Source organism: Ovis canadensis, chromosome 1 (genome assembly GCF_042477335.2).
Source record: "Ovis canadensis isolate MfBH-ARS-UI-01 breed Bighorn chromosome 1, ARS-UI_OviCan_v2, whole genome shotgun sequence".
NCBI lineage: Eukaryota > Metazoa > Chordata > Mammalia > Artiodactyla > Bovidae > Ovis > Ovis canadensis.
In genome coordinates this window covers 22,087,291-22,207,018 of record NC_091245.1, presented here as the reverse complement: position 1 = coordinate 22,207,018, position 119,728 = coordinate 22,087,291, and the positions used below count along the sequence as shown (strand labels likewise).

General features: G+C 43.7%; 2 protein-coding genes, 1 long non-coding RNA gene and 1 pseudogene across 5 annotated transcripts; 3 read left to right on the top strand and 1 right to left on the bottom strand.

Annotated features, from left to right (window-relative positions):
* Positions 1-22,248: 22,248 nt before the first annotated feature.
* Positions 22,249-26,180, top strand: LOC138433266 (ADP-ribosylation factor 6-like; annotated as a pseudogene).
* Positions 26,181-26,190: 10 nt separating this feature from the next.
* LOC138440770 (cytochrome P450 4A7-like) lies at positions 26,191-45,588 on the top strand. Its single transcript, XM_069590630.1, has 4 exons — positions 26,191-26,279; positions 42,885-42,929; positions 43,376-43,503; positions 45,481-45,588. Exons 1-4 carry the CDS (start codon positions 26,273-26,275, stop codon positions 45,586-45,588), a joined length of 288 nt encoding a protein of 95 aa, XP_069446731.1. The 5' UTR covers positions 26,191-26,272.
* Positions 45,589-46,578: 990 nt separating this feature from the next.
* On the top strand, positions 46,579-101,359 carry LOC138440758 (cytochrome P450 4A24-like). Of its 3 annotated transcripts, none has more exons than XM_069590611.1 (12): positions 46,579-46,656; positions 83,603-83,744; positions 84,329-84,373; positions 84,827-84,954; positions 85,878-86,002; positions 86,373-86,527; positions 86,973-87,079; positions 87,164-87,354; positions 87,452-87,585; positions 97,529-97,593; positions 97,718-97,794; positions 100,121-101,357. In XM_069590611.1, exons 1-12 carry the CDS (start codon positions 46,636-46,638, stop codon positions 100,314-100,316), a joined length of 1,386 nt encoding a protein of 461 aa, XP_069446712.1. In that variant the 5' UTR covers positions 46,579-46,635; the 3' UTR covers positions 100,317-101,357. The 3 variants fall into 3 exon arrangements, with proteins under 3 accessions (XP_069446712.1, XP_069446719.1, XP_069446704.1); XM_069590603.1 differs by lacking the exon at positions 46,579-46,656 and adding an exon at positions 79,851-80,152; XM_069590618.1 differs by lacking the exons at positions 46,579-46,656; positions 86,373-86,527; positions 87,164-87,354 and adding an exon at positions 79,845-80,152 and having other exon boundaries at positions 86,973-87,085; positions 87,436-87,585; positions 100,121-101,359.
* Positions 101,360-109,412: 8,053 nt separating this feature from the next.
* On the bottom strand, positions 109,413-111,475 carry LOC138440774 (uncharacterized). The gene is made up of 2 exons (XR_011257127.1): positions 111,302-111,475; positions 109,413-110,695 (listed from the first exon to the last, which is right to left on the bottom strand). It is a non-coding gene; the product is annotated as an uncharacterized lncRNA (long non-coding RNA).
* Between the last annotated feature and the right edge of the window lie 8,253 nt (positions 111,476-119,728).

Below are 119,728 nucleotides of genomic sequence, written 5' to 3'. Positions count from 1 at the left end.
TACCCAACACTTCCTTACAAAGGCAGCCCTGAGTAGTGAAGCCTCACTACTTCATTTATACCAGTTCATGGAGCTGATAACCTACTACTTGGATCACTGGAAAACAGATCAAACATGAAACACCCTTGAAAAATTAGGCCACTTTCAAATTAGGGTTAGGGTTAGTAACCCTAACCAGCTCAACACACTCAACAGCAGCTCAACACACTCATTATCTTTTTATGCTCATGGTTAACAGCAAAGTCTCTGGAGCCAGACTGCCTGGGTTTGAATCCTGGTTCTACCTCTCACCAACAGTGACCTTGGGCAAGCAACTAGCCTCTTAGTGCCTTCATTTTCTTGTATAGACTGTGGGGATTTTTAAAATCTGTCTTGTAGGATCCTTGTGGGAAAAATATATAATGTTCTAACCTTAGTGCCTAGAACATAGGAGGTGCTCACTAATGGTAGCTATTACCAAGCATTTTGAGCCCAGTATAGAAGAAGCCAAGAACTGAGGGAGGGAAGGGTAACAAGCAGAATTCAAATCCCAGCTTCTCCCACTTCAGAGTTCTTTCCCTTACTGCCCCTATACTCTGGGAGAAAAGCTAGTGCTGAGTCAAGTGAGGGAAAGAAGTCAGGGTCCAAGAGTCCTTGTGTGGAGGCACAGAGGGGGATGGAAGGCAACCGAAGAACTAGGTGAAAGTGGAGAAAAATGAGTGTAAGTGGTTACATGCCCTGGAGTTTGCACAGAGCTCAGGATTTAGGGGGAAAAGAAAAGAACTCTGGCCTCATGGGTTGTTAATAAATCCCCTGTCAAGAGGATGGGCAAAGGAGGAGGGTGTTGGGAGTAAGAGGTTAAATAGTTCAAAGAGCACATCCGTAGGAAATGGGGCCCCATTGGGAAAAGTTTACAAAAAATCCTTCCTGAAATGTATGGTGTTTTACTTTCTGTGTTATGGGCCTTGGATATGACCTTGAAGTAGATAATCATGGGAAAAGTGAGAGGTGTGTTGAGTTGAAGGTGATGTCCTCACCCCTTGCTTTTTCATGTATGACATCCATGGATTTGCCAATACTTGGAAAATTTTCCTAGCGTTTGCCAACTGGTATTCTCCTATCCATCCTCCAGACATCTTTATTGTTTAATTCTCACCTTCCCTGGGTGGCCCAAGCCTACTATTCATTCTTTCAGTGCATCCTTCATCATATTTTATTGAACTAACTCATTTTCTGTCTTAAGACACTAAACCATGAACTCAATAGATATTAATTTTTGAGTGATTGAATGACTATAAATGAATGAATAATTGTGTGAGGTATTCAGAGAAAGGATTACCATCCTACCTATATTAGTTTCATGGGAGAACTGTAGCAATTTACCAGAAACTTGGTGACTTAAACATTATAAATTTATTGTGCTATAATTCTTGGGGTCATAGATGAAATCAATATCACTGGGCCAAAATCAAGATATTGGCAGGGCCATACTCTCCCTGGCATCTCTAGGGTGAATTCATTCTCTGCCCTGCCCTGGGAGCTGCTCCTAATGTACCTATTGTAGGCATATTTTGAATTTGAAGCTCATCCTGACCTTAGGATGGAGTACAGAGCTAACTTGTTATTGGTAGATTAAATCATATCCTTAACTTTATATTAATTAATGGATGTGGTATGGGTAGAGGAATTCAACTTGTTAATACATAGGCAAGCAATGAACTGATGCAATGATAAATTTTAATACAAAGGAAGCTCATGGGTATAATGATTCTTTAATAATTTTACAGCTTCAGCAATTAGTATTGATATTCCACAGAAGAGAATAAACTAGATCTTTTCTGAAGTTATACACACCCTATAACTTTTTGTACCATTAATATTAGGAATGCTATGGCTAATTAAATAGGAATAGCTAGTCACAGGGCTTCCCAGGTGGTACAGTGGTAAAGAATCTGCCTGCCAGTCAGTGCAGGAGGTGGCAGGAGACAGGTTTGATCCATGAGTAGGAAAGATCCCTGAAGGAAGAAATGGCAACCCACTCCAGTATTCTTACCTGGAAAATCCCATGGACAGAGGAGCCTGGAGGGCTATAGTCCATGGGGTTGCAAAGAGGTGGTCACCACTGAGCGACTTGGCATGCTGGAGCACGCAAACAGCTAAAAACACATCATTACTAATGAACATATTGTTAAGAAGAATTGCCACTCTGAATAGAAAGGTTTAAGTGTTACACAGTTACCAGGCTTTGCTACTTTAACAAACCCGTTTTGGAGTAGAGCTAATGTTTATTGTTTTGGTTAAGATGATGTCACTTATTTAATATAAAAAACTTTCAAAAGATTGGCCTTACTTCTGTTTCCATTTTTAGTATGTAGTAGCCTGTCAGGAATGGTTTGTCTGTTCATGTTAGATTTCCATTATTTAGCAAAGATACAAGCAGAGTTTTAAATGATTGTCCTATTTTTTGCAGATCTTGCTCATCATTTAAATTACAAATAATGGATACAAAGCATAAGACTAACCCACTGGAGTGGGTGGCCATTAGCTCCTCCAGTGGATCTTCTCGACCCAGGGATCAAGCCAGAATCTCCTGCATCTCCTACACCCTAGGATTTATTTATTTTATAAATGACAGTTGGAACCTTTTGACTCAATCCATTTTGCCTAACCCCTATTCCCCATTTCTGGCAACCTCCAAATTTTTCTCTGTAAGTCCAGTTGTTTTATTTTATTTTGGATTAGACATTTAAGTGAGATGATCTTTCTTGGTCTGACTTATTTTAGTTACCATATTGCCCTCAAGTTTCATCCATGTTGTCACAAATAGCCAGATTTCCTTCCTTTTTTATGTCTGAATTACATTCCAGTTATATATATATGTATGTATGTATGTGCTCAGTCACTTCAGTCTTGTTTGACTCCTTATGACACTATAGACTGTAGCTTTCCAGGCTCTTCTGTCCATGGGGATTCTCCAGGCAAGAGTACCGGAGTGAGTTGCCCTACCCTCCTTTCTGGGATCTTCCCAACTCGGGGATTGAACCTGCGTCTCCTGTGGCTCCTGCATTGCAGGTGGATTCTTTACCACTGAGACACTGGGGAAGCCTCTCTCTCTCTCCCTCTCTCTCTCTCTCTCTCTCTCTCTCTCTCTTTCTGTGTGTGTGTGTGTGTGTGTGTGTGTGTGTGCGCGTATAATGTCTTATCCATTTATAAACATTTTGTTTATTCATTCATCCATCAACTAACACTTAGATTGTTTCTGTATCTTGGCTGTTATAAACAACATACAGTTTTCCATAGTGGTTTTACCAAGTTACATACCCAAACATGTTATAGTGTTCCCTGTAGGGTATGGAGTTAGAGAAGGTGAGGTTCAGAAAAAGAACAAAACTGGCACTTTATAGGAACAGTTCAGTTCAGTTCAGTCGCTCAGTCGTGTCCAACTCTTTGCAACCCAATGAATCGCAGCACGCCAGGCCTCCCTGTCTATCACCAACTCCTGGAGTTCACTCAGACTCACATCCATCGAGTCAGTGATGCCATCCAGCCATCTCATCCTCGGTCGTTCCTTTCTCCTCCTGCCCCCAATCCCTCCCAGCATCAGAGTCTTTTCCAATGAGTCAGCTCTTCACATGAGGTGGCCAAAGTACTGAAGTTTCAGCTTTAGCATCATTCCTTCCAAAGAAATCCCAGGGCTGATCTCCTTCAGAATGGGCTGGTTGGATCTCCTTGCAGTCCAAGGGACTTTCAAGAGTCTTCTCCAACACCACAGTTCAAAAGCATCAATTCTCCGGCACTCGGCCTTCTTCACAGTCCAAATCTCACATCCCTACATGACCACAAGAAAAACAATAGCCTTGACTAGACGGACCTTAGTCGACAAAGCAATGTTTCTGCTTTTGAATATACTATCTAGGTTGGTCGTAACTTTTCTTCCAAGTAGTAAGCGTCTTTTAATTTCATGGCTGCAGTCACCATCTCCAGTGATTATGGAGCCGAAAAAAATAAAGTCTGACACTGTTTCTACTGTTTCCCCATCTATTTCCCATGAAGTGATGGAACCGGATGCCATGATCTTCGTTTTCTGAATGTTGAGCTTTAAGCCAACTTTTTCACACTCCACTTTCACTTTCATCAAGAAGCTTTTTAGTTCCTCTTCACTTTCTGCCATAAGGGTGGTGTCATCTGCATATCTGAGGTTATTGATATTTCACCCAGCAATCTTGATTCCAGCTTGTCTTTCTTCCAGTCCAGCGTTTCTCATGATGTACTCTGCATAGAAGTTAAATAAGCAGGTGACAATATACAGCCTTGACGTACTTCTTTTCCTATTTGGAACCAGTCTCTTGTTCCATGTCCAGTTCTAACTGCTGTTTCCTGACCTGCATACAGATTTCTCAAGAGGCAGGAGAGGTGGTCTGGTATTCCCATCTCTTTCAGAATGTTCCACAGTTTATTGTGATCCACAGAGTCAAAGGCTTTGGCATAGTCAATAAAGCAGAAATACATGTTTTTCTGGAACTCTCTTGCTTTTTCCATGATGCAGTGGATGTTGGGAATGTGACCTCTGGTTCCTCTGCCTTTTGTAAAACCAGCTTGAACATCTGGAAGTTCACGGTTCATGTACTGCTGAAGCCTGGCTTGGAGAATTTTGAGGATTACTTTACTAGCATGTGAGATGAGTGCAATTGTGTGGTAGTTTGAGCATTCTTTGGCATTGCCTTTCTTTGGGACTGGAATGAAAACTGACCTTTTCCAGTCCTGCGGCCACTGCTGAGTTTTCCAAATTTGCTGGCATATTGAGTGCAGCACTTTCACAGCATCATCTTTCAGGATTTGAAACAGCTCAACTGGAATTCCATCACCTCCACTAGCTTTGTTTGTAGGGATGCTTTCTAAGGCCCATTTCACTTCACATTCCAGGATGTCTGGCTCTAGATTAGTGATCACATCATCATGATTATCTGGGTTGTGAAGATCTTTTTTGTACAGTTCTTCTGTGTATTCTTGCCACCTCTTCTTAATATCTTCTGCTTCTGTTAGGTCCATACCATTTCTGTCCTTTATCGAGCCCACCTTTGCATGAAATGTTCCCTTGGTATCTCTAATTTTCTTGAAGAGATCTCTAGTCTTTCCCATTCTATTCTTTTTCTCTATTTCTTTGCATTGATTGCTGAAGAAGGCTTTCTTATCTCTTCTTGCTATTCTCTGGCACTCTGCATTCAGATGCTTATATCTTTCCTTTTCTCCTTTGCTTTTCACCTCTCTTCTTTTCACAGCTATTTGTAAGGCCTCCCCAGACAGCCATTTTGCTTTTTTGCATTTCTTTTCCATGGGGATGGTCTTGATCCCTGTCTCCTGTACCATGTCACGAACCTCATTCCATAGTTCATCAGGCACTCTATCTATCAGATCTAGACCCTTAAATCTATTTCTCACTTCCACTGTATAATCATAAGGGATTTGATTTAGGTCATACCTGAATGGTCGAGTGGTTTCCCCTGCTTTCTTCAATTTGAGTCTGAATTTGGCAATAAGGAGTTCATGATCTGAGCCACAGTCAGCTTCTGGTCTTGTTTTTGTTGACTGTATAGAGCTCCTCCATCTTTGGGTGCAAAGAATATAATCAATCTGATTTTGGTGTTGACCATCTGGTGATGTCCGTGTGTAGAGTCTTGTGTTGTTGGAAGAGGGTGTTTGCTATGACCAGTGCATTTTCTTGGCAAAACTCTATTAGTCTTTGCCCTGCTTCATTCTGTATACCAAGGCCAAATTTTCCTGTTACTCCAGGTGTTTCTTGACTTCCTACTTTTGCATTCCAGTCCCCTATAATGAGGGTGTTAGTTCTAAAAGGTCTTGTAGGTCTTCATAGAACCGTTCAACTTCAGCTTCTTCAGCGTTACTGGTTGGGGCATAGACTTGGATTACTGTGATACTGAATGGTTTGCCTTGGAGACAAACAGAGATCATTCTGTCATTTTTCGATTGCATCCAAGTACTGCATTTCGGACTCTTTTGTTGACCATGATGGCTACTCCATTTCTTCTGAGGGATTCCTGCCCTCAGTAGTAGATATAATGGTCATCTGAGTTAAAGTCACCCATTCCAGTCCACTTTAGTTCGCTGATTCCTAGAATGTCGACGTTCACCCTTGCCATCTCTTGTTTGACCACTTCCAATTTGCCGTGATTCATGGACCTAACATTCCAGATTCCTATGCAATATTGCTCTTTACAGCATCGGACCTTGCTTCTATCACCAGTCACATCCACAGCTGGGTATTGTTTTTGCTTTGACTTCATCCCTTCATTCTTTGGAGTTATTTCTCCACTGATCTGCAGTAGCATATTGGGCACCTAATGACCTGTGGAGTTCCTCTTTCAGTATCCTATCATATTGCCTTTTCATACTATTCATGGGGTTCTCAAGGCAAGAATACTGAAGTGATTTGCCATTCCCTTCTCCAGGGGACCACATTCTGTCAGACCATGACCGGCCTGTCTTGGGTTGCCCCGAGGGCATGGCTTGGTTTCATTGAGTTAGACAAGGCTGTGGTCCTAGTGTGATTAGATTGATTCGTTTTCTGTGAGTATGGTTTCAGTGTGTCTGCCCTCAGATGCCCTGTTGCAACACCTACCATCTTACTTGGGTTTCTCTTACCTTGGACATGGGGCATCTCTTCACGGCTGCTCCAGCAAAGCACAGCCGCTGCTCCTTACCTTGGACGAGGGGTATCTCCTTACCGCCGCCATTCCAGACCTTCAACGTGGGATAGCTCCTCTAGGCCGTCCTGTGCCTGTGCAGCCACCACTCCTCCAGTTGCTCCTCCCGGCCGCCGCCCCTGACATTGGACGCAGGGTGTCTCCTCCCAGCCGCCACTGACCTTGGACTTGGGTAGCTCCTCTCGGCAGTTCCTGAGCCGTCGCAGCCTGAACAGATCACCTTTAATGAGGCAAGAAAGAGCAGCAGTCAGATTAGTGAGCTGCTGCACTAACCCAAGAAAAGAGTAGGTATATATGAGCATACATGTGGAACTCTACTCTCTTAAGGGGGCCTGTTCTTCTTCAAGGTTGTTTGGAGTAGTTATCTCTTATACTGCTCTGGCAAGGAATTCTGGAGATTAGCCAGAGGCTGGACCTGCTATGAGCTGAGCGTAATCTACCTTAATGTCCATTTTTTTTCTTCTGGTGTGAGAGTTATTTGATTTGCATAGAATGATGGGGAGGACCTGGAGGGGAGTTTTAACTCCAGGCTATTTTGAGCCATGTAACTTTCCTTCATTCCAGACCCTGAGGAATATATACAAAAAGAGAAAGAGAGGTGGGCATTGTTAATGTTCAGGGCTTCTTTGTGCTGATAAATGAGAGTCAGGGGTTTGTGGTCTGGGAGGAAGGAAGTCTAAGGTCAGTAGTGTTGATTTTCTATTCTAGCCATCAGGGTCTCAAGCAAAAGAACAGTCTTGACTTGGTCTCAGGAAATGGCTCAGATTCGTTCTTGGAGGAATCCCTGGAAAAGATTAAACAAACAAGGCCCAAAGGTAAGTAGGAGGATGATAAAAATGAATGGTCCGAGAAGGGGTAAAATCCAAGGCATCCAGTTCCAATCTGTTAACCATGACTGCCAGTAGCTGCTAATCTCTGGTGGATTCATGAGGCTCGATCTGTAAGGTTTTTTGCAGCTCCTTGGACATTATTGGACTAGTTGACATAGAAACAGCAGGATTCATCTAGAAAAAGGCACAGACCTCCCTTCTCTGCAGTGAGTAGATCCAATCCCCTTCTATTTTGTAATACTATGGCCACCAAGGAATCGAGTTGATTTTGGATAGTTATTAGACCTTGAGCTGTTTCATGGAGGCTGTCTGATAGGTCTTTAGATAGTGTCTGGTATTTTGGGATGGAGGTGGTTAAGCTGGCAGTTTCTGTTCCAGTTCCAGCTGCTATTCCTAGTCCTACTAAGAGGGGAATGAAATGAATGGCTCATTTTATTGGCTTGTAGATGAGAGGAATGAGCAAGGGTTGATCATTGGGGGCTATTAAAATGTTTGGACTGGAGTATACCAGGGTGCAGGTTCCCATCCAATTAGTAGGTAAACAGAGGTATGTAGACATCCCATACAGGAAAAATAGGCCAGGTGTCGTAATACAACAGCTGAAGTCGATGGCAAAAAGGAGTCGAGAGGGCGTTTTGATCATTCGTTTAAGGACGCTCAGAGACCCCACTAAGGTGGCCCCTACGATAGAAGAAGTGGAGGAATATGCTGAGGGAAACCCTCTTGTAAAGGTTAAAGAGTGTCCTGTAGGACCAGAAACATTATAGATAGCCTTTCTAGTGGCAAAGAGTCAGGGGGTGGTATGGTTGCACATGGAGTTAAGGATTGTGCCCACGGGTTGGTCATACGAACTGTTTCGGGAATTTCTGGATATGCAAAAAGGAACTGGTTGTAACAGTGTTACTCTCTGGGCAATAGGGCCTCCTATTGAAGGTTTTTCATTGAAGGAGGGAAGTTCAGTGAGTAAAGATTTTAAGAGTATGTCTGAATTTCAGATTTGGTCACTAGTGTGAAGGTATTTAAGACATGAGACAAAGGCTCTCCACATTATGAGTGGTGTAGGAACATGTTACCTGTGGTCCAGTCAAGGATGGATGTGAAGTCGGGGAGCTGGATCTCCCAGAAGAGTTACAGATAAACATATCCAGCAGTCTTTAGCCAATTGTGGATTAGAGGCATTGAGAAGGGTATGGGTTAAATTAAGAGTCCGGAATAGATAGTGAGGTTAGAAATTTGAAGGGGTTCGTAGGTCAGAGGAAGAAGAGAGGATAAGAAGATGTTAAACAACATTTGGGGAAGTGAGTGTAAGATAGACTACTGTGGAAAAGAATTGGATTTCAAAGGGGTAAAAGTTATAAAAGGTTCCCTGTAGCCACAGGGTGGAGATGTAGTCTTCAACGTGTTCAAACGCGGATCCTTGAAGACCTGAGACCCAGATATCTGCCAGAAGTTGTTCCAGGAATAATTGCAGCTGTGAAACCGACAGGCTCATCCGTTGCCAGTTGGGGCCAGTGGAAGCCATGAGAACTTTAGAGTTGTAGGACCTGTGTGAGAAACTTAATAAGTATTAGTCTGGCAAGCATTTTCATCATTGGGCTGCATAAACTTTTTTAACCAAGTGATGTGTACCCAAGGGGTGATTTCTTTTAATTTTGCAGTGGTAGGGGTCAGCAGAATTACCGTTAAGGGCCCTTGCCATTTTGGGGTTAGATCTGAGTGGGACTGAGTTGTCATATAAACTTTGTCTCCTATTTGAAGGGATGGGTATGGAAGATTGGGGTGTGGTCAAGGGAGTAAGTCATCCATATGTTGCCGAGGGGCATCTTGTATCTGGGCAAGTAAAGGAAAAGGAAGGTGGGACGGCAGTTTGGGACCATCCTGGGAGGGGGTAAGACCCAAAGGTATTATGGGCCTCCCATACATGGCCTCGAATAGACTGATATTTAAGGGGTTTTTGGTAAGGCCTAGACCTTCAAGAGGGCTAAAGGGAGGAGTTTAGTCCAACCTTGATGAAGTTTGATTGTTAATTTTGTCAGGGTTTCTTTTAGGATTCATTTGGCTCTCTCAACCTTACAGGAAGACCAGGGATGATAAGGAATGTGAAACCTCCAAGGAACTTGAAGGGCTTGTGCAATATTTTGGGTGATTTGGGATGTGAACTCGGGCCCATTGTCAGACTGGAGGGAGGAAGGCATTCCAAACCTTGGGAGGATTTCGTTAAGAATAAGCTGAGCCACAGTTAGGGGCTCATTTCTCAGTAGTCGGGAAAGCTTCAATCCATCCAGAAAATGTATCTACAAAGACTAGGAAAAGTTTAACCCTTTTTATGGGTGGCATGTGGGTGCAATCTGCCTGCCAGTCTTGTGCAGGAAGATGTTCGTGAATTTGGTGGGTGGGGAAAGGAGGGGGGCGAACGTTAGAATTAGGATTTGTCCACTGACAAATGGTGCACTTTTGGGTCAGATTATTTTAGTAAGTCACATAGTCCTTAGTTAACTCAATAAAGTTCTGAAGGAAAGTCTTAAGTACTTTTGCAGAGGGGTGGAAAAGAGAATGTAAATATGAAAGTAATGTGCAGATGTTAGGCTTGTCAGTTTGGGCTATAGTAAAGACAGGACTCGGAGAAGGCAATGGCACCCCACTCCAGTACTCTTGCCTGGAAAATCCCATGGTTGGAGGAGCCTGGTGGGCTGCAGTCCATGGGGTCGCTAAGAGTCGGACACGACTGAGCGACTTCACTTTCACTTTTCACTTTCATGCATCGGAGAAGGAAATGGCAACCCACTCCAATGTTCTTGTCTGGAGAATCCCAGGGACAGGGGAGCCTGGTAGGCTGCCATCTATGGGGTCGCACAGAGTCGGACACAACTGAAGCGTCTTAGCAGCAGCAGCAGCAGCAAAGACAGGACTAACAGAGGCAGCCTGCAGCTCTGCTTCATGATCTGCTATATTGTTATAAAAGGAGATAGGACTATGTCACTGATGTCCCCGGCAATGTATTACAGCAGCTTGTTTCGGGAGCTGAGCCACATGGAGGAGTTCAGAAATAAAAGAAGCATTGAGAATAAGTTTGCCCTTCTGAGTGAGAAATCCTCTCTCCCTCCAGATTATGTTAGAATGTAATATGTTACAGACATATTTGGAGTCAGTGTAAAAATGTTTATCTCTTGGCCTTTGTCTAGGGTCAAAACTTGTGTAAGAGCTATCAGTTCAGCCTGTTGTGAGGACGTGTGAGCTGGGAATGTGGCTGACTTGATGAGGCGAGGGGGGATAGCTTTGTCGGGCTGTCCCTGAACTATAGCATATCCAGCCCCAAATGGGGCTTGCTTCTGGGCACTGCCATCTATGAACCAGGATGGGACTTAGGGGTCAGTAAGGGGCTGTCAGTCATATGTTCAAAGGGATTAAGTGTCATATCTAAGGTCTGAACACAGTCATGAGATAGGTGTTCTGCTTCTGGATCTGGTGTGGGGAGTAAGCTAGCAGGATTAAGAGGTTTACAAGGCATTAAAAAAAGGGATGGGTCGAGGTGGTGAGAGTGGAGGATCTGTAATTGAGCAGTGGGCAGAGAAAGGAAAGCCCAATGAGAGAGTAAATCTTTGAAGGAATGAGGTGAGCATACATTTAGAGGAGCATTTCAGGTTAGTTTTGGGGCTTCAGGTATTAAGAGGGTGATTGCAGCTAAGGCCTGGAGACAAGGTGGCTATCTGAGCATGATGAGATCAAGTTGTTTAGATAAGTAAGCTAGAGGACCCCATATGTCTCATTTTTATTGGCACAGAATTCCTAAGGCATGTCTTTGTCAAGAATGTACAAAAAGGAAAAAAGGCTTGGTGTAATCAGGTAAGTAAAGAGAAGGGGCCTGTAGTAAATGTTTGCTAAGAGTCTGTATTGGGGTGGGGAGAGAGGTGGGGGCCAATAAGGGTTCATTCAAGTTTCTTTGAGTAGCTTGGTAGAGAGGTTTAGCATGGAAGGCAAAATTTGGGACCCATATGCGGAAGAAATTTAATAGACATAATAGACAAAGAAGTTCCCTCTTGGTTTGGGGCCTGGGGGTCTGTGTCAAGGCTCGAAGTCTCTGAGCTGGGATTATTTTAGATGTGGGAGTGAGAAGTAATCCCATGTAATTGACAGTGGTGGAAGCTATTTGTGCTTTGGAGAGCGACACTCTAGCGCCAGTTGCCTAGGGCATTTAATACCATCGCAGTGTGGACTAGGCAGTTGTGGCTAGAGGAACTGCATAACAGTAAACCATCTACATACTGGCGTAAGGTAGTAGAGCCTAGGTCTAAAGTTTGTAGGTCTCTTTGGAGAGCTTAACCGGAAAAATGAGGGCTATCTCTAAACTCTTGTGGTAAAACAGTCCAAGTTAATTGTTGAGATTGATATGTGTCTGGATCCGTCCAGGTGAAGGCAAATAGGGGCTGTGAGGAGTGGTGTAGAGATATAGTAAAGAAAGCATCTTTGAGGTCTAATACCGTGAAACAGAGTGTGTCGGGGGAATATGTGAGAGAAGGGTGTAGGGATTAGTGACCATGGGATATACAGGTATTATGGCTTCGTTGATCTTGTGAAGATCTTGGACTAGATGCCAGGAATGGGGTCCCTTTTTTACTTGCCAGTATGAGTATTAAGAGGAGAACAGATAGGCCGCAAAAGGCTGGCTCTGAGCAGTCAGGAGATTATTGGTTTAAGTCCTTGTCGGGATTCTGTGGTCAGGGTATGTTGAGTTTGTGTTATTACTTGAGACGGATTTTTAAGAAAGATCTGTATGAGGAAAGGTGTTGGGCTACCAATGGGGCTTCGGTGTCCCAGACCTGAGGATCTATTGGGGGAAGGTCAGGGGGCAGGTTTTGGAAGTGAGGGCTGGCCAGGGGTTTGGGTGCCATTGGATGCAAAGAACTGATATGGGACCTAAGAATGGGAGGTTTATAGAAGTTTGTAGCTTAGCCAGAGATCACGTTAGTGTTGCCTTACCAAAGGAACAAAGGAGAGGAGGGGTTATTTTGGGATAAAAAGGGATGCCTGAGACCTCTTCGATGCCCACTTCTGAAGGTTGGAGAGGGCCCTTAAAGGAGGTCAAAAGTGAAAAGGCTGCTCCAGTGGCTATTAGGAACGAGATTTTGTGTCCAGCCACTGTGCCAATTACCTGAAGCTCCAAGTCCATCTGTATGGGGCGGACTTGGGGTCTGGAGCTTGGGCTCCGTCACTGGAATAAGTCAGCCACAACTGGATCATCTCTCACCTCATCTGAGAAACCATGGTCTTGGGTGCCAGGGCCCCCCCCCCCAAGTCTGGTTCCTGGCCTATTGTTGTTGGGCCTGGGGTGGACCCCGAGATTTGGTGAGTAGTGTCTGAGGACAATCCATTTTCCAGTGGCCCCATTGTTTGTAGTGGGGCAGGGTAGGTGGGTGGCTGGGGGTTTGAGCAGGACTTAGGCCAGTGTCCCATTTGGTTACATCTAAAGCAGGGGCCTGGAGGGTGAGGTCCCATACGAGTGGACTGAGGTTGATGGGCAAAAGGGGTTGAATATTTTTCTTGGATAGCTGCAGCGAATAAAGCATATTTGGCCTTTCTTTCCTTTTCTTTTTCGTTTTTCACTTCTTCCTCCATATTGTTGAAAACTTTAAAGGATATTTCTAGGAGATCTTGCTGAAGGGTTTCGGGGCCCTTCTCTAACTGGCATAGTTTTCGGTAAATATCTGGGGTGACTGGCTTATGAACTGGACAAGTAGGTACAGAAGTACGGCAGGGGTGGAAATATCTAGATTAATGTATTTTTGGACTACCTCAGTAAGCTGTGAAAGAAAAAGGACAGGATTTTCATCTTTTTCTTGAATCACCTCCCTAATCTTTTCGTTCACTTCAGTTCAGTTCAGTTGCTCAGTCATATCCGACTCTTTGCGATCCCATGAATCACAGCACTCCAGGCCTCCCTGTCCATCATCAACTCCCAGAGTTCACCCAAACTCATGTCCATCAAGTTGGTGATGCCATCCAGCCATCTCATCCTCTGTCGTCCCCTTCTCCTGCCCCCAATCCCTCCCAGCATCAGAGCCTTTTCCAATGAGTCAACTCTTTGCATGAGGTGGCCAAAGTACTGGAGTTTCGGCTTCAGCATCATTTCTTCCAAAGAACACCCAGGACTGATCTCCTTTAGGATGGACTGGTTGGATCTCCTTGTAGTCCAAGGGACTCTCAAGAGTCTTCAACCCCACAGTTCAAAAGCATCAATTCTTCGGCACTCAGCTTTCTTCACAGTCCAACTCTCACATCCATACATGACTACTGGAAAAACCATAGCCTTGACTAGATGGACCTTTGTTGGCAAAGTAATATCTCTGCTTTTGAATATGCTATCTAGGTTGGTCATAACTTTCCTTCCGAGGAGTAAGCATCTTTTAATTTTATGGCTGCAATCACCATCTGCGGTGATTTTGGAGCCCCCCCAAAATAAAGTCTGACACTGTTTCCGCTGTTTTCCCCACCTATTTCCCAGGAAGTGATGGGACCAGATGCCATGGTCTTAGTTGTCTGAATGTTGAGCTTTAAGCCAACTTTTTCACTCTCCACTTTCACTTTCATCAAGAGGCTTTTTAGTTCCTCTTCACTTTCTGCCAGAAGGGTGGTGTCATCTGCATATCTGAGGTTATTGGTATTTCTCCCAGCAATCTTGATTCCAGCTTGTGCTTCCTCCAGTCCAGCGCTTCTCATGATGTACTCTGCATATAAGTTAAATAAGCAGGGTGACAATATACAGCCTTGACATACTCCTTTTCCAATTTGAACTAGTCTGTTGTTCCATGTCCAGTTCTAACTGTTGCTTCCTGACCTGCATACAGATTTCTCAAGAGGCAGGTGAGGTGGTCTGGTATTCCCATCTCTTTCAGAATGTTCCACAGTTTATTGTGATCCACACACTCAAAGGCTTTGGCATAGTCAATAAAGCAGGAATAGATGTTTTTCTGGAACTCTCTTGCTCTTTCCATGATCCAGCAGATGTTGGCACTTGAACATCTGGAATTTCATGGTTCACGTATTGCTGAAGCCTGGCTTGGAGAATTTTGAGGATTACTTTACCAGCATGTGAGATGAGTGCAATTGTGTGGTAGTTTGAGCATTCTTTGGCATTGCCTTTCTTAGGGATTGGAATGAAAACCAACCTTTTCCAGTCCTGTGGCCACTGCTGATTTTTCCAAATTTGCTGGTATATTGAGTGCAGCACTTTCACAGCATCATCTTTATGGGTTTGAAACAGCTCAACTGGAATTCCATCACCTCCACTAGCTTTGTTCATAGTGAATCTCATCGTAGTTAACATGAATGTGAGAGCTTTTTAGCATTCCTTCTAGTAAACAGGTGATTATATCATGTAGGTACTGGATGCCACCATTATCAGCTTGATATGTCCATCGTGGGTGAGTTAAAGGGACACTGCATCATCAGCCACTGGATTAGTCCTATCTTGGTTATGGAGCTGATCAGCATGAGTCCAGGCTGCCTGCCATATCTGTTACTTTTTATGAGGGGTTAAAGTGGCATTTAAGCTGTAATAAAGATCATTTCAGGTTAAATGATATGCTTCTGTAAGGTGGAGGAATTCTTTTCTGTATCTAGTAGGATTTTCTGAAAAGGATCCTAATCTTCCTTCAATTTGGCTCATATCAGAAATTGAGAAAGGCACATGAACCCATGTAGGGCCCTCCGGTCCCACTACCTCTCTGAGAGGAAACGTGTTTGCTTCGGGTCCTGGCCGATGGAGGGAGGGTGGAAATCTCTTTTGGGGCTTCAGAGTCATCACTTCCTGTTTTGGAGGAGGAAGAGCTAAAAGATGGGGTCTGGTCCCAGGAAGCCTTCTCTCTGGGGTGGTGTGGAGGAGGCTCATCTGTTGGATCGCAATCGGGCGCTGAGAGTTTAGGGGGCCTTTTACGGGCTTTAGATTTGGATTCTTTTGTAATGGTGGGGAAGAGAGAGCAGAGGAGGATTTGATAGCTAGAACGGTCCTTGCAAAGAGAAGGACAGCTTCTAAGGTCCCAGAAGGCTTGAATATAGGGGACCTCCGACCATTTGCCATTCCATTTGAGGAAGTTAGTGAGATCTGATAAAATATTGAAATCGAAAGTCCCGAACTCGCCAGCGGTTTTGGTTATCCAGTTTTTATTGAGGCCAAATTTGAGTGCAAAGTGACTTGAGTTTATGAACCTTGAGATCCGTCAAGAGTAGAGGTTTGAGGTTTTGTTTTACGCAGGGAGAGTCCTGTGGGACAGATTGGCTTAACCCCATAGCAAATGGCTAGTGACTGTCTGATCAAGAGAAAAGGTGGTCACCTAATCTTTTGACTGGGCAAAGAGAGAGAGAGACTCTGAAGGAGGGAGGGGCGCCCCCCAAGTACCTCCCCAAAGGGCCTTTTGGCCAGAGGGTTCTCTGGGAACCCAGAAAGGATGATAGTCTATGGCATCCTAGAGTACCGTCTGAGCTTACCTGGGCTGCTGGGTCAGGTGAGAATTCATGGTGGATGGAGGGAGGTCGAATGGCAAAAGGCCTCCGCCCTGGAGTTGGTCGGTCTCATGGAAAAGAAAGTGTAGAGAAAAAGGAAGAGAGAGAGAGACCAATATTCCTCGGGTTACATGGAAAACCAATAAAGCCCTTACACAGGGCTTGTACTGCTCACGAAGGCATGGGGCGTCCTCTCGAGGAGGTCTTGAAAGCTCAGGCAGGAAAGTGAGCTCAGCAGGCTTCAACACTCCAAAGAGCTGGCCATGGAGAACAAGAAGGAACCTCAATCTCCCGGGTCCTGGCACCAAAAAGTGTAGAGTAAGGGAGTTAGAGAAAGCCAGGTTTGGAAAAAGAATGAGGCTGGCACTTTACAGGAACAGATCACCTCTAATGAGGCAAGAAGGGGGCAGCAGTCACATTAGTGAGCTGCTGTGCTAACCCAAGAAAAGAGTAAGTATATATAGGCATATATGCGGAACTCCACTGTCTTAAGGGGGCCTGTTCTTCTCCAAGGTTATTTGGAGTAGTTATCTCTTAAACAGCTGGGGCAAGGAATTTTGGAGATCAGCCAGAGTCTGGACCAGCTGGGAACTGAGCATAATCAATGTTAATGTCCTTTTTTTTCCTCTCTGGTGAGAGAGTTCTTTGATTTGCATAGAATGATGGGGAGGACCGGGAGGGGAGTTTTAACTCCAAGCTATTTTGTAACTTTCCTTCATTCCCTTTTCTCAATATACTTGCTAACACATTTCTTGTCTTTTTGGTTATAAGCATTTTAACAGTTGTGAGGTGATAACTTATTGTGGTTTGACTTGCATTTCCCCAATATTATTGATATTTAGCACCTTTTCATGTGCCTGTGGGCCATCTATATGTTTTCTTTTAAAAAATGCTTATTCATATCTTCTACTCATTTCTAATCAGATATATGTCTGCTATTAATTTTATGAGTTCTTTATACATTTTTGTATACCAACCTTTTATCAGATATATGAATGGCAAATATTTTCTCCCATCTGGTAGGCTGCCTCTTCATTTTGTTTTTTTTTTTTTTTCTTTTTTTTTTTTTTATTTTTAGTTTTTTATTTTTTACATTTTAAAATCTTTAATTCTTACATGCATTCCCAAACATGAACCCCCCTCCCACCTCCCTCCCCAGAACATCTTTCTGGGTCATCCCCATGCACCAGCCCCAAGCATGCTGCATCCTGCGTCAGACATAGACTGGCGATTCAATTCACATGATACATGTTAGAATGTCATTCTCCCAAATCATCCCACCCTCTCCCTCTCCCTCTGAGTCCAAAAGTCCGTTATACACATCTGTGTCTCTTTCCCTGTCTTGCATACAGGGTCGTCATTGCCATCTTCCTAAATTCCATATATATGTGTTAGTATACTGTATTGGTGTTTTTCTTTCTGGCTTACTTCACTCTGTATAATCGGCTCCAGTTTCATCCATCTCATCAGAACTGATTCAAATGAATTCTTTTTAACCGCTGAGTAATACTCCATTGTGTATATGTACCACAGCTTTCTTATCCATTCATCTGCTGATGGACATCTAGGTTGTTTCCATGTCCTGGCTATTATAAACAGTGCTGCGATGAACATTGGGGTACATGTGTCTCTTTCAATTCTGGTTTCCTCGGTGTGTATGCCCAGAAGTGGGATTGCTGGGTCATAAGGTAGTTCTATTTGCAATTTTTTAAGGAATCTCCACACTGTTCTCCATAGTGGCTGTACTAGTTTGCATTCCCACCAACAGTGTAGGAGGGTTCCCTTTTCTCCACACCCTCTCCAGCATTTATTGCTTGCAGATTTTTGGATCGCAGCCATTCTGACTGGTGTGAAGTGGTACCTCATTGTGGTTTTGATTTACATTTCTCTAATAATGAGTGATGTTGAGCATCTTTTCATGTGTTTGTTAGCCATCCGTGTGTCTTCTTTGGAGAAATGTCTATTTAGTTCTTTGGCCCATTTTTTGATAGGGTCGTTTATTTTTCTGGAGTTGAGCTGCAGAAGTTGCTTGTATATTTTTGAGATTAGTTGTTTGTCAGTTGCTTCATTAGCTATTATTTTCTCCCATTCAGAAGGCTGTCTTTTCACCTTGCTTATATTTTCCTTTGTTGCCTCTTCATTTTGTTGATCACTTTCTTTGCTGTGCAGAAGCTTTTCAGTTTAACCTATGTGTTATATCCCACTTGGTTAGTTTTGCTTTTGGTGTCAAATTCAAAAAGTTATTGCCAAGACTGATGTCAAGGAGATTATCACCTATGTTTTCTTCTAAGGAGTTTTAGGATCTTTTGAGCTTATGTTCAAGTCTCTAATCTATTTCCAGTTAAGTGTAAGAGAGTGGTTCAGCATCATTGTTTTGCATGTTACTGTCCAGCTTTCCTAACACCACTTGTTAAAGAGATTGTCTTTTTCCCATCCTATATTCTTGACTCCTTAGTTATGAATTAACCCACCACATATGTGTGGGATTATTTCTGGAATCTCTGTTCTATGTCAATGATCTATGTGTCTGTTTTTATGACAATACTGTATTGTTTTGATTACTACAGCTTTGTAGTCTAGGCTGAAGTCTGGGAGCATGATACCTCCAGATTTGTTCATTTTTTCAAGATTGCTTTGGGGATGTGGGGACTTTCATGCTTCCACCTTTTAAATTATTATTGAATTCAGTTTGTTAATATTTTGTTGAAGATGCCTGTATCTATGTCCATCAGATATTAGCCTGAAATTTTCTTTTCTTGAGATATCATTATTTGGTTTTGTTACCAGGGTAATACTGGCTTTATATAAAAGGTTTGGAAGTGTTCTCGCCTATTTGGAGATAAGTTTGAAAAGGATCGGTATGAATTCTTCTTCAAAGGTTTGGTAGAACTCACCAGTGAAGCTGTCTGGTCCTAGACAATTTGTTTATTGAAGGTTTTTGATTACTGATTCAATCTCCTTACTAGTAATCAGTAAGTTTAGATTTACTCTTTTATTCATGTTTCATACTTGGTAGGTTGTACGCTTTTAGATATTTTTCCATTTCTTCTAGGTAATCAAATTTGTTGGCATGTAATTGTTCATAGTATTCTCTTATGTACCTTGTGTTTCTGTGGTATCACTTGTAATATCTTTTGTTTTTCTTAGTGAGTCTAGCTAAAGTTTTCTCAGAAAAAAGCAACAAGTTTTAAAATACCATTTTTTTCTTTAAGAACAGGTTGCAACAAACAGTGTATTAAAGGTTCCTAAGCAGAGTGTAAAATCATTGATTATATAATTGTTTTCTAACATAGTATAAAAGGGAATTTCTAGACCTACTCCTGCTATAACTGTGGTACTTCTGTGAGGTAGGACTGAAACTGGTGTTAGATCCTCTATGAATAATGGAAAGTGAGGGGTGTAGTCCAAAGTGAGCACATTTTCTGGTTGCAGCTCAAAGTAAACCTATTACTAGGAAAATACCATAATTAACATCAAGGATAAAATTTCACTAAAATTATCAGGTATTTGAATGGAGAAGTAATTATGTATTGATACTGCAGAACCAATCATTCCAATGTGATCATAGGGCTTCTCTGGAGGCTAAGACAATAAAGAATTTACCTGCAATGCAGGAGACCCAGGTTTGATCCCTGGGTCAGGAGGATCATCTGGAAGAGGGCATAGCAACCCACTCCAGCATTCTTGCCTGGAAAATTCTATGGACAGAGAGGCCTAGTGGACTACAGTCCATGGGGTCACAAAGACCCAGAAAAGCCTTGCGTGACTAACCAGTCATTGCAATGTGATTATAAAAATGTGCTTAAGGGTTGTTAATTAGCTACAGTCACAACCAGGAGGTAGATAGTGGGGGAAGGAGAGGGGACTGGGAGGGCCAAATGGCTCGGGTTCTTAGAGTATGGTTATGGTCAACAAGTCCACAGGACAAAGTCTTATTGTGTAACAATCACATGGTTCCTGGGGAAAACCCAGCTAACCTCTCAGGTCTTGACCCCTCACCCAGTCCTGGGAGCTCACTCCTCTTCAGGCCCTGTGCTGGTAACCTCGGGTCTGTCAGACACCCCTTCCTTAGGGAGAGCTCAGGCTGTCCTGGCAGCCCTGCCCTTAGAAGGCATCAGCTGCTCCTTCCTGAGTCTCCCTGTCCTCCAGGCTGAGCACCTTCAGCTGTTCTCACAGGCTTCTGGATGCTTCCCTGCCCATTTCTTAATTCCACCCTCCCTGCCTGGACCTGAGCCTGCCTTGGACACAGGCATCAGCCTGATGGGTCAGCCCTGTGGGTCCACTGTGTGTGGAGACAACAGACAGGAATCTAAGAAGTTGTCATGTCAAGGAAAAGAGGCTCACCTGCTGTGTGGGGAGTTACGTCAGGTAGAGCAGGCCAACTGGCTTGATTTTGTGGAACACAGGACTTTGCTTAAAACTGACATTCCCAGACAGAATGATCAGCCTCAAGGATGGCCTCTAGCAAAGGGTGCTGATATTTGACTTACGCCCTTAAACTGGGTCTGGTTATCTCTGGGCGTTGTTCCCTCATACAGTGTGCTGTGAGTTTCCTGGGGCTGAGGTATCATCCCCTCCCTGTACCCCTGAACTCAGCACAGAGACTGACCTGGAGGGATGCTCAGCCCAGGTGTGTGGAGAGAGAGAGGAAGAGAGAAATGAGCTGCTTGCAGGCTGGGGAAGCACAGCGTTTACCCACAGAATGATCCAGCGCTCAGCCCTGTGGCGGGGCAGGGCTGGGGCGTAGAGGGGGTGGGGGCTCACTGTGGGGCCAGTCTTTTCAAGAGAAGAAGTCTCAGTCATTATCAGCAGAGTGGAGGTAAGATGGGGACTGTTAGAATCAGACACAGGGAGACAACCAAAGCCCAGTTTGTTCACGGAAGTTGTTGTATTAGATTGCCAGATTATTTTGATTTTGAGAAATTGTGGTCTTTTTTGGGGTGCAATTGTCATTTTCTGAGCTAAGGGTTGACACATGGAACCGTTAAAATACTTTCACAGATCTTCCCATTTCACTGATGGCCATTACATAGTATATAGAGTCAGCAGTAGATAATTTCTCTTATGTGAACTGTATTACTCATGCTCCCGGCCCCGGCTCTTCCGACACAGTAGGGAAGGTTGCCGGGAGCCAGCGTGAGGAATTCCGCCCATGGCAAAGGTCATGAGGAAGGAGGCTTCGGCATACGCAAAGGCAGGATCGAGCCTCAGGAAACCCCCTATTCCCAAGCATCTACCCCCAAAACCAGAGTCTGTTTTATGCTCTCACCTACACTCTGACTTTACAGGGGGCTCTCCCCCATCACCATTTCTCTCGGAGAAGGAGTTAACTTGCAGCTCCAGTTAATAAAAATTCCTGGGCGTGACAAGAGTGTTTCAACTTACAAACTCCTCTGAAGGTTCTCTAGCCTGCCTGAGCGGGTTCGTCCAGCAACATGTGATTGTTTGCAGCCTCCCAACCATGAGAGGCATGAGATGCTTTAAACTTTCTATATACAGATTCTTTTGAGAAGTTACAAAATTATTAGTATAGTATTAGTGGGTTGATTAGAAATTATATTGGTGAAGGGTTTTCATTTGTAGAGCCAATATTTGCTGCTAAATCTCCATATTCCCTGCCCTTATAATGAATATAACTAGCATATAGGAGAAATAAGTATTAACCTTTAAGATTAATCATGTTAAACCTTAGGCTAAGTAAATTCCTTTCTTGATTGTAACCCACTACACCCTCACCCTATAGGAATGCAACTTTATTTGGAGGGTGGCGCCTAGTTTAAGAAAAAGTCACCCCTGGAAAAAAATAAGTTTTCTGGTTGACTGGCCGTTATCAGAAAGGGTCATAAAATGTCAGCAGGCCTCATGGCCAGAAGATGATGTAAATCCCATAAGACCTTTGTATACATTTATATGAAGGACCTGATTTTGACAAGGGTCAGGTCTGCTAACCCTGCATGACTCTGTATTCATCCCTATGTATAACAAAAAGTATATAAGCAAACCTGAAAAATAAAGACATGGGATCAGTTTCTGGAAAGACTGATTCCCCTGTGTCGTTCTTTCTTTCCCCTTCTGGCTGAATTCCCATCTGGAGCGTGGATGCTATTCCATGTAAACCAAGTTATTCAGCCTCTTTTTCTCCACTAATTTTCCTACTGCACTATTCTTTTCTAATCTCTCTTTATATCTGTAATTAAATAAGTTTTTTCCTAGGACGCTGATTCCGTCTCCCCTTCGAATTATCCTGGATCCACCAGGGCTGGACCCGGGCAAGCAGCCCCAGCAGAAGGTGCTATCTTAAGATCTTCCGGAAGAAGGAAATGCGGATCCTCAAGCTGGGCCTGGACGAGGCTGGCAAGACAATCATCCTGTACAAGTTGAAGCTCAGCCAGTTGGTGACCACCATCCCCACTGTGGGTTTCAACGTGGAGACAGTGACTTACAAAAACGTCAAGTTCGACGTATGGGATGTGGGCCGCCTGGACAAGATCCGGCCGCTCTGGCGGCATTACTACACCGGGACCCAGGGTCTGATCTGGACTGCGCGGACCGCGACCGCATCCACGAGGCCTGCCAGGAGCTGCACTGCATTATCAATGACCGGGAGATGAGGGACGCCATAATCCTCATCTTTGCCAACAAGAAACCCCACGAGATCCAGGAGAAACTGGGCCTGACCCAGATTCGGGACAGGAATTGGTATGTACAGCCCTCCTGTGCCACCTTGGGGGACGGACTCTAGGAAGGGCTCACATGGTTAACCTCTAACTACAAATCCTAATGAGCATTTTCCACCCATCCCCTGGAAAGGAGAGAAATCAAAAACACATTCATAGGATTATCGCCATCATCATCTCTTTTAATTGCCACTTTCTCTTCTTTTGAATTTGAACTCTGAAGTTTGGGGGAGGGGGTTAGGGATTTTCTTTCTTTTTTTTCCTTTTTTTTTTTTTGCTTTGCATTAGGATGCTCTGATCTGACTTTTTGACATGAACACAAAGTGCTAGATGCTCTTGTTGACTTCCAGCAAATGGAATGGGGGAAATATAGCAGTTCTTGGTAAATTCCTTTATAATAATGGTTTGATTTTTTTATCTCGAGAGAATCTTCTTTTCCATTATATGCTTTTTTCCTTTTTGCCCAGTTTCCTTATCACTTGCTGTAGATGGCTTATTTTGCATTCATGCAGACTACATTGCAAGTCTGTTTCATCTAGTAAACTGAAAATTACTGCTTAATCAAACTGCCGTTTGTCTTTTACATTTAAGGCCTTTCCCTCCCCTTATGAGTTCTGACTTTAAATTAGTAAATTCAAATGTGACCTTTTATATCTAAGACCAGTATAGTAAACTTAGCCCACAGTGGCAAATAATGAGTAATATCCTTGTAATATGTTCCAGTTGCACATCAGTATGTTAAACAGGTAATGTAAGAAGTTCTTTGAAATTTCAGCTGTTAAGTTCTGAAACATACATCGTGCATGAGTAAGGATAAAACTCAAGTTTCCCATTGCAAAACTAACTTACACTGCATAAAACTATGAAAATATAACCTGTCAAGGACACAGATTTTCCTTCACTGCAAACTTAGCAACTTTGCTGTGTTTTCCCACTTTGTTAACTTTAAAAACATACTCTTCCAGAAAATGGAGCAATAATGGGTGTATAACACAAAATCCAATGGATGGAGGAGCCTGGTACGCTGCAGTCCATGGGGTCGCTAAGAGTCAGACACGACTGAGAGACTTCACTTTCACTTTTCACTTTCCTGCATTGGAGAAGGAAATGGCAACCCACTCCAGTGTTCTTGCCTGGAGAATTCCAGGGGTGGTGGAGCCTGGTGGGCTGCCATCTATGGGGTCGCACAGAGTCAGACACTACTGAAGCGAATTAGCAGCAGCAGCAGCAGCAGCAGCAGCTTCCATAATGGCTCACATTATAAAGAATCTGCCTGCAATGCAGGAGACCTGGGTCTCATCCCTGAAATGGGAGGATCCCCTGGAGAGTGGTATAGCTACCACTCCATTATACTTTGGAGTATATTGGAGAATTGCAATACTTAGGAGAATTCTAGGGACAGAGGATCTCGGCAGGCTGCAGTCTATGAAGTGGCAAAGAGTAGGACATGACTAAGCTACTAACACAAGCACATGGTACTTAATCATCTCTCAATTTCTTCTGGTCTAATATAGCAATTGTAACCAAATATTTCTAGCTCTTATAATAGAGATTTTTTCAATACCTGTGTTATTGGCACAGTTAGAAATTAGAATGCCAACTTAATTGGGTTGAACAAAGGACATGCCCAGGAAGAAGGATTTGCAGGCATCTGGCTTTCTTGGACCCCAAGCAATCAGAAAAGACAACCAGGTGCTCTGGACCCACCAGAGGAGATCCAAGAAAACTAGCTAACATAGCTGGAGTGTTAAGAGGCTCTTACAGGTCAGTGCCTGCACTGGATCAGTAGAACAAGGCAGACCAAATGATGGTCATGACTTTGGAGCACAGAGCAGCCCCCAGAATGCACTCAAGCAGGACATGTCTCAGGTTAGGGCAGGATTGTCAGCCCCTACTACAATAGGAGCTCCATGAAGGCAAGGATTCTGTTGCTCACTGCTGAATATCTTGCTCCGAGGATGGCAATTGATCCGAAGTAAGTCCTCAACATATAGGTATCAAATAAATGAATAACTCATCTCATCTACCCACCCAATCTTTCATGTACTTGGCATCCACTGTGGTGGAAATATTATGGGATGTCTGCCCAGCTCATTTGCTTCTAGATCTCTTTCCTCACAAAAGGTGAGTCTTTGGAAGGCCTATTCACCCCAGCCACAGTTGATTGTAACAGATGGATCACTTGGCCATGATATTAGAATCAGAGTCTTGGAACAGGATTCAGCAGGGCCCCTCAGGCTTAAGGGTGGCAGAATGGGGAAACGTGCCAACCCCAGAAGGGTAGACATTCCCTCCTCCACCTCCCAGACCCAGCTGTGCAAGGACAGGGACTGTGTCTGTTGATTCATGACTGTATCACCAACCCCTAGAAAACTGTCGGGTTCAAGGTAGAGCCTCCATAGACACTTGCAGAGGGATGACTGTGTGGATGTGCAGAGAGAAGGAATGGGAGACGCAGCCTTAGAAGCCCTCCAGTCCCTGGTTCTCCCCCTCCACACCCTGGCTCCCCCTCCCCTTGAGCTCTGTGAGATGCCCCGAGCCCCAGCTTTATTTTTGTGCTTCCTTCTTTCCTACATTAGCTCTGATTCTATCTGACACTTACAAACAGAATTTAAAACTCACTCATCACTCCTACATGTACTCATTCCTTCTTCATGAACTTATTGCTTCTTTGAAAAGTGAGGCTTAATCCCTATGAACATGCTCTACACTCGCTCTAAAAACAGGAATGATAGATATGAAAGACAAGCTTGTCAACATGATACTGAGCGTTTAGAACATTGAATGGAAATGTGATAAGAGAGGCACCCAGGGAGTCTTGGGAATCCTGGGAAGGGACACCTTGGGGTCAGCAGCTTTGGGTTTAAATGATCTCACCTGGATATATACCCTTTACATGGGTTTCCTCATTCTTCAGTGAAACAAGATCAAGTAATATTCCCCACTCATACAGGTTTGCCTTAAGTTTTACATAAGCCTATGAAAATGTTTTGTACTCCATGGAGTTAATCCCTGAACATTTATCAAGCATTCACTGTGTTTAAAGTTCTAATGGCAGCTCTGAGTGAGAAACAAACAAGGAAACTAAATCAGATCTTAGGCCCAGTTCTGGAGAGATACTAGAAGTCTGGATCAGAGTCTGACTCAGCAGGTCTAGTCTTTGATCTCCGTGGATACCCTCAGAACCATCTCGCCATGCCTGTGCAAACATTTAGCCTTACCTCAAGCACTTGACCTTAAAACAGAGTTGCTACTGTTTTTTATTTTTTGCTCTTGTTATAGTTCCAAAGGAACAGAATCGGCAACAACTTCTGAAAAAGACAGAGAAATTCCCACGTATTCGTCCTCAATTTCTATGGGTGAACAAGGTTACCCCTGTGACCTCTGACCCTAACAACATGAAGGTGGTCCTGCAAAGGACAGGTAGAATGAAACCCACATGCCAGCAGGAGCAAATCTTCCCTCTTGGGTACATGCCCTGGGTCTGTGAAATTCCAACAGAGACTGGCCCTTCATCATCAGTACGTGACTCTCTACCAGCCATCCTTGAAGCCTGAGAGAGTCAGGAATGGGAGGTAAGTTCATAGTGGGTGAGAAAGATTGATAGCTGAGAGTCATCAGGAAGGGAAAGGCAGTTCATAGTATTATTATTATTAAAAATAGTCTTGATAGTAGCAACAACTCTCTGTAGTGTTTTCTCAGATCTAAAGAATAAGAGATAACAAGTACTCTTATTAACATGAACTCTTCTTATTAAGCACCAGATGTGTTTCCCCACTCACCACAAATAGAAAAAGGCTGCACGTAGCAATGAAGACCAAGCACAACCAAACAGACTAAATTAATTTTTAAAAATTTTAATTAAAAAAAAAGCCCTATAAGCTGCACAATATTATTCTTCATATACCAGAAAGGAGGAGATTCTTTCATGACCTATCACTATGGATAAAACTTCAGAAATGGCTCAGTTTCCTTATTTTTTTCTGCACAATGAATAAGTAATAATGACTATCAAAGGAAAGACGTTTTTAAATGTTTTCAGAATGTGATTATACTTCAAACATATATGAGTTTTTTATGCTGCTAAGTCACTTCAGTCGTGTCTGACTCTGGGCGACCCCATAGACGGCAGCCCACCAGGCTCCCATTCCTGGGATTCTCCAGGCAAGAATATGGAGTGGATTGCCATTTCCTTCTCCAGTGCATGAAACTGAAAAGTGAAAGTGAAGTCGCTCAGTCATGTCTGACTCTTCACAACACCATGGACTGTAACCTACCAGGCTCCTGCGTCCATGGGATTTCCCAGGCAAGAGTACCAGAGTGGGTTGCCATTGCCTTTTTTATAACTCATTTTAAAAAGCTTTTATTCCCATGTAGTTGATTTACCTTGTTCTGCAGTGTTAGGTGTACAGCAGAGGGATTCAGATTCCTTTCCCTTATAGGCTACTACAAAATATCGAGCGTAGTTCCTTGTTTTATACCATAGGTCCTTGTTTTTCCTACTCTTTTTAAACCTTTGTCTCAAACTGTCACATCTTAATGGAACAGCCATTTTGGAAATTCACTTTCCTGAATTGTACTGGCCTTCCTGACTTTGCCTGTCACATACCTCCTTCTGACGATCTTGGTTCCTCCTATGCAGTCCCCAGTCACCCCTCTGATCCAGTCTCCCTGACCCCCACACACACCCAACTGTGGCCCAGAGAATGGTTCTCTCCTGTTGGAGGGGCATATGTGGTTCCAGTACCAGGGGATACTGACCCCAGTCTTCCACCATAATATCCTGAAGCCCTCCATGGGGCACATGGCCTGCTCTGTCCAAATGATGGTGGTGAGTCTGCCTCTCTTTCATCTGCACATATCACACCAAGCTCAATCCACAGTTCACTCTCAAACAGATATATCTGTCAAACATCCATCAGACACAGCCCCCCAGAATAATGCACTCAATCCCAGAGACACACACATTACACACTAGAAGTGCACAAACACATTGTCACATGCTGAAACTCCCTTCTACAGCCAAGCCTGTTCCCTCTTGCAGACACATGGACACATTATACCCATCTTATGTGACACACACCTCAACACACACGTGCTACTGCCATATAGAGAAGAATTTGGGGCTATGGTGGGGCTGCATCTGGGCCCCCAGAGTCCTCAGCTCTGGCTGGGAATCACTGTTCTGGGACAGATTCAATTATCACAGGGAGAAAGTCTCACCTGCAGAAGGAGGGAAAGCTGGAGAAGGAGAGGAGAAGGAGGCCCTTGGACTTCCTGGACATCCTCCTCTTTGCCAGAGTGAGTGTGGGCAGGAGAGGCCTGAGCCTTTGGGCAGAAGCACACAGGAAGGGCAGACCCTGCACACTGGCCCTGCCTCCACAGATGGAGAATGGGAGCAGCTTGTCTGACAAGGACCACCATGCCGAGGTGGACAAGGTCATGTTCAAGGGTCATGAGACAACAACCAGTGGCATCTCCTGGATCCTCTACTGTCTGGTCTCCCACCCTGTGCATCAGCAGAGGTGCCAGAAGAGATCCAGAGCCTCCTGGGGTATGGCGCCTCCATCACCTGGTTAGTGTCATGGAGATGGAAGAATCCTATCCCACCTGAGGTAGAGAGAATCCCTGGTTGTCCAGTCCTGTCTGCCCTCAGGTGGGCTTCCTTTCAGGGACCATCTGGACCAGATACCTTATACCACCATGTGTGTCAAGGAGGCACTGAGATTCTACCCACCAGTACCAGTTATTGGCAGAGAGCTCAGCAAGCCCATTACCTTCCCTGTTGGACACTCTTTACCTGCATGTATAAACTTCATCTCACCACTCAGCTAATCACTCTGTAGGGCCACGTGGTAGAACAGAAATCTACATGTGTTTTTCCAGTTGTGTAATGACATGACTATTGTATCCAACTTAAGGTAATTATTTGCTCTGTAAAGTCACTTGCTCCTTGGAAAAAAAGCTATGAGTAACCTAGACAGCATATTATACAGCAGAGCCATTACTTTGCCAACAAACATCCGTCTAGTCAAAGCTATGGTTTACCAGTAGTCATGTATGGATGTGAGAGTTGGACCATACAGAAAGCTGAGCACTGAAGAATTGATGTTTTTGAACTGTGGTGTTGGAGAAGAAGCTTCAGAGTCCCTTGGACTGCAAGGAGATCAAACCTGTCAATCCTAAAGGAAATCAGTCCTGAATATTCATTGGAATAGCTGATGTTGAAGCTGAAACTCCAATACTTTGGCCACCTGATGCGAAGAAATGACTCAATAGAAAAGACCCTGAAGCTGGGAAAGATTGAAGGCAGAAGGAGAAGGGGACAACATGAGTTTGAGCAAGCTCTGGGAGTTGGTGATGGACAGGGAAGCCTGGCATGCTGCAGTCCATGGGGTGACAATGAGTCAGACACTACTGAGCACTGCACAACTGAACTGAGCTAGGATAAGGTGTGTGAAATGCATGACACAGAACACGAACACAGCAAAACTCAACAAACAAATGTTTGCTCCTGAATGTCGTCTTATACTAGGCCCTAAAATTCTAATTCCTTTAGATGTGAAGGCTTCAGAGAAGAGCAGACAGAAACCAGAGGAGGTGTGATTCTTCCATATGGGGTCTAAGTATAGGAAGGAGCTCAGGAAGTCCACTGTTATGGGTCAGATGGTCCAGTCTCTGAGGAGCCCTCTGATGGATGGCAGAGAACAGCCGATGATGAGGTCTGAGAGCCCTGCCATGGCTGGAGGCCACCCATTGGCTCATCTCTCAGTGAGTCTGAAGTCCAGCCCTGCCACTTCCTAGTTCTGTGATCATAGATACATCCCTTACCCCTTGGAGGCTCAGAGACTTCATCTCATCACGGAGACAGGACTGCCTTCCTTGAGGGCTATGTGAGGATTAAATGAGTTATTGCAAGTTCCTCAAAGGCCATGATGGCACTTGATAAATATAGATTGTCACCTGAGTTGCTCCTAAATGTAACCTGTGAATTATTTTACTTCTCAATATGGGGCCATGGTCAGCTAGTCCTAATCTGTGCTCATGTGCTTTGTCATGCCCAGACTGCCAGTCTTGAAAGACCACCATTTATTTCAGAGTGATGGAGATACTGTTGCAGAAGTTGGTCTGTCAAGAAACCAAGCATCACATTCAGAAAGTTGGAAAATTCAGGTTTACTCTGCTGGTGAGGCCAGAGGAGTTAACACTTCCAGTTCTGAGGCTTGAACAACCAAGTTACAGAGTTTCTATAGACACCAGACTTTAGTGGACATCTCTAACTCTTTATCAGTTCAGTTCACTTGCTCAGTCATGTCTGACTCTTTGTGACTCCATGAATCGCAGCACAGGCCTCCCTGTCCATCACCAACTCCCAGAGTTCACCCAAACTCATGTCCATCGAGTCGGTGATGCCATACAGCCATCTCATCCTCTGTCGTCCCCTTTTCCTCCTGCTCCCAACCCCTCCCAGCCTTAGAGTCTTTTCCAGTGATTCAACTCTTCACATGTGGAGGCCAAGGTATTGGAGTTTCAGCTTTAGCATCAGTGCTTCCAAAGAACACCCAGGACTGATCTCCTTTAGAATGGACTGGTTGGATTCCCTTGCCGTCCAAGGGAATCGCAAGAGTCTTCTCCAACACCACAGTTCAAAAGCATCAATTCTTTGGCGCTCAGCTTTCTTCACAGTCCAACTTTCACATCCATATATGACTACTGGAAAAACCATAGCCTTGACTAGATGGACCATTGTTGGCAAAGTAATGTCTGTGCTTTTGAATATGCTATCTAGGTTGGTCATAACTTTTCTTCCAAGGAGTAAGCGTATTTTAATTTCATGGCTGCATTCACCATCTGCAGTGATTTTGGAGCCCCCCAAAATAAAGTCTGACACTTTTTCCACTCTTCCCCCATCTATTTCCCAAGAAGGGATGGGACCAGATGCCATGATCTTAGTTTTCTGAATGTTGAGCTTTAAGCCAACTTTTTCACTCTCCTCTTTCACTTTCATCAAGAGGCTATTTAGTTCTTCTTCACTTTCTGCCAGAAGGGTGGTGTCATCTGCATATCTGAGGTTATTGATAGTTCTCCCGGCAATCTTGATTCAAGCCTGTGCTTCTTCCAGCCCAGTGTTTCTCATGATGTACTCTGCATAGAAGTTGAATAAGCAGGGTGACAATATACAGCCTTGATGTACCCCTTTTCCTATTTGGAACCAGTCTGTTGTTCCATGTCCAGTTCTAACTGTTGCTTCCTGACCTGCATACAGATTTCTCAAGAGGCAGGTGAGGTGGTCTGGTATTCCCATCTCTTGAAAAATTTTCCACAGTTTATTGTGATCCACACAGTCAAAGGCTTTGGCATAGTCAATAAAGCAGAAATAGATGATTTTCTGGAACTCTCTTGCTTTTTCGACAATCTAGCGGATGTTGGCCATTTGACCTCTGGTTCCTCTGCCTTTCCTAAAACCAGCTTGAACATCTGGAAGTTCACAATTCACGTATTGCTGAAGCCTGGCTTGGAGAATTTTGAGCATTATTTTACCAGCATGTGAGATGAGTGCGATTGTGTGGTAGTTTGAGCATTCTTTGGCATTACCTTTCTTTGGGATTGGAATGAAAACTGACCTTTTCCAGTCCTGTGGCCACTGCTGAGTTTTCCAAATTTGTTGGCTTATTGAGTGCAGCAGTTTCACAGCATCATCGTTCAGGATTTGAAATAGCTTAACTGGAATTCCATCACCTCCATTAGCTTTGTTCATACTGATGCTTTCTAAGGCCCACTTGACTTCACATTCCAGGACTTCTGGCTCTAGGTGAGTGATCACACCATCGTGATTATCTGGGTCGTGAAGATCTTTTTTGGACAGTTCTTCTGTGTATTTTTGCCACCTCTTCTTAATATCTTCTGCTTCTGTCAGGTCCATACCATTTCTGTCCTTTATCGAGCCCATCTTTGCATGAAATGTTCCCTTGGTATCTCTAATTTTCTTTAAGAGATCTCTAATTTTCTTGAAGAGATCTTTAATCTTTCCCATTCTGTTGTTTTCCTCTATTTCTTTGCATTGATCACTGAGGAAGGCTTTCTTATCTCCCCTTGCTATTCTTTGGAACTCTGCCTTCAGATGTTTATATCTTTCCTTTTCTCCTTTGATTTTCACTTCTCTTCTTTTCACAGCTACTTGTAAGGCCTCCACAGACAGCCATTTTGTGTGTTTTTTTTTTCCTGTGTTAAGAAATTTATTTTTATTTTTTAAATATAATTTATTTATTTTATTGGAGGTTAATTACTTTACAATATTGTATTGGTTTTGCATTTCTTTTCCATGGGGATGGTCTTGATCCCTGTCTCCTGTACAATGTCACGAACCCTCCATCCATATTTCGTCAGGCACTCTATCAGATCTAGTCCCTTAAATCTATTTCTCATTCCTACTGTATAATCATAAGGAATTTGGTTTAGGTCATACCTGAATGGTCTAGTGGTTTTCCCTACTTTCTTCAATTTAAGTCTGAATTTGGCAATAAGGAGTTCATGATCTGAGCCACAGTCAGCTCCCGGTCTTGTTTTTGTTGACTGTATAGAGCTTCTCCATCTTTGGCTGTAAAGAATATAATCAATGTGATTTCGGTGTTGACCATCTGGTGATGTCCATGTGTAGAGTCTGGTTAGTTCAAACTAGGGGTCTCCTACAGGCAGAAGCAGCAGTTAGGACACAGCATGGGGGATGCCTGACCTTTCCACAAACAGACATGGTTAAGCATGATTGCAGGGGCTGGGTAATTGACAAGGGTGAGGGAGGTAAATTTCAGCTCCTAGCATTGTAAGTTTCTGTCTTTCTGAAACTGTGTAACTTACATGACTTTGCAGGAGCTAGCTGAGTTGCAGAAGCAGAAAGAGCATGAGGTTATTTCCAGCCGGGTGCAAGGTTTTAAATTTTCCTCTTCAGTATGATGGCCATGGGAGAAGAGGATTGGATGCTCTCTCCACACCAACTCCTTCACCTGCTCTTGCTCTGGGATACTTGTCCCCTGGTGGATTGGTGGGAGGAGTTTGACCTCACCTGTCCTGGCCCTGGTACTCTCTCTTCAGGTGTTTGACTCATCCTAGTCTGCACTGGGTCCTGCTGGACACAACCATGCCTTCCCCTCCCCTTCTCAGGAGGTTCCAGAGAGGCTTTTGTACTTGGGGAAGAGGTGTGACTCATTGCTACCCAATGTGTGTGACTGTCTACATTCATATGAAGTACACACAATTATGTTCTTGTATGCTGATGTGTTTGTTAAGAAGAAGGCATGGGTCTCCATGTACAAGACTTCCATCAGGGCCTGCCATGGAGATATTGACCTCCTGACATCCACAATGACTGGCCACATTTCCATGTCAGTGGCCTATCCAAATTGTTCTTGGGTTTTCGTCACTGTAAGAGTATGACTTTTTAGTTTTAGAAGTTTTCATGAAAGTTGAACTTCAGATGTTTGTTTTCACAATTATCAGTCATCTTTAAAAATGGTTTTCTCTCTTACCACATTCCTGGTCCAGCCCATTGCCTTTTCTTCTTAATTCACCAACTAGCCCCTCACTATATCTGTCCTGTTAGCATGAGTTTGGATTTCCAGCTTCCCTCCATGCCCTGAGGTTTCAAGTCATGTCTGTGATCATTTACAGTTGCCATTTGAAGAAAGTTACACAGTCATGTGTGTGTTCTCTATTTCTGTAGTCCATCCCAGCAAAATTTTGGCTACATATTCCTATAAACATTACTCCTCTCCCACCTGCTAAGATTCTTTATGTGTTCAGTTCAGTTCAGTTGCTGAGTAGTGTCCGACTCTGCAACCCGATGAATCACAGCACGCCAGGCCTCCCTGTCCATCACCAACTTCCGGAGTTCACTCAAACTCATGTCCATCGAGCCAGTGATGCCCTCCAGCCATCTCATCTTCTGTCGTCCCCTTCTCCTCCTGCCCCCAATCCCTCCCAGCATCAGGGTCTTTTCCAATGAGTCAACTCTTCACATGAGGTGGCCAAAGTATTGGAGTTTCAGCCTCAGCATCAGTCCTTCCAATGAACACCCAGGACTGGTCTCCTTTAGGATGGACTGGTTGGATCTCCTTGCAGTCCAAGGGACTCACAAGAGTCTTCTCCAACACCGCAGTTCAAAAGCATCAGTTCTTTGGCACTCAGCTTTCTTCACAGTCCAACTCTCACTTCCATACATGACCACTGGAAAAACCATAGGACCTTTGTTGGCAAAGTAATATCTCTGCTTTTGAATATACTATCTAGGTTGGTCATAACTTTTCTTCCAAGGAGTAAGTGTCTTTTAATTTCATGGCTGCAATCTTTATGTGTAGCAGGGCTTATATTCCACAGTCCTAAAATCCAAACAGTCTAATATTGGCAAAAAGCATTAAGTAGAAGACAGTCAAGTGCTTTTGGACAGAACTACTTTGTATTTGACACTAGGATTTGAAAAGTCCCTTGCATGTAAAATATAAGGAACCCTTGAAATAGCTGTTGACCTGGATGATACACTTCCTAAATGTATGCTCTGAAAACCTTAATGGCTACAGATCCTCCACAGAAATAGTAACTTCCACAACTTTATAACTTTCTTAGCAGAAACATATTTTTTCCTGAATGCATAATTCTGTGAAATTTTCAGTTGGTGACTCAATGTTCACAGAATAGGTCTGAGGCAAAGAATCTTCCAGAATGTGTAAGGCCAGACCCTGGGGCCATGATGGGCTGCCCCTCCTCTCCCCCTCCGGCAGGGGAAGTCCCTAATGGAAGGAGCCTCCCAGATCCCAGGGACCAATGACAGCACAATTCACCAGCTAAAGTCGCCCCACCCCAGCCACACAGAAGGACCTATCAGCCCAGCCCGCGATGCCTCAGCCTGGCGACCTATCTGAACCCCTGCCGGGGTCCAGCCCCGGTGGATCCAGGGAATTCGAAGGGTGGACGGCGTCGGAAAGACTTGTTTATTTATTAATGAAAGATTAGATTAAGAAACTATAGTGTAGTAAGAAGATTAAGTGGAAGAAGAGGGCTGAATAGCTTGGTTTACGCGGAAGGCCAATAAAATTCCAGACAAGGAATTTGCACCATCTACGTTGGGCCACCGGCGCCCGCTTGAATATCTAAGGGTGCCTCGCCTTAAGCTCCCTTTCTCGCGGGTCTTAACAGCCGGGGCAAGTAAGTAGACCTGGTGAGCCTCCGCGCTCCAGGTGGAAATTTAACCCGAAATTAAAGTAAAGAGCAGAGAGAGGAAAAGAGAGAGAGGAGAAGAAAGAGAGAGAGAGACACGGGGGGAGCCAGAGTGCCAAGAAACCAGGCCGGGAGACTAGTTAGAGAAGCTGGTCCAAGAAGCTGGCCCCCGGCCCCAGAAGCTGGCCCCAGAAGCTGGCCCGAGAAGCTGGCCCCATCCTTTATTGTTCAGAAGGCCTTTTATACTTTTGATAAAACACAGAGATCAATGGGTAACACAAGATTATGTAGCGTTCGCAGCTCAGGCTCTTTCTATACATCATTTGGTATACAAAAGGTCTCAGGTGATTTACATTATCTTCTGGCCAAGAGGCTTGTTAACACTTTTTGGCTCTCTTTCTTAATGAATGTTAATCTTGTTTCCCCTGAAGTGTTTTTCTTTAATCTACATCTCCTTAAAGCATTAACATTAAAGTTACATCTCTATAGAACAAAGGTGCAGTGGGATATAACAAAGAGGGTACTTAACTCAAAGATCTAATGTTGCTAACACAAGGTCTACTACTTGTTTTTCTAACTATATCTACAACTAAAGGATGTGAAAATTTGGCAGCAAATATTGACTTAACAAATGAAACCTTTAATCAGTCCTATTCTAAAGATTTTGACTCCTCGGAAGCTCCTACATTCCTAGGATGTTTTAAGCTTCCTGTGCCTCCTGCGGTCAGGAGGCCTCAAACAATCACACAGCGCAGCTGTACGAGTCCTGCAGGCAGGCTAGAAAGCCATCAGAGGGTTTTTTGGATTGAAACACTCTTTTAAATGCAGAAGACTAAAGCCCTGAATTGACTTTTTCCAGAAAATGTCAGAAGAGTAAAAAAGCAGAGCACAAAAGCCGGCAGATTTTTGTTGGGGTACATGCTTAGGAATTTCCAGAGGGGTCCCTGAAGTCTGAGCACGCCTTGCGTATGTCAGCTTCCTTCCTCATGACCTTGTCACGGGCGGGATTCCTCACACTGGCTCCCGGCAAACCCCCGTCCATTAACCTGACCATCCCTCGCAGCGAACGTATATAAGCCACCCCCAACACGGTCCGGGTACAGACTTCCTCAACCTGCCTCATTCAGGTCCAGTAACCCCACCCGGGAGCGCTTCACCATTAAAAAGCCTGTTAGACACTTTTTTGGTGTCCTGGTCGTCTTTACCTAACAGAATGTACTCTGGAATTTAGCTTCTGCCAGGGTCCAGTCCTTTCTTGTAGACATGTCTGCACTTCATGGGGTTGCCACTAGAGGACAGAGGGGAGTAGGCAGCTCTATCTCTAGGTCAGAGTTAATGTTTACCATACTCATTTCAGTCTGGGTTGGTTTTTACCTTTTAATTAACACTGTTCAACTATAAAACTATGTATTAAGCCTGTCACTGTGTGCCTAGTCCTGTACTAGAAATTTGGAATATAAAAGTGAAAGAAACAAATATTGCTATTCAAGACAGACATGAGGGAGGGAGGGGCTTCTCAGATGACTCAGTGGTAAAGAATCAGTCTGTCAATGCAGGTGATGAGGGTTCAATCTCGGATCCAGGAAGATCCATCCCTGATCCAGGAAGATCCCACATGCCACAGGGTAACTAAGCCCGTGCACCACAGCCTGTGCTCTAGAGCCTGGGATCCACCACTTCCGAGTCCCTGTGCTGCAACTACTGAAGCCCACGAGCTCTGGAGACTGTGCTCTGCAAAAAGAGGGGCCAGTGCAATGGGAAGCTTGAGCACCGCAACTGGAGTGTAGGCCCTGTTCTCCACATCCAGGGAAAAGCCCACAGAGCAACAAAGACCCATCACAACCAAAACTAACTAAATAGATGAAATTACATGTTTATAAAGATGACAGACATGATGTCCTGTTGCCATTCTGACTTCCTTACTAATTCTGTCTTGTTGTGTCTGGGGATTCAGGTCCCCGTGTTTCCCCATAGAAGACAAGGACCAGAGGGTGTGGCCCACCTCATCTCCTGCGGTGAAAGCAGAAACTGCCTGTGAACCAGTGAACAAAGTTCTACTTCACATTTCCTGACACATTTGACTTGACTCCGTGGCTTATAGTGCAGACGCTCCCCAACAGGATTTCCTGCTGAGAGCAGAAGTAGGAGTTAGGAGCTAGTCCTTAGAGAGGTGGGCTTTGTCATAGGTCAGGGAGAAACTGTGGACCAAGGCTTGTGTGGCGAGTTCAGTGTGACATGTAAGGAAGGGATCAGGGCTGGGCCATGTGGAGGACAGCCCTGAATCCCTGTGCTCGGCAAGGGTTAGAAGCCTCTGCTCTCTTCCTTTTTATCTCCCAACCCAGGAACTGCATTGGGAAGCAGTTTGCCATGAATGAGTTGAAGGTGGCCATGTCCCTGATCTTGTTTCACTTTGAGCTTTCACCAGATCCCTCCAGGAGCCCTGTGCCCCTTCCAGTCATGGTGCTGAGATCCAAAAATGGGATCCACTTACAGCTCAGGAAGCTCCTCTGACAAGGACAAGGATAAGCTCTGAGGGCCCCTGCCTGCCATCCTGTCTTGCTGTTACTCACTCCTGTCCTTGCCTCTTTGCCCACTTCCTGCTTCGATCTGCCCACCTGCTAGCCTGCCTTATCTCTGCCTCCTGCCCAGCAGACTTCCCTCCTCCACTCTGTCTAATATCTCCCTTTGTTCCTCCCCTTCTGCTTGCCTGTCTTTCCCTATATTCACTTCTTTTTGCTGCTAAAATAATAAACCACAGCATTAGAAACTAAGAGGCCTTCCCAGGTGATGCTAGTGGTAAAGAATCTGCCTGTAACGCAGGAGACATGAGTTCAATCCCTGGTAGGAAAGATCCCCTGAAGGAGAGGAGGGCAACCCACTCCAGTATTCTAGCCTAGAGAATCCCATGGACAGAGGAGCCTGGCAGGTTACAATCCGTAGCGTCCCAAAGAGTCGGACATGACTGAAGTGGCTTAGCATGCACATGCCTGTAGGGACTTAGAACAGCAGCTATTCTCTGACAGCTATGGAGTCAGAAATCTGAAATGGGTTTCCCTGGACACAACCAAAATGTTGGTGGGCCGCACTCCAAGGATCTAGGACAGCATCCCTGCTCTTTGCCTTTTCTGCATCTAGAGCTGCAATCCTTGCATTCCTTGGCTCTGCACCCTCCTTCCTATATGAATCCAGCAGCATCTTCAAACATCCCTCTGCTTCTGTCTTCACATCAACTTCTCTTAAAGTTTCGTCCAATAAAACTTCTCTAAACATTAATTATACAACCCCAAAGCTTTTTTATTTTAAACTAAGACTGCCATATTTCAGTAGTGGCCATCTTTCATTGTATTTCAAATTTATATTCTCTCATTTCTTAAGATGGAAAATAGAGGCATTCACATAGACAAGTCACTGAAAATTTAAAAAATACACGATCATCCTTAACCTCAGTATGCATTAACCTACTGTAGGGTTAAAAAAAGGAGGGAGTCTGTGAAATTTTCAGTTGCATTGGATAAATGAAAATGTGGTCAAGTGGGGTACTTCAAGGTTATTTGATACTACAGAATTAAACACTGGTTCTGTGCAATATCACACTGCTAAATAAGGTAACCCAGGGATAAGTTATCCAAGGAAGCTTTATTTTTTTATCTGCATGGTTTTATTTTATTTTATTTTTTTACTCTTTATATTTTCTATTGAAAAGAAAGTATTAGTCACTCAGTAAGTACAACTCTTTGCCATGCTGTGGCCTGGAATATGCCAGGCTCCTCTGTCCATGGAATTTTCCAGGCAGGAATACTGCTGCTGCTGCTGTTAAGTGGGTTGCTATTCCCTTCTTTAGGGGATCTTCCTGACCCAGGGATTGAATCTAGGTCTCCTGAATTTGCAGGCAGACTCTACCCTTTGAGCACAAGCCCAATTTTGTATTGGCGTACAGTCAATTAACAATGTGTGTTAGTTTCAGGTGAAGAGCTAAGGGACTCAGCCATCAGGAATCTTTAAAAAACATTTACTTTTCTGTTTCATTTAAAACTGTCTAAAGGTTTAAAAAATGTAAGCATGTGATAGGTTGCAGGATTCTGGAACAAGGCAAATTCCTATTTCAAGTTATAAATACTATCTTCTTTATAATACTTACATTTTGTAACAAAAGAGAGATTGGTTTAAGAAAACAAGTACAAAAACAGCAACAAACCTGGAAGCCCAGTCTGAGCTCTGCCTTCACCTTCACCCTCCCCCAGGTGGGTGGGGACATCCTCCCAGATCAGGCTGGGTGCTCAGGGGAGGTCAGGCACAGTCAGGGACAGTCAGTGATCCAGAAGCCACTGCACCATGAGTGTCTCTGCACTGAGCCCCTCCAGAGCCCTGGGCGGGGTCTCCGGGCTCCTGCAGGTGGTCTCCTTGCTCGGCCTGGTTCTGGTTCTGCTCAAGGCGGCACAGCTCTACCTGCGCAGACAGTGGCTGCTCAAAGCCCTTCATCACTTCCCGTCTCCTCCTTCCCACTGGTTCTATGGACACAAGCGGGAGGTAGGATGGAGCTGGATGGGGGAGTGGGAGGGTCGGGAGGGCCAGAGATCTAGAGCATGATTACACTCAGCAAGTTCATATCTGGCCCTGTGGTTGCCTGAGAGCACAGATGTGCAGTCTGATGGATCAGCCCCGTGGGTTCACTGTGTGTGGGGATAACAGACAGGAGTCTAAGAAGGTGTCAAGTCACAGGAAAAGAGGCTTACCTGCGGGGTTGGGTTACGTCAGGTGTGGAGACAAACCGGCTTGGTTCATTCAGACTAAGGGATTTTCTAGTCCTATAAGGTCAGTGCCAGAAACCCACACCAGAGGCCACACACAGGAGCGAAGTTCCCAGGATGGGGCCAGATGAGGAAAACTGCCTGCTTGGTGTCCTCTCTCTGAACTATGAGCTCTTGGAGCTGAACCTGTAATCCTCCCACCCTCAGCCCCCAAAACAGAGCCTGCACAGAGCGGTGTCAGTCCATTGTGTGGAGGGACAGGCGGGAGGGAAAGGAGCAGCTTGCAGGTTGGGAGGGGCAGCACCTGCCCACCCAGCACCAGCACCAAAGCCTGGGGGTGGGGGAGCTCAGAGCAAAGTCAGGGCCCACATGGACATGGGTCACCAAGCCACCAAGGGTCTGTGGCTTAAACAAATTTTAGGAGATAATCACAGGTTGCAGAGAGCTGAGGTCCCACTCAGCAGCACGATTAGAGCAGAGTGCAGCCAAAGACGAGAACTAGAAGCAGCCCAAGCCCCATCCGGGCTGGCCCAGCACCTCTCTCCCCGCTCCTTCCTGATCTCCTGCACCCCAGGTCACTCAAGGTCCTCCCCCACTGCCTGTGCACACCAGCCTCTGGGACTCAGCTCCCATGTGCCCTCTCCCCGGAATGACCTCATCCCTCCTATGACTGTCTCACAAGCCCCAGGCCCAAGTCATTTTCATCCTTGGTTTCCCAGGAGAGAAGAGGACTTTTTCCCTTGGATGTCCTTCTCATAAGTCAGTGGTAACTGGATTCAACTATTTCTCTCTGCAAGATTGTAGCTATGAACTTCTTCTGGGAAACCTTGCCTCTGGCTCATGTTTCTATCCTGAAAGCATCTTAGTAAATTATGAATCAAAGAATGACCAAGTGCAGGACAAAGAGCTTTCTAACATCCAGGTCTTTGTTAGGCTCCCTTCCCCAAAGCTTCCCCATGGACTTTGTCTTCCCTCCCTCACACATTCATGACGCCCTCCTGTTATGGCCAGTTGCTCTCTCAGTCACCTCTACGCCCCTGCAGGGTCCAAACAGCATCCTAGAGCAGCATCCTAGTTCAGTGCCTTAAATCCATGTCTGGCACAGAGTAAATGCTCAGTAAACACAAGCTCAGTGAAGGAATGAAACCCAGAGCAAACAAGTTGCCTCAGAACTGGTGAGTCCTGATGGTAGAAGGATGCAGGCAGAGATCAGATATCAAAGTACAGAGGGTTGATCTGAGTCACACAGAAGTCACTGAAATAAAGATTTGACTACTTGGAACATTTGTTTAATCAACTGTTGATGAGAAATCCAGAGGTGACAAAAACAAACTGAGTCTCCAGAGTTGAGGAGAGACAATTGCTTTTTGCAGTTGTGGCAAAGATGCCAGGCCACCAGGTGGAGGGAAGAATGTGCATAAAGACCTGAATAGGAACAGGTGGAGTCAGTGCAGGAGCGCTGGCAGCAGCACCCTGGGGGCAGAGCAATGGGTCCTGTGGAATCGCCAGCCTGTCAGGACAAGCATAGAGAGAGGGTAAAGTCAGAAAGGAAAGGCCTTTGTGGTCCACACTCAGGAGTTTGCAAAGATTCCACTATAAGATGGGAAGTGTACAAAAGTTCCTGACAATTAGTCAATGAAAATGAGATTAAAACTCCACATATCAAAATCTTATTGCAGTATCATTTACATATGTGTACACTCAGAATTTGTCCTACAACAGTGCACACACACAATATGGAAAATAATAATATATGCACACAATGTGGTATTTAATTTTTCCACCTAGCCATATACATTCCAAAGACTTTTTCATACTAAGAAACATTAACGTGTATGCTGGGATGATATTAAACATATATAATGATCATCATGGCAAAATGAAATTAATATATAAATTCAATTCCTAAAATACCTATTTACTCTCTAAATCAACCAAGTTATATGACAAAACTGCTTACCAAATGATACAAATTGTCATAAATTGCTCAAGCAGTTATGTCACTATGTACAAGTTATTTCCAAAAATTTCATAAACCAAGGAGTTATCCTTGATATAAGTTTCTGTAGGCCCATAACTCTACCCAACATAGGACAAATCCAATCTTAGGATGGGTGGTGGACAGCCTGCAAGTTTGGATGAGATTCCAGATCAGAAGAAATAGTATGAAACTTAGTTCTGCTGATGGATCCAGAGTGATCACCTGGTACCCTTCAGACCTTAACCCCCACACCAGCTCCAGTACTAAAAGAAAGACACTACTGACTTGTGTTTCCCTTCGTGACAGTTCCAACAGGAGAGTGAACTGCCACTCTTACTGAAAAGGGTAGAGAAATACCCAAGGGTCTTTGTTCACTGGCTGTGGGGCACAAGGGCCTTCGTATTGGTCTATGACCCTGACTACATGAAGATGGTCCTGGGGAGATCAGGTGAGAGGGAAACCCTCAGCAGGAGACAATCTTCCATTTGAGTACATGCCCCTAGGTGTGAAATTCCACAGGACACTGGCATATCAGACAGCAAGGCCTAAGCTCCTCCAAACACCCTCCAGAACCACAAGCCAGACTAAAACATGCTTAAACACCTGGGTCTGGTTTCTCTTTTGCATCTTCCTTTTTTTCATTTTACAACCAAACTGAGTTGATCTCAGATCTGGAAGACAATTCTTTATCCACTTGATGTAAGTTTCTGTAGGCAGTTTACAGTGTTGGCCCATAACTCTACCCAACATAGGACAGAATCTGATCTTAGGATGATGGTGGACAGCCTGCAGGTCCACCTGCAGAGATTCCAGGTCAGAAGAAATAGTTCTAAACTCTTAGTTCTTCAGGTGGATCCAGAGTGATCCTGGTAGGGCACTGATCTAGGTTGGGCACCTCTTCACTGCTGCCTGTCCTGGGTCATGAGACGGCCAGACCACCACAGATTGTTGAAGAAATACAGCTTCTGTCTTATTCTCTGGCACTGAACAGAGTTTATGTTTCAGGGCAATTCACCACCTTAGCACTGTGGGTGTTCTGCTCTGGAACACCAGTCTGATTTCCTGGGACCACAGTGACTGTCAGGACAGAGAGAGAGTTAGAGATGGGTGGCAAGGGTGTGGTGGCTTCAGACAGACCACCATCTGGCAAGCACCAGGAAGGGAAGGGACCACATCATCTAAACATCAGTTGCTCTGGAGGCTGTACACTTTCACCCCATCTGTGTTCCCTCCTTACTTTCCAGACCCAAAGGCTCATATTGCCTACAGATACCTGAAGCCCTGGATTGGTAAGTACATTTAAATACAACTGCTGAGCACACACCATTTAGGTTAACCAAGAGCAGACTCTGTGTAAATGAAAAACAACAGGTGCCAGGCACCCTCATCTCTCAATCAAACCTCATTTCTCTTCTTCTAATAAAACCATCAGTCTATGTAATGGTGCTATAGCTCTCCTGAAGTTCAGCCTCTTCTTCATCACTACTCAGTCATTTCTAATGTTCCCAGCCTGACTTTTCAATGAGTCCTTCAATTACCTGCCCCCCATTTCTAGACCTCTGTCTCACTGCTGTCATAATCACATGCTATAGACAGACATATTGGAAATTCACATCCCTAATATGTTCTGGCCTCACTGACCCTTGCCCATGATGAGACTTCTCCTGACACCCTTGGTTCCTCCCAAGATGGCCCTAGTCTCCCTGATGCCCATACACACACATCTGTGGTCCAGGGACAGGTTTGCTGCTGTTGGAGGGGCAGACATGGTTCCAGCACCAGCAGATGCTGACCCCAGCCTTCCACTATGACATCCTGAAGCCTTGTGTGGGACTCATGGCCGACTCTGTCCAAGTGATGCTGGTAAGTCCATCACTTGTCACCATATCATTAGAATCCAGCACAGCTGACAAAGTCCACTATCAGACACTTATGTCCCTCAGGCATCCATTGAATAGAGCCCCACGGAATGATGCATTCTTGACTTAGTAAGAGAGAGCATTCATTAAAGCTAGGTGGGACAGAGGAACATCTAGGCACCAACCTGGATCCATAATTTTCTCCTCACCAAGAGAAATCAGGGCCATGGTGTATTCAGGGTCCACTCTTCTCCCATCTCCATGTTTGAACACAGGGGAGTAGATCAAGGAGGTCAGCTCAAATTGGCCCTGGCTGGCCTGGGCAATGGCAGCTTCAGTGGCAGAGTGGACATCCCAAGATGTCACGGAGGTGGGCTCTGGCCTGGGTTCCATGGATTCTGCACATCACTGAGCCACTCATGGGAGGAAATGAGTCCAGGTCTACACTCACAGAACTGGGCCTTCACAAACATCACCTCTAATCTGGCAGAAGTACCACCAGGTATTAGGCAACATTAAATGAATGAAAGGGATTGAGTAGATTATGCCCCTTATAGGAGCCCTATTAGAGCCACTTTAGCTTGCCTTGAAATATTTGCTTGCTCATGCTGGACATCACCTTTCCAGTTCTGATCTCAGGACACAAAAGATTCTCCCTTTTCCCCTGAGAAACTATGCTTTCTGCTCTGCCCCATTTGAGGTATTATTAAACATTACTCTTAAAATTCAGAATTAATTAAGCTATTAAAAGAGAATATAACTGTTGTATAGTAAAGGTTCAAATAAATAGGCATCACATTATTTATGTGTCTTACAGCACTAAATTGCTAAAACATATCTGCTTAGAAAATGAAGAAATCTCATCTGAAGATGTAGAGATAGAGAGAAAGCCTGGCCTTGGCAGCACAGGTCTTCTAGGGGAGTAGAGCAGGGCCAGTGCCTCCTCCCTCCACAGGACAAGTGGGAGGAGCTTGTCATCCAGGACTCACATCTGGAGATCTTTGGACATGTCTCCTCGATGACCCTGGACACCATCATGAAGTGCGCCTTCAGCCACCAGGGAAGTGTCCAGACAGACAGGTCAATGACAGCTCTTCCAGGTCAGGGTCCTGTTTTCACCAGCAGGGAAGGAACTGAGAGGCAATAGGGGCAGATAGGATGTTTCTCAGCACAAAACATTCTGCAGAGAGACATGTACCACGGTCAGATTCCACCTAGACCGTCCTTGACTCAGTCACAGGTCCCTGATTCCTACACAAGGAGAAGCCTGTACCCTCAGCACACCTGTAAAGGACTCCAGGAGGAGGAGCTCCAGGACAATGAGGCAGAAATGACAATGCCTCCGTGCTGCCTGTCCCCTCTGACTGAAGAATCATCCACCCAGAGCCCGACTCCCTCTCCAAGTTAGAAAGTGAAAGCTGCCCCGTTGTGTCCGACTCTTTGCGACCTCAAGGACTATACAGTCCATGGAATTCTCCAGGCCAGAATACTGGAGTGGGTAGCCTTTCCCTTCTCCAGAGGATCTTCTCAAACCATGGTTGAACCTAGGCCTCCTGCATTGCAGGCAGATTCTTTACCAGCTGAATCACAAGGGAAGTCCAGAAATACTGGAGTGGATAGCCTTTCCCTTCTCCAGCAGATCTTCCCGACCCAAGACCCGAACTGAGGTCTCCTGAATTGCAGGCAGATTCTTAACCATCTGAGCTATCGAGGAAGCCTGACTGATCGACTTCACTTTCTTGGGCTTCCCTGGTGGCTCCAATGGTAAAGAGTCTGCCTCCAATGCAGGAAACCTGGGTTCGATCCCCAGGTCAGGAAGAACCCCTGGAGAAGAAATGGCAACCCACTCCAGTACTCTTGCCTGGAAAGTTCCATGGACAGAGGATCCTGGTAAACTACAGTCCATGGGGTCACAACTGAGTGACTTCTCCAGGTCAGAGGCTCCCTCAACTCCAATCTCTTCTGTGTCCTCTCCCTTCAGGAACTTTCAGTCCTACATCCAGGCCATCAGGGACCTCTGTCATCTGATTTTTTCCCAACTGAAGAATGCTCTCCACCAGAACGACCTCATCTACAGGCTGACCCCTGAAGGCCGCTGGGACCACCAGGCCTGCCAGCTCGCCCATCAACACATAGGTTCCCCTCCTCGTAGGCTGCTCCTTCATCAGGCTCATGTGAAAGTGGCTGGTCTTGACCATTCAGGCACAGCCCAGACTCCTGCTTTCTCTTCAGGAGCTGGCTCACACCCGCCTGCTGCAGGGACTGGGAACCCAGAGGTCAGCATGTCAGGAGTCACCAGGTTGGTGATGACTGAGTGAGACCCCCTCCCAGCAGCATTCAGGCAGAGCCTCCATGGGCTGTGTTACTTCACGGATTGCCGCCTGGAGTAGATGTCGCTGGAGCTCTCAGTCCGGACATGCTCACCCAGTGCCACCCACCTCATCCACCTGGCACCCAGACTGGGCCTGAGGGGGCAGATGGGGCCATGGTGGGTGCTGCATATGGGCCCCCAGAGTCCTCAGCTCTGGCTGGGAACCACTGTTCTGGGACAGGCGCAGTGATCAAGGAGAGGAAGGCTTGCCTGAAGAAGGAGGGAGAGCTGGAGAAGGTGAGGAGCAGGAGGCACTTGGACTTCCTGGACATCCTCCTCTTTGCCAGAGTGAGTGTGGGCAGGAGAGGCCTGAGCCTTTGGGCAGAAGCACACAGGAAGGGCAGACCTGCAGTCTAGCCCTTCCTCCACAGATGGAGAATGGGAGCAGCTTGTCTGACAAGGACCTCCGTGCCAAAGTGGACACGTTCATGTTCAAGGATCACGACACCACAGCCAGTGGCATCTCCTCTATGCTCTAGCCTCCCACCCTGTGCATCAGCAGAGGTGCCAGGAAGAGATCCTGAGCCTCCTGGGGGATGGCACCTCCATCACCTGGTGAATGTCTAGGAGATAGAAGAACCCTGTCCCATCTGAGCTAGAGAGAATCCCTGGTTGTCCAGTCCTGTCTGCCCTCAGGTGGGCTTCCTTTCAGGGACCATCTGGACCAGATGCCCTACACCACCATGTGCATCAAGGAGGCACTGAGACTCTATCCACCAGTACCAGTCATTGGCAGAGAGCTGAGCAAGCCCATCACCTTCCCTGATGGACTCTCCTTACCTGCAGGTATGAATTTCACCTCACCACTCAGCTAAGCACTCTGTAGGACATGTGGTAGACCAGTAATCCACCTGTGCATTCCCAGTTCCAGGAGGCTCTAGCTTTTCTCTGCCTGAAGATAATATTTACTGTGTAGTTTGAATGAGTTTTGAAAAACACTTTTCCTTAATAACCTACAAATAATACTACCATATATCCAGCCATCCACTACTGGGAATATGACCTGAGAAAACCAGAATTCAAAAAGGACATGTACCCCAATGTTCATTGCAGCATTATTTACAACAGCCAGGACATGGAAGCAACCTAGATGTCCATTGGCAGACGAATGGGTAATGACGATGTGTTCCATATACACAATGGAATATTACTCAGTCATAAAACAGAATGAAACTGATTCATTTGCAGTGAGGTGGATGAACCTGCAGCCTGTTACACAGAGTGAGGTAACTCAGAAAGAGAAAAACAAATGTTGAAACACACACACATACAGATATATAGAATCTACAGAAATGGTTTTGATGAACCTATTTGTAGAGAAGGAATGAAGATGCGACATAGAGAATGGACTTGTGGACACATGTGGAAAGGAGAGGGTAGGACCGACTAAGAAAGTAGCGTTGATATATACACCACCGTGTGTAAAATATTAATATGTAGCTAGTGGAAAGCTGCTTTATAACAGAAGCCCAGCCTGTAGCTCTGAGATGATCTAGAGGGTGGAATGCGAAAGTGGAGTGAGGTTCAAGATAGAGGGGATATGTATGTAGTTGTTTACTTGCTGAGTTGTGTCTGACTCTTTTGCAACCCCATAGACTGTAGCCCACAAGGCTCTACTGTCCACAGCATTTCCCAGGCAAGAATACTGGAGTGAGTTGCCATTTTCTTCCCCATATACATACATACATATATATGTATGTATATATACCTATATATATGTATTTATGTCCAGTTCAGTTCAGTTCAGTTGCTCAGTCGTGTCTGACTCTTTGCAACCCCATGGACTGCAGCACACCAGGTCTCCCTGTCCATCACCACCTCCAGGAGTTTACTTAGACTCATGCCCATTGAGTCGGTGATGCCATCCAGCCATCTCATCCCCTGTCGTCCCCTTCTCTTCCTGCCTTCAAACTTTCCCAACATCAGGGTCTTTTCTAATGAGTCAGTTCTTCGAATCAGGTGGCCAAAGTATTGGAGTTTCAGCTTCAGCATCAGTCCTTCCAATGAATATTCAGGACTGATTTCCTTTAGGATGGACTGGTTGGATCTCCTTGCAATCCAAGGGACTCTCAAGAGTCTTCTCCAACACCACAGTTCAAAAGCATCAATTCTTCTGCACTCAGCATTCTTTATAGTCCAACTCTCACATTCATACATGACTACTGGAAAAACCATAGCTTTGACTAGGTGGACCTTTGTTGGCAAAGTAATGTCTCTGCTTTTAATATGCTGTCTGGGTTGGTCATAACTTTTCTTCCCAGGAGTAAGCGTCTTTTAATTTCATGGCTGCAATCACCATCTGCAGTGATTTTGGAGCCCCCTGAAATAAAGTCTGTCACTGTTTCCCCATCTATTTGCCATGAAGTGTGTATGTAATTGTGCATTCTTTTCATTGTTGTACAGCAGAAATCAACACAACACTGTAAATCAATTAACCTCCAATTGAAAAAAAATGATTGACACAGAGCTTGAATGCAACAGAACCTCAGTAAACAAATGTTGACCCTTCTGTATGGTGGTATGATGGAGCCTAAAATTCTAATTCCTTGAAACATGAAGGCTTAAGAGAAAAGCAGACAAAGGGGGAGGCATGGTTCTTTCATATGGAGTCTAAGTAAAGGAGGGAGCTCAAGGACTGCACTGTCGTGGATCAGTTGGTTTGGTCTCTCAGGTGCCCCTTAGTAGATGGCAGAGAGCAGCTGATCATGTACCTGGGAGCCCTACCGTGGCTGGAGGCCACCCATTAACTCACCTCCCAGTGGGTCTGAATCCCAGCCCTACTCCCTCCTAGCTGTGGGATCATAGACCCAACCCTTAACCCCTCTGAGGCTCAAGTGCTTCATCTGCTCATAGATATAGGAGTGCTTGCCTTGAGGGCTGTGTGAGGATTAAGTGAGTTACTACATATTCCCCAGAGTCATAATGACACTTGATAAATGTGAATTGTCACTCGACTGCTCCTAAGTGTAAACTTGCAGCTCTTTTACTTCTTAATCCTCAGCCCTGGTCACCTTCTCCTAATCAGTGCTCATGTGCTTTGTCATGCCCCACCCACCTGTCTTCAAGAGCATCACTTTATTCAGAGTGAAGGAGGGTACTGCCATGGTGGCTCCCAGGACGTTTGTCTTGGGAAGACGCACATCCCCTGCACTATGGGACCATCAGGCTCCTCTCTCTCCTCTCTGCCCGACAGGAATCATCCTCCCCTCTCCTTTTATGGGCTTCATCACAACCCAAAGGTGTAGCCAAACCCAGGGGTACAATGGTGGTGGGAGGAGGGCAAGGGATGCTCTCTCCACAACAACCTGTCCTCCTGCTCCTGCTCTGAGATTCTTGTCCCCTGGTAGATTGATGCTAGGAGTTTGACCCCACATCTCCTGGCCCCAGTGTTCTCTCTGCAGGTGTTTGACCCATCTTGGTTCACATCAGGTTCTACTAGACACAGCCATGCCTTCCTGCCCTTCTCAGGAGGATCCAGGCGAGGCCTCTGTACTTGGGGAAGCAGGTGTCACTGGGTGCTACCTGCTGTGTGTGACTGTCTACATTCATATGTGGAGCATGAAGTTCTGTTTTTGTATGTTGATGTGCTGAGAAGGAGGCCTGGGTCTCCATGTATAAGAAAGCCTGCAGGGCCCTCCACAATGGCGTTGACCTCCTGATGTCCACAAGGACTGACCTTATTTCCATGTCAGTGGCCGATCCAAAGTATCCAGAGTTTTCCTCACTTTAGGAGTATAACTTTTTAGCACTCTAAGTTTTCATGAACGTTAAACTACATGTTTGGTTAGCACAATTTCAGTCACCTTAAAAGATGATTTTCTCTGTTCCCACATTCCTGGTTGGCACACTGCCTTTCTGTTTAATCCATCAATTCCCCCTCACAGTATCTGTCATGTTTGCAAGGGTTTGGAACTTCAGCTACCTTCCATGTATAGGATCAGTTACAGTTGTCATTTGAAGAAAGTTTCACGGTCATGAGTGTGTTCTCTATTTCTGCAGTAGCTCTGATAGTTTTGACTGTGTATTAATATAACCATGACATACTTTCCTGTCACCAAAGTTCTTTATATAATAGCAGAGGTTATATACCATAGTCCCAGAGTCTACAGAGTCTAATGTTAGTAAGAAAAAGCATGAAGTGGAGGACAATCAAGTCTGTCTTGGGGAGTGTATTGCTGATTCTGCTCATGGTGCCAACTATCTTGCTGTTCACACTGTACACATTGCTTCTGAACCCAGGGTAGTCAAGGCGTGGGCTAAGAGGTTGAAAGAAGACTGGAGGAGCCATGGGAACTGCAGACACGTTTATTCTCTCCTGGCTGGCAAGGCCGCCACAACACTGCCTGTCTCCTAGCTGACGCAGCAGCTGGAGCAGCAGTCATAACACAACCATAAGGCAGCCAGAACATGACTTCATATAACATAACCATGACTTCGCTCCAGTGTAGCCCCAGCGCAGCAGGAGCCAGGGTTTTCTTGGTGAAACTCATTAAGGTGTACCACACACCACCCCCGGGGCCTTTCCAGGTGGAGTTTATATAACAAAAGTAGCCCCAGTCCAAGCGAGTACCATGTGAAGTGTGAATGCATGCTATACGTGATCTCATGTTACATAATCATTGTTTACAAACCGTGGGGCAAGAGCAAGAGGCCTCAGGGCGAGAGAGCCTGACCGTGTCATTTTGGTTTATTTGCTCTTTCCCTACAGGGGGAAAACTTTTTTGTATTTGACAGATGTATTTGAAAAATCCCTTGCATGTAAAGTATAAGCACCCATGAAATAGCTGTTAACCTGGATGATACACTCCTAAATAATTGCTGTGACAATCGTAAAGGCTATGGAAAGTTAGGCTTCCCTGGTAGGTCAGTTGGTAAAGAGTCTGCCTGCCATGCAGGAGACCTGGGTTTGATCCCTGGGTTGGGAACATCCCCTGGAGAAGGAAATGGAACCCACTCCAGTATTCTTGCCTGGAGAATCCCATGGACTGGTGGGCTACATACAGTTCATGGGATCGTAATTTCAGTGACTTTGAAACTTAGTAGAAACAAGTTTTTTCTGACTCTACAGCCCTAGGAAATTTTCAGTTGGTGAATCAACCTTTGCAGAACAGGTTTGAAGCAAATTGTCTTCTAAATTGGTTCTAGGATTTGGTTTATACCAGCGTCCAGTCCTTCCTTGTAGACATGGCTGCATGTCATGCAGCTGCCACTAGAGGGCAGGAGGGACTAGGCGGTTTGATTCCTAGGTCAGACTGAATATTCTCACTCCATTTGGGATGTTTTCAATTCAATTAATTTTGTTTAAATATGAAGGCATGCATTAAGTGTGTCTCCGTGTGCCAAGACCTGTGCTAGGAGATGGGAACACCGGGATGATAACGCTGTCCTCCCCCAGGGCTCACAGTCAACAACACATCTACTCAAGACAGACATCATTCACCCATCCACTCTCTCACTCATTCAGTCCTTGAGCAGACTGTGGGGGGATCCATGATCCAGCACTGTGCTGGGTACTGGATGTGATGTGTCCTTGAGTTAACACCCATGGTGCCTTGAGGGTCCCGAGTGGGAAGTGGTGCAGCCAGCAGAGGGGGTGAGGGTGGTGGTCACTGGATTGAGCCTTGAGCATGAGGATGGCAGAGGCGAGGGGAGGGGACCTCACCATCACTGAGTCAGGAAGAGGAGAGGGACAGACCCCAGGTGAGTGAGGAAGAATCCAGAGAGGGCTGTGATGCCGCTAAGGCACTGCGAAGTGTCCTCGCTGTGATGGGGAACATAGCAGGCCTGGAGCTACTGTGGCTTTAGAGGGAGGGAAGGAGTGGAAGCTGAAAAGGCCAGATGAGAAACCCAAGGGATGGTTAGGAGGGTCATTTCTGGATTAGAATGGGAAGGTTCCAAAGGTAAATTGACTGAGGAGCTGAAGGGAGACAAGAAGTCAGACCATTAATTGGGAGGCAAATGGTCAGCAGGTTCAGGGTCATTAACCCTTGTCCTCTCTAGGAAGCCTCCTTGTTGCCACTCTGATTCCTTGCACAACCCTGTCTTGTCATCTCTTGGGACTGAACAGCCTGTTTTTCCACCATAGGTGGTAAGGTCCCAAGAGGGTGTCTCAGGACCCCTCCCCCTACAGTGCCCTGGGCTGACCTGAAACCAGGAATTGCCTATGGATGAGTAAATAAAGTACTAGTTCACATTTTGATCCACTTCACTTGACTCTGTGGCTTACAGCACTGATGCCTCCTTACAGGTTTCCTGCTGAGAGCAGAAGTAGGAGGTTGGAGACAGTCCTTGGAGATCTGGGCTTTGTCTTAGGTCAGGGGGAGAGTTTGGCCCAAAGCTTTGCTGGCAAATTCGTTGTGATGAGTAAGGAAGGCATCAGGGCTGGGCCATGTGGAGAACAGCCCTGAATCCCTGTGCTCAGCAGGGGTTAGAAGCCTCTGCTCTCTTCCTTTTCCCCTCCTTACCCAGGAACTGCATCGGGAAGCAGTTTGCCATGAATGAGTTGAAGGTGGCCGTGGCCCTGATCTTGCTTCACTCTGAGCTGTCACCGGATCCCTTCAAGGTCCCTGTGCCCACTCCAGTCATGGTGCAGAGATCCAAAACTGGGATCCACTTGCAACTCAGGAAGCTGTCTGATCCAGGTGGGGACAAGGACAAGCTCTGAGGGCCCTTCCCTGCCATTCTGTCTTGCTGTCACTCTCCCTGTCCTTGCCTCTTTGCCCACTTCCTGCTTTGATTTGCCCACCTGCCAGCTTGCCTCATCTCCTGCCTCCTGCCCAGCAGCAGACTTTCCACCCTTCTCCTTTCACCTTTCTCCAGGCTCCCTATCTGCTTATCTCTCCATCTCTGACTCCCTGTATCTCTCACTGTCCACCTAATCCTGATTGCCTGCTCTCTTCCACCATGTCTGTTCTCCTCTGTGTTTTCTCCCTTCTGCCTTCCTGTCTATCCCTGTATTCACTTCTATTTTGATGCTAAAGTAATTGCCTCTGCCTTAGGGACTTACAACAGCACAAAGTTATCCTCTGATGGTTCTGGAGTGAGAAGTCAGAAATGGGTTTCCCTGGACACAACCAAGATGTTGGAAGGTCCCCTATCCAGAGACTTAGGTTAGGATTGCACTTTTTGCTGTTTTCACATCTGGAGCTGCAATCCTTGCATTCCTTGGCTCCTGGGCCCTCCTCCACATTCAAGTCCAGTGGCATCTGCAAATGTCCCTCTGCTTCTGTCTTCACATAACCTTCTCTTTTATCAGGACTTGTGATTTAGCTGGGTAATTCAGATAAAACAGGCTTGTTGTGGGGTTTTGGGAACTAGGACGAGGACATCTAGGGAGCCATCACAGGGCCTGCTAAGTCCTGTGTGACTTCTTTGCCCTGTGGCTCAGCTCTCTCCCGTGTGTGAGATGGGTCTACCCCTGTTTCACTCACATAGCATCCTCTTTCCCCATCTCTGGATAAAGTTCACAATGTCATATGGAGTGTGTATGTCTTCTCTGAAAGGAATTGGGTGAAACAGAAGAGAGAGAAGTGGAGGGAAGACAGTGGAGAGGAGGAGGGGAGATGACACCTGCTCTCCACCTGCTCTGTGGGGCCGGAACCCCAGCAGGGAGAGCATGTCCAGCCGACTTGCAACCTCATACTCCAGGGTCCCTCATGCCCCACACCCTGCCTGGCATCTGAGGCCCCCGTGACAGCTGAGGCAGGAGAAAGGGCTCGTCTCCAAAGGCTCAGAGGGAAGATGCTCACACCAGCACCTGTCGGGGAAGGAGCCTCCTGCTCTTCTCTGGTAGCTTCCTCACCATGTATGTAGAGGGGCCCAGCCAGCACCCATCTTGTGCTAGCAAGGAAGACTTTACAGACTTGTCCAGGTGCAAGGGTCTCTAACCCGGAAGAGATTTAAGCAGAGCCCAGCCTGGCCATGTCACCAGCCTCCTGGCAACCCTTCTTCACAGGCAAGGCCTCAGGCTCCTCAGAGGCCAAGAGTGGATGCCTGTTGCTGGAGGACCTGAGAGGAATTAGCTGGGCACAAGCCTTGGCTGTTGGGGGGGATGTCAGACTCGAATCCAGGACAGCTGGTGTCACCTCTCCCACAGGACAGCACCTTGGAATCCCTGGCATGTGGACTGGCCACTGTGTGTGAGGACAGGCTTCTTCAGCCCTGCCATTCCTGTAGACCATGTTGGGGCCTGTCCTCCTGACCCTGGACACTGACCAGAACCAGGCCTCTGGCACTCCACCTCTAGTCTTTCTGGATCCAGCCCTGCTATCTTATGGTTCTGCACACAAGTCCTCTTCCTCCCACCCCTGCCCTTCCTAACCCAGGGCGCTGGTGCCAAAGGAGATGTCCCTTCAGCCCTGTGCTGTGCTGTGATTGCGCCATGCGCCTCCTGAAGGGACATCTCCCCAGCCAGTGCCTGAAGCTGGGACCTTGAGACCAGTCCTCCTGCAACTGGTTCCTATGTCACTAGACTAGTTCATTACGCTCCAAGAAAGGGCCATATGGACACTCTGTGTTTGATTGGAGGTGGGGAGAAAAGTTAGTTTGGAGTATCCTGTGCAGGAAACTTGGCAGGTCCCCCAGGGTCACGGAGTCAGAAAGGCACAGACCGGTCACTCTGAGAGGATGAGATTATGGTCCTTCACTCTCTTCACTATTCGTAGCACTGAACCACATTGCTGAACCAATAAAGGAAAGTCTCATTGTTCAGAGTCTTAGGGGAAGGGAAGGCAGAGATCTGAGAGGAACCCAAAAGGGGTGTATGTTGGGCTGGGAGTTGGTTGAGTGTAGGTGGTTACCCACCCTTGACCTTTAGCTTGGACAAATGTCCAACATGTGGCCCCATCTGTTGTGTGTGAAGTACCCTCCATCATGAGTTCAGACAAAGGAAGATGGTGTTGGGATCCCAGTTAAGCTGGCGAGGAAGCAGTTTGGAGGAAAGACTCAGAGTTGGAAAACCAACCTATGGTTACCAAATGGAAAAATTAGGGGCAAGGTAAATTAGGGGCTTGGTGTTAACATATCCACACTACTATATTTTAAGAGATAGTTAGCAAGGACCTACTGCATAGCAGGGAAATCTACTCAGTATTCTGTATATAACATATATGGAAAAAGAACCTGAAAAATGTATATATGTACATGTATAACTAAATCACTTGGCTGTACACCTAACACATTGCAAATCAACTAGATACCAATATAAATTAAAATTTTAGTTTAAAACAGCAACAGAAAACTGAACCTAAACACCATGAAACATCAATTGAAATCCAGAACATTACAGAGAAAATTATACAAAGAACTGACATATGTTAAAAGCATAAGATGACTGCACTTATTGGTATTAACCATACTTGCTGCAGTGCCTCATTAAACATTTATTTGCAACCCAGAAGAGCACATTATACATATGTATTATTTTGCTTTGACATTTCAGAAAGACTCATCTCACAATTAGTCCTTCTCTCAAACTGTAAGCCACATACAGAAATCTCCCTTGAAGCTTGAAGACAAAATAATGTAGAAGCTATTACAAGAAGGTTAAAGAACAGATGGGTAATAGATTTCCCTGAACACTAAAGCATAACAAACTTACTAGAAAGGAAAATGTTGCCCAAGCATGGTTCAAATGCAATATACTGAATGAAATTTCTGTGTCAGGTATTTTTTTCTTCCAAGTTTTATTTGAGAACAATAGGAGACTAAAAAGCCTGTCTCACAATTTTTTAAAATTTATTTTTTATTGAAGGATAATTGCTTTACAGAATTTTGTTGTTTTCTGTCAAACCTCAACATGAATCAGCCATAGGTATACATATATCTCCTCCTTTCTGAACCTCCCCATCCCACCCCTCTAGGTTGATACAGAGTCCCTGTTTGAGTTTCCTGAGTCATACAGCAAATTCCTGTTGGCTATCTGTTTTACATATGGTAATGTAAGTTTCCATGTTACTCTTTCCATGCATCTCACCTTCTCCCTTCTTCCCATGTCCATAAGTCTATTCTCTATGTCTGTTTCTCCATTGCTGCCCTGTAAATAAATTCTTCAGAACCATTTTTCTAGATTCTGTATATGTGTGTTATAATATGATATTTATCTTTCTCTTTCTGACTCATTTCAGTCTGTATAATAGGTTCTAGGTTCATCCACCTCATCAGAACTGACTCAAATGTGTTCTTTTTTATGGCTGAGTAATATTCTGTCATGTATATGTACCACAACTTCTTTATCTATTCATTTGTCGATGGGCATCTAAGTTGCTTCCAATGTTCTAGTTATTTTAATAGTGCTGCAATGAACAATGGGATACATGTGTCTTTTTCAACTGTGGTTTCCTCAGGGTATATGCCTAGGAGTGAAATTGCTGGGTCATATGATGGTTTTATTCCTAGTTTTTTTAAGGAATCTCCATATCGTCTTCCATAATGGCTACATCAACTTACATTCCCACCAACAGTGCAAGAGAGTCCCCTTATCTCCACATCCTCTCCAGCATTTATTGTTTGTAGACTCTTTGATGATGGCCATTCTGACTGGTGTGAGGTGATATTTCATTATGGTTTTGATTTGCATTTCTCTAATAATGAAAAGCAGAAACATTACTTTGCCAACAAAGGTCCATCTAGTGAAGGCTATGGTTTTTCCAGTGGTCATGTACGGATGCGAGAGTTGGACTGTGAAGAAAGCTGAGCGCCGAAGAATTGATGCTTTTGAACAGTGGTGTTGGAGAAGACTCTTAACAGTCTCTTGGACTGCAAGGAGATCCAACCAGTCCATTCTAAAGGAGATCATCCCTGGGTGTTCTTTGGAAGGAATGATGCTAAAGCTGAAACTCCAGTACTTTGGCCTCCTCATGCGAAGAGTTGACTCATTGGAAAAGACTCTGATGCTGGGAGGGATTGGGGGCAGGAGGAGGAGGGGACAACAGAGGATGAGATGGCTGGATGGCATCACCGACTCGATGGACGTGAGTTTGAGTGAACTCACGTGATGGATAGGGAGGCCTGGCGTGCTGTGATTCATGGGGTTGCAAAGAGTCAGACACAACTGAGCAACTGAACTGAACTGAACTGAATAATGAACTATGTTGAACATCTTTTCATGTATTTATTAGCTATCAGTATGGCTACTTTGGAGAAATGTCTGTTTAGGTCTTTTCCCCACTTTTTGATTGGGTTGTTTGTTTTCCTGGTATTGAGTTGTATGAGCTGCTTGTATATTTTGGAAATTAATCCTTTGTCAGTTGTTTCATTTGCTATTATTTTCTACCATTCTGAGGGCTGTCTTTTCACCTTGCTTATAGTTTCCTTTGCTGTGCAAAACCTTTTAAGTTTAATCAGGTCCCACTGTTATGCCCAAGTCACGAAATCTCCCAATGACCACCAGGGAGCCCATATCCAATGCAAAAGCAAGAGAGTTTTTATTACCAAGCTCGAGCTGGGGCTCCCACTGTTACCAACGCAGTGGCTAAGGAGAGGAGCCCTGAGCTCTGGGTTACATTGCTTATATAGGGTATTCTCCTGCGAAAAATTTGAAAAATGGGAGTTTCTGGGTTGGGAGATGTCTAATTGGTTACCTTCTGTGGAAGGGTTAGGTGTTGGGTTCTGATTGGTTCCCATTTCCCAGGCTGGCCACGAGTTCTGATTGGTTATTTTATTTCCACGGTAAATCATTACTTCCAAGGTAAATCACAAATGTAACTCATTACTTCCAAGGTAAATCACAAATGTAACTCATTGCTTCCAAGGTAAATCACAAATTCTTGAACTTAAAGTCAGGAGGTTTAACCTAAGGGCTGATTGGCAAGTTTAGGCAATATTCAAAGTCTAAATCTGTTTGCCTGGTACCTTTGCAAAATGGAGCTCTTTTACAAGATGGAGTAGCTTAGGCTCTTCACCACTTGTTTATTTTTGTTTTTATTTCTGTTACTCTAAGAGGTGGGTCATAGAGGATCTTGCTTTGATTTATGTCATTGAGTGTTCTGCTTAAGTTTTCCTCTAAGAGTTTTATAGTTTCTGGTCTTACATTTACATTTTGAATTTATCTTTGTGTATGGTGTTAGGAAGTCTTCTAATTTCATTCTTTTACATGTAGCTATCCAGTTTCCCAAACACCATTTATTGAAGAGGCTGTCTTTGCCCCATTGTATATTCTTGCCTCCTTTATAAAGAATAAGATACCTCTAGGTGTATGAGTTTATTTCTGGGCTTTCTATCTTGTTCCATTGGTCTATATTTCTGGTTTTGTGCCAGTACCATACTGTCTTGATGACTGTAGCTTTGTAGTATAATCTGAAGTCGGGAAGGTTGATTCCTCCAGCTCCATCCTTCTTTCTCAAGACTGCTTTGGCTATTCAGGGTCTTTTGTGTTTCCATATGAATTGTGAAATTTTTGTTCTAGTTGTGTGAAAAATGCCATTGGTAATTTGATAGGGATTGCATTGAATCTGTAGATTGCATTTGGAAGTATAGTCATTTTCACAATATTGATTCTTCCTACTCAGGAACATGGAATATCTCTCCATGTTTATGTAGTCTTTGATTTCTTTCATTAGTATCTTATAATTTTCTGTGTACAGTTCTTTTGTCTCCTTAGGTAAGTTTATTCCAAGATATTTAATTCTTTTTGTTGCAGTGGTGAATGAGATTGACTCCTTAATTTTGCTTTCTGATTTTTCATTGTTAGTATATAGAAATGCAAGTGATTTCTGTGTATTGATTTTGTATCCTGCAACTTTGCTAAATTCATTGACTAGCCCTAGTAATTTTCTGATATTATCTTTAGGGTTTTCTATGTACAGTATCATGTCATCTGCAAACAATGTGAGCTTTACTTCTTCTTTTCCGATCTGGATTCCTTTTATTTATTTTTCTTCTCTGATTGCTGTAGCTAGGACTTCCAGAACCTTATTGAATAATAGTGGTGAAAGTGGACACCTTTGTCTTGTTCCTGACCTTAGAGGGAATGCTTTCAGTTTCTCACCATTGAGAATAATGTTTGCTGTAGGCTTATCATATATGGCCTTTACTATGTTAACATAGGCTCCTTCTGTACCCACTTCTTAAAGAGTTTTAATCATAAATGGATGCTGAATTTTGTCAAAGGCTTTTGCTGCATCTATTGAGATTATCATGGCTTTTATCTTTCAATTTGTTAACATGGTGTATCACATTGATTGATTTGTGTATATTGAAGAATCCTTGAATTCCTGGGATAAACCCAACTTGATCATGCTGTATGAGCTTTTTGATGTGTTGCTGAATTCTGTTTGCTAAAATTTTGTTGAGGATTTTTGAATCTATGTTTTTCAGTGATATTGACCTGTTGTTTTCTTTGTGTTGTCTTTGTCTGGTTTTGGTATCAGGGTGATGGTGGCCTCATAAAATGAGTTTGAAAGTGTCCCTTCCTCTGTAATTTTTTGAAAGAGTTTTAGAAGGATAAGCATTAGCTCTTCTCTAAATGTTGGTTCCCATCACTTCATGGCAAATAGATGGGGAAACAGGGGAAACAGTGTCAGACTTTATTTTGGGGGGCTCCACAATCACTGCAGATGGTGACTTCAGCCATGAAATTAAAAGACACTTACTCCTTGGAAGAAAAGTTATGACCAACCTAGATACTATATTGAAAAGCAGAGACATTACTTTGCCAACAAAGATCCATCTAGTCAAGGCTATGGTTTTTCCAGTGGTCATGTATAGATGTGAGAGTTGGACTGTGAAGAAAGCTGAGCACCAAAGAATTGATGCTTTTGAACTGTGGTGTTAGAGAATACTCTTGGGAGTCCCTTGGACTGCAAGGAGATCCAACCTGTCCATTCTAAAGGAGACCAGTCCTGGGTGTTCATTGGAAGGACTGATGCTGAAGCTGAAACTCCAATACTTTGGCCACCTCATGCAAAGAGTTGACTCGTTGGAAATGACTCTGATGCTGGGAGGGGTTGGGGGCAGGAGGAGAAGGGGACGACAAAGGATAAGATGGCTGGATGGCATCAGCAACTCAATGGACATGGGTTTGGGCGGACTCTAGGGCTTGGTGATAGACAGGGAGGCCTGGCATGCTGTGGTTCATGGGGTCACAAAGAGTTGGACATGACTGAGCGACTGACCTGAACTGAAATGTTTGATGGAATTCTCCTGTGAAGCCATCTGGTCCTAGGCTTTTGTTTTTGGAGAGACTTTGATCACAACCTCAATTTCAGTGCTTATAACTGCAGGTGAGGTGAAGTCGCTCCATCGTGTCTGACTCTTTGCCACCCTGTGGACTGTAGCCTACAAGACTCCTCTGTCCAGGGGATTCTTCAGGCAAGAATACTGGAGTGGGTTGCCATTTCCTTCTCCAGGGGATCTTCCCAACCCAGGGATCGAACCCAGGTCTCCCGCATTGGAGGCAGATGCTTTAACCTCTGAGCCACCAGGGAAGCCTTGCTTATAATTGGGTTGTTCATAATTTCTGTTTCTTCTTGGTTCAGGCTTGGAAGATTGAACTTTTCTAAGAATCTGTCCATTTCTTCCAGGTTGTCCATTTTCTTGCCGTATAGTTTTTTGTGATATTCTCTTATAATCCTTTATATTTCTGCACTGTCTGTTATAACATCTCTTTTTTCATTTCTAACTTTGTTGATTTGCTTCTTCTCTTTTTTTTTTTTCTTCTTGATGAGTCTGGCTAAACATTTGTCAGTTTTGTTTATCTTCTCAAAGTTCCAGCTTTTAGTTTTATTAATCTTTACTATTATTTCTTTCATTTCTTTTTCATTTATTTCTGCTTGGACCTTTATGGTTTCTTTCCTTCTACTAATTTTGGGGATATTTTTTCTTCTTTTCCCAGTTGTTTCAGGTGTGAAGTTAGGCTATCTATTCGATGCTTTTCTTGTTTATTGAGGTAGGATTGTATTGCTATAAACTTCCCTCTTAGGACTGCTTTTGCTGCATCCCATATGTTTTGAGTTGTCGTGTTTTCATTGTCATTGGTTTCTAGAAATGTTTTGATTTCCCTTTTGATTTCTTCAGTAACCTGTTGGTTATTTAGAAATGTATTGTTTAATCTCCATGTGTTTGTGTTTTTTACAGATTTTTTTCTTGTAATTGATATCTAGTCTCGTAGGGTTGTTGTTGGAGAAGATGCCTGATATGATTTCAATTTTCTTAAATTTACTGAAGTTTGATTTGTGCCCCAAGATGTGGTCTATCCTGGAGAATGTTCCATGGGCACTTGAGAAGAAGGTGTATTCTTCAGCATTTGGATGGAATGTCCTGAAGATATCAATGAGATCCATCTCATCTAATATATCATTTAAGACTTGTGTTTCCTTATTAATTTTCTGTTTTGATGATCTGTCCATTGATGTGAGTGGGGTGTTAAAGTCTCCTACTATTATTGTGTTACTGTCAATTTCTCCTTTTATGTCTGTTAGTGCTTGTCTTACGTATTGAGGTGCTCCTATGTTGGGTGCACAGATATTTACAATTCTTATGTCTTCCTCTTGGACTGATCCCTTGATCATTATGTAATGTCCTTCCTTATCTCTTGTAATTTTCTTTATTTTAAGGTCTATTTTGTCTGATATGAGGACTGCTATTCCAGCTTTCTTTTGCTTCCCATTTGCATGGAATATATTTTTCCATCTTCTTACTTTCAGTCTATATATATCTTGAGGTCTAAAGTGGGTTTCTTGTAGACAGTATATACATGGGTTGTGTTTTTGTATCCATTCAGCTAGTCTATGTCTTTTCATTGGAGCATTTAATCCATTTACATTTAAAATAATTACTGATACATATGTTCCTATTTCCATTTTCTTAATTTTGGAGGGGTTGATTTTGTAGAGCCTTTTTCTTTTCTTGTATTTCTTGACTATATAAGTCCGCTTAACATTTGTTGTTAAGCTGGTTTGGTGGTACTGAATTCTCTTAACTTTTGATTGTCTGAAAAGCTTTGATTTCTCCATCAATTTTGAATGAGATCCTTGCCAGGTACAGTAGTCTTGGTTGTAGATTTTTCCCTTTCAGTACTTTAAATATATTCTGCCAACCCCTTCTGGCCTGCAGAGTTTCTGCTGAAAGATCAGCTGCTAAGCATATGGGGTTTCCCTTGTATGTTACTTGTTGCTTTTAATATTCTTTGTGTTTTGTCTTTGTTAGTTTGATTAGTATGTGTCTTGACATGTTTCTCCTTAGGTTTATCCTGTATGGGACTCTGTGCCTCATGGACTTGATTGACTATTTCCTTTTCCATGTTGGGGAAATTTTCAATTATAATCTCTTCAAAAATTTTCTCATATACTTTCTTTTTATCTTCTTCTTCTGGGACCCCTATTATTTGAATGTTGGTTCATTTGATATTGTCCCAGATGTCTCTGAGACTATCCTCAGTTGTTTTTGTTCTTTTTACTTTATTATGCTCTTCAGAAGTTATTGCCACCATTTTATCTTCCAGCTCACTGATTCGTTCTTCTGCTTCAGATATTCTGCTATTGATTCCTTCTAGAGTATTTTAAATTTCAGTAATTGTGTTGTTTGTCTTTGCATGTTTATTCTTTAATTATTCTAGGTCTTTGTTAATTGATTCTTGCATTTCCTCCATTTTGCTTTCAAGGTTTTTGATCATCTTTACTATCATTATTCTGAATTTGTTTTCAGGTAGTTTGCCTATTTCCTCTTGATTTATTTGGACTTCTGTGTTTCTAGTTCACTCCTTCATTTGTGTAGTATTTCTCAGCCTTTCATTATTTTTTTAACTTATTATGTTTGAGGTATCCTTTTCCCAGGCTTCAAGGTTGAATTCGTCCTTCCTTTTGGTTTCTGCCCTCTAAGGTTGGTCCAGTGGTTTGTGTAAGCTTCTTATAGGGTGAGATCTGTGCTGAGTTTTTGTTTGTTTGTTTGCTAGTTTGTTTTTCCTCTGATAGGCAAGGCTGCATGAGGTGGTAATCCTGTCTGCTTATGATTGGGTTTGTATTTTTGTTTTGTTTGTTGTTTATTTTTTAATTAATTTTTTGTAATTGGAGGCTAATTACTTTGCATTATTGTAGTGGTTTTTCCCATACATTGACATGAATCAGCCATGGGTTTACATGTATTCCCCATCTTGAACCCCCCTCCCACCTCCTTCCCCATCCCATCCTTCTGGGTCATCCCAGTGCACCAGCCCTGAGCACCCTGTCTCATGCATTGAACCTGGACTGGTGATCTGTTTCACATATGATAATATACATGTTTTAGTGCTATTCTATCAGATCATCCCATCCTCGCCTTCTCCGACAGAGTCCAAAAGACTTCTATACATCTGTGTCTCTTTTGCTGTCTCACATATAGGGTTATCATTACCATCTTTCTAAATTCCATATATATGAGTTAGTAAACTGTATTGGTGTTTTCTTTCAGGCTTATTTCACTCTGTATAATAGTCTCCAGTTTCATCCACCTCACTAGAACTGATTCAAATGTATTCTTTTTAATGGCTGAGTAATATTCCATTGTGTATATGTACCACAGCTTACTTATCCATTCATCTGATGGACATCTAGGTTGCTCCCATGTCCTGGCTATTATAAACAGTGCTGCAATGAACATTGGGGTACATGCATCTGTTTCAATTCTGGTTTCCTTGGCGTGTATGCCCAGCAGTGGAATTGCTGGGTCATATGGCAGTTCTATTTCTAATTTTTTAAGGAATCTCTACACTGTTCTCCATAGTGGCTGTACTAGTTTGCATTCCCACCAACAGTGTAAGAGGATGCCCTTTTCTCCACACCCTCTCCAGCATTTATTGTTTGTAGACTTGGATAGCAGCCATTCTGACTGGCGTGAGATGGTACCTCATTGTGGTTTTGATTTCTCTGATAATGAGTGATATTGAGCATCTTTTCATGTGTTTGTTAGCCATCTGTGTGTCTTCTTTGGAGAAATGCCTGTTTAGTTCTTTGGCCCATCTTTTGATTGGGTTGTTTATTTTTCTGGAAGTGAGCTGCAGGCACTCCTTGTATATTTTTGAGATTAATTCTTTGTCAGTTGTTCTGTTTACTATTATTTTCTTCCATTCTGAATGCTGTCCTTTCACCTTGCTTATAGTTTTATTCGTTGTGCAAAAGCTTTTAAGTTTAATTAGGTCCCATTTGTTTATTTTTGCTTTTATTTCCATTACCCTGGGAGGTGGGTCATAGAGGGTCCTGCTGTGATTTATGTCAGAGAGTGTTTTGCCTAAGTTTTCCTCTAGGAGTTTTATAGTTTCTGGCATTACATTTAGATCTTTAATTCACTTTGAGTTTATTTTGGTATATGGTGTTAGGAAGTGTTCTAGCTTCATTCTTTTACAAGTGGTTGACCAGCTTTCCCAGCACCACTTGTTAAAGAGATTGTCTTTTCTCCATTGTATATTCTTGCCTCCTTTGTCAAAGATAAGGTATCCATAGGTGCATGGATTTGTCTCTGGGTTTTCTATTTTGTTCCATTGATCTATATTTCTCTCTTTGTGCCAGTACCATACTGTCTTGATGACTGTAGCTTTGTGGTATAATCTGAAGTCAGGCAGATTGATTCCTCCAGTTCCATTCTTCTTTCTCAATATTGCTCTGGCTATTCAAGGTTTTTTGTATTTCCATACAAATTGTGAAATTATTTGTTCTAGTTCTCTGAAAAATACTGTTGGTAGCTTGAGGGATTGCATTGAATCTATAGATTGCTTTGGGTAGTAAACTCATTTTCACTATATTGTTTCTTCTAATCCATGAACACAGTACATTTCTCCATCTATTTGTGTCTTTGATTTCTTTCACCAGTGTTTTATAGTTTTCTATATATAGGTCTTTTGTTTCTTTAGGTATATATATTCCTAAGTATTTTATTCTTTTCTTTGCAATGGTGAATGGAATTGTTTCCTTAGTTTCTCTTTCTGTCTTCTCATTGTTAGTGTATAGGAATGCAAGGGATTTCTGTGTGTTAATTTTATATCCTGCAACTTTACTATATTCATTGATTAGCTCTAGTAATTTTCTGGTAGAGCCTTTCAGTTCAGTTCAGTTCAGTCACTCAGTTGTGTCCGACTCTTTGCGACCCCATGAAGCACAGCATGACAGGCCTCCCTGTCCATCACTATCTCCTGGAGTTCACTCAGACTCACATCCATCGAGTCGGTGATGCCATCCAGCCATCTCATCCTCTGTCGTCTCCTTTTCCTTCTGCCCCCAATCCCTCCCAGCATCAGAGTCTTTTCCAATGTGTCAAATCTTCGCATGAGGTGGCCAAAGTACTGGAGTTTCAGCTTTAGCATCATTCCTTCCAAAGAACACCCAAGGCTGATCTCCTTTAGAATAGACTGGTTGGATCTCCTTGCAGTCCGAGGGACCGTCAAGAGTCTTCTCCAACACCACAGTTTAAAAGCATCAATTCTTCGGGGCTCAGCTTTCTTCACAGTCCAGCTCTCACATCCATACATGACTACTGGAAAAACCATAGCCTTGACTAGAATGACCTTTGTAGGCAAAGTAATGTCTCTGCTTTTCAATATTCTATCTAGATTGGTCATAACTTTCCTTCCAAGGAGGAAGCATCTTTTAATTTCATGGCTGCAATCACTATCTGCAGTGATTTTGGAGCCCCCCAAAATAAAGTCTGATACTGTTTCCACTGTTTTCCCACCTATTTCCCATGAAGTAATGGGACCGGATGCCATGATTTTCATTTTCTGAATGTTGTGCTTTAAGTCAACTTTTTCACTCTCCTCTTTCACTTTCATCAAGAGGCTCTTTAGTTCCTCTTCACTTTCTGCCATAAGGGTGGTGTCATCTGCATATCTGAGGTTATTGATATTTCACCTGGCAGTCTTGATTCCAGCTTGTGCTTCTTCCAGCCCAGTGTTTCTCATGATGTACTCTGCATAGAAGTTAAATAAGCAAGGTGACAATGTACAGCCTTGACGTACTCCTTTTCCTATTTGGAACCAGTCTGTTGTTCCATGCCCAGTTTTAACTGTTGCTTTCTGACCTGCATATAGGTTTCTCAAGAGGCAGGTGAGGTGGTCTGCTATTCCCATCTCTTGAAGAATTTTCCACAGTTTATTGTGATCCACACAGTCAAAGGCTTTGGCATAGTCAATAAAGCAGAAATAGATGTTTATCTGGAACTCTCTTGCTTTTTCCATGATCCAGCAGATGTTGGCATTAGGGGTTTTCTATGTAGAGGATCATGTCATTTGCAAACAGTGAGAGTTTTGCTGCTTCTTTTCCAATCTGGATTCCTTTTATTTCTTTTTTTGCTCTGACTGCTGCGGCCAAAACTTCCAAAACTATGTTGAATAGTAGTGGTGAGAGTGAGCACCCTTGCCTTGTTCCTGTTTTTAGGGGAAATGCTTTCAATTTTTCACCATTGAGAATAATGTTTGCTGTGGGTTTGTCATATATAGCTTTTTTTTGTTGAGGTATGTTCCTTCTATGCCTGCTTTCTGGAGGGTTTTTATCATAAATGGATGTTGAATTTTGTCAAAGGCTTTCTCTGCATCTATTGAAATAATCATATGGTTTTTATCTTTCAATTTGTTAATGTGATGTATTACATTGATTGATTTGTGGATATTAAAGAATCCTTTCATTCCTGAGATAAAGCCCACTTGGTCATGATGTATGATCTTTCTAATATGTTGTTGGATTCTGTTTGCTAGAATTCTGTTAAGGATTTTTGCATCTATGTTCATCAGTGATATTGGCCTGTTTGTTTGTTGTTTAGATGAGGCATCCTGCACAGGGTGCTATTGGTGGTTAGGTGATGCTAGGTCTTGTACTCAAGTGGTTTCCTTTGTGTGAGTTCTCACTATATGATACCCCCTAGGTTTAGTTCTCTGGTAGTCTAGTCTCTTTTAGCCAGTGTTCCCACTCCAAGGGCTCAGGGCTTGATCTGTGGTCAGGAACAAAGACTCCACAAGTGGTTTGTTATGGCATTAAGTGAGATTAAAACAAATATCCAAAAACGAGAAACAAAAGATGACTGCCAGACAAATGGCAGTTTCAAAATCAGGCAAATAATAATTAAAATAATGGAGTATACACATATACATATACATCCATGAGCAAAGTCAAAAAGCCCAACAAAAATAAAGTACAATAGATTCATCTGGAAAACAAAGAAAATAAAAAATTATATTTATAACTTAAGAACAAAACTAACTAAAGCACAATCTGGAAATCAAAACTAAAGCAAGGTGCCAAGTGGGGAATAAAGCAATGAAAACAAAACTAACAAATATGTCGAGAGGAAAGGTAAGAAAGAAAGAATAGATATGCAAAGTTAAATAGAGGTAGTTGAATAAGACTTATATATATTAAAGATTAACTGCAAGGGGAAAGGAACAGTAGGGAAGGCAAACAAAGGAATAAATGTAAAATATATATATATATATAATAGGTTTTTAAAAATTAAAAGTTAAAAATTTTTTTCATATTCTTCCTTTTTTCAAAATTTTTATTTATTTATTATTATTTTTTTACTTTACAGTACTGTATTGGTTTTGCCATACATAACATGAATCCACCATGGGTGTACATAAGTTCCCACTCTTAAAAAAGATTTAAAGAAAAAAACAAAAAAGAAAAAAAAAAGGAAAACTCCACAGAACTACAAAATCCCAACATAGATGCAGAGGTTTATAACAACAATAAAAGGTATGGCTGAATATACACATATATACATACACCCATAAGCAAAATCAAAACAGTCCAACAAAAATAAAGTACAATAGATTGACCCAGCAAACAAAGGAAACCTAAAATTATAGCTACCAGAACAAAACTAACTAAAGCACAAAGAGGAAAACAAGACTAATGCAAGGTGTCAATTGGGGTATAAAGCAATAAAAATAAAACTAACAAATATGTTGAGACTAAAGGAAAGAAAAGACAGAAAGAATAGACATGCAAAGTTAAATAGAGGTAGATAAAGAAGATTTATATATATTAAAGGTTAACTGCAAGAGGAAAAGAACAGTAGAAAAAGCAAACAAAGGAATAAACATAGAAAAAATAATAATACGTTTAAAAATTAAAATTAAAAATAGAGAGGGGAAAAAAACCTCCTCAGAACTGCAAAAGCCCAGTATAGAGGCAGAGGTTTATAACAACAATAAAATATGTGACTGAGGGAAAAAAAGCTCAAAAGCTTAGTTAGATTTTATAGTGCCAATAAAATTAACAGCTACAACAGTGGTCGGGGGTGGGGGAGGGAAAAAAAGAGAAAAAAATCCAAAAGAATCTACAGGACAAGTCAAAACATAAGAATAATAAATGTTTTTCTTGAGTCACTGCTGTCAGTGTCCTCAGGTTGCTCATGAGGCTGCCCTGGAGGACCTGGGTCTGCCCCTATGAGGGCCAATTGTGGAGGTGGTGCAGCTGCTTGGGTTGCAGGGGTTCTGGCAGCACCAGGTACTCAAGGGAGTTGGCAGCTAGGGCAGCAGGAAGTATAGTGCTTTAGAAGGGTATGGCATCCAGTATTGGCCAATATGCTCCAGTGTCTTGCCTGGAGAAACCCCCTCCCTGACAGACAAGCCTGGCAGGCCACAGTCCACAGAGCTGCAAAGAGGCAGACATTACGAAAGCAACCCTGCATGCATAGGTGCAAGACATTTTTTTGCCTGTGGCAGCTCTGCACCAGTGAGAGTTGAGCATAGAGGTAGCACAGCTGATTGGCTCACAGGGACCCAAGCGAAGCCAAGTGTGAGGGACACAGACTACCTCTGCTGCAAGAGTTATGGCCCTATCAGAGTCTTTTCTCAAGCCTCTTGTAGCTGGCAATCAGAAGGCTTCTTTGGCCAGTCTTTCTCCACAGCTCCACCCATTTAGGCACTTAGAGGCCTTCCTTGCCTGGGGTCCCACTCTGTAGATCGGTGCATCAGGCACTTAAAGGGGCACCCTGGGTGCAGTCCAACTCTAGTTCAGTGCATCAGGCATTTGATGGGCCAGCCTCTCTAGTGTTCACTTGCCAATGCTGGTGTGTTGGGGGAAAGAGGCTATGATGATGATTCCACCCCCTACACATGACTCAGCAGCATCGCCTTACTTCCATGGCTGCCCAGGTCTCCTCCACAGGTATTTCCCACCACAGTCTCTCCCCTCACATCCCCTTGATCTGTCTCTGTGCAGTCAAGAGCAGCCCTTGCCCTGGAATTGCTACACAATCCCTAAACTCCAGCTCCCAGCCACTGCGCTGTCTAGTGCTGGGGTCCAGCCTCAGCAGAGTCCAGGGATATCCTCAGGATGGATGACGTCGGCAAATGAAGAAAGATAGAGATAGAGATAAGGAAAGAGACATGGGGTGACCAGGCTTCAGTGAGCGAGGCCTATTTTACTTTATTTTCCTCTGGGCTTTTATACCCTGAGTTGTACATACAGCAAGGTGAAAAATGTAGAGTCAACTCAACATTTTATCAGTAATAACTTTTATTGATATCAGATTTCTTCTTGTAAGAGTCTTTGCTGGGAGCCAGCATGAGGAATTCCACCCATGACAAGGTCATGTGGCAGAGCTCTGATGTCAAGGCTAATCAGACCTCAGGTTGTCCCCCTGGAATTTCCTGAGCATCCACCCCCCCAAAAATAAGAATCTGCCTGCTTTTCCACTCTTCTGATATTCTCTGGAAAAAGTCAAATCAGGGCTTTAGTCTTCTGCATTCGAAAGGGATGTTTCAGCTAAAAACCCCTCTGATAGCTCTCTAGCTTGCCTAACAGGTTCCCCCCTCTTACAGCTTGTGAATTGCTTACAGCCCCCCAACAGCGAGAGGCACAGAGCTTAAAGCATCTTAAGATACAGAGCCTTTTCTAAGAGCTAAAAATCATATCGGTGATGGGTTTTCACTGTTGACTCAATGATTGCTGCCAGGCCTCCATATTCTTTATCTTTTAGGCACCTGGGAGGATGTTAATCAATGTAAATGGGATATGGAAAAAGATATATAGTAGTTTTGATATTAGCAACACTAGACTTTTGAGTTAATTACTTTTCTTTGTTATATATCACTGCACTCCTCTTGTGTCCTTGCTATGTAAGAATGTAACTTTACTTAGTGCTTTCTGAGAGTGGCACCAGATTTTGGGAAGATCAACAAAAATAAGTCTTCTGGTTGACAAACCCTTATCAGAAAAAAAGGCTGTAAATGTTAATCGGCCTTTTTGGCCAGAAGATGATGTAAATCACCTAAGACTTGTGTATACAATTAGGTATGCAGAGAGAAAAGCCTGGTTTTGATAAGAGTCTGGGCTGCTAACGCTGCATAACTTTGTGTTACCCATTGATCTCCATGTTTTATCAAAAGTATAAAAGGCCTTCTGAACAACAGAGGATGGGGCCAGTTGCTGGACTGCTTTCCCCCGTGTCTCCTCTCTAATTTCTGGCTGAATTCCCATCTGGGGCGTGGAGGCTCACCATGTATACTTACTTGTCCCAGCTTTTAAGATCCACACGAGGGGGAGCCCAAGGCGGGGCACCTCCCGTTATTCAAGAGGACACCGGTGGCCTAACATAGATGGTGCAAGCTCCTTGTCTGGAACTTTATTGGCTTCCCATGTAAACCAAGTTATTCAGCCTTCTTTCTCTACTTAATTTTCCTACTACACTATTTCTCTCTAATCTAATCTTATATTTCTTATATTAATAAATAAATAAATTTTCCTTGCCAATGCCGTCCCTGCTTCTAATTCCCCGGATCCACTGGGGCTGGACCCTGGCAAGTCTTATTTTTTGTACATCATCTTCTGTTTCAGAGGCCTGTTGATATTCCATGACCTCTTTTTGATAAAGGTTGGTCAGCCAGAACAATAATTTCCCCTTAAAGTGTTTCTTCTTAAATTCTTAGCCTGCGTCACCCTTAAAGTACAGAGTTACATTTTTATGGAGCAAAGATTCAGCAGGTTACAGCAAAGAGAGAACTTATTAACTCAAAGTCTAATGTTGCTAATGTTAAAGCTGCTGCTTATTATTTCTATATCTTAACTATATGCACTCCCAGGAACACAGTGGATAAGGGATGTGAGAACTTGGCCGCAAGCATAGGCTCAACAATGTTGCAAGATTCTGGATAAACCTGCCAAGTAAGCTAGAATGCTAACAGAGGGTTTGAAACACTCCTTTCATGCCCAGGAGATTTATCAACTAGAGCCCTAAGTTAACTCTTTTGGTCAGGGACAGCCCCCTGCTAATGTCAGAAGAGCTGGTGAAAGTCATAAAATAATAAGACAGACAGATTCTGGTTTGGGGGTAGATGCTCGAGCAGGTCCAGGGGGTCCGTCGAGTCCTGAGGCCTTGTTTATCAGGACTCTTCCACATGACCTTGTCATGGGTCGGATGGCCTAGGGAGTCCCTCGAGTCCTGCATGACCTTGTCATGGGTGGGATCTTCCGTGCTGGCTCCCGGCAGTCTAGGTTATGTCTGGCTGTGGCAAGGACTGTCTGTTTCTCATTCCATTTAGGCTGCCACAGATCAGCTGTTTCCCTCTCATCCTTAAATGTTTCTCCTCTGACTCAGACAATTGCCCTGATGTGGGGATAGGACCCCAGCTTCAGTTCCCCCACCCACCAAGGGCAGATCCACTCCTACAAACACTCCAATTTTCCCCCCTTGTTCCTTTGTCCTGCCAAGTTTTACATGGGTCTATATATTCTTTTCTGCTGGTCAGGTACTCCTGTCCACTCTCAGCTGCTGTTCTGCATGCACTTCTGTGTCTGAAGGTGTATTCCTGATGTATCCGTGGAGAGAGACATATTCCACGTTCACCTACTCCTCCGCCATCTCGTTCCTCCCCTGTCTCACAATTTTATGTCTCATTGTTTTCATGTGCAACGTGTCCCCACTATAGGCTGCATGGACATTTATAATTGGGAGTTACATGCAGTCACTGAGGCTGTAAAAATTCTGGAGTAATTAGTATTGTTTGAATGCAATAATATCTGTGTTCTCATGGTTCTTAAGACATGTCAGGCCAATAAGATGTATATGAAAAAGTATGAGAAGCATTGCAAATGCTCTTCTGAAAGGTCACACACTTTAAAGAAAAACTAAGGCAATAACATGTCATCTTCTTTTTGTAAGCAGTATATTCAAGATTCAGTTCTGTTCAGTTCAGTCACTCAGTTGTGTCTGACTCGGCAATCCACTGGACTGCAGCACACCAGGCTTCCCTGTCCAACACAAACTCCAGGAGCTTGCTCAAACTCATTTTCATTGAGTCGGTGATGCCATTCAACCATCTCATCCTCTGTTGTCCCCTTCTCCTCCTGCCTTCAATCTTTCCCAGCATCAGGGTCTTTTCCAATGAGTCAGTCCTTCGCATCAGGTAGCCAAAAGATTGGAGTTTCAGCTTCAGCGTCTGTCCTTCCAATGAACGTACAGGACTGTTTTAATCTTAAATCTTTAATATTTAAGATTAAAAGATCTAAAAAGATCTTTTTAGTCATTCATTCTCTTTTTATAATCATAAGAAACTTACTCAGGATATAGGAATGCAGTATAAAAAAAATCTGCAGCATGTGTGGCTCTTTTTAAAGTTTTCTTAACACAAGTGATTTTGTGCACTGGTAATATATGTTTCAGAGACTACCAAGGAGAATGCTTTCAATGAACAATGCAAAGAAGTAGAGGAAAACAATAGAATGGGAAATACTAGAGACCTCTTCAGGAAAATTGGAGCTATCAAGGGTGCATTTCATGCAAGAATGGGCACAAAAATGGATAGAAATGATAAGGATCTAACAGAGGAAGAAGATATTAAGAAGGCTTGGTAAGAATACACAGAAGAACTATACAAAAAATGTCTTAATGACCAGGTAACCACGATGGTATGGTCACTTACCTTGAACCAGATATCCTGGAGTATGAAGTCAAGTGACCCTTAGGAAGCATTGCTACAAACAAAGCTAGTGAAAGTGAGGGAATTGCAGTTGAGCTATTTAATATTCCTTAAAGATAATGTTGCTAAAGTGCTGCACTAAATATGTCAGCAAATTTGAAAAACTCAGCAGTAGCCACAGGACTGGAAAAGGTCAATTTTCATTCCAATCCCAAGAAGGGCAATGCCAAAGAATGTTCAAACTACTGATAGCTTATGGTGTTCAGTAAATGGTGTCTCTGGATTTGTAGTCTCTGAATGAAAAAATTTAACTCCAGGGCCAAAGACAGACTCAGTCACTCAGAGCTTTGTGTAACAAGGTTTTATTAGAGTGAAAATGGTAGAGAAAGCCTCCAGCAAAAGGCACTAGAAGCAGGTAGAAGAGTACCCACCCTCACTAGTTAAAACAGGGATTATATACTTATCAACTGGCTGCTGAGGATAAAAAGGATACCTCAAGTATTGTAAACGTTCCACCACATGCTTTCCCAAGGCATACATTCTGAGATAACTTCAATACAAAATTAGCCAATAGGAACAAGTTTCGGGCAACGTCTCTGGGCAAAATACACTGTACTGTGTAATCAGGAATATAAGTCTTAAGAATAAGGTTCCCAGGCAAGATTTGTCACAACTGTAATAATTAACACAGACCCTAAGAAAAGCATAATGGGGTCTTCAGTTCAGTTCAGTTCAGTCGACTCTTTGCAACCCCATGAACTGCAGTACACCAGGCCTCCCTGTCCATCACCAACTCCCGGAGTCTATCCAAACTCATGTCCATTGAGTCGGTGATGCCATCCAGCCATCTCATCCTCTGTCATTCCCTTCTCCTGCCCCTAATCCCTCCCAGCATCAGGGTCTTTTCCAATGAGTCAACTCTTTGCATGAGGTGGCCAAAGTATTGGAGTTTCAGCTTTAGTATCATTCCTTCCAATGAACACCCAGGACTGATCTCCTTTAGGATGGACTGGTTGGATCTCCTTGCAATCTAAGGGACTCACAAGAGTCTTCTCCAACACCACAGTTCAAAAGCATCAATTCTTTGGTGCTCAGCTTTCTTCACAGTCCAACTCTCACATCCATATATGACCACAGGAAAAACCAAAGCCTTCACTAGACGGACCTATGCTGGCAAAGTAATATCTCTGCTTTTTAATATGCTATCTAGGATGGTCATGACTTACCTTCCAAGGAGGAAGCATCTTTTAATTTCATGGCTGCAGTCACCATCTGCAGTGATTTTGGAGCCCCCAAAAATAAAGTCTGACACTGTTTCCACTGTTGCCCCATCTATTTCCCATGAAGTGATGGGACCGGATGCCATGATCTTCGTTTTCTGAATCTTGAGCTTTAAGCCAACTTTTTCACTCTCCTCTTTCACTTTCATCAAGAGGCTTTTTAGCTCCTCTTCACTTTCTGCCATAAGGGTGGTGTCATCTGCATATCTGCGATTATTGATATTTCTCCCTGAAATCTTGATTCCAGCTTGTGCTTCCTCCAGGCCAGAGTTTCTCATGATATACTCTGCATAGAAGTTAAATAAGCAGGGTGACAATATACAGCCTTGACGTACTCCTTTTCCTATTTGGAACCAGTCTGTTGTTCCATGTCCAGTTCTAACTGTTGCTTCCTGACCTGCATATGGGTTTCTCAAGAGGCAGGTCTGGTGGTCTGGTATTCCCATCTCTTTCAGAATTTTCCACAGTTTATTGTGATCCACACAGTCAAAGGCTTTGGCATAGTCAATAAAGCAGAAATAGATGTTTTTCTGGAACTCTCTTGGTTTTTCCATGATCCAGCGGATGTTGGCAATTTGATCTCTGGTTCCTCTGCCTTTTCTAAATCCAGCTTGAACATCAGGAAGTTCACGTATTGCTGAAGCCTGGCTTGGAGAATTTTGAGCATGACTTTACTAGTGTGTGAGTGAATAGGGTCTTGGGAAAGCATTTTCCCCAGGTAATATGTATTACTGCTGTGTAGCCAGTTCACTTTGGCAAGATTGTTGCAAGATGTATTGTTTCAGGGCTAAAAGAAACAAATGCTACAGTGACTAAGGCAAAAAAAAAATTTTTTTTTTGAAAGAATGCCTCCTCCTCCTTTAAGGGCCTTGGACTACCTGACTAAGATTTAACTCTCTCACTTCCAGACAAGTGTGGTTTTCCTCAAAATACTTCAGCTAAGCTTCAGTAGTACGTGAATCGAGAACTTCCAGATGTACAAGCTAGGTTTAGAAAAGGCAGAGGAAGAAGAGATCTAATTGCCAACATTTGCTGGATCATAGAGAGAGCAAGGGGATTCCACAAAAATATCTACAGCTTCATTGATTACCCTACAGCCTTTGACTATGTGGATCACAAAAAAACTATGGAAAATTCTTAAAGAATAGGAAGTACCAGACCACCTTACTTGTCTCCTGAGAAACCTCGGTGTGGGTCAAGAAGCAACAGTTAGAACCTCACATTTAACAATGGACTGATCAAACCTGGAAAAGGAGTAAGACAAAAGGCTGTATATTGTTACCTTGTTTCTTCAAATTCTAGGCAGGGTACCTCATGTGAAATGCAGTACTAGATGAATCACAAGCTGGAATCAAGATTACCTGGAGAAATATCAGCAACCTGAGATATGCAGATGATACCACTCTAATGGCAGAAAGTGACGAGGAACTAAAGAGCCTCTTGATGTGGGTGAAAGAGGAGAGTGAAAAAGCTGGCTTGAAACTCAACACTTAAAAAACCAAGATCATGGCATCTGGCCTCATCATTTCATGTCATTTAGAAAGAGAAAAGTAGAAGCAGTTACAGGTATTTTCTTGAATTCCAAAATCACCGTGAACTGTGACTGCAGCCATGAAATTAAAAGACGTTTGCTTCTTAGATGGAAAGCTATGACAAACCTAGACAGCATATTAAAAAGCAGAGACATAACTTTGCTGAAAAAAGTCTATATAGTCAAAGCTATGGTTTTTCCAGTAGTCATGTATTGACGTAAGAGTTGGACCATAAGGAAGTCTGAGCGCCAAAGAACTGATGCTTTCAAATTGTGGTCCAGGAGAAGACTCTTAGAGTCCCTTGTACTGCAAGGAGATCAAACCAGTCAATCCTTAAGGAAACCAACCCTGAATATTCATTGGAAGGAATGATGATGAAGCTGAAGCTCCAATACTTTGTCCACCTGTGGCAAGGAGCCGACTCATTGAAAAAGACACCGATGCTGGGAAAGAATGAAGGCAAAAGGAGGAGAGGACAGCAGAGGATGACCTGGTTAGACAGCATCACCGACTCAATGAACATGAATTTGAGCAAATTCCACGAGATAGTGAAGGACAGGGAAGCCTGGCATGCTGCAGTTCATGGAGTAGCAGAGTCAGAGCCAACTTAGTAACTGAACAATAACAGCAATACATGGTCCTGTTCCTGGAAGTAACACAGTAGGGAGCACATCTTACATTGTTTCATTTATCTGCAATTTAATTTTAAAACAGTTTCTCTTAGTACTTGACATAAAAGAGCTTAAAATGTGTTATTACATGCTTTAGAATTACGTTTGTGCTGGGGTCAAGCCCCAGTGGATCCAGGGTAATTCGAAGCAGGGACAGTGTGGAGATATATATATATATATATATATATATGTGTGTATATATATATATATATATATATATATATATATATATATATATAAAGAGAGATTAGGAAAGAATAGTGTAGTGGGAAATTTAGAGGAGGAAAGAGGCTGTATTCCTTGGTTTACATAGAAAACCAATAAAGCCCTGAGACAAGGGACTTGAACCATCTATGTAGAGCCACAGGTGCCCGCTTGAATAGCGGAGGGTGCCACGCCTTGGGCTCCCTCTTGCGTGGGTCTTAGAAGCCCAGGCAAATAAGTATACATGGCTAGCCTCTATGCCCCAGACAGGAATCATCCAGAAAATAGAGTAAGAAAGAAAAGAAGACACAGGGGAACCAGTCTTTCCGGGAACTGGCCCATCCTTTATTGCCCGGAAAAACTTTTATACTTTTAGTTGTACATAGAGATAAAGGTAAAAAGCAAAGTCATGCAGGGTCAGCAGCTCTGACCCAGGCTTTCTTTCTGCATACCCATCTGTATACCCAAGTCTTAGGTGATTTACATCATCTTCTGGCCAGGAGGCCTATTAGCATTTATGGCTCGTTTCTGATAAGGGTCCGTCAACCAGAAAACTTATTTGCCTTAAAAGTGTTCTTACTGAAGTCTGGTGCCACTCTCAGAAAGCACTAATTAAGGTTACATTCTTACATAGCAAGGACACAACAATTTATAACAAGGAAAGAGGAGTACGGTGATTTATAACAAAGAGAAAGTTCATTAACTCAAAAGTCTAGCGTTGCTAACATCAAAACTACTATATTCCTTTTTCTATATCCCAATTACATTGATTAATATCCTCCAGGTGCCTAAAAGATAAAGAATATGGAGGCCTGGCAGCAGTCATTGGCTCAACAGTGAAACCCATCACCAATATAATTTTTAGCTTTTTAGGAAAGGCTCTATATCTTTAAGATGTTTTAAGCTGCATGCCTCTTGCAGTTGCGGGGCTGTAAACAATCACAAGTTGTAAAAATCTCTAACTGTCAGGCAAGTTAGAGAGCCATCAGAGGGGTTTGAGCTGAGACACTCCTTTTATATGCAGGAGACTGTTGACTGGAGCTCTAAGTTAACTCTTTCCAGAGAAAGGTGGTCGGGGATAGCCCCCTGTTATGTCAGAAGAATGGAAAGCACAGTACAATAAGCCAGGCAGACTCTGGTTTTGGGGGGTAGATGCTCAGGAAAATCCAGGGGGGACCCCTGAAGCCAGATCACACCTTTGTGTATGTCAGGCTTCCTTCCTCATGACCTTTGCCACTGGCAGGATTCCTCACACTGGCTTCTGGCACGTTTGCATTTTTTTGAGAATACTGTCACACTGGTTGCATGGAAAAGCCTTTATTTTAGAACACCTGAATGCTTTTGCTGAGTGGTGCCTATTGCTGAGTGCCATCTTTCTAGGCTGAAGAGTATGTTGGAGTACGTGCTTACTCCCAGAAAGACATTAGTTATCATTAACAGAAGCACTGACCCCAAATCTAAGTGCCTCTCCAAGTGGCATCTTCTTTCCTCACATTGTCACTGCTGATAAGGACTTTTTTAATGGAAATTTAATTTGTTCCCTTTTCTTTGGCGGTTTTTCTTTTTCTTACCAAAAAAACCCACTGTATTCAGGATGAGTTTCATATACAGCAAAAGAAGCTGCACCTATACCATAGCTAACAATATAAAGATTACAAGATTCTCGGCTAACTACTTTATCTGTCCCAGCAGAAAAACATAGATGAAGCAAATGATTAATAAACAACAGGATGAAAACAATAACTCAGAAAGGAAACTTGCTTTAAGAAACTGAAGGCTACAAAAGACAACTAAAGCAAGAGATTTGAATAAAATTTCCTAAACCTTAATTACACGATCCCAGATTTAAAAATCAAAACAAAAAACTAAGACTCTCATATTTCAGTAGCGGTTGTCTTTCACTGTATTTCAAATTTATATTCTCTTATCTCTTAAGATGGAAAATAGGGATATTCACACAGACAAGTCATTGCAAACTTAAGAAAATACATAAGCATCCATAGTTTCAGCATGTATTAACCTATTGGAGAGTTTAAATAAAAGAAGAGGTAGAATTTTCAGTTCCGCTGGACAAATGAAAATGAGCCATGTTGTCTTGTAAGCTACTCCACAGCTAGATGTTACTACAGACTTCAACTCCAGTTCTGTGCAACATCACAATGTTAAATAAGATAACACAGGCATCAGATATTTGAGAAAGGTCTATTTTTAAGTAAATATATACATTTTATTGAAGTACAGTTGACTTACAATGTTTCAGGTGCACAGCAAGGTGATTCAGTTATACAAATACATATATATATATTTGAAATTATTTCCTGTCATAGGTTAGTACAAGATATTGACTACAGTTCCCTATGTTATTCAGTAAACATTTGTTACTTGTTGTATATCTATTTTTTTAAATTAGAAATATAGCCTTCTATTCATACTAAGTCAAATAAGTGGAATAAAAATTCATGCATTTTTTAGTTAGGCAAAATTTCATGTTTTCTAAAATATATATATTATGCATATTTATATAGGTATGTATACAAAATCTTTTCTACTACACTTGATAAAGGCTTGAGAAAGAACATAAAAAAAAAGAAGAGACGGAGAAATTGGAGAACATAAACAAAATGAAATGGGAGCACTGAATACGAAATAGAAAAAGTGAGACAAATGAGATAAAAGTAAAAGATCATCATATAGTCCAGTTGTTTTCAAACGTGACTGCTCATTAGAAACATATCTGGAGCTCTGGAAAAAAAATGAAATGTCTGAGCATTTTTTAAACCTTTTTATTTTATATTGAAAAGGAAGTATTAGTCTCTCGTGTCCAACTCTTTGCAACCCCAAATTGAAAATCTGTTTTGGGATAGAAAATAGTACTGTATTACACACTTAAAATTTTAAGAGGATAGGTGTCTATAGACATCAATAGATGTCTAGATACCAGGCTCCTCTGACAGCCTATCCTCTTAGACATCTATCTATAGATATCTATAGGTAGGCTGTCAGGCTCCTCTGTCCATGGAACTCTCCAGTCAAGAATAGTGGAGTGAGTTGCCATTCTCTTCTTCAGGGAATCTTCCCTACACATGGATTGAACCCTAGGTCTCCTGCATTGCAGGGAGATTCTTTACCATTTGAACTACCAGCCCAATTTTGTACTGGAACATAGTTAACAATGTATGATAGTTTCAGGGGAACATCGAGGGAATTCAGCCATCAGGAAGGGAAACTTCAAAAAACATTTACTTTTCTGTTTTATTTAAAATTGTCTAATTATTTCAAAAAAATATAAACATGTGATAGTTTGATAGTTTGCAGAATCCTGGAACAACCCAAACTCCCCCTTCAAGTTATAAATACTATCTTCTCTTTCTGATTCTTTACATTTTATAACATAAGAGAGATTACATTTAATAAAGCCAAATGCTAACACACAAAAAAACTCTGGAGGCCCAGATGTGAGATCTGCCTTCACCTTCACCCTCCCCCATGTGGGCGGGGAGATCCTCTCAGACCAAGGTAGGTGCTCCAGGAAGGTCAGCCACAGTCAGGGGCAGTCAACGATCTAGAAACCACTGCACCATGAGTGTCTCTGTGCTGAGTCCCACCAGAGCCCTGGGCGGGGTCTCTGGGCTCCTGCAGGTGGTCTCCCTGCTCAGCCTGGTTCTGCTTTTGCTCAAGGTGGCACAGCTCTACCTGCACAGACAGTGGCTGCTCAAAGCCCTTCATCAGTTCCCGTCTCCTCCTTCCCACTGGTTCTACGGACACAAGAAAGAGGTAGGATGGAGCAGGATGGGGGAGTGGGAGGTCAGGGAAGGCTGGAGCAAGGGATGGTCATGGTCCGTTAGTCCATGGGACAAAGCCTTTTTGTGTGACCAGCACATGGCCCCATGAAGTAACACAGCTCATCTCTTAGATCTAGGCTCCTCACCCAGTCCTGGGGGCTCACTCCTCCCAGGCCCTGTGCTGGTGTCCTCGAGTCTGTCAGACACCCCCTTCCTGAGGGAGATCTCAGGCTGTCCTGGAAACCCTGCTCTTTGAAGACAATGGCTGTTCCTTATTGACTCTCCCTGCTCTCCAGGCGGAGCAGCTTCAACTGTCCTCACAGAACAGGCTTCTAGATGTTTCCCTGCTCATCACTCAACTGCATGCTCCCTGCCTGGCCCCGAGCTTGCCTGGGAGCACAGACATCAGTCTGATGGATCAGCCCTGTGGGTTCACTGTGTGTGGAGACAACACACAGGAATCTAAGACAGTGCAGGTCACAGGAAAAGAGGCTCACCTCCTGGGTCGTGTTTATTTCAGGTATTAGGAAAAACTGGCTTGGTTTCTTAGGACTGAGGGATTTTTCCTGGCATGTAATAGTGCTTAATTCCTGATAAGATGCTGTCACTCAGGAAGTTTCCCGGGATGGGGTTAGGTGAGGAGGACTGCCTGTTTTGTGTCCTCTCTCCGAACTATGAGCTCTTGGAACTGAGCCTATAATCCCCCTCACCATCAGCACCCAGCCCAGAGCCTGCACAGAGCGGTGTCAGTCCATTATGTGGAGGGAGAGGCAAGAGGGAAAGGAGCAGCTTGCAGGCTGGGAGGGGCAGCACTTGCCTAAAGGTGCGGGGAGCTCAGAGCAAAGTCAGGGGCCATGTGGAAATGGCTCACCAAGGGTTTGTGGCTTAAACAATTGTTAGGAGACAATCACAGGTTGAACAGGTCTGAGGCCTCTTTCTCTGCAGCACGATTAGAGCAGAGCGGAGACAAAGAGAAAAGCTAGAAGCAGCCCAAGCCCCACGCGGGCTGGCCCAGCACCTCTCTCCCCTCTCCTTCCTGATCTCCTGCACCTTGGGTCTCTCAAGGTCCTCTGCACCTGCCTGTGCATTCCAGCCTCTGGGACTTGGCTCCCCATGTGTCCTCTCCCTGGAATGATCTCATCCCTCACATAACTTTCTCACAAGCCCCAGGCCCAAGTCATTTTCATTCTGGGTCTCCCAGGAGTGGAGAGGACAACTCTTTTTCTCTGGGTGTCCTTCTCACAAGTCAGTGGTAACTGGATTCAGCTATTTCTCTCTGCAAGATCATAGCTATCAGCTTCTTCTGGAAAGCCTGCCTCTGGTTCATTTTTCTATCTTGAAATCATCTTGGTAAATTATGAATCAAATAATAGCAAGTGCAGGAATAAGACTTTCCTAACATCCAGTTCTGAGTTACACCCTATTCCCCAAAGCTTCCCCATAGGCTTTGTCTTCCCTCCATCACACTTCCGTGACCTGCTCCTGTTTTGGCCACCTAATCTCTCAGTCTCCTCCACTAGCCTGTAGGGTCCAAACAGATAAGCATCTAGAGCCGCATCCTAATTTGGTACTTTAAATCCGTGTCTGGCATGAAATAAATGCTCAGTAAACACAGGCTCAGTGAAGGAACGTGACTCAGTACAAGTTGCCTCAAAGCTGGGGAGCTCTGATGGCAGAAGAATGTAGGCAGAGATCAGATAGCAAAGGGGCAGAGGGTTGCTCTGAGTTACACAGAGTCATTGATGTGAAGACAATTTGACTACATGAAACACACCTGGAACCGATTGTTGATGAGAAATCTGGAGGTGACAAAACAAAGGTGAATCTCCAAAGCTGAGGAAAGGCAGTTGCTCTGTGGCACAGAGAACAGGCCACCAGGTAGAGGGAAGAATGTGGGCAAAGACCTGGAAGATGAGCAGGTGGAGCCAGTGCAAGAAGCACTGGAAGCAGCATCTTGAAGGCAGAGCAATGCATCTGTGGAATCACCACCTCATTAGGGCAAGAGTAGAGACAGTAGAGACAGAAAGGAAACGCGTTGGTGGTCCATAATCAGGAGTTTACAAAGATTCCTCTAAGCAGTGGTAAGTGTACAAAAGTTTCTGACAGTCAATGAAAATGAGATTAAAAATCCACATATCAAAATCTTATTTCAATACCATTCTCATATGTGTACACTCAGAATCTGTCCTACAACTGTGCATACACTCGATATGAAAAATAATAATATATACACACAATGTGGTATTTAATTTTTTCCACTTAGCCATATACATTCCAAACAATTTTTTTCTTATTAAGAAACATTAACATGTATGCTGGGATAATATTAAATGTGTGTAGTGACTGGTATGGCAAAATGAAATTAATATATAAATTTAATTTTTAAGATATAATCTATTCATTCTTTGAATAAATCTCATCATATGGCATCTGGTCCCATCACTTCATGGCAAATAGATGGGGAAACAGTGGAAATACTAGCTGACTTTATTTTCCTGGGCTCCAAAATCACTGCAGGTGGTGACTGCAGCCATGAAATTAAAAGATGCTTACTCCTTGGAAGGAAAGTTATGACCAACCTAGACAGCATACTAAAAAGCAGAGACATTACTTTGCCAACAAAGATCCATCTAGTCAAGGCTATGGTTTTTCCAGTGGTCATGTATGGATGTGAGAGTTGGACTATAAAGAAAGCTGAGCGCTGAAGAATTGATGCTTTTGAACTGTGGTGTTGGAGAAGACTCTTGAAAGTCCCTTGGATTGCAAGGAGATTCAACCAGTCCATCCTAAAGGAGATCAGTCCTGGATGTTCATTGGAAGGACTAATGCTGAAGCTGAAACTCCAGTACTTTGGCCACCTGATGCAAAGAGTTGACTCACTTGAAAAGACCCTGATGCTAGGAAAGATTGAGGGCAGGAGGAGAAGGGGACAACAGAGAATGAGATGGTTGGATGGCATTATCAACTCAATAGACATGGGTTTGGGTCGACTCTGGGAGTTGGTGATGGACAGGGAGGCCTGGCATGCTGTGGTTCATGGGGTCACAAAGAGTCAGACACGACTGAGCAACTGAACTGAACTGAACTGAATCATATGACAACACTGCTTACCAAATGATAGAAGTTATCATCAGTTGCTCAAGCAACAAATGATTTCCAAAATTTTCATAAACCAAGTAATTATCTTTGATGTAAGTTTCTGTAGGCAGTTTGTAGTGTTGGCCCATACCTCTACCCGACATGGGACAGAATCCAATCTTAGGACAGTGATGGACAGCCTGCAAGGTTGGATGAGATTCCAGGTCAGAAGAAATAGTTCTAAACTCTTAGTTCTGCTGATGAATCCAGAATGATAATCTGGTACCCTTCCAGCCCTTCACCCTGACTTCAGCTCCAGAACTAAAAGAAAGGCATTATTGACTTATCTTTCCCTTGGTGACAGTTCCAACAGGAGAGTGAGCTGCCACTGCTACTGAAAAGGGTAGAGAAATACCCAAAGGCCTGTGCTCGCTGGCTGTGGGGCACAAGTGCCTTAGTATCGGTCTACGACCCTGACTACATGAAGATGGTCCTGGGGAGATCAGGTGAGAGGGAAACCCTCAGCTGGAGACAATCTTTCATTTGAGTACATGTCCCTGGGTGTGAAATTCCACAAGAGACTGACACTTCAGACATCAAGGCCTGAACTCCTCTAAATACTCTCCCAACCACAAGCGAGACTAGGGTTTCTCTTTTATGTCTTACTTTTTACAAATGAATTGAGATGATCCCAGAACTGGAAGATGATTCCCTGTCCACACTGATCTAGGTTGGGCACCTCTCATTGTTGTCTCTTCTGTGTCATGAGATGGCCAGATGACCACACGCTGTAGAAAAATCACAGGTTCTTTCCTATTCTCTGGCAGTGAACTGAGTTTATGTTTCAGGGCAATTCACCATCTTAGTCCTGTGAGTGTTCTGCTCTGGAGCACCAAGCCTCCCTTCCTGGGACCGCAATGACTATCAGGACAGAGAGAGTCAGGGATGGGAGGCAAGAGTGCTGTGGTTTCAGAAAGATTGTCATCTGATAAGAACCAAGCAAGGAAGGGAGTCCATGGTCTAGACCTCAGCTGCTCTGGAGGCTCCTTGCAGAGTTTGTTGCCATCCACATTCCTTCTATACCTTTCAGACCCAAAGCCTCAAAGAACCTACAAATACTTGAATTCCTGGATTGGTAAGTACATTTAAATACAACTGCAGACCACCCACCATTTAGGTTAGACAAGAGCGGTCTCTTTGTGTAAATGGAGAACAACAGGTGCCAGGCACACTCATCTCTCAATCAAACCTCATTTCTCTTCTGCTAATGAAACCCTCAGCCTTTGTAATGGTGCTGTAGCCCTCCTTTTACCTAAGCTTCTTCTTCATAACTTCTCAGTCTTTACTAATGTTTCCAGTCTAGCTTTTCGATAAGTCCTTTGATCACCTGTCCACCTACTCTTTTTCAACCTCTATCTCACTGCTCTTATAATCACATCCTATGGACAGACATACTGGAAATTCACATCCCTATAATGTACTGGCTTTTCCCAGCCCTGCCCATGATGAGACTTCTCCTGACACCCTTGGTTCCTCCCAAGTTGGCCCCACTCTCCCCAGTGCCCATACACATCCATCCGTGGTTCAGGGACAGGTTTGCTGCTGTTGGAGGGGCAAAAATGGTTCCAGCACAGGCGGATGCTGACCCCAGCCTTCCACTATGACATCCTGAAGGCCTACGTGGGACTCATGGCCAACTCTGTCCGAGTGATGCTGGTGAGTCCACCCCTTGTCACCATACGCACTAGAATCCAGCACAGCTGACAAAGTCCACTATCAGACACTTATGTCCCTCACACACCCATGAATAGAGCCATCCAGAATGACGCACTCATGACTTCGTACGAGAGAGCACTCATTAAAGCTAGGTGGGACAGAGGAACATCTAGGCTCCAGCTTGGATCCATAATGTTCTCCTCACCAAGAGAAATCAGGGCCATGGTGTATTCAGGGTCCACTCTTCTATCTCCATGTTTGAACACAGGGGAGTAGATCAAGGAGGTCAGCTCAAATTGGCCCTGGCTGGCCTGGGCAATGGCAGCTTCAGTGGCAGAGTGGACATCCCAAGATGTCACGGAGGTGGGCTCTGGCCTGGATTCCCTGGATTCTGCACATCACTGAGCCACTCATGGGAGGAAATGAGTCCAGATCTACACTCATAGAGCTGGGCCTTCACAAACATCACCTCTGATCTGTACTGGGTATCACCTGGTCTTAGGTAACATTAAATGAATGAAAGGAATTAAGTAGTTCATGCCCCTTCTAAGAGCCCCATTAAAGTCACTTTAGCTTTTCCTTGCCTTGAAATATTTGCTTTGTAGTGTTGATAACACTTGTCCAGATCTGACCTCAGGACAAATATTCTCCCCCGACTATGCTTTCTGCTCAGCCACAAGCTGATTAATATCATAAATTATTCCTAAAATTCATAATTAATTAGGATATTAGAAGGGAATACAACTATTATATAGTAACGGTTCAAAGAAATAGGCATTACATTATACACGTGTGTTACAGCTCTAAGTTGCTAAAACAAGTCTGCTTAGAAAATGAGGAAATTTCATCTGAAGATGTAGAGACCGAGAGAAAACCAGGATTTCTGGGGAAGCAGAGTAGGGTCAATCCCCATCCCTCCACAGGACAAGTGGGAGGAGCTTGTCAGCCAGGACTCACATCTGGAGATCTTTGGACATGTCTCCTTGATGACCCTGGACACCATCATGAAGTGCGCCTTCAGTCACCAGGGCAACGTCCAGACGGACAGGTCAGTGACAGCTCTTCAACAGCAGAGTCCTTTTCTCACCATCTGGGAATGACTTATCTGAGAGGCAGTAAGGGCAGTGTTAAGGTTTCTCAGCACAAAAAGTAAGTTCTGCAGAGAGGCATGGACCACAGCCAAATTCTACCCAGACTATTCTTGACTCAATCACTAGTTCCAGTTTCCTACACAGGGAGAAGCCTGGATCCTTAGGCCACTTGTAAATACTGAGGGGCTCCTCGGGCTAAGACAGAAACGGCAATACCTCAGTGCTGCCTGTCTCCACTGACTGAGGAATCCTTGACCCAGAGCCCCAATTCCTCTCTAAGTCAGAGGTTCCCTCAACTCCAGTCTCTTCTGCACCCTCTCCCTTCAGGAACTCCCAGTCCTACATCCAGGCCATCAGGGATCTCAGTCATCTGATTTTTTCCCGACTGCGGAATGCTTTCCACCAGAACGACCTCATCTACAGGCTGACCCCTGAAGGCCGCCGGAACCACCGGGCCTGCCAGATCGCCCATCAACACACAGGTTCCCCTACTTCTCGTGGGCCACTCTACACACCTTCATCAGGCACATATGGGGGAGCCTGGCCTTGATTCTTCAGGCAGAGCCCAGACTCCTGCTTTCTCTTCAGGAGCTGGCTCACACCCGCCTGCTACAGGGACTGGGAACCCAGAGGTCAGGGTGTCAGGTGTTGAATAGGGAATTACAGGAGTCACCAGGTTGGTGATGACTGAGTGAGACCCCTCCCAGCAGCATTCAGGCAGAGCCTCCATGGGCTGTGTTACTTCACGGATTGCCGCCTGGAGTAGATGTCGCTGGAGCTCTCAGTCCGGACATGCTCACCCAGTGCCACCCACCTCACCCACCTGGCGCCCAGACTGGGCCTGAAGGGCAGATGGGGCCATGGTGGGTTCTGCATATGGGCCCCCAGAGTCCTCAGCTCTGGCTGGGAACCACTGTTCTGGGACAGATGCAGTGATCAAGGAGAGGAAGGCTTGCCTGAAGAAGGAGGGAGAGCTGGAGAAGGAGAGGAGAAGGAGGACCTTGGACTTCCTAGACATCCTCCTCTTTGCCAGAGTAAGTGTAGACAAGAGAGGCCTGAGCCTTTGGGCAGAAGCACACAGGAAGGGCAGACCCTGCACTCTGGCCCTGCCTCCACAGATGGAGAATGGGAGCAGCTTGTCTGACAAGGACCTCCGTGCCGAGGTGGACACATTCATGTTTGAGGGCCATGACACCACAGCCAGTGGCATCTCCTGGATCCTGTATGCTCTAGCCTCCCACCCTGAGCATCAGCAGAGATGCAGGGAAGAGATCCTGAGCCTCCTGGGGGATGGCACCTCCATTACCTGGTGAGCGTCCAGGAGATGAAAGAACCCTGTCCCACCTGAGCTAGAGAGAATCCCTGCTTGTCCTGTCCTGCCTGCTCTCAGATGGGCTTCCTTGCAGGGATCACCTGGACCAGATGCCCTACACCACCATGTGCATCAAGGAGGCACTGAGACTCTATCCACCAATACCAGTCATTGGCAGAGAGCTGAGCAAGCCTATCACCTTCCCTGATGGACGCTCCTTACCTGCAGGTATGAACTTCACCTCACCACTCAGCTAAGTACTCTGTAGGACCACGTGGTAAACCAGAAATCCACATGTGCTTTCCCAGTTGCAGTATGCTCTGATTTTTTTCTACCAGAAGATAATATTTACCCACTAGTTTAAGTGAGTTTTGAAAAATGTTTTTCTTTAAAAATGTAGGAATAATCCTACCATATAGCCAACAATCCTGCTACTGGGAATATAACCTGAGACCCTGGAAATAAAAAAGAATGTGTACCACAGTGTTCATTGAAGCATTATTTACAATAGCCAGGACATGGAAGCAAACTAGATGTCCATCGACAAATGAATGGATTATGAAGATATGGTCCATAAACTCAAGGGAATATTACTCAGTCATAAAACAGTATGAAACTGAGTCTGTTGCAGTGAGGTGGATGAACCTGCAGCCTGTTATACAGAGTGAAATAACTCAGAAACAGAAAAACAAATATCATATATTAACACATATATATAGAATCCAGAAAACTAGCACTGATGAACCATTTGCAGGGAAGGAATGTAGGTTTAGACATCAGTTCAGTTCAGTCACTCAGTTGTGTCTGACTCTTTGCAACCCCATGGACTGCAACACGCCAGGCTTCCCAGTCCATCACCAACTCCAAGAGATTACTTAAACTCATGTCCATCGAGTCAGTGATACCATCCAACCTTCAAACCCTTTTCCTTCTGCTGTCTGTCTTTCCCAGAAAAAGGGTCTTTTCCAATGAATCAGGTCTTTACATGAGGTGGCCAAAGTACTGGAGCTTCATCTTCAGCATCAGTCCTTTGAATGAATACTCAGGACTGATTTCCTTTAGTTTTGACTGGTTGGATCTCCTCACAGTCCAAGGGACTCTCAAGAGTCTTCTCCAACACTACAGTTCAAAAGCATTAATTCTTCAGTGCTCAGCTTTCTTTATGGTCTAACCCTCACATCCATACATGACTACCGGAAAAACCATAGCTTTGACAAATGGACATTTATCTCAAAGTGATTTCTTGGCTTTTTAATATGCTGTCTTGATTGGTATTAGCTTTTATTCCAAAGAGCAAACATCTTTTAATTTCATCGCTGCAATCACCATCTGCAGTGATTTTGGAGTCCAAGAAAATAAAGTCTGTCACTGTTTCTATTGTTTCGCCATCTATTTGCCATGAAGTGATGTGACCAGATCCCATGATCTTAGTTTTCTGAATGTTGAGTTTTAAGCCACTATTTCACTCTCCTTTTTCACTTTCATCACGAGGCTCTTCAGTTCCTCTTTGTTTTCTGCCGTAAGGGTGGTGTCATCTGCATATCTGAGGTAATTGATCTTTCTCCCGGCAATCTTGATTCCAGCTTTTGCTTCCTTCAGCCCAGCGTTTCTCATGATGTACTCTGCATATAAGTTGAATAAGCAGGGTGACAATATACAGCCTTGACGTACTCCTTTTCCTATTTGAAACCAGTCTGTTGTTCCATGTCCAGTTCTAACTGTTGCTTCCTAACCTGCATATAGGTTTCTCAAGAGGCAGGTCAGGTGGTCTGGTATTCCCATCTCTTTCAGAATTTTCCACAATTTATTGTGATCCACACAGTCAAAGGCTTTGGCATAGTCAATAAAGCAGAAATAGATGTTTTTCTGGAACTCTCTTGCTTTTTCCATGATCCAGCAGATGTTGGCAATTTGATCTCTGGTTCCTCTAGCTTTTCTAAATCCAGCTGGAACATCTGGAAGTTCACGGTTCACATACTGTTGAAGACTCGCTTGGAGAATTTTTAGGATTACTTTACTAGTGTGTGAGATGAGTGTAATTGTGTGGTAGTTTGAACATTCTTTGGCATTGCATTTCTTTGGGATTGGGATGAAAACTGACATTTTCCAGTCCTGTGGCCACTGCTGAGTTTTCCAAATTTGCTGGCATATTGAGTGTAGCACTTTCACAGCATCATCTTTCAGGATTTGAAATAGCTCAACTGGAATTCCATCACCTCCACTAGCTTTATTCATAGTGATGCTTTCTAAGGCCCACTTGACTTCACACTCCAGGATGTCTGGCTCTAGGTAGGTGATCACACTATCATGGTTATCTGGGTCATTAAGATCTTTTTTGTATAGTTATTTTGTGTATCCTTGCCACCTCTTCTTAATATCTTCTGCTTCTCTTAGGTCCACACCACTTCTGTCCTTTATTATGCCTATCATTGCATGAAATATTCCCTTGATATCTTTAATTTTCTTGAAGAGATCTCTAGTCTTTCCCATTCTATTGTTTGCTCTATTTCTTTGCATTGATCACTGAGGAAGGCTTTCTTATCTCTCCTTGCTATTCTTTGTAACTCTGCATTCAGATGGGTATATCTTTTCTTTTCTTCTTTGCCGTTTGCTTCTCTTCTTCTCTCAGCAATTTGTAAGGCCTCCTCAGACAACCATTTTACCTTTTTGCCTTTCTTTTTCTTGGGGTTGTTATAGGTCACTGCCTCCTGTACATGTCACAAACCTTTGCCACACTTCTTCAGGCACTCTTCTATTAGATTTAATCCCTTAAATCTATTTGTCACTTCCACTGTATAATATTAAAAAGCTGAGACATTACTTTGCTAAAAAAGGTCCATCTAGTAAAAGCTATGGTTGTTCCAGTAGTCATGTATGGATGTTAGAGCTGGACCAAAAAGAAGACTGAGAGCTGAAGAATAGATGCTTTTGTACTGTGGTATTGGAGAAGACTCTTGAGAGTCCCTTGGACTACAAAGAGATCACACCAGTCATTCCTAAAGGAAATCATTCCTGAATCCTCATTGGAAGGACCAATGCTGAAGCTGAAGCTCCAGTACTTCGGCCACCTGATGCGAAGAGCTGATGCATTAGAAAACACTCTGATGCTGGGAAAGATTGAAGGCAGGAGGAGAGGGGGAAAACAGATGATACGATGGTTGAATGGAATCACTGACTCAATGGACATGAGTTTGAGCAAGCTCCAAGAGATGGTGTAGAACAGGAAAGCCTGGTGTGCTACAGTTCTAGGGGTGGCAAAGGGTTGAACCTGAGTGACTGAACAACAACGACACTAAAATAATTACCTAAAATTCGGGGAGTAAGCAGAGTGATGTGGTAAGTGGAAGTGCATATATGCACATGTTTTCATCCACCCAGCCAGTCTACGTCTTTTGGTTGGTGCATTTAATCCATTTACATTTAAGGTAATTATTGATATGTATGATTCTATTCAGTTCAGTTCCTTTCAATCACTCAGTCATGTCTGACTCTTTAGACCCCATGAACCGCAGCATGCCAGGCTTCCCTGTCCATCATCAACTCCCAGAGTCCACTCAAACTCACGTCCATTGAGTTGGTGATGCCATCCAACCATCTCATCCTCTGTCGTCCCCTTCTCCTCCTGCCCTCAATCCTTCCCAGCATCAGGGTCTTTTCAAATGAGTCAACTCTTCACATTAGGTGGCCCAAGTATTGGAGTTTCAGCTTCAGCATTAGTTCTTCCAATGAACACCCAAGACTGATCTCCTGTAGGATGGACTGGTTGGATCTTCTTGCAGTCCAAGGGACTCTCAAAAGTCTTCTCCAACACCACAGTTTAAAAGCATCAATTCTTCAGTGCTCAGCTTTCTTTATAGTCCAACTCTCACATCCATACATGACCACTGGAAAACCATAGCTTTGACTAGATGGACCTTTGTTGGCAAAGTAATCTGTCTGCTTTTTAATATGCTGTCTAGGTTGGTCATAACTTTTCTTCCAAGGAATAAATGTCTTTTAATTTCATGGCTGCAATTACCATCTGCAGTGATTTGGGAGCCCCCAAAAAATAAAGTCTGACATTGTTTCCACTGTTTCCCCATCTATTTACCATGAAGTGATGGGACCAGATGCCATGATCTTTGTTTTCTGAATGTTGAGCTTTAAGCCAACTTTTTCACTCTCCTCTTTCACTTTCATCAAGAGGCTTCTTAGTTCCTCTTCATTCTCTGCCATAAGGGTGGTGTCATCTGCATATCTGAGGTTATTGATCTTTCTCCCGGCAATCTTGATTCCAGCTTGGGTTTCCTCTAGCCCAGCATTTCTCATGATGCACTCTGCATATAAGTTACATAAGCAGGGTGACGTTATACAGCCTCAACATACTCCTTTTCCTATTTGGAACCTGTCTGTTGTTCCATGTCCAGTTCTAACTGTTGCTTCCTGACCTGCATATAGGTTTCTCAAGAGGCAGGTCAGGTGGTCTGGTATTCCCATCTCTTTCAGAATTTTCCACAGTTTATTGTGATCCACACAGTCAAAGGCTTTGGCATAGTCAATAAAGCAGAAATAGATTTTTTTCTGGAATTCCCTTGCTTTTTGTTGATCCAGCAGATGTTGGCCATTTGATTTCTGGTTCCTCTGCCTTTTCTGAAAGGCAGCTTGAACATCAGGAGGTTCACAGTTCACGTACTGCTGAAGCCTGGCTTGGAGAATTTTGAGCATTACTTTACTAGCGTGTGAGATGAGTGCAATTGTGCAGTAGTTTGAGCATTCTTTGGCATTGCCTTTCTTTGGGATTGGAATGAAAACTGACATTTTCCAGTCCTGTGGCCACTGCTGAGTTTTCCAAATTTGCTGGCATATTGAGTGCAGCACTTTCACAGCATCATCTTTCAGGATTTGAAATAGCTCAACTGGAATTCCATCACCTCCACTAGCTTTGTCTGTAGTGGTGCTTCCTAAGGCCCACTTAATGTCACATTCCAGGATGTCTGGCTCTAGGTGAGTGATCACACCTTCGTGATTATCTTGGTCGTGATGATCTTTTTTATATAGTTCTTCTGTGTATTCTTGCCACCTCTTCTTAATATCTTCTGCTTCTGTTAGGTCCCTACCATTTCTGTCCTTTATTGAGCCCATATGATTCTATTACCATTTTCCTAATGTTTTGGATTTATTTTCTGCAGGTCTTTTCCTTCTCTTGTTTTTCCTACCTAGAGAAATTCCTTTAGCATTTGTTTTAAAGCTGGTTTCGTGGTGCTGAATTCTCTTAACTTTTGCTTGTCTGGTCTGGAAAGCTTTTTTTTCCTCCCTGAAATCTGAAGAAGAGTCATTTTGGGTAGAGTATTCTTGGTTGTATCTTCTTCCCTTTCATCACTTTAAATACATGCTGTTCCATTCTGGCTTGTAGAGTTTCTGTTGAGAAATCAGCTGATAGCCTGCTGGGGGTTCTCTTGTATGTTATTTGTTGTTTTCCCCTTGTTGTTTTTAATATTTTATCTCTGTCTTTAATTTTTGTTAGTTTGATTACTATATGTTTCCATGTGTTCCTCCTTGAGTTTATCCTTTCTGGGACTCTCTGTACTTCCTGGACTTGGTTGACTATTTCCTTTCCCGTGTTCTGGAAGATTTCAGCTATTATCTCTTCAAATATTTTATTTGGTCCTTTCTCTCTCTCTTCTCATTTTGAGACCCCTACATTGCAGATATTTAGGCTGTCTTCATTTCTTGTCATTCTTTTTTCTATAGTCTGTTCTACAGCAGTGATTCCCACAATTCTGTCCTCCAGGTTATTTTTCCATTTTTCTGCTTCAGTTATTCTGCTACTGATTCCTTCTAGTGTATTATTTATCTCTGTTTGTTTATTCTTTAGTTGTTCTGGGTCTTTGGTCAACAGTTCATTTCATCTTCTCAATCTTTGCTTCTATTCTTTTCATGAAATCCTGGATCATCTTCACTTTCACTATTCTGAATTCTTTTTCTGGAAGGTTGCCTATCTCCACTTCATTTAGTTGTTTTTCTGGAATTTATCTTGTCCCTTCATCTGGGACATAACTTTCTGTTTTTTCATCGTGATTAACTGTCTGTAATATGGTTTTTGTTTTAGTCACTGCGAGACTGTGCTTATTCTTGCTTCTTCTGTCTGCCTTCTGTTGAATGAGGCTAAGAGACTTGTGTAAGTTTCTTGATGGGACTGGTGATGGAAAAACTGGGCCTTGCTCTGTTGTACAGGGCCCTGCTCAGTTATGCTTTAATCTAATTATCTGCTGATGAGTGGGGTTGCACTCCCTCTGTGGTAGTTATTTGGTCTGAGGCAATGCAGCTCTGGGGTCTACAGGCTGTATGGTAGGGTGAATGGTGAATTCCAAGAGGGTTTATGCCAAGGGGGACCTTCCAGTTCCCCTGTCCCTGTGGTAAGCCCCTTCAGACCCATGCCTCCACAGGAGGCCCTCCAACACTAGTAGGTAGTTTTTGTTAGTCTCCTGTGAAGTCAGTTCTCTTCTCCTTTGGGTCTTGGTGCATGCAAACTTTTGTTTAAGCTCTCCAAGTGTGGAGTCTGTTTCCCTCAGTCCTCTGGAAGGCCAGTAATCATATCCTGTGTGCCCTCAAGTTTCTCTCTCCAGAGAGATTCCCAGTCCCTTTGTCAGATGCCCATGCTGAGGAGCCTGACTTGGGGTTCAGAACCTTCACAATAATGCAAGAACTTCTTCAGTATAATTGTTCTCCAGTCTGTGGGTCACCCACTTGGCAGGATTTGGGATTTGATTTGATCATGATTGCACCCCTCCTACTGTCTTGCTGCAGCCTCTTTGTCTTTGGTCGTGGGTTATCATTTTTTGTTGGGTTCCAGCGTCCTCCTGTTGATGGTTGTTCAACAGCTAGTTCCAATCTTGGTGCTCACGCAGAAGGAGATGCATGCACATTCTTCTACTCTGCTGTCTTGAACCAGAAACTAGAGTTGTTTAGCCACGAAGTCATGCCCTACTCTTTTGTGACCCTAGCTCTGCTGGTAAAGAATCTGCCTGCAATGAAGGAGACCCCGGTTTTATTCCTGGGCCGGGAAGGTCCCCTGGAGGAGGGCATGGCAACCCAGTACAGTATTCTTGCCTGGAGAATCCCCATGCACAGAGGAGCCTGGCGAGCTACAGTCCACGGTGTCACAAAGAATCAGACATGACTGAACAACTAAGCACAGACTTAGCCCTCCAGCCTCCACTCTCCATGAGATTTCCCAGGCAAGAATACTGTCCTGGGTTGTTATTTCCTTTTACATACATACATATATATATATATATATATATATATATATATATATATATACACACACACACACACACACATATGTGTATATATATACATATATATGTATAGAATATATATGTATATACATATATATATATAAAACATTGAACAACTCAGTTCAGTCCAGTCACTCAGTCGTGTCCAACTCTTTGCAACCCTATGAATAGCAGCAGGCCAGGCCTCCCTGTCCATCACCAACTCCTGGAGTCTACCCAAACTCATGTGCATCAAGTCGGTGATGCCATCCAGCCATCTCATCCTCTGTCATCCCCTTCTCCTCCTGCCCTCAATCCCTCCTAGCAGCAGGGTCTTTTCCAATGAGTCAACTCTTCACATGAGGTGGCCAAAGTATTGGAGTTTCAGCTTGAGCATCATTCCTTCCAATGAATACCCAGGGCTGATCTCCTTTAAGATGGACTGGTTGGATCTCCTTGCAGTCCAAGGGACTCTCAAGAGTCTTCTCCAACACCACAGTTCAAAAGCATAAATTATTTGGTGCTCAGCTTTCTTCACAGTCCAACTCTCACATCCATACATGACCACTGGAAAAACCATAGCCTTGACTAGACGGACCTTTGTTAGTGAAGTAATGTCTCTGCTTTTGAATAGGTTGGTCATAGCTTTAATTCCAAGGAGTAAGGGTCTTTTAATTTCATGGCTGCAGTCACCATCTGCAGTGATTTTAGAGCCCACAAAAATAAAGTCTGACTCTGTTTCCACTGTTTCCCCATCTATTTCCCATGAAACAGTGGGACTGGATGCCATGATCTTCGTTTTCTGAATGTTGAGCTTTAAGCCAACTTTTCACTCTCCTCTTTCACTTTGATCAAGAGGCTCTTTAGTTCCTCTTCACTTTCTGCCATAAGGGTGGTGTCATCTGAATATCTGAGGTTATTGACCTTTCTCCCGGCAATCTTGATTCCAGCTTGTGCTTCTTCCAGCCCAGTGTTTCTCATGATGTACTCTGCATAGAAGTTAAATAAGCAGGGTGACGTTATACAGCCTTGACGTACTCCTTTTCCTATTTGGAACCAGTCTGTTGCTCCATGTCCAGTTCTAACTGCTGCTTCCTGACCTGCATACAGGTTTCTCAAGAGGCAGGTGAGGTGGTCTGGTATTCCCATCTCTTTCAGAATTTTCCACAGTGTATTGTGATCCACACAGTCAAAGGCTTTGGCATAGTCAATAAAGCAGAAATAGATGTTTTTCTGGAACGCTCTTGCTCTTTCCATGATCCAGCAGATGTTGGCAATTTGATCTCTGGTTCCTCTGCCTTTTCTAAAACCAGCTTGAACATCAGAGAGTTCACGGTTCATGTATTGCTGAAGTCTGGCTTGGAGAATTTTGAGCATTACTTTACTAGCGTGTGTGATGAGTGCAATTGTGCGGTAGTTTGAGCATTCTTTGGCATTGCCTTTCTTTGGGATTGGAATGAAAACTGACCTTTTCCAGTCCTATGGACACTGCTGAGTTTTTCAAATTTGCTGGCCTATTGAGTGCAGCACTTTCACAGCACCATCTTTCAGGATTTGAAATAGCTCAACTGGAATTCCATCACCTCCACTAGCTTTGTGATGCTTCCTAAGGCCCACTTTGACTTCACCTTCCAGGATACCTGACTCTAGGTGAGTGATCACACCATCGTGATTATATGGGTTGTGAAGATATTTTTTGTACTGTTCCTCTGTGTATCCTTGCCACCTCTTCTTAATATCTCCTGCTTCTGTTAGGTCCATACCATCTCTGTCCTTTATCGAGCCCATCTTTGCATGAAATGTTCCCTTGTTATCTCTAATTTTTGAAGAGATCTCTAGTCTTTCCCATTCTGTTGTCTTCCTCTATTTCTTTGCATTGATCACTGAGGAAGATTTTCTTTTTATCTCTCCTTTCTATTCTTTGGAACTCTGCATTCAAATGGGAATAGCTTTCCTTTTCTCCTTTGCTTTTCACTTCTCTTCCTTTCATAGCTATTTGTAAGGCCTCCTCAGTCAGCCATTTTGGTGGTTTTTTTTTTTTTGCATTTCTTTTTCCATGGGGTTAGCTTTGATATATATATATATATATATATATATATATATATATATATACATATATACACACACACACACACACACAAGATTTACAGCTAGCAACATCCAATTAAAAACATGATTGACACATAACTTGAATGCAACAAAAGCTCAATAAACAAATGTTAACCCTTGAATGTGGTCTTATAATGGAAACTAAAACTAGTTCCTTGAAACATGAAGACTTAAGAGAAAAGCAGACGGAAGCAGGGGGAAGCATGCTTCTTCCACACGGATCTAAGTAAAGAAGGGAGCTTAGGGACTCCACTGTCATGGGTCGGATAGTCCAGTCTCTGAGGATTCCTCTGGTGGGTGGCAGAGAGCAGCTGATGATGAAGTCTGGGAGCCCTGCCATGGCTGGAGGCTACCCACTGATTCACCTCACAGTGGGTCTGAATCCCAGCCCTTCCCCATTTTGGCTGTGCAATCATAGACGCATCCCTTAATCTTTCTGAGGCTCAAATGCTTCATCGGTTCACGGGGATAGAACTGCCTTCCTTGAGGGCTGTGTGAGGATTAAATGAGTTATTGCACATTCCCCAGGGTTATGATGGCACTTGATAAATGTGAGTTGTCACCTGAGTTGCTCCTAAATGTAAGCCTCCAATTCTCTTACTTCTCAATCCTGGGTCCTGATCACCTACTCCTAACAGAGCTCATGTGCTTTTTCATGCCCAGCCCACCTGTCTTGCAAGAACATCATTTCATTCAGAGTGATGGAGGGTGCTCCCATGGTGGTTCCCAGGACTTTTGTGAAGACATACTCCCCCTGCTTCATGGGGACCATCAGGCTTCTTTCTCTCCTCTCTGTCCCACAGGAATCTTAGTCTCCCTCTCCTTTTATGGACTTCATCACAACCCAACCGTGTGGCCGAACCCGGAGGCAAGTTGGTGGTGTGAGGAGGGGATGGGATGCTCTCTCCACACCAGCCACTCCTGCTCCTGCTCTGTGGATTGATGTGAGAAGTTTGACCCCCACTGTCCTAGCCCCATTGTTCTCTCTGCAGGTGTTTGACCCATCCCGGTTTGCACCAGGTTCTACTCGACACAGCCATGCCTTCCTGCCCTTCTCAGGAGGGTCCAGGTGAGGCCTCTGTACCGCGGGAAGCAGGTGTCACTGGTTGCTCCCTGCTGTGTGTGACTGTCTACATTCGTACGCGGTGCATGAAGTTCTGTCCTTATGTGTTGATGTATTGAGAAGGAGGCATGGGTCTCCATGTACAAGAAGGTCTTTATGGCCCACCACAATGACGTTGACCTCCTGATGTCCACAAGGACTGACATCATTTCCATCTCAGTGACTGATCCAAAGTATCCAGGGTTTTCCTCACTTTAGGAGTATGACATTTTAACATTAGAAGTCTTCTTGAAAGTTAAACTACACATGTCTGGTTTGGGCAATTTCAGTCACCTTAAAAGATGGTTTCCTCTATTCCCACATTACTAGTCAGCCTACTGCCTTTCTACTTAATTCACCAGTCCACCTCTCACTGTATCTATTGTGTTTGCCTGGGTTTGGAATATCAGTTACCTTCCACGTCCTGAGGCTTCAAGTCATGTCTGTGATCAGTCACAGTTGTTGTTTGAATAAGTTTCACAGTCATGAGTGTGTTCTCTAGTTCTACAGTACATCTGACATAATTTTGACTTCATATTAATATAACCATGACATATTTTCCTGTTGCCAAAATTCTTTATATAATAGCAGAAGTTATATATCATAGTCTCAGAGTCTACAGAGTCTAATGTTAGCAAGATAAAGAGTAAAGTGCAGGACAATCAAGTCAGCTTTTGGGAGAAAACTATTCTTTGTTTGACAAGCATTTGTAAAGTCCCTTGAATGTAAAGTATAAAGCACCCTTGGAATAGCTATTAACCTGGATGATACATTCATAAATGACTAAAGATCTTAAAGGCTACAGAACCTCCCCTAAAATATTAACTTCAGTGACTTAGTAACTTAGTAAAAACAAGCTTTTTCTGACTCTACAGTTCTAGGAAATTTTCAACTGTGAATCAACATACACGGAACAGCTTTGAAGCAAATTGTCTTCCTGAATTGCTTCTAGGATTTGGTTTACACCAGGGTCCAGTCCTTCCTTGTAGACATGGCTGCACGTCATGCAGCTGCCACTAGAGGAAATGGGAGAGTAGGCAGCTTGATTTTAGGTCAGAATGAATATTTGTTATACTGTCAGTCCATCTGAGTTGTTTTCTATTCAATTAATATTCTTTAAATATGAAAGCGTGTCTCCATGTGCCAAGACCTGTGCTAGGAGATGGGAACACAGAGATGATAACGCTGTCCTCCCCCAGGGCTCACTGTCAACAAATCAACATGTCTACTCAAGACAGATGTCATTCACACATCCACTCTTTCACTCATTCATTCATTGGGCAGACTGTGGAAGGATCCATGATCCAGCACTATGCTGGGCACTGGATGTGATGTGTCCTTGAGTTAACACTCATGGGAGCCTTGAGGGTCCCGAGTGGGAAGAGGAGGTGATAGTAGTGAGAGTGCAGAGGGGGTGAGGGTGGTGGGTGGTGGTCACTGGATTGAGCCTTCAGCATGAGGATGGCAAAGGCGAGGGGAGGGGACCTCAACAGTTGATGAGTCAGAAAAAGGAGCTGGACAGACCCTAGGTGAGTAAGGAATAATCCAGAGAGGGCAGTGATGCAGCTAAGGCATTGGGACGTGTCCTCCCTGTGGTACAGAACATAGCAGGCCTGGAGCTACTGTGGGTTTAGAGAGAAGGGCAGAATGGAGGCTGAAAAGACCAGATGAGGAGCCCAAGGGATGGTTAGGAGGGCCATTTCTAGATTAGAATGGAATGTTCCAAAGTTAGATTGACTGAGGGGCTGAGGGGGACAGGAAGCCAGACCATTAATTGGGAGGCAAATGGTCAGCTGGTTAGGGTTGTTAACCCATGTCCCACCAGGAAGCCTCCCTGTTGCCATTCTGATTCCTTACACAACCCTGTCTTGTCATCTCTGGGAACTGGGCAGCCTGTCTGTCCACCGTAGGTGGTAAGGTCCTGAGAGGGTGTCCACCCTGCCCCCATACAGTGCCCTGGCCTGACCTGAAACCAGGAACTGCCCATGGATGAGTGAATAAAGTACTAGTTCACAGTTCTCGATCCACTTGACTTGACTCTGTGACTTAGAGCACTGATGCTCCCCAACAGGATTTCCTGCTGAGAGCAGAAGTAGGAGGTTGGAGACAGTCCTTAGAGAGGTGGGCTTTGGCATAGGTCAGGGGGAGAGTTTGGCCCAAGGCTTGGCTGTCAAGTTCAGTGTGATGAGTAAGGAAGGGATCAGGGCTGGGCCATGTGGAGGACAGCCCTGAATCCCTGTGCTCAGCAGGGGTTGGAAGCCTCTGCTCTCTTCCTTTTTATCTCCCAACCCAGGAACTGCATCGGGAAGCAGTTTGCCATGAATGAGTTGAAGGTGGCCGTGGCCCTGATCTTGCTTCGCTTTGAGCTGTCACCGGATCCCTCCAGGGTCCCTGTGCCCACTCCAGTCATGGTGCTGAGATCCACAAATGGGATCCACTTGCAACTCAGGAAGCTGTCTGATCCAGGTGGAGACAAGGACAAGCTCTGAGGGCGCCTACCCGCCATCCTGTCTTGCTGTCACTCTCCCTGTCCTTGCCTTTTTGCCCACTTCCTGTTTCTGTCTGCCCCCTACCAGCTTGCCTCATCTTCTGCCTCCTGCCCAGCAGCAGGCTTTCTGCCCTTCTCATCTCACCTTTCTCCAGGCTCTCTATTTGCTGTCTCTCCATCTGTCTCTGACCCCCTGTATCTCTCACTGTCCACAGGAATCCTGATCACCCGACACCCTCCAGTCTGTCTGTTCTCTCCTGTGTTTCTCCCCTTCTGCCTGCCTGTCTGACCCTGAATTCACATATATTTGCTTCTAAAATAATTTGCCATTAGCTTAGGGACTTGGGGCTTCTCTGATGGCTCACAGGGTATAGAACCCACCTGGTACCCAGGAGCCACCAGAGACTCAAGTTCAATATCTGGGTCAGGAAGATCCCCTGGAGAAGGAAATGGCAACCCACTCCAGTATTCTTGCCTGGGAAATCCCATGAACAGAGGAGCCTGGTAGATTGCAGTTCACAGGATGGCCAAGAGTTGGACTTGACTGAGCACAGGGCAGAATATCTTAGAGACTTAGAACAATACCAAGTTATTCTCTGAAGGCTCTGGAGTGAGAAATCTGAAGTGGGTTTCCCTGGGAAAAGGAAGATGTTGGTGGGCTCCCCCTCCAAGGATCTAGGACAGGGTCCCACTCTGTGCCTTTTCTGCATCTAGCGCTGCAATCCTTGCATTCTTTGGCTCCTGGGCCCTCCTCCCTATCTGAATCGAGCAGCATCTTAAATGTCCCTCTGCTTCTGTCTTCACATCACTTTCTCCTTCACCAAGACTTTGTAATTAGAGGAACAACTCAGATAAGACAGACTTGTTCTCCTATCTGGTGATTAGGATGAGGACACCTGGGCAGGCATTGCTGGACGTGTTAAGTCTTGTGTGACCACCGTCAGCCTGTCTCCAGCTCTGTCCAATGGGTGACGGGCCTACCCATGTGTCAGTCATGTGGCTTCCCCTCTCTTGCTCTCCCTTAATAAAGTTCACAGCATCATATGGAGTGTACTTGTCTTCTGTGAAAGGAGCTGGATGAAAAAAAAGAAAGAAGTGGAGGGAAGACAGTAGAGAGGAGGAGGGGAGATGACACCGGCTCTGTGGGGCTGGAACCCCAGCAGGGAAAGTGTGTCTGGCCCCACTGCAGCCTCACACGCTGGGGTCCCTCATGCCCCACATGCTGCCTGGCGCCTGAAGCCCCCATGATAGCTGAGGCAGGAGAAAGGGCTCATCTCCAAAGGCTCAGAGGGAAGATGCTCACACGAGCACCTGTCGGGGAAGGAGCCTCCTGCTCTTCCATGGTGGCTTCCTCATCACATCTGTAGAGGGGCCCAGCCAGCACCCACCCTGTGCTAGCAGGGAAGACGTTACAGACTTGGCCAGACACACGGGGCTTCTTCACCCCAAATGAGATTTGAGCAAAGTCCAGGCTGGCCTTCTCTCCAGTCCCTCGGCTGCCCTTCCTCTCAGGCAGGGCCTCAGGCTCCTCAGAAGCCTAGAGTGGGCAGCTGTGTTGGAGGGTCTGGGAGGAGCCAACTGGGCACAAGGCTTGGCTACTGGGAACAGGTGTCAGACCCAAATCCAGGACAGCTGGTGGCACCTCCCCCTCAGGATAGCACCTTGGAGTCCCTGGCATATGTGCCCAGCCACTCTGAGTGAGGACGGCCTTCTTCAGCCCTGCCATTCCTAGAGACCATGTTGGGGCCTGTCCTCCTGACCCTGGGCACTGACCAGAATCAGGCCCTTTGCACTCCTCCTCTAGCCTCTCTGCACTCAGCCTTGCTCTCTCTGGTTCTGCACAGGTTCCCTTCCTTCCCACCCCTGCCCTTCCTAGCCTAGGGCCCTGGTGCCACAGGAGACCTCCCGGCAGCCTACATGCGTAGTAAAAGGGCATCTCCCTCAGCTCCTGCCTGCAGCCGAGACCTTTGCACCAGTCTTCATACACGCCCTGATTCCCAAGTCACTTAGCTAGTTCATTCTGCTCCAGAAAGGGCCCAGATGGTATTCAGTGCTAGACCAGCGATAGGGCAGGAGGGTTAGTTGGGAGTGTCCTGGACAAGAAATTTGGCAGATCTGCTAGAGTCAGGTGTTGCAGAAGAGCTCAGACTGATCATTCTAAAAGCATGGGATGATGGTCCCTCACTCTCTTTACTATTCCTAGTGCTAAACCACATTTCTGAACCAATAAAGGAAAGTCTCTTTGTTCAGAGTCTACGTGGAAGGGGAAGAAGAGATCTGAGAGGAACCCAAGAGTGGGGAAGGTTGGGCTGGGGGGATGCTGAGTGTAGGTGGTTACCCACCCCTGACTTTTAATATGGACGGGTGACCCCATTGGTTGTGTGTGAACTACCTATCGTCATGAGGCCAGACAAATGAGGATGGTGTTGGGACTGGAGTTAAGCTGGTGAGGGAGCTGTTCAGGAGGAAAAGGCTCTTGAGAGAGCCGGCTTCCAAGTAATTCTTTATGGAAATCTTTGGTGTTTTGCTTTTTTGAATCATGGGCATTAGATTTGATCTTCGAAGGGAGAATGATGACATCATGATATAAGAGACTAAAGATGAAGGTTTTCCCATCCCTTGTTTTTTGACTTATGATCTCCATGACTTTCTCAGTGTACAACCCTCTAGAAGCACTCTTTACCTGTTAGACTCCTATTCACCCTTCACAGCCCCATTTTTTTTAGTTTTCTCCTTTCCTTCTTATCCCAGTCAGTATTCAGTCCTCCACCACAAGCTTTATCATTTGTATTGCGCTAGTGTAGCTTTCTGTTTTAACATAGCCTGTGAGCTCAAGAAATATTTGCTGAGTGAATGATTGACTGAATGAGCATTCCTAGGAGATACCTAGGAAATGAATTATTATCGTACCTTTCAAAGGAGACTGAAGCTTAGAGAGTACAAGTCACTGGCGCCATATATAGTGAAACTGCCCTAGGTCAGGCCTCCTGAATCCAAGGCGAGTGCTCCACCCACTAACACAGTCACCAGCACTCACTGCAGAGCTGATGGGACAAGACTCCAGGAACATTTCAGAGGACATGGGGCTGGCAGCAAGAAGGTCCAACGGAGAAGGATTTCACATCAGTGGGGACTCTCAGAGGCTATTTTTCTCTGTCCACATCACTTTTCCTCTCTGAAATTAGTTTTCCTCTCTAAAACGGGAATGATAAGAAAACCAGCCATGACAAGTGAACGAACTAGACTGTGACTGTCTTGACGTCAAGCAAGTTTCCACTCTGCTTTGCTTTCAGCTGTGTCTCAGTGCCGAGCAGACTGCCTGCCACATTGTAGGTGCACATTAAATACATGGTGATAATATGAAGAAGGAAAAGTAGGGGTGCACTCGGCCATTTTCACCATCAGCGAGAAACTCTTTCCCCCACTTTTCCCCAAAGTGTATCCTCTGCAGTTAATTGACTCTGGAGGCCCAGTTCTGGATTCTGCCCTCATCTTCACCCTCTCCTAGGTGAAATAACTTTCCATTGTATTTTCCACATAAAATTCCATATACAATGGAATATTACCCAGCCCTAAAAAAACAATGAAATAATGCCACTTTCAGGAACATGGATGGACCTAGAGATTATCATACTAAGTGAAATAAGTCAAAGATAAATATCATATGATATCACTTAATATATGAAATTAAAAAGATGGTAAAAATAACTTATTTCTGAAACAGAGACAGACTCATAGAATTCAAAAACAAATTTACCATTACTAAAGGGGAAAGGTGAGGTTGGAGGGACAAATTAATACTTTGGGATTAACATATACATCCTACAATGTATCAAAGAAATAATCAACAAATCCCTACTGTATAGCACAGGGAAATCTACTCAATATTCTGTAATAACTTTTATAGGAAAAGAATCTGAAAAAGAATGGATATATGTATATATGTGAATGTGAAGTCACTCAGTCGTGTCCGACTCTTTGCGACCCCATGGACTGTAGCCTACCAGGCTCCTCTGTCCATGGGATTTTCCAGGCAATAGTACTGGAGTGGATTGCCATTTCCTTCTCCAATATGTGTGTGTGTGTGTGTGTGTGAATCACTTTGCTACATATCTGAAACTAACACTTTGTAAATAGACTATATACCAGTATAAAATCAGACTTAAACAATTTTTTAAACCAAAGAAACCCTTCACCTAAACACCATGAATTATCAGTTGAAATCCAGAATGTTATAGACAGAATTACACCAATAAAAGAACTAACCTGTGTTATAAGTGTAAGATGACTGCACTTACCGACACTGAGACTAACCATACTTGCTACAGCTTCTCATTAAACATTCATTTACACCCCAAAGAGCATATCATACATATGTGTTATTTTACACTGGCACTTCAGAAAGACTCATCTCACAATTAGTCCTCCTCTCAAACTGTAAGCCACATAGAGACATTTCCCTTGAAGGTAGATGACAAAATAATATAGAAGATTGTACAAGATGGATAATAGATTTCACTGAACACTAAAGCATGGCACATTTACTTTAGAAAATAAAATGTTGCCCAGTACAGTTCAGTTCAGCTCAGTTGCTCAGTCGTGTCCGACTCTTTGTGACCCCATGAATCGCAGCACGCCAGGCCTCCCTGTCTATCACCAACTCCCGGAGTTCATTCAGACTCACATCCATCGAGTCAGTGATGCCATCCAGCCATCTCATCCTCGGTCGTTCCTTTCTCCTCCTGCCCCCAATCCCTCCCAGCATCAGAGTCTTTTCCAATGAGTGAACGCTTTGCATCAGGTGGCCAAAGTACTGAAGTTTCAGCTTTAGCATCATTCCTTCCAAAGAAATCCCAGGGCTGATCTCCTTCACAATGGACTGGTTGGATCTCCCTGTAGTCCAAGGGACTCTCAAAAGTCTTCTCCAACACCACAGTTCAAAAGCATCAATTCTTCGGCGCTCAGCTTTCTCCACAGTCCAACTCTCACATCTATACATGACCACAGGAAAAACCATAGCCGTGACTAGACAGACCTTAGTCAGCAAAGTAATGTCTCTGCTTTTGAATATACTATCTAAGTTGGTCATAACTTTTCTTCCAAGAAGGAAGCGTCTTTTAATTTCATGGCTGCAGTCACCATCTGCAGTGATTTTGGAGGCCCCCAAAATAAAGTCTGACACTGTTTCCACTGTTTCCCCATCTATTTCCCATGAAGTGATGGGACCAGATGCCATGATCTTCGTTTTCTGAATGTTGAGCTTTAAGCCAACTTTTTCACTCTCCTCTTTCACTTTCATCAAGAGGCTTTTTAGCTCCTCTTCACTTTCTGCCATAAGGGTGGTGTCATCTGCATATCTGAGGTTATTGACCTTTCTCCCGGCAATCTTGATTCCAGCTTGTGTTTCTTCCAGTCCAGTGTTTCTCATGATGTACTCTGCAGATAAGTTAAATAAGCAGGGTGACATATACAGCCTTGACGTACTCCTTTTCCTATTTGGAACCAGTCTGTTGCTCCATGTCCAGTTCTAACTGCTGCTTCCTGACCTGCATACAGGTTTCTCAAGAGGCAGGTGAGGTGGTCTGGTATTCCCATCTCTTTCAGAATTTTCCACAGTTTATTGTGATCCACACAGTCAAAGGCTTTGGCATAGTCAATAAAGCAGAAATACATGTTTTTCTGGAACTCTCTTACTTTTTCCATGATCCAGCAGATGTTGGCAATTTGATCTCTGGTTCCTCTGCCTTTCCTAAAACCAGCTTGAACATCAGGAAGTTCACAGTTCACGTATTGCTGAAGCCTGGCTTGGAGAATTTTGAGCATTACTTTACTAGCATGTGAGATGAGTACAATTGTGTGGCAGTTTGAGCATTCTTTGGCATTGCCTTTCTTTGGGATTAGAATGAAAACTGACCTTTTCCAGTCCTGTGGCCACTGGTGAGTTTTCCAAATTTGCTGGCATATTGAGTGTGGCACTTTCACAGCATCATCTCTCAGGATCTGAAACAGCTCAACAGAAATTCCATCACCTCCACTACTTTTGTTCGTAGCGATGCTTTCCAAGGCCCACTTGACTTCACATTCCAAGATGTCTGGCTCTAGATGAGTGATCACACCATCATAGTTATCTGGGTCATTAAGATCTTTTTTGTACAGTTCTTCTGTGTATTCTTGCCACCTCTTCTTAATATCTTCTGCTTCTGTTAGGTCCATAACATTTCTGTCCTTTATTAAGCCCATCTTTGCATGAAATGTTCCTTTGGTATCTCTAATTTTCTTGAAGACATCTCAAGATGTCTTCTGTTGTTTTCCTCTATTTCTTTGCATTAATCACTAAAGAAGGCTTTCTTATCTCTTCTTGCTATTCTTTGGAACTCTGCATTCAGATGCTTATATCTTTCCTTTTCTCCTTTGCTTTTCACTTCTCTTCTTTTCTCAGCTATTTGTAAGGCCTCCCCAGACAGCCATTTTGCTTTTTTGCATTTCTTTTCCATGGGGATGGTCTTGATCCCTGTCTCCTGTACAATGTCACGAACCTCATTCCATAGTTCATCAGACACTCTATCTATCAGATCTAGGCCCTTAAATCTATTACTCACTTCCACTGTATAATTATAAGGGATTTGATTTGGGTCATACCTGAATGGTCTAGCGGTTTTCCCTACTTTCTTCAACTTACGTCTGAATTTGGTAATAAGGAGTTCATGATCTGAGCCACAGTCAGCTGCTGGTCTTGTTTTTGCTGACTGTATAGAGCTTCTCCATCTTTGGCTGCAAAGAATATAATCAATCTGTTTTCGGTGTTGACCATCTAGTGATGTCCCTGTGTAGAGTCTTCTCTTGTGTTGTTGGAAGAGGGTGTTTGCTATGACCAGTGCATTTTCTTAGCTCTGCTTGATTCCGCATTCCAAGGCCAAATTTTCCTGTTACTCCAGGTGTTTCTTGACTTCTTACTTTTGCATCCCAGTCCCCTATAATGAAAAGGACATCTTTTTTGGGTGTTAGTTCTGAAAGGTCTTGTAGGTCTTCATAGAACCGTTCAGCTTCTTCAGCATTACTGGTTGGGGCGTAAACTGGATTACCATGATATTGAATGGTTTGCCTTGGAGACCAACAGAGATCATTCTGTCGTTTTTGAGATTGCATCCAAGTACTGCATTTCCAACTCTTTTGTTGACCATGATGGCTACTCCATTTCTTCTGAGAGATTCCTGCCCTCAGTAGTAGATATAACGGTCATCTGACTTAAATTCACCCATTCCAGTCCATTTTAGTTTGCTGATTCCTAGAATGTCGACGTTCATTCTTGCCATCTCTTATTTGACCACTTCTAATTTGCCTTGATTCATGGATCTGACATTCCAGGTTCCTATGCAATATTGCTCTTTACAGCATCGGACCTTGCTTCTATCACCAGTCACACCCACAGCCGGGTATTGTTTTTGCTTTGGCACCATCCCTTCATTCTTTCTGGAGTTATTTCTCCACTGATCCCTGATAGCATATTGGGCACCTACTGACCTGGGGAGTTCCTCTTTCAGTATCCTATCATTTTGCCTTTTCCTACTGTTCATGGGGTTCTCAAGGCAAGAATACTGAAGTGGTTTGCCATTCGCTTCTCCAGGGGACCACATTCTGTCAGACCTCTCCACCATGACCTACCCATCTTGGGTTGCCCTGGGGGCATGGCTTAGTTTCATTGAGTTAGACAAGGCTGTGGTCCTAGTCCCAAGATGGCAAATATTATCCCTGGAAGTCCAATTGCCCTTGAAGGGACGCCAACAACAGATGGACTTCTAGCAAGCATTGTGTGCCTGCCACCCACCCTAGCAGGTTCACTGAGAGATGCTATTGTTGCACATGTTGTGAGAAATATGGAAGATGAAGGCCTGAATATATAGAGGGATTGGATATTATATAGTATTTACCTCTCATGGGCCAGCTATTTTCTGGTTATCCCTCCAGAAGACTGTAAAGGCACCAAGGCACAGACTGAGCTCAGGAAAACAGCATGAAGCAAGAGTGAAGGGGGCAGTGCACAACTGTTGAGAGAATGACATAGCCCAAGGGCATAACATAAACCCGTTAAAGTCAAATGGGTCCATGTTGACAGACAAGTCAAATTCAACTAAACTTTGATCCTCAGTCTGCAAACTAAATGACACAGCTAAAAGCTCCATGACAGTTCCAAAGCACTGTCAAAAGATCAAGAAGTGTGTGGTTCCCCAATTGTTGGAATGACCCTCCCACTTATCAGCATGTGAAATCACCCAGCCCATAAAAACTAACCACACATTTCATGGCCACTGCACTTGCCCTCTGCTATGGCCCACTCTGTGGAGTGTGCTTCTCTCTGAATCTGAACAAATCTACCTCTTACCTATCACTGTGTCTCTCACTGAATTTTTGAGAGACACAATGAGACATCAATGAGACATCAAGAGCCTGAACTTCATTAGGTCCTAAAACCAGGCACCATGGGTTTTGGCTGGGCTCAAGTCCCATTCGAATACGACTGAGTGACTAAGCGTAGCACAGAGTCCCTGCCACATGGGTTTGAGTCCCAATCTTAGGTAATCGGCTTCAAACACAACTTTCAGAAATGGAAAGATGATGACCTGCCCAATACTTTGGAAGCAGTGGCATAGATGAAGAGAGGAGCTGTAGGACGGGAGGAAAAAGCAGTGGGAAAACATGCCAAGGAATCCCCTTCATAACCTGCCAGAAAATCTGCTAAATACCTGACCTGTGCTCACAGTTTTCATTGGCCTGATCCTTGGCACAAAGAAGATTAAGGACAGAAGAACCCCCACCTGCTTGGACAACAGTTACTACATAGCCCCAGCCAGAGTCCCTCAGTTGCACCTACTGAAGCTCGCCTGTCCACAGGGCGTTTGAGGAAACACGAAACAAGAGATTGTAAAGGAATTAAGATTTTGTTAGCTGTGTGTCCTTCCAGCCATAGGAGCCAGGACCTTCTAACTTAACTGGAGATCTCCTGGAATCTGAGACTGACCACGTGAGATTTCTACCAAGTTTGTTTTTGATGCCCCAGTTTTCAACATGCTGGACTTCTTGGCACTTCCACTGCATTGTGTTTTCTTTTTTTTTTTTATTAATTCATTTATTTTACTTGAAGGCTAATTACTTTACAATATTATAGTGGTTTTTGCCATACATTGACATGAATCAATCATGGGTGTACATGTGTCCCCCATCCTGAACCGCCCTCCCACCTCCCTCTCCATCCCATCCCTCAGGGTCATTCCAGTGCACCAGCCCTGAGTGCCCTGTCTCATGCATCAAACCTGGACTGGCGATCCGTTTCACATATGATAATATACATGTTTCAATGCTATTCTCTCAAATCATCCCACCCTCACCTTCTCCCACAGAGTCCAAAAGTCTGTTCTTTACATCTGTGTCTCTTGCTATCTCACATATAGGGTCATCATTACCATCTTTCTAAATTTCATATATATGTGTTAATATACTGTATTGGTGTTTTTCTTTCTGGCTTACTTCACTCTGTATAATAGGCCCCAGTTTCATCCACCTCATTAGAACAGATTCTTTTCAATAGCTGAGTAACATTCCATTGTGTGTATATACCACAGCTTTCCTATCCTTCACCTGCCAATGGACATCAAGGTTGCTTCCATGTCCTAGCTATTGTAAACAGTGCTGAGATGAACATTGGGGTACACGTATCTGTTTCAGTTCTGGTTTCCTTTGTGTGTATGTCCAGCAGTGGCATTGCTGGGTCATATGGCAGTTCTAGTTCCAGTTTTTTTAAGGAATCTCCATACTTTTCTCCATAGTGGCTGTACTAGTTTGTATTCCCAGCAGCAGTGTAAGAGGATGCCCTTTTCTCCACACTGTCACCAGCACTTATTGTTTGTAGGTAATGGCACCCCACTCCAGTACTCTTGCCTGGAAAATCCCATGGATGGAAGAGCCTGGTGGGCTACAGTCCATGGGGTCGCTAAGAGTCGGACACAACTGAGCGACTTCACTTTCACTTTTCATTTTCATGCATTGGACAAGGAAATGGCAACCCATTCCAGTGTTCTTGCCTGGAGAATCCCAGGGACGGAGGAGCCTGGTGGGCTGCCATCTATGGGGTCGCACAGAGTCAGACACGACTAAAGCGACTTAGCAGCAGTAGCAGCAGCAGACTTTAGTAGCAGCGATCTGACCGGCATGAGATGGTACTTCACTGTGGTTTTAATTTGCATTTCTCTGATAATGATATTGAATGGTTTGCCTTGGAGGCGAACAGAGATCATTCTGTCGTTTTTGAGGCTGCATCCAAGTACTGCATTTCCAACTCTTTTGTTGACCATGATGGCTACTCCACTTCTTCTGAGGGATTCCTGCCTGCAGTAGTAGATATAATGGTCATCTGAGTTAAAGTCACCCATTCCAGTCCATTTTAGTTCGCTGATTCCTAGAATGTCGACATTAACTCTTGCCATCTCTTGTTTGACCACTTCCAATTTGCCTTGATTCATGGATCTGACATTCCAGGTTCCTATGCAATATTGCTCTTTACAGCATCGGACCATGATTCGATCACCAGTCACATTCACAGCTGGGTATTGTTTTTGCTTTGGCTCCATCCCTTCTTTCTGGAGTTACTTCTCCACTGATCTCCAGTAGCATGTTGGGCACTTACTGACCTGGGGAGTTCCTCTTTCAGTATCCTATCATTTTGCCTTTTCCTACTGTTCATGGGGTTCTCAAGGCAAGAATACTGAAGTGGTTTGCCATTCCCTTCTCCAGGGGACCACATTCTGTCAGACCTCTCCACCATGACCCACCCATCTTGGGTTGCCCTGGGGGCATGGCTTAGTTTCATTCAGTTAGACAAAGCTGTGGTCCTAGTGTGATTAGATTGACTAGTTTTCTGTGAGTATGGTTTCAGTGTGTCTGCCCTCTGATGCCCTCTTGCAACACCTACCATCTTACTTGGGTTTCTCTTACCTTGGACATGGGGTATCTCTTCACGGCTGCTCCAGCAAAGTGCAGTCGCTGCACCTTACCTTGGACGAAGAGTATCTCCTCATCACCACCCTTCCTGACTTCAACGTGGGATAACTCCTCTAGGCCCTCCTGCGCCCGCGCAGCCACCACTCCTTGGACGTGGGATTGCTCCTCCCGGCCGGCTCCGCTGACCTCAGATGTGGGGTGGCTCCTCCCCGCAGCCCCTGACCTCGGACATGGGGTAGCTCCTCTCAGCCGTTCCTGTGTAGTCACAGCCTGGCACTTTCGGCCACTGCCCCTGACCTCGGACGTGGGGTAACTCCTCTTGGCCATCGCCCTTTGGGCATGGGGTTCTCCTGGCTTCTGCCCCTGACCTCAGACATGGGGTAGCTCCTCTTGGCTGCGCGTAGTGCGCCGGTGGCAGCTGCCCGCGCTTAGTGCACCTGTCTCAGCCACAGACAAACCATTCAATATCACAGAAATCCAAGTCTATGCTCAACAAGTAATGCTGAAGAAGTTGAAGTTGAACAGTTCTATGAAGACCTACAAGACCTTTTAGAACTAACACCCCAAAAAGATGTCCTTTTCATTATAGGGGACTGGGATGCAAAAGTAAGAAGTCAAGAAACACCTGGAGTAACAGGAAAATTTGGCCTTGGTATGCAGAATGAAGCAGGGCAAAGACTAATAGAGTTTTGCCAAGAAATGCACTGGTCATAGCAAACACCCTCTTCCAACAACACAAGAGAAGACTCTACACATGGACATCACCAGACGATCAACACCGATATCAGATTGATTATATTCTTTGCAGCCAAAGATGGAAAAGCTCTATACAGTCAACAAAAACAAGGCCAGGAGCTGACTGGCTCAGATCATGAACTCCTTATTACCAAATTCAGACTTAAATTGAAGAAAGTAGGGAAAACCACTTGACCATTCAGGTATGACCTAAATCAAATCCCTTATGATTATACAGTGGAAGTGAATAATAGATTTAAGGGCCTAGATCTGATAGATAGAGTGCCTGATGAACTATGGAATGAGGTTCGTGACATTGTACAGGAGACAGGGATCAAGACCATCCCCATGGAAAAGAAATGCAAAAAAGCAAAATGGCTGTCTGGGGAGGCCTTACAAATAGCTGAGAAAAGAAGAGAAGTGAAAAGCATAGGAGAACAGGAAAGATATAAGCATCTGAATGCAGAGTTCCAAAGAATAGCAAGAAGAGATAAGAAAGCCTTCTTTAGCTATCAATGCAAAGAAATAGAGGAAAACAACAGAATGGGAAAAACTAGAGATCTCTTCAAGAAAATTAGAGATATCAAGGGAACATTTCATGCAAAGATGGGCTCAATAAAGGACAGAAATGGTCTGGACCTAATAGAAGCAGAAGATATTAAGAAGAGGTGGCAAGAATACACAGAAGAACTGTACAAAAAAGATCTACACAATCCAGATAATCACAATGGTGTGATCACTCACCTAGAGCCAGACATCTTGGAATGTGAAGTCAAGTGGGCCTTGGAAAGCATCACTATGAATAAAGCTAGTGGAGGTGATGGAATTCCAGTTGAGCTATTTCAAATCCTGAGAGATGATGCTGTGAAAGTGCCACACTCAATATGCCAGCAAATTTGGAAAACTCAGCAGTGGCCACAGGACTAGAAAAGTTCAGTTTTCATTCCAGTCCCAAAGAAAGGCAATGCCAAAGAATGCTCAAGATACCACACAATTGCACTCATCTCACATGCTAGTAAAGTAATGCTCAAAATTCTCCAAGCCAGGCTTCAGCAATATGTGAACCGTGAACTTCCAGATGTTCAAGCTGGTTTTAGGAAAGGCAGAGGAACCAGAGATCAAATTGCCAACATCAGCTGGATCATGGAAAGAGCAAGAGAGTTCCAGGAAAACATCTGTTTCTGCTTCATTGACTATGCCAAAGCCTTTGACTGTGTGGATCACAATAAACTGTGGAAAATTCTGAAAGAGATGGGAATACCAGACCACCTCACTTGCCTCTTGAGAAATCTGCATACAGGTGAGAAAGTAACAGTTAGAACTGGACATGGAACAACAGACTGGTTCCAAATAGGAAAAGGAGTACGTCAAGGCTGTATATTGTCACCCTGCTTATTTAACTTCTATGCAGAGTACATCATGAGAAACGCTTGACTGGAAGAAACACATGCTTGGATCAAGACTGCCGGAAGAAATATCAATAACCTCAGATATGCAGATGACACCACCCTTATGGCAGAAAGTGAAGAGGAGCTAAAAAGCCTCTTGATGAAAGTGAAAGAGGAGAGTGAAAAAGTTGGCTTAAGGCTCAACATTCAGAAAACAAGGATCATGGCATCCAGTCCCATCACTTCATGGGAAATAGATGGGGAAACAGTGGAAACAGTGTCAGACTTTATTTTTGGGGCTCCAAAATCACTGCAGATGGTGACTGCAGCCATGAAATTAAAAGACGCTTACTCCTTGGAAGAAAAGTTATGACCACCCTAGATAGCATAATCAAAAGCAGAGACATTACTTTGCTGACTAAGGTCCATCTAGTTAAGGCTATGGTTTTTCCAGTTGTCATGTATGGATGTGAGAGTTGGACTGTGAAGAAGGCTGAGCACCAAAGAATTGATGCTTTTGAACTGTGGTGTTGGAGAAGACTATTGAGAGTCCCTTGGACTGCAAGGAAATCCAACCAGTCCATTGTGAAGGAGATCAGCCCTGGGATTTCTTTGGAAGGAATGATGCTAAAGCTGAAACTCCAGTACTTTGGCCACCTCATGCGAAGAGTTAACTCATTGGGAAAGACTCTGATGTTGGGAGAGATTGTGGGCAGGAAGAGAAGGAGACAACAGAGGATGAGATGGCTGGATGGCATCACAGACTTGACGGACGTGAGTCTGAGTGAACTCTGGGAGTTGGTGATGGACAGGGAGGCCAGGAGTGCTGCAATTCATGGGGTCACAAAGATTCGGACACGACTGAGCGACTGAACTGAACTGAACTGAACTGATAATGAGTGATGTTGAGCATCTTTTCATGTGTTTGTTAGCCATCTTTATGTCTTTTTGGAGAACTGTCTGTTTAGTTCTTTGGCCCATTTTTTGATTGTGTCTTTTATTTTTCTGGAATTGAGCTGCAGGCACTGCTTGTATATTTTTGAGATTAATTCTTTGTCAGTTGTTCTGTTTACTATTATTTTCTCCCATTCCGAACGCTGTCTTTTCACCTTGCTTATAGTTTCCTTCGTTGTGGAAAAGCTTTTAAGTTTAATTAGGACCCATTTGTTCACTTTTGCCTTTATTTCCATTACTCTGCGAGGTGGGTCATAGAGGATCCTGTTGTGATTTCTGTGAGAGAGCGTTTTGACTATGTTTTCCTCTAGAAGTTTTATAGTTTCTGGTCTTACATTTAGATCTTTAATCCATTTTGAGTTGATTTTTGTGTATGGTGTTAGAAAGTGTTCTAGCTTCATTCTCTTACAAGTGGTTGACCAGCTTTCCCAGTACCACTTGTTATAGAGATTATCTTTTCTCCATTGTATATTCTTGCCTCCTTTGTCAAAGATAAGTTATCCATAGGTGTGTAGATTTATCTCTGGGCTTTCTATTTTGTTCCATTGATCTATATTTCTGTCTTTGTGCCAGTACTATACTGTCTTGATGACTGTAGCTTTGTGGTATAATCTGAAGTCAGGCAGATTGATTCCTCCTGTTCCATTCTTCTTTCGCAAGATTGCTTTGGCTATTCGAAGTTTTTTGTATTTTCAAACAAATTGTGAAATTATTTGTACTAGCTCTCTGAAAAACAACATTGGTAGCTTGATAGGAATTGCACTGAATCTATAGTGAGTTGTATACTCATAGTATATAGTTTTCTATATATAGGTCTTTTGTTTCTTTATGTAGATTTATTTCTAAGTATTTTACTCTTTTTGTTGCAATGGTGAATAGAATTGTTTCCTTAATTTCTCTTTCTGTTTTCTCATTGTTACTGTATAGGAATGCAAGGGATTTGATTTCTCTGTGTTAATTTTATATCCTGCAACTTTACTATATTCATTGATTAGCTCTAGTAATTTTCTGGTAGTGTTTTTAGGGTTTTCTATGTAGAGGATCATGTCATCTGCAAACGGTGAGAGTTTTACTTCTTCTTTTCCAATTTGGATTCCTTTTATTTCTTTTCTTTTTTTTTTTCTTTCTTTTCTGATTGCTGTGGCTAAAACTTCCAAAACTATGTTGAATAGTAGTGGTGAGAGTGGGCACCCTTGTCTTATTCCTGACTTTATGGAAAATGCTTTCAATTTTTCACCATTGAGGATAATGTGTTAGCTGTGGGTTTATCATATATGGTTTTTATTATGTTGAGGTATGGACTGGAAGAAACACAAGCTGGAATCAAGATTGCCCGGAGAAATATCAATTACCTCAGATATGCAGATGACACCACCCTTATGGCAGAAAGTGAAGAGGAACTCAAAAGCCTCTTGATGAAAGTGAAAGAGGAGAGTGAAAAAGTTGGCTTAAAGCTCAACATTCAGAAAACAAGGATCATGGCATCCGGTCCCATCACTTCATGGGAAATAGATGGAGAAACAGTGGAAACAGTGTCAGAGTTTATTTTGGGGGGCTCCAAAATCACTGGAGATGGTGATTGAAGCCATGAAATTAAAAGACTCTTACTCCTTGGAAGAAAAGTTATGACCAACATAGATAGCATATTCAAAAGCAGAGACATTACTTTGCCGACTAAGGTCCATCTAATCAAGGCTATGGTTTTTCCAGTAGTCATGTATGGATGTGAGAGTTGGACTATAAAGAAAGCTGAGCACTGAAGAATTGATGCTTTTGAACTGTGGTGTTATAGAAGACTCTTGAGAGTCCCTTGGACTGCAAGGAAATCCAACCAGTCCATTGTGAAGGAGATCAGCCCTGGGATTTCTTTGGAAGGAATAATGCTAAAGCTGAAACTCCAGTACTTTGGCCACCTCATGTGAAGAGTTGATTCATTGGAAAAGACTCTGATGCTGGGAGGGATTGGGGGCAGGAGGAGAAGGGGACGACCGAGGATAAGATGGCTGGATGGCATCACTGACTCGATGGATGCGAGTCTGGGTGAACTCCGGGAGTTGGTGATGGACAGGGAGGCCTGGCGTGCTGCGATTCATGGGGTCACAAAGAGTCGGACATGACTAAGTTACTGGACTGAACTGAACTGAACTGATGTTCCTTCTATGCCTGCTTTCTGGAGGGTTTTTATCATAAATGGACATTGAATTTTGTCAAAGGCTTTCTCGGCATCTGTTGAGATAATCTTGTTTTTTTATCTTTCAATTTGTTAATGTGGTGTATCACATTGATTGATTTGTGAATACTGAAGAATCCTTGCATCCCTGGGATAAAGCCCACTTGGTCATGATGTGTGATCTTTTAAATATGTTGTTGGATTCTGTTTGCTATAATTTTGTTGAGGATTTTTGCATCTATGTTCATCAGTGATATTGGCCTGTAGTTTTCTTTTTTTGTGGTGTCTTTGTCAGGTTCTGGTATTAGGGTGATGGTGGCCTCATAGAATGAGTTTGGCAGTTTACCTTGAAGCCATCTCGTCCTGGGCTTCTGTTTGTTGGAAGATTTTTGATTACAGTTTCTATTTCCATTCTTGTGATGCGTCTGTTAAGACTTTCTATTTCTTCCTGGTTCAGTTTTGGTTATACTTTTCTAAGAATTCATCCATTTCTTCCAAGTTGTCCATTTTATTGGCATATAGTTGCTGATAGTGTCTTATGATCCTTTGTATTTCTGTGTTGTCTGTTGTGATTTCTCTATTTTCATTTCTAATTTTGTTGATTTGATTCTTCTCCCTTTTTTTCTTGATGAGTCCGGCTAATGTTTTATCTATTTTATTTATCTTCTCAAAGAACTAGCTTTTAGTTTTGTTGATTTTTGCTATAGTCTCCTTTGTTTCTTTTTCATTTGTTTCTGCCCTAATTATTATGATTTATTTCCTTCTACTAATCCTGGGGTTCTTCATTTCTTCTTTTTCTAGTTGCCTTAGGTATAAAGTTAGGGTATTTATTTGATTTTTCTCTTGTTTCTTGAGGTAAGCTTGTATTGCTATGAACCTTCCCCTTAGCACTGCTTTTACTGAATCCCATAGGTTTGGGGTTGTCATGTTTTCATTTGTTTCTATGCATATTTTGATTTCTTCTTTGATTTTTCTCTGTGATTTGTTGGTTATTCAGAAACATGTTGTTTAGCCTCCACATGTTTGTATTTTTAATGATTTTCCCCCTGTAGTTGACATCTAATCTTACTGCATTGTGATCAGAAAAAAATGCTTGAAATGATTTCAATTTTTTTTTTTAATTTACCAAGGCTAGATTTATGGCCCAGGATGTGATCTATCCTGGAGAATGTTCTATGTGCACTTGAGAAAAAGGTGAAATCATTGTTTTGGGGTGAAATGTCCTATAGATATCAATTAGGTCTAACTGGTCCATTGTATCATTTAAAGTTTGTGTTTCCTTGCTAATTTTCTGTTTAGTTGATCTATCCATAGGTGTGAGTGGGGTATTAAAGTCTGTCACTATTACTGTGTTCCTGTTAATTTCCCCTTTCATACTTGTTAGCATTTGCCTTACATATTGTGATGCTCCTATATTGGGTGAATATATATTTATAATTGTTATATCTTCTTCTTGGATTGATCCTTTGATCATTATGTAGTGTCCTTCTTTGTCTCTTTTCAGGGCCTTTATTTCAAAGTCTAGTTTATCTGATATGAGTATTGCTACTCCTGCTTTCTTTTCGTCTCCATTTGCATGAAATATCTTTTTCCAGCCCTTCACTTTCAGTCTGAATGTGTCCCTTGTTTTGAGGTGGGTCTCTTGTAGAGAGCATACATAGGGGTCTTGTTTTTGTGTCCATTCAGCTAGTCTTTGTCTTTTGGTTGGGGCATTCAACCCATTTACATTTAGGGTAATTATTGATAAGTATGATCCTGTTGCCATTTACTTTGTTGTTTTGGGTTCAAGTTTATAAACCTTTTCTGTGTTTCCTGTCTAGAGAAGGTACTTTAGCATTTGTTGAAGAGCTAGTTTGGTGGTGCTTAATTCTCTCAGCTTTTGCTTGTCTGTAAAGCTTTTGATTCCTCCTTCATGGCACTGGGTTTTCTTCATGTTCAGTTTCCATCATGGGAGCTTGCACTGAGTTGGACTTATGCTGTGCTTGACCTTCATCTTGCAGGAGCCAAGCTGAGGTTGTTTCAGTTCAGTTCAGTTCAGTTCAGTCGCTCAGTCATGTCTGACTCTTTGCGTAAATTTGGAAAACTCAGCAGTGGCCACAGGACTGGCAAAGGTCAGTTTTCATTCCAATTCCAAAGAAAGACAATGCCAAAGAATGCTCAAGGTACCGCACGATTGCACTCATCTCACATGCTAGTAAAGTAATGCTCAAAATTCTCCAAGCCAGGCTTCAGCAATACATGAACCATGAAATTCCTGATGTTCAAGCTGGTTTTAGAAAAGGCAGAGGAACCAGAGATCAAATTGCCAACATCCGCTGGATCATGGAAAAAGCAAGAGTTCCAGAGAAACATCTATTTCTGCTTTATTGACTATGCCAAAGCCTTTGACTGTGTGGATCACAATAAACTGTGGAAAATTCTGAAAGAGATGGGAATACCAGACCACCTGACCTGCCTCTTGAGAAACCTGTATGCAGGTCAGGAAGCAGCAGTTAGAACTGGACATGGAGCAACAGACTGGTTCCAAATAGGCTGTATATTGTATATATGTCAAGGCTGTATATTGTCACCCTGCTTATTTAACATCTATGCAGAGTGCATCATGTAAAACGCTGGACTGGAAGAAACACAAGCTGGAATCAAGATTGCCGGGAGAAATACCAATAACCTCAGATATGCAGATGACACCACCCTTATGGCAGAAAACAAAGAGGAACTGAAGAGCCTCGTGATGAAAGTGAAAGTGGAGAGTGAAAAAGTTGGCCTAAAGCTCAACATTCAGAAAACGAAGAAAATGGCGTCTGGTCCTATCACTCCATAGGAAATAGATGGGGAAACAATGGAAACAGTGTCAGACTTTATTTTTTGGGCTCCAAGATCACTGCAGATGGTGACTGCAGCCATGACATTAAAAGACACTTACTCCTTGGAAGAAAAGTTATGAGCAACCTAGATAGTATATTCAAAAGCAGAGACGTTACTTTGCCGACCAGGTTAAATCCAAGAAATGGCACCATAGATGTCGGGGGAATGTGTAATTTCCACTGTTTTGTCTTGCTGCAGCAAAAATTTTAAGTGATGGATGGATCAGTGTTACAGCTCAGTTTTATTTGGCAAGCAAAGGAAAATACATCCTCAGGGAGTGAGGGCAGACAGACCCAAAAGACACGAAGA

Coding starts and splice junctions, on each gene's coding strand:
- LOC138440758 (XM_069590603.1), top strand. CDS start 79,865: ATGTGGGCGGGGAGATCCTCTCAGACCAAGGTAGGTGCTCCAGGAAGG. Junction 87,080..87,163: donor ACATCCTCCTCTTTGCCAGA/GTAAGTGTAGAC, acceptor CTGCCTCCACAG/ATGGAGAATGGGAGCAGCTT. Junction 97,594..97,717: donor CCGTGTGGCCGAACCCGGAG/GCAAGTTGGTGG, acceptor TTCTCTCTGCAG/GTGTTTGACCCATCCCGGTT.
- LOC138440770 (XM_069590630.1), top strand. Junction 42,930..43,375: donor ATACCTGAAGCCCTGGATTG/GTAAGTACATTT, acceptor TCTGTGGTCCAG/GGACAGGTTTGCTGCTGTTG. Junction 43,504..45,480: donor ACTCTGTCCAAGTGATGCTG/GTAAGTCCATCA, acceptor CTCTCCCTTCAG/GAACTTTCAGTCCTACATCC.